Source organism: Rhinopithecus roxellana, chromosome 8, assembly GCF_007565055.1.
Source record: "Rhinopithecus roxellana isolate Shanxi Qingling chromosome 8, ASM756505v1, whole genome shotgun sequence".
Lineage (NCBI taxonomy): Eukaryota > Metazoa > Chordata > Mammalia > Primates > Cercopithecidae > Rhinopithecus > Rhinopithecus roxellana.
In genome coordinates this window covers 69,963,786-70,107,964 of record NC_044556.1, presented here as the reverse complement: position 1 = coordinate 70,107,964, position 144,179 = coordinate 69,963,786, and the positions used below count along the sequence as shown (strand labels likewise).

Here is a 144,179-nt window from a genome sequence, read left to right as displayed (position 1 = left end):
AAATAAGATGTACAAACAGCCAACAAACATATGAAAAAAATGTTCAACACATCACTGATCATCAGAGAAATGCAAATTAAAACCACAATGAGATACCACTTTACTCCTGCAAGAATGGCCATAATTAAAAACTCAAAAAACAATACATGTTGGCATGGCTGTGTTGAGAAGAGAACACTTTTACAATGCTGGTGGGAATGTAAATTAGTACAACCACTATTGAAAACAATATGGAGATTCCTTAAAAAACTAAAAGCAAGACTACCATTTGATCCAGCAATGCCACTACTGGATATCTACCCAAAGGAAAATAAGTCATTATATGAAAAAGAGACATGCACATACGTTTATAACAGCACAATTTGCAATTGCAAAAATATGGAACCAGCCCAAATGCCCATCAACCAACTAGTGGATAAAGAAAATGTGAATCCTACTCAGTCATAAAAAGGAACAAAATAATAGCATTCACAGCAACCTGGATGGAGTTGGAGTCCATCATTCTAAGTGAAGTAACCTAGGAACAGAAAACCAAGCATTGTGTATTCTCATGTATAAGTGGCAGCTAAGCTATGAGGATGCAAAGGCATAAGAATGAGATCAAGACTTCAGGGACCCTTTGGGAGAAGGTTGCAGGGTTGAGGGAATAAAAGACTACATTGTGGGTACAGAGTACACTGCTTGGGTGAGGACTGCACTAAAATCTCAGAAATCACCACTATATAACTTATCCATGTAACCAAAAACCACCTGTGACCCAAACACTATTGAAATAAAATTTTAAAAATATAGACTAGATCAAGCAGAATAAATAATTTCAGAACTTCAATACTCAAGAGACTAAGGCAGGAGGATTCCTTGAGCCTCCCAGGAGTTCGAGGCTGCAGTGAGTTATGATCACTCCACTGCACTGTAGCCTGGGTGACAGAGTGAGACCCTGTCTCAAAACAAACAAACAATGACAATAAAATGGAGGAGGAATAAAAAAAAAAAAATGAAGAAAGCCTGACTGACATTTGGGACAGCATAAACTGGCCAAATACTTGAATTCTGGGTATTGTAGAGGGAGAAGGGATGGGTAAAGGAAAATTTATTTAGCAAAATAGTAGCTGAAAACTTCTCAAATCTTGCAAGAGATATACATATACAGATACAGGAAGCTCAAAATTCTGCAAATAGATTGAATCCCAAAAGGTCTTCACCAAGGCACATTATACTCAAACTATCAAAAGGCAAAGAAAGATATTCTAAAAACAGGAGAAAGGTTTAAAGTCACATAGAAGGGAAGCTTCCTTCAGACTACAGTGTATCTCTCAGCAGCATCATTAGAGGCCAGGAGAGAATGCAATGATATATTTAAAGTGCTGAAAGAAAAAAAATCTGTCAGCCAAGAATATTATTCCCAGAAAAGCTATCCTTCAAAAATGAAGGAGAAATAAAGTCTTTCTCAGACAAGTAAAAACTGAAGGAATTCAATACCACTAGACCAGCCCTCCAAAAAATGCTTCAGGAAGTTCTACATCTGGAAGCAAAAAGACAGTATCTACCATCATGTGAAAACACATAAAATTATAAAACTCACTGGAAGAACAGACATACAAATGAGAAAGAGAAAAAAACTCAAATGTTACCACTATAGAAAACCACTAAACCACAATGATAAACAATGGGAGATAGGAACAAAGGATATATAAAATAACCAGAACTCAACTAATAAAATGACAGGAATAAGCCCTCACATATCAATAATAATAACCTTGAGTGTAAATAGATTATCCACTTAAAAGACAAATAATAGCTTAATGGATAAAAAAGCATGGCCCAACTATATGCTGCCTACAAGAACTTCACTTCACTTGTAAAAACACATACAGACTAAAAGTGAAAGAATGGAAAAAGATATTCCACACAAATGGAAACCAAAAGTGAGCAGGAGTAGCTATACTTGTATCAGATCAAAGAGATTTTAAGTCAAGAATAGTAAAAAAGGACAAAGGAGATCATTACATAATGATAAAGGGATCAATTCAGAAAGAGGATATAATAATTCTAAATATATATATACCCTACAATAGAGCATCCAGATTAAAGCAAATATTATCAATCTAAAGAGAGAGACATCAACACAATAGTAGTTGAGGATTTCAACAGCCCACTCTCAACATAAAACAGATTATCCAGACAGAAATACAACAAAGAAACATTGAATTTAAACTGCACTTTAGACCAAATGGACCTATCAGACATGGACAGAACGTTTCACACAACTGCTATAGAATATACATTCTTTCATCAGCACATTAAACATTCTGACATACAGGGATAGGTATGTTAGACCACAAAACAAGTCTCAATACATTTTAAAAATTCAGAATCAGGCTGAGCATGGTGGCCCACACCTGTAATCCCAGCACATTGTGAGGCCGAGGTGGGCAGATCACTTGAGGCCAGGAGTTCAAGACCAGCCTGGCCAACATGATAAGACCCCGTCTCTACTAAAAATACAAAAATTAGTTGGGTGTGGTGGTGCACACCTGTAATTCCAGCTACTACTTGGGAGGCTGACACATGACAACTGCTTGAACCTGGGGGGAGGAGGCAGCAGTGAACCAAGATCACACATGCCACTGCACTCCAGCCTGGGCGACAGAACAGGACTGCCTAAAAAAAAAAAAAAAAAAAAAAAAAAAAAAATTCAAAATCATATCAAGTATCTTCTCAGACCACAACGGAAAAAAAATACAAATCAATAACAAAAGGAATTTTGGAAATTATACAAATACATGGAAATTAAACAATATGCTCCTGAACAACTGTGTCAATAAAGAAACTAAGAAGAAAATTAAAATATTTCTTAGGCCAGGCACAGTGGCTCCTGTCTGTAATTGCAGCACTTTAGGAGGCTGAGGCAGGTGGATCATCTGAGGTCAGGAGTTCAAGACCAGCCTGATGAACAAGGTGAAACTCTGTCTCTACTTAAAACACAAAATTAACTGGGTGTAATGGCACATGCCTATAATCCCAGTTACTTGCGAGCCTGAGGCAGGAAAATTGCTTGAACCCAGGAGGTGGAGGGTGCAGTGAGCTGAGATCACCCCATTGCACTCCAGCCTGAGTAACCAGAGAGAAACTCTGTCTCAAAAATAAAAAATAAAAATTAGCTGGGCATGGTGGCTTGCACCTATAGTCCCAGCTACTTGAGAGGCTGAGGTGGGAGGATTGCTTGGGCCTGGGAGGTCAAGACTGCAGTGAAGCTATAATTGCACCACTATACTACAACCTGGGTGACAGAGCAAGACTCCATCTCAGTAAAATAAAGTTAAAATAAAATAAAATTTACAGGAAACACAAATGGAATAGAAACATAGTATATAGTTTCCGAAATGAGAAAGAGAAAAATAAAAGGAAAAAGAAAATGCAATCAACACAATGGAAGGCAATAAAAGGAAAATGAAAAAGAAAAGAAAGAAAGAAAACAAAAACCAACAACAACAAAAACTTTTGATACAGTATTTGGAAACTAAAAAATAGAGCTGAACTATGGAAGTTCTACATGTCAATGCTTGTGGTATGTAGCTAAATCAGGACTTAGAGATAAATGTGTAACCTTAAATGAATTTATTAAAAAATAAGACAAAAAAATGAATTAAGTGCTCAATTCAAGAAACTAAAAATAACAGGAACCCCACAAAAACAGGAGGATCATACTAAAGATCAGAAATAAAGGAACCAGAAAACAAACAAACAAAAAAATTAGAGAAAGGCAACAAAACTAAAAGCTGACTCTCTGAAAAGACTAAGTAAAAAAAACAAACACACACACACACACACACACACACACAAACCTATGCTGGTGCAGTAGCTCATGCCTGTAATCCTAGCACTTTGGGAGGCCAAAGCAGGAGAAGAACTTGAGCCCAGGAGTTCCAGACCAGCCTGGGTAACACAGTGGGACGCCATCGCTACAAAAAAATTTTTTAAACTAGCCAGGGATGGTGACACATGCCTGAAGTCCCAGCTACTCAGGAGGTTGAGGCTGGAAGATCACTTGAGCCCAAGAGATTGAGGTGGTAATGAGCCATGATCATACCTCTGCACTTCAGCCTGGGTGGCTTCAGCCTGTCTCAAAAAAAAATGGAACCTAGAACAAGATGTCAAGAAAAAAACGAACAATCTAAGTTAGTCCCCTCATAGAGGAACGGACAGTGGCATATTCATAAACTGGAATACTATATACAATAGCTAAATGAATAGAGAGCTCTGTGTGTACACAATGTTGATGGGAGAAAAAAGTTGCAGAATGATATGATCAGTATGATACAATTTATATAAAAATTTAAGTCCCATACATTGTTTATGGATATGTATCTATAAATTAAGTGTAAAAACATGAATAGCAAGGATTTACACAGCTTGAGGGTTCTGGTTATACTCCTGAGGTAAGAGGGAATGGAATGGAATAGTGGAAGACACAAAGAAAGTTTCAACTACATCTGAACATTTTAGTTTCTAAAAAGGTCTGAAACAAGTATGACAAAATGTGATTAACACTTAAATATGGGTGGTGGGAACAGAGATGTTCATTATGCTGCATTCTTTATTTTCTATATGTTTGAAATATTTCAAAGAATAAAATAAATCACTCTGCCCTATGTATGCAGAATGAAATGGAAGAGAGCAAGAGTGAAACAAGAAGACCTTCTAAGAGAGCATTTGTAGAAATCCTGGCTAGAGTGATGGTAACCTAGAATAGAGATGGCAATAGCAAGATGAAGAGAAGTCAACAAATGTGAGATTATATGAAGAACAATTTATGAGACTTATTGATGGACTGGGTATGAGGAGCTTGACAGAAGAAGGAACCAAGGTTAACTTCAGCTAAAGCAACATGTAGGTATAGATGCCACTTACTCAAACAGGGAAAGCTGGGAAAGGAACCAGTTAGGGGTTCCTAACTGAATCCTGTTTTATGTTCATCTTTTATTTCTCCTACTCAGACATAAGCTCTTTATGGGGAGAATCTGTCTGCTTTATCTTTGTATTCCCCAAAGTTCATAATATAACTAAATTGAGTCAATGTTATACACACTGCCTAAATAGTTTTGAAAAACTGACAACCCTCTTTAAGAGTGTCAGTTTTCAAAGAAATTTTGTATCACTTAATATCACAATAAAGGAAAAAAAAACTTTCAAGAAGTTCCCACAAAAAAGTTTTCCTATGCTGCTGATTCAGACTTTTAAGGCCCATAGAAATTTATGCTTTCCACTTTCTTACTAAGCCATTTTAATCAGTTTCATATGATTCTACCAGTTCGGTAGATTATAAGGTATACAATACTATAATGTATACTGAAGGGGTGGCCTGCCCCTCCACACCTGTGGGCGTTTCCCATTAGGTGGAACAAGAGACTTGAGAAAAGAAATGAGACACAGAGATAAAGTATAGAGAAAGAAAAAGTGGGCCCAGGGGACCGGCGCTCAGCATACGGAGGACCCACGCCAGCACTGGTCTCTTGAGTTCCCTCAGTATTTATTGATCATTATCTTTATCATCTTAGAAAAAGGGAAGTGGCAGGATAATAGGATCATAGGGAGAAGGTCAGCAGTAAGACATATGAATAAAGATCTCTGTGACATGAATAAGTTTAAGGAAAAGTGCTGTGCCTTGATATGCATATGCAAACATCTCCATAAACCTTTTTAGTGCATAAAGAGCAGCATTGCCGCTAGCACATTCCACCTTCAGCCCTAAGGCGGTTTTCTCCTTTCTCAGTAAATAGAACAGACAATTGGGTTTTACACCGAAATGTTCCATTGCCCAGGGACGGGCAGGAGACAGATGCTTTTCTCTATCTCAACTGCCAAGAGGCCTTCTTTCCTCTTATATTAATCCTCCTCAGCACAGACCCTTCATGCGTGTCAGGCTGGGGGACGATTAGGTCTTCCCTTCCGACGAGGCCATATTTCAGACTATCACATGGGAAGAAACCTTAGACAATACCTAGCTTTCCTAGGCAGAGGTCCCTGCGACCTTACGCAGTGTATGTGTCCTGGGTACTTGAGATTAAGAGAATGGTGATGACTTTTAACCAGCAAGCTGCCTTCAGGCACTTGTTTAACAAAGCACATCCTGCACAGCCCAAAATCCATTAAACCTTGAGTCACCACAGCACATGTCTCTTGCAAGGACAGGGTTGGGGGTAGGGTCACAGATTAACAGCATCTCAAATACAGAACAAAATGGAGTCGCTTATGTCTACTTCTTTCTATACAGACACAGTAACAGTCTGATCTCTCTTTTCCCCACAGTATACTATTATAAATGGGATGCAATTTATAATAGCGTTATTATTACACAGTATATCCTTATAAACTACTAGTTATGTATTGTTTTGGTTATATAGTTTATACAGTCCCTTATGCGGTTTGGTTATACTACAACCTTGATAAGTAGGCAGGACATTCTGTAATATTTAGTGCAGAGCTGGAATTCACGCCGAAAGCATTAGACGGCAAATCTATAATTCGTCATTTTACTAATAATGAAACTGATGCTTGAAGAAGTCAGGTGACTTGGCCAAAGATATAAAGTTAATAACTGTAAGCTAATTTTGCTGTCCTTAAGGAACTGATGCTATTCTAAGCTTGTTAACATTATGAAAATACATAATGAAAAAACTCAAAATCTATCCAAAAGATAGACTCTAATTCTTTTGCTTACTTTTGAAGTCTGAATCATATGATACAGAAGATTCTTCCACTAATACTACATAATCAGAACAGTGAAAGTAAAATCACATTTCAAAGGCTAATTTAACTAAGTATGTTTTACCTAGGATAAAAAGGTAACCAAGTTTCTTTAGAGGGAAATTAACTGTATCTAAAAAGTAATAATTGAGTATATCATAACACCACAAGTTTCAATTACTGTTTTTATGTTATTCAAAACCAAAACAAGTATATGTCAACCACTGCATATTGGCAACTACCCCTTTTTAGTGAACCATGGAAATTGGTAAGTGTTAGGTCCTAGGTCAATTTTTAATGTCAAACACAGTAAGTGATGCGATTTTAATCAACTTCAGAGTAGCTTTATGCTTATACTTCCCCCCCTCCCCCGGTTTATCCCATTAGCTTAGGATATTTGGGAAAGGTGGAGGAACATATTAAAGAGTAATTCAGAATTCAACAAAGTACTCAAAGCTTTAAGTATAAATATCCCATATAAATAGATCGGGGATTTAACTGTTTTATCCTAACAGTTCAGAAATGGCATTTTTGAATGTCAAAGAGAAATTCCAAAAGGACTCTTAGAAAAACTGTAATAAATTTTTAAATGTGAGAATACAGGCATTTGAAAATATACATAATCTACATTTTTAGCAATGCTAGTTCTGTTGCTGGATTTACATAAATTTGTTTGTGTCAAGTTTCTTTCTCCCTGTTGTATGGGATACATCTAAATGGAAACAAAACTGAGTTCAAAGGCATAATGAGTATACTTATCTCTTCTTAAATTCAATGTATTTTTATTTGATTTTAGAAATAATGAGAAACCGGCCGGGTGCGGTGGCTCAAGCCTGTAATCCCAGCACTTTGGGAGGCCGAGACGGGCGGATCACAAGGTCAGGAGATCGAGACCATCCTGGCTAACACGGTGAAACCCCGTCTCTACTAAAAAATACAAAAAACTAGCCGGGCGAGGTAGAGCTTGCTAGTTCTACCTCGAGGTAGAACCCGGGAGGCAGAGCTTGCAGTGAGCTGAGATCCGGCCACTGCACTCCAGCCTGGGCGACAGAGCGAGACTCCGCCTCAAAAAAAAAAAAAAAAAAGAAATAATGAGAAACCAATGATGATGACTGCACCAGGTGTGACACTATGAGAGAATGCTTTAATAGTATAGCTTTGGCTGTAATGCAAAGATTGAAAAGTACCATCACAGAGAGAGGAGGGTATTAGAAGTTAGAAATGGGTATGTGTTACAATAGTCTGCATCAGGTGAGAACTTTATAAAAGCTCAGATTCCGGGGTAACACCCCTGGAATTCTGAGTCAATGGGTGTAAAGCTAGTCCTCTTAATTCTAGTTGAAATGCTAAACATCAATAACTTGTAGGAAGTTAAAGCATCAAAGGGAGAATATCCTTGATGTTGATCCTTTTAGAAGAGTATCAGAAACCCATAAAAATTATAAGCAGATGCTTCATTTTTACCACAAATGGATACCGACTCACCTGGATCAGTGTCATATTTTAGGTCCAGTGGATGTACAACAGGGTGGTACTGCTTCTAAACATAACATAAATTAAAACAGATTTAATCACTTAATGCTTCATATAAACATCTCTTTCAGCTAATATGGCAAATATACTAGAGTAAATAGTACCATTCTTTTGAGGAAAAAAATTAAATCCTACTGTCTGCTGGGAAGAGGAGGAGAGAAGGTAAAACCAGTCAAACTAAGTCTGAATTATGTCTTTTACAGTACTGCCACCTACTGCATACACTGAAAAGTGGCACCACAAAAAAGTATCAGAAGAAGCAATCAAGCAAATTAAAAGCACAGAGACTGAATGTTATGTTTAAAGTACAGGGTAGTCTCCAATTGTGAACTGACTGTGTTTCAAAAGTTCATTCAGGACAAGCGTTTGGAACGCAAAATGCATATTTCCATGAAAACTTGGTTCTAAAAGGTGGGGAGGCTACATTACCACCACACTAAGCCTATATATCCTGTGACACACTGAAATTATAGTAGCAGAATTACTGGCACAGAATCTACAATTCAGGCAAAAAGAAAGAGCAAAGTGCTCTTCCTTATTCTCGCCCAAAGCCAGCAGAAGCCAAAAAGGTTAAAAGAAAGAAAAGAAGAAAAAAAGGTCTTCTGCCAGCTGTGGTGACTCACACTTGTAATCGCAGCACTTTGGGAAGCCCACACAGGAGAATGTCTTGAGCTCAGGAGTCTGAGACCAGTATGGGCAACAAGCAGGGAAGAAGGGAGGAAAGACGCAGGGCAGGGCATGGCAGGGCAGGGCAGGAAAAAATTTTAAAAAGGTCTTTGGTATCCTCACCTCATCCATTTTGCACTACTTTTTAAACCACCATAGCAGTACCTCACCTAGGTCAACCATCTTTCTTTTCTGCAATATTGATGACTAGCTTTGGGGGCTTGGGGGCAGTGGGGCAGTAACAAGCGAGACACTGAAAAATACACTTTGAATGTTTTTCCTGAAAAAAATTTTCAAGTGGGAGGGGTGGGGGAAGTGATGGAATGGGGTATTTGAGAACTGCTATAAAAAAAAAGTTAAAAATTCTGCTCATGAATTTGTTTTTCACAGAATAATATGTTTTAGACACAATATTAAACCAGGCATATAATGCCCTGAAACAATCCTGAAACCGAGGTAACTAGAAGATTTATATGTGAATGTTTATGTACTAATTTCAAAAACTAAAGGCAATAGTATAGCATAATCGAAACACAACATGTACCTCACTAGAGGGACAATGCTATTCCCAGCAAACCTCCCCTCCCTACCAAGGGAAGATTTGGGTCCAATTTTCATGTGGATTTCCTATTTCCTACTGATTATTTTATCAGATTTCCTAATAAATCTGAAAAGATGAGGGTGTGATATGGTTGGTCACTGGTATCTACAGTAATTATAAGAAGGAAGTCTATGACTCTGCTTGTCTAAAAAGCTCATGCCGAAGGAGCTGAATTCCTGGTCTTGTGACCCAGATGGTTATGATTTTTGCAGCAAAACAAATTACACCCAATTCATAAAGCAAATTTCAGTGCTATGAATAGGTACTAAAACAATCTCATCATCAATTTAACTAAAGGGCCTTCCAAAATATACAAACATACAAATATATGCCAAAAACAAACGACAAACAAAGAAAAGTGTTGAAAGAAAAGCTTCTTTTTCCATCCTGGTCTCAGAATCATAAAGTCATTGTCAGTCTTCCATCGCCAATTTCAATTTTAACCACTCACTATATCTTTCATTTTTTCATTTTTGAACCAGTGTGTTCAAAACACAGTAGAGTATGACTATACTATGTCATAGTACAATTTAGAAGAGGAAAGTCTTATAAGAGACAAACAATACTAATTGAGGCAGGAAAGAAAAAGACAACAAAATGTCACTTATCTCCATGTAGAGCCTTATATTTTAATGTTTTTATTGTGGTAAAATATACAATAACATTTTAAAGGCAAATCATCTTACCAGAATTTCTTGTTTTGCTTTTATGGTTTTGATGACACATTCCAGGATCTTTCTGGGATACTGCTTACGTTTTGTGGCTATATCTACTATGATTTCATCAAACTGATCTTCAAGTACTTTGATGTCAGAATCTATTTGAGAAAAAAATGTATATATAAAAAGTCCCCTAAAACTCATTGTTTATATTCTGTATGGAAATGTGCTATAAACTAAATTTAGAAAACACAAAATAATAAAGGAAAACAAATATGACAAGTTAATGAATGCCCCCACTTTGGTAATTAATTTATTTATGCATTGAACAATCAATTATTGAACATCTATAAGAAGCTAGGCCTAAACAAGAGAAATACAAAGATAAGCACAACATGATTCCTACTCTCTAAGAGTTCACAGTTTGCTGAAAGAAACAGATAATTGCAGAGCAAACTGATAAATGCAATAGAGGTATGAACAAAATGCCATCAGGACACAGAACAATGGAAAACTGACTGACTGGGAAAGGTAAGATTTTAAAGAAGTAACATTTGAGCTTGAAACAGAAATGTAAGTCCAACGGATAAAAAGTGGTAGGGGAAAAAAGGAATAAGGAGAACCATTTTAGGCAGTGGAAACAATATTTGCAAGATCCTAATCTTTGGAGACCTGAGAAAAGTTCTAAATGGCTACAGAATAAAGGAAAGGAAAAATGGATGATAAAATATATAAGAACCAGGCTGTAAAGGGTATTTAATATTAGGGATGCTAAGAAGTTTTGACTTATCATGTACTGAACCAAAGCTATGACAGTAGCAGTGAGTGGAGTAACTAGATCTGAAATAGGACTCAACTGGATTGATGGTAGGAAAAACTGAAAGACACAGTGAGTTTAGAGTTTCTTTCATTTAGCTAACTCTACTTTCTCATATGCTTTTTCATGTTTTAAAACAGTGATTCTCAAACGTTAGAAGAAACACCTAGGCCGGGCGCGGTGGCTCAAGCCTGTAATCCCAGCACTTTGGAAGGCCGAGAGGGGCGGATCACGAGGTCAGGAGATCGAGACCATCCTGGCTAACACGGTGAAACCCCATCTCTACTAAAAAAAAAAACTACAAAAAACTAGCCGGGCGAGGTAGCTGCGCCTGTAGTCCCAGCTACCCCGGAGGCTGAGGCAGGAGAATGGCGTGAACCTGGGAGGCGGAGCTTGCAGTGAGCTGAGATCCAGCCACAGCACTCCAGCCTGGGTGACAGAGCAAGACTCCGTCTCAAAAAAAAAATAAATAAATAAATAAATAAATAAATAAACAAACAAAAAAACACCTAACGAGTATGTTAGGAGTACAGATTTCTTTTTTTTCTATATACTTTAAGTTCTAGGGTACATGTGCACAACATGCAGGTTTGTTACATATATATACATGTGCCATGTTGGTGTGCTGTACCCATTAACTCGTCATTTATATTAGGTATATCCCTAGTGCTATCCCTCCCCCCTCCCCCTACCCCACGACAGGCCCCCTTGTGTGATGTTCCCCACCCTGTGTCCAAGTGTTCTCATTGTTCAATTCCCACCTATGAGTGAGAACATGCAGTTTGGTTTTCAGCAGTACAGAATTTTGATTCAGTAAGTCTGAGATGGGGCCCAGAAACGAAGCACCCTAGATGAAAGGAATGTAGGTGAGCTATCTAACTTTATTTTGAAAATCATTTTAAACAGTAAAAATATTAAGTCATTACAAATACTAAAGAGCTAAGTTCTCAGGTTAAATGGTCCTCATATTGCCCTGTTGTGTCAAAGTCTATGCTAGAAATGGACTTATTTATTTTATTGATCACAAGCTTTATTAGGAAGAAATCTAACATCTGAAACATAATTTTTTGAAACATTTTGAGAAACTGCTGATATGTTTTGGTATATACATATCAGATAAAGATAATCAAGTATATCAGGTATAGTCTTTCATTCATGTAACAAATATTAACTGAATTAGTTCGAGGGTACCCTTTTTTTCCTTTTTCTTTCTCTTTCCTTCCTTCCTTCTTTCCCTTTCCTTCCCATTCATTCTCCCTCCCTTCTTCCCTTCCTTTCCTTCTTTTCTTTCCTAGATAGACACACAGATTGATTTTCAATAGCTTTTGGGGTACAAGTAGTATTTGGTTACATGAATGAATAGTACAGTGGGGAAGTCGGAGATTTTAGTGCACTCATCACCCAGTAGTATACATTGTGAAAGTACCCTTCTTTTGAGGGCAAGAAATAACAGTTATTTATTACTTTGAATAATTATCTATATAAGCAGCCCTCCCTAAATTTTCATTTATCCATTGAAAAAGTTAAATAATTAGCCTGAAGAAAATAATGTACTATTTCACAATTAGTACAAAAAAAAAAGGTCTCCCAGCTAAATCTTCCTTGTAGAGAGGAAAATCCTTTCTTAACACCACCCAATGATAAAGCTACAACTAAAATGCATAACAAAATTTGAACAGGAGCCAGGCAAAGACCCGTAATCCCGACACTTTGGGAGGCCGAGACAGGCAGATCACCTGAGGTTGAGAGTTCGAGATCAGCCTGGCCAACATGGTAAAACCTATCTCTCTTAAAAATACAAAAATGAGCTGGGCGTGGTGGCAAGCACCTGTGATTCCAGCTACTTGGGAGGCTGAGGCATGAGAATCGCTTGAACCTAGGAGGTGGAGGTTGCAGTGAGCTGAGATCGCGCCACTGCACTCTAGCCTGGGTAAGAGTGAGACTCTGTCTAAAAAGAAAAAAAAATTGAACAGGAAAGAATTATTCATTAATTCAATATATTTCATAGGTGCCTACGATAAGCCAAGAGTTGAGAACAAGATCAGGCACAGTGGCTCACATCTGTAATACCAGCACTTTAGGAGGTTGAGGCTAGGAGTTTAAGACCAGCCTGGGCAGCATGATGAAACCCTGTTCTCTACCAAAAACACAAAAAGTTAGCCAGGCAAGGTGGTGCATGCCTGTAATCCCAGCAACTCGGGAGGCTGAGGCACAAGAATCACTTTAACCTGGGAGACAGAGGATGCAGTGAGCCAAGACTGTGAAATTGCACTCCAGCCTGGATGACAGTGAGACTTCATCTCAAAAAAAAAAAAAAAAAATTGTCTTTTTAAGGAGCCTTCTACAAAGATGTAACCACATCCTTTACATGGTAGTTGTATAACTTAACTTCACACTTTCAAGGGTATTTCACTATTCACTCTAGAGATGACTTACAAAAATACAACTTGCTTTGTAAATAATTACAGAAATTCCCTGGGCCTCTTTTGTCATCTGGAGACAGCTCTACGGTATTTTCCAATAAACTATTGACAAAGAAGACTACTGACGTCATAATCTCAGTTTATTTTTTATTTTTTTTCCAGCCCAGAGGTCTTTTATTTATTTATTTTTTAACACCTATTATGCCATGAATTCATAGGGAATAGGTTCCAGCAGCTCAGGCTCCTTCCCACTGATTCTCACAAAGTGTGCTTCTCTGGGTGGAGCAGGCTGGCATTTCAGTTGAACCCAGGTACCTTTCTCTTTGGTTTCATTCTTTTTCTGATCATTTTCCTTCACGCGTTTCAGGAAGCTATACTGGCTCTTAGAGTGCTTAATGTGCTCAATATGCATATTAATTCTCTTGACAAGAATCTTGCCCTTAACTTGTTTGTTTACAACAATGCCAACAGCATGCTGGGGAACACTGTAGACTCTTCCAGTTTCGTCATGGTAACACTTGTGGGGCATTCCTTTTTGAATAGTACCCATTCCCTTGATGTCTACGATATCACCTTTCTTATAGATTCCCATATACGTGGCCAAAGGAACAACTCCATGTTTTCTAAAAGGCCTAGAGAATATATATCGGGTGCCTCTCCTCTTTCCCTTTGTGTTCATCATTTTGGCGAATTATTGGAAGATGGCAGTTCCGGCCGAAAGACAATCGCAGTTCTTTATTATTCCCCTAGTAAAGAACTTCTTGAAAATAAATAACACTAAATATGGAGATTAAAAAACAGCATTCAAAACAAAATTAGCTGCAAAATATAACCCAGAAATTAGTAATAGAAGGAAAAAGTCACATACCCATAAAACAATTATCTGAAGCTTCCTGCCATGCTTGTCCATTAATGCTGATATTCTCTTGCACAGCTGATTCAAAAGTCTGCAATAAATTCACAGTAGTCAAGTCACTAAAAATAATTTTAAATACTAAATTCAAACGTTTTGGCAAAATAACACTTCCAGATTTGTGACAGAGGAAATAAAGAAAAGTAGCAGAATAGCTAATTAGTATATTTATTCTTTTCAATGAAGATTCCAGTTCAATCATTGATTCCACCTGCACTTTTGGTCTCATAGCCATTATGCTACCCAAGAGAAAATCTGATACAAAAATTTGGAATATTCTTATAAACAAAAAAAAAGTACTCCTAGAATGAAAGAAAAAATTCTAACAAATTTAGGCTCAGTTGAATCTCAAGAGTATAAGTACTATATATGCTGCTGAATGACTGTTGATGTTAACAAGAGGAAAAATATACATGCTTAAAAATAAAATTAATTTATATTTTATAAAGGGCTATATTTTGGAGAGATGAACACTTATGTAGGGATGAAATGACATGAGATCTAACATTTGCTTTAAAATAGCAAATGTAGGCCAGGTGCAGTGGCTCACGCCTATAATCCCATCACTTTGGGAGGCCAAGGCAAGAGAACTGCTTGAGGCCAGTTCCAGACCAGCCTAGGCAACACTGTGAGACACCCTTCTCTACCAAAAAATTTAAAAATTAGCCAGGCACAGGTGCACATGCCTGTAGTCCTGGCTACTTGAAAAGCTGAGGCTAGAGGATTACTTAAGCCCAAAAGTTTGAGGTTACAGTGAGCTATGATTGCCACTGCACTCCAGCCTGGGAGACAGAGGGAGAAGCAACTGTAACCAACTTTTGACATCTGTTGAGTTTGGTGGTGGATATATGGGTGTCCACTGTACTAAACTAATTTTTTATAAGGTTGAAAATGTTCGCAATACATTAAAAGATAAAGAACTAAAAAACCAAAAATAGACAAATTGGCCTTCATCAAATTTTTTTTAAAATAATGAATGACTAAAGGAATTTGGCAGTACACATTTCCTATTAGCCAATAATTTCACTTCTAGCAATGTATCCTAAAGGACTACTCTCATAAAAACACAAAGAGAATGTGCTAGAAATGTTCATTTCAGCACTGTTTGAAATTTTTTTAATTGTGGGAAAAAACCTAAATTCAAAATTAGACGAGTTAAACAGACAATATTCATACCACACAGTACCTAAAAAGAATGAAGACAATCTCTACATAACACTAACAAGTAATAGTCAGACACGTTTGGTTTCAAAAAAGGCGGGTCAGTAACAGTTCATCAACATGACACTGTTAATGGAGACAAACAAACATAAACAGAGAGAAAGAGGTAAAGCCACAGAAAGGGGGTATAGAAAGTTTTCTCTCCCCAGGTACTCTCCAAAATAGTACATTATGTCCTAGAAGGAAGAGGGCTGGGGAAGGGGAACTCAAAGAAGAATTTTGCTTTATGCTATTGTTTGAATTTTTTATGAGCATATATTTTGTACCCTTTGTATAATTAAAAATAACATAAACCAAATGACTGATAATTATAAGTACATATTCTACATTTCAAAGATTTCATAAAGTAAATTCCTTATTTTATGGTTTTGTTTTTTGTTTTTTTTGAGATGGAGTTTCACTCTTGTCAAGCAAAGCAGGCTGGAGTGCAATGGCACAATCTTGGCTCACTGTAACCTCTGTCTCCCAGGTTCAAGCGATTCTCCTGCCTCAGTCTCCGGAATAGCTGGGATTACAGACAAGCGCCATCACACCTGGCTAATTTTTGTATTTTTAGTACAGAGAGGGTTTCACCATGTTGGCCCAGGCTGGTCTCGAACTCATGACCTCAGGTGATCCGCCCGCCTCGGCCTTAAAAGCGCTGGAATTACAGGTGTAAGCCACCACGCCCGACCTATGTATGTTTTAGAAGTACTTTCAAGAATTGCTGAGAAAACATATTGTCTTTGTAATATTCATTGCAGACTGCTACCAATACTGTTTTTAAAGAAAATCTGCTACTTAATATGCAGTTTTAAACAGAGATACAACATAAAGCTTCTGCTTTATTTAAAATAAAACACAAGTGAATTCCTGTGGTAGTCTAAGCCCTGGAAACTTAATCTTATAATTCACTTTATCATCCCACTAAATAGGATATAATAGGTTAAGCCAAGTTCCTCTTTTTCTGTAAGATACCTAAATGTTTTAAATACCGTAGCACTTCCTAGAATCAGACAAATTCTAAGATCATTATACAACAAAAGTCTTCTCCCAAAAACAGATGTCCTGAGATATATCCCTATTCTTGCCTTGCTTGCAAGGAGGGAATGACATAAGAGTCACTGTATACAAAACTACATACAGAGTCACAACCCAGGAAGTGTTTCTTCATTCTTCCACTTAGCCTTTTTTTTTTTTTTTTGAGATGGAGTCTTGCTATGTTGCCCAGGGTGGAGTGCAGTGGCACGATCTCCGCTCACTGCAAGCTCTGCCTCCCGGGTTCACACTATTCTCTTGCCTCAGCCTCCCGAGTAGCTGGGACTACAGGTGCCCACCACCATGCCTGGCTAATTTTTTGTATTATTATTATTATTATTTTTAGTAAAGACGGGGTTTCACCGTGTTAGCCAGGATGGTCTCGATCTCCTGACCTTGTGATCCGCCCGCCTTGGCCTCCCAAAGTGCTGGGATTACAGGCGTCAGCCACCGCACGACCCCTTTTGCCTGTTTTAGAGTGAAAACATTTTCTTTACAAGACTAAAATACGTTTAAAAAAATTGTGTTAGTTGAAAACTTTACTATCTACGATCACATATTTGCCCTTATACTGCATTTCCCCAGCCTTTCTTAAATACTTTTGCAAAGCCCTGAAGGTGGTAGTTTTTTGGGAAGACAAGAAAGAAAGGGATTGTGTGCTTCTTATAACAGGCATCAATCTACTTGTCGGTAGGGGAAAAAAATTAAAAGCTCATAATACAGCACATTTGTGAGTTATGAAAGACCACAGTGCAAACATTAAAAATAAAGGTTAATAGGCCTGGCGAGGTGGCTCACGCCTGTAATCCCAGCACTTTGGGAGGCCGAGGCGGGCGGATCACGAGGTCAGGAGATCAAAACCATGCTGGCTAACACAGTGAAACCCTGTCTCTACTAAAAATACAAAAAATTAGCCGGGCATGGTGGTGGGAGCCTGTAGTCCCAGCTACTCGGGAGGCTGAGGCTGGAGACCGGTGTGAACCCGGGAGGTGGAGCTTGCAGTGAGCCGACATCCAGCCTGGGCGACTGAGCGAGACTCCGTCTCAATCAATCAATCAATCAATCAGGCAAAAGGAAAGACCAAATGCTGGTTGGGTGAATGGCTGACTTCCAGAATTACCCTTTCCAGGAGAATTCCTCATTGTCTAGGGTTGCACTGTCCAACAAGTGAGCCACCAGCCACTTTGTAGTTACTGAGCACTTAAATGTAGCTAGTTCAAAAGATGTGCCATAAATGCAAGACACCAGATTTGAAAAAGCTTAGTACGAACAAAATAATGTAAAATATCTCATTCATTTGATATTATTACACGTTAAAATATCTTGGATTTATTGGGTTAAACAAAATGTTTTATATCCATTAACTTCACCTATTTCTTACTTTTAGTTTAAAACTACATAAGGATTAGCTTGCCTTGTATTTTCACTGTACAGCGCTGGTCTAAGTAATTAATAAGACCCAGCTGACATTAGCATAAATTTCTTTCTCCCCTAGCGTTTCTCCGACTGGTTCTACCGTAGTCTGGGACACCGTTAATTCTGCCAAGGCCTGGCGTGGGATCTTTCTGAATCCTAAGATCCTGGGTGTTGGGTAAGGGGGTGATAAGTAAAGAAGTGGCAAACTGGTCCCGTACCCACTGCGCATCTCGCAGCGCGGGCTCCCGAATCTCCTCCGGCAGAGCGTCCCCGAGCTTTTGCACAAAGCGGCCGCACAGTTGTAGCATTTCGGTCACAGCCCGCTTCGAGGTGCAGCGCACCCGAAAGTCCTCTCGGGGAGTGGCGGAGACCAAGGCCTGACTCTCTGTCCCCGTCGCTAGCTCCTTGTCCCATGGGGGGTCAAGGACCACCAACTCAGAAGACCCCGCCATTTTTCGTCTGAACGGGGGGCGGGGCACTCTGGGAGCGGAAAAGTGGGTTCCCACTGGTGTAACTAGCATGCATCCGGCTGGAAACTCAGGACGCTGCAGCTGAAACGTTCCGGCTCCTGCTCTGCGGGCGCGTCTAAGGCCGCAGCCACGGGGGTGCAATGGGAGCGGCGCGCGTAGGGTTGGTGGACTGTCACTGCCACATCTCCGCCCCGGACTTTGACCGCGTATGTGAGGGCGATACGGGGCCCGAGGGAGCGGGGAGGACCCCGTCCTTTCCCCTCGTGTTATCTTTGCTCTCCTCCCTTGGGACGAAACCCCATATCCCCCGCCCAGACCGTTGTTTATGGCCATATGACCTGCCCCTCATTTCCCTATTCCCTATTTAACCTCAGACATACCGATTTTTTTTTTTCCTGATTCAGTCGCGGTAAGCTATTTCCACAAGGCGTTTGTTTGCTCTTCTGAGTTACTGAAATCGTTCTCCCACCTGCCCTTGGCTGGCCTGTTTTTCCTCTCGGGCCTGTCACCTCCTGGCTGAGATGCCACTTTTCGTGGGAAGCGGTCCTTGAAACGCGTTCAAATCCGGGAGAGGTCGGGCGCGGGCTCACGCCTGTAACCCCAGCACTTTGGGAGGCCGAGGGGGGCGCGGCGCATCTCCTGAGTCTAGGAGATCGTGACCAGCCTGGGCAACATGTGGACACCTCAGTCTCTACAGAAAAAAAAAAGAAACCAAAAAAACAAAAAAACAGAAATTAGCTGGGGATGGTGGCGCTTGCCTATGGTCCCAGCTACTCGGGAGGCTGAGGTGGGAAAATCGCTTGAGCCCGGGAGGTGGAGGTTGCAGTGAGCTGAGATCACGCCACTGCACTCCATCCTGGGTAACAATGAGACCCTGTCTCAAAAGAAAGAAAGAAAGAAAAAGGGGGAAGGGGGAAGGGGGAAAAATTTCACAAATGGGGGAGAGAGGCAAACAAAAAAAAAATACATGGCCGGGTGTGGTTGCTCTCACTTGTAATCCTAGCACTATGAGAGGCCGAAGCGGTTGGATCGCTTGAGCCCGGGAGTTTGAGACCAGCCTAGGCAATGTGGTGAGACCCTGCCTCAATTAAAATAATAATACACACATAAAATCAGTTACAAACTGTTTTACCCATTACATGGGAAACTAGAGACTAACAATAGAGGAGTAAGGGGGGTTTTATTTCAGGGGGAAATCCTCCCAGGAGCTGACACTTAAGGCTGAGAAGACAAGGAGCCACCCAAGCAAGGGGCTGAGTGTATGCTAGTTAGGGAAACAGGTTGCAGGCCCCCAGACAAGCTAGAATTTGGCACATTTCAGTTGCCAAAAAGCTGAGTGGAGCTTGATGAGCTAGAAAGAGAAAGGCATGAAACAGAACTGGGGAGGTTTGCAGGGGATAGATGAGGTGGGTCAGTAAGGAATTTGGATTGCATTTGAAGCACAATGTGGATTCATTAAAGGGCTTTTTAAATTTTTTATTTATTTTTATTTTTTAGATTGAGTCTGCCTGTGTCCCCCAGGCTGAAGTGCAATAGCATGATCTCAGGTCGTTGCAATCTCTGCCTCCTGAGCTCAAGCAATTCTCCCGTCTCAGCCTCCCAAGTAGCTGGGATCATGGGTGTGCGCCACCATGCCTGGCTAATTTTTTGTATTTTTAATAGAGATAGGGTTTCGTCATGTTGTCCAGGCTGGTCTTGAACTCCTGGCCTCAAGTGATCAACCCTCCTTGACCTCCCAAAGTCCTGAGATTACACAAAAATGGATAGGCATGATGCTATCCATTTTAACACCGTTTTGCTGCTGTATGGCAAATGGATGGAGAAGAGTGGAAGCTACAAGACTAGTTAGGAGGCTTTTGCAGTATATAGGCAAGAGATGTTGGCTGTTGGTACTATGATGATAGCAGGTGAGTTTGAGATAAATACATGGATTCAAGATACATTTTAGAGGGAGAATCCACAATAAGTACTGAAGAATTGAATGTGGATAGCAAGGAAAAGGGAGGAATCAAGGATGACTCAGATTATTAGCTTGTGCTATAGGGAAGATGGTGGTGCTGGTTTACTGAGAAAAGGGAAGACCAAGGTCTGAAGTGGAGGTGGGGAGGTCAGCAGAAGGAATAGGTTTGTGAAGAGAAAATAAAGATTTATGTTTGGGGCATATTGGGAAACCTAATCCCATCCAAATGGAGATGTCATAATTTTTTAATGTGAGTCATAGGTTCAGGAGAGAATTATAAGCTAAAGATAAAAATTGGGGACTCAGGCTGGGTGCGGTGGCTCCGCCTGTAGCCCCAGCACTTTGGGTGGCCGAGGTGGTGGATCGCCTGAGGTCATGAGTTCAAGACCAGCTTGGCCAACATGGTGATACACCATCTCTACTAAAAATACAAAAATTAGCTGGGTGTGGTGGCGGTCGCTTGTAATCCCAGCTACTCTGGAGGCTGAAGCAGGAGAATCACTTGAACCTGGGTGGTGGAGGTTGCAATGAGCCGAGATCGCACCATTGTACTGCAGTTGGGAGACAAGATGAAACTTCATCTCGAAAAAAAAAAAAAATTGGGGACTCAGCATAATGATGATATTAAAACCATGAGAGGAAGTGAGATCACTCAAGGCAAGTACAGAGAGAGGAGCAGAGGTTCTTGAATCCAGAAAGAGGAAGGGGAGCCAGTCAAGGAGACTGAAAAGTAGCCACCAATGAGAGAGTGGTATTGCAGAAGCAAAGAGTGGAAACCATTTCAAGAAGGAGGGAGTAAGCAAATGAGGGATTCCAAATGCTGCTGAGGAGTAGAGTAAGATGAGGACAGATAAATATCCTGTATATTTGACAATAGAGGCTTCTGTTTTAGTGGTGGGAACAGAAGCCAGACTTTACTGAGAGCAGGAGTAAACAGGAGGTGGGTCAATGTAGGCTCTTTGCTTTCCACTGCTCCATTCGTTGCTATCATTGTCATTCTTTGTGTATGTCATTGACATATACAGTCCAAGATTAGTTGCTTATTCATCTAAAATAATGGTGATTTCTTATGCTTGTTTTAGGATTTGGATGATGTGTTGGAGAAAGCCAAGAAGGTAAGTCAGTATTTGTAATTGCTCTTTTGGTTTTTTATTTTAACTATCATTTCAAGCAAAAACAGCTTGAAATTTAGATATACTACCTTGATGTTGTTTCAGTAGTTTATAGTAAGTAGCATTTTTTATTTTTATTATTTTATTTATTTATTTATTTATTTATTTATTTATTTAGATGGAGTCTTGCTCTTTCGCCCAGGCTGGAGTGCAGTGGCGTGATCTCAGCTCACTGCGACCTCCACCTCCCAGGTTCAAGGGATTCTCCTGCCTCAGCCTCCTGTGTAGCTGGGACTACAGGCACGTGTCACTGCACTCAGCTAATTTTTGCATTTTTAGTAGAGACAGGGTTTCACCATGTTGGTCAGGCTGGTCTCGAACTCCTGACCTCAGGCGATCTGCCCACCTCAACCTCCCAAAGTGCTGGGATTACAGGCGTGACCCACTATGACCAGCCAATGTTTATTATTTATAATTAAAATAGAGACAAGGTCTGACTATGTTGCCCAGGCTGGTGTCAAACTCCTGAGCTCAAGCAATCAACCCACGTTGGGCTCTCAAAATGCTAGAATTATAGGCATGCGGCACTGCTCCCAGCCTAAGTAGCATTAATTAAGTGTTTGCTACATGCCAGGCACTGAACTAAGGCCTTTCTCGACTTTACCTCATTCAATGTTTCACAGCAACCTTCTGAGGAAATTACTAATTTGTAGCCAACCATTCCCCATTTTTATAGATGAGGAATCTGTGGTCTAGAGATTAGTGACTGGTCCGAAGACATATGCTAGTGAAATGATAGAGATGAGTTAGTCTGAATTCAAAACATGTGCCTATAGCTACCATGCTCAACAGCGCTATGAAACAAATTGGTCCATCTTTCAGTTTTTAAATTCAAATGATTCTGGAGATCTGGGTTATATTATTAAAGTTTTCTGAAATGTTTTGATTTGCTTAGAAAAAGTATTTTTTGGAAGTGTTTATGAAATTCACTGTAACTAGCATTCTGTGACCATCTCAGAAAATAATACAGCCAGAAATGGTTGTAGTGCATTTTTACATACAGGTAACTTCCACTGTGGCACTTAATTAGGAATGTGGGCTTTGGACATATATAGACCTGATGACCCTGAGCAAGTTATTTGACATCCAGAACTCTGTCTCCTGATCTATACAGTAGACTACAGCCTACTTTACAGGTTTCTGTAAATTAAATGAGGCAATATTTATATGGACTGAATGTAGGGCTCGAAACATAGTAAATACTCAATGATAGCCCTTCTGATTGTATTGATGAAGCATGGGTGAACAAGGATAACTAAAATGCAGAGAAAACGTTAAATTTTGATATATTTATATTAAATGTATATTGTTTGGAACTCTATTCTTTTTTTTTTTTTTTCAGGCCAATGTTGTGGCCCTTGTGGCAGTTGCCGAACATTCAGGAGAATTTGAAAAGATTATGCAACTTTCAGAAAGGTGCTACTTTTAATTAGGATTTTAAAGGGTTGCTAATAAGAACACAGTTATGACATCCAGTTTATAATATCAAAGATCCATTTGTAAAGAGAATAAAGAGGAAAAAGCATTTTAGCATAGCCCTGAAAACAGATTATTTTCTACTTATTCTTTTTTTTTTTTTTTTTTTTTTGAGAGATGGAGTCTTGCTCTGTCACCCAAGCTGGAGTGCAGTGGCGCAATGTCGGCTCACTGCAACCTCTGCCACCTGGTTTCAAGCAATTCTCTGCTTCAGCCTCCCAAGTAGCTGGGACTAAGGCATGTACCACCAGGCCTGGCTAATTTTTATATTTTTTGTAGAGACAGGATTTCACCATGTTGGCCAGGCTGGTCTCAAACTCCTGGCCTTAGGTGATCCACCTGGCTCAGCCTCCCAAAGTGCTGGAATTACAGACATGAGCCACCATGCCTGGCCTCTACTTATTCTTTAGAATACATTGTAATATACTAGTCTACTATTCTTGCTTTCTCAATTGGTTCTACATTTTTAGGTATAATGGGTTTGTCCTGCCATGCTTGGGTGTTCATCCAGTTCAAGGACTTTCACCAGAAGACCAAAGAAGTGTCACACTAAAGGTAACAGTCATACAAAACAGGAACCATTAAAAACAAACAAACAAAAGAATTATTTGACTCAGTAATCCTCCTCTTTCTAATTTATATTCTCAGGAAATAATCCAAAAGAAGGAAGCACTACGTTCTTTAACAAAGATATTTGTTGCAACATTATTCGTAATAGAGAAAAAGTAGAAACAACCTAGAGGTTCAGAAATAAAGGAATCATTAGTTAAGTCGTAGAGTGTTAAATATAATGCATTTATAGAAAATGAGGATTATAAAGTGTATTATAGCACATGGAAAATGCTTACTGTATAATATAGGGAGAAAAGCAGGATACCAAATAGCATATTCACTATGAGTGACATCTACATAAGCATATATTCATACGGAAAAGACTGGAGAGAAAACACAGAAATGATAGTAATTGTGATGATCTGTTAGGAATATGTGTAACTTTTTTCACTTTTTTTGGTACTGTAGTCATGTTGCTTTGGTAAAAAAAAGTGATAGAATATCTAGAAAAAGAAAGATACAAATTCAGAGGTGCCATATACTATTAGGGAACAGATGAGTTCAAGTAAGTAGTATTATCTTTGAACATAGAACCATTGTTACAGGATTGCTCTCCAGCTATTAAATTGTACTGATTTTGTACCTGCTCTAAAAACATCCTACCCACACGGTCTCACTGACTCACAGTAGTCGGTATGTCTTATATTTCACACTTGTCTCTTGATTCAGCATCAGGAAGATCCACAGTTTCATGAGTGCTTTATTGCATAATGGGCTTGATAGCCCCATTTCAAAGAAGTAATGACTTTTTGTTACCTATGAATAAATTGAGATATAGTGCCATTTAAAAAATAATCACGTAGGCCGGATGCAGTGGCTCATGCCTGTAAACCCAGCACTTTGAGAGGCTGAGGTGGGTGGATCACGAGGTCAGGAGATTGAGACCATCCTGGCTAACATGGTGACACCTTGTCTCTACTAAAAATACAAAAAATTAGCCAGGTGTGGTGGCATGCACCTGTAGTCCCAGCTACTCAGGAGACTAAGGTGGGAGAATCACTTGAACCCAGGAGGCGGAGATTGTAGTAAGCCGAGATTGCTCTACTGCGTTCCAGCCTGGGCAACAGGGTGAGACTCCATCTCAAAAAAAAAATAATAATAATAACAATAATATAATAATAATAATAATGTATCTCTGTTTCTATATTAAGATACCTTAGGTAGCTCTACTTATTTCAAAATAAAATTCATGACTGGGTGTGATGGCTCATGCCTGTAATCCTAACACTTTGGGACACCGAGGTGGGAGGATCACTTGAGCTCAGGAGTTCAAGACCAACACATGGTAAGACTCCATCTCTCAAAAAAAATAAAATAGAAATAAACAAAATAAAATTCATTCATTTCAGGTAAAAATGCTTATCCTGTAGCTATCCTGAATTGTTAAATATGATAAAATTAGCTACATTGCCAGATAGTCACAATTCTACAAATGTGGAATCATAGCAAGGCAGCGCTTCTTTCATTTATGTGTGGATTTATACTAATAGACATTCATTTAGTTAGGTAGTCAACCAGTGTGTACTGAGCACCTGCTACAAGCCAAGCACTGCTGTCAGCACTGCAGACCCAATAATGAGTAAGATCCCTCTCATGGAAGCTAGATTCTAGATGGTGCAGACAGACAGTCAACAATTACATCAACAGGAAAACTTTCGATAGCACTAAGTGCTTTGAAGATAGTAAAACAAGTTTATGTAGTAGGTGTTGTGGATGCTGGTTGTTAGATGATGTCATCAAGGAAGGACTCTCTGGTAGTGACAATTGAGCTGCAACCTGAATGTTACAAAGGAATCGGCCATGCAGAGAGAGGATCAGGGTGTTATATGCAAAGGAAACAGCAAAGCACAAAGGTCCTAAGGCAGGAATAAGCTCAATGTAGTCAAGAAACAGAAAGAGGGCTGATATGGCTAGAGGAAGAGAGGAAGTGATAGTGGTAAGAGGGATGGGCGGAGATCTCATACAGGACCTTGTTGGATTTTAGTTTACATGCAGTGGAGGGTTTAATGTGAGAAGTACCAAGATGTAATTTATGTTTTAAAAAGATCCCCTCGGCTCTGGCAGTAAAATGAGTCTGGTGAAGAAAAAAAAAAGATCCCCCTGGCTTTGGTATGAAGAATGAGTTTTGAAGAGGGCAAAAAATGAAAAGGGGAAAAAGTTAGAAGGCTACAAATGATGGTGGATTAGACCAGAGTACTAGCATTGGAGGTACAGAAATGACTGGATTTGGCATATATTTGGCATTAATATAGAGTTGATTGGACTGCTTAACTTACCAAAGCAATTAATGTGCCAACAGTATGATAGGTACTTCTTTTTTTTTTTTCTTTCTGAGATAGAGTCTTGCTCTGACACCCAGGTTGGAGTGCAGTGGCGTCATCTTAGTTCACTGCAGCCTCCGCCTCCCTGGTTCATGTGCTTCTCATGCCTCAGCTTCCTGAGTAGCTGGGATTACAGGCATGCACCACTGCACCCGGCTAATTTTTTGTATTTTTGTAGAGATGGGGTTTTGCTATGTTGGCCAGGCTGGTCTTGAACTCCTGGCCTCAAGTGATCCACCTGCCTTGGCTTCCCAAAGTGCTGGGATTACAGATGTGAGCCACCATGCCCAGCCGATAGGTAATTCTTGATTATCAAAGCAGATATGAACCCATCGAATGTTGTGATAATCCTCTGGAATAGACTAGAGATGAGCAGAGTTAGCCCTGTTTTATTCCAGTTGCACTTGTAGTCCATACTGCAGTTTAGTTTTCTCCTGCAGATTAGATTATAAACCCCTTTAAAACAGGAAGTATGCCTTTTTGCACGTTTACAGGCTTCTAAAATATGTGGTACAAAGCTAGGTATGTAGTAAGTATTCATCAAATTAACTTGTTTTATAAGATGAATTGCCTAGCATCACACAAATCCTTTTAACATATTCCTGATTTAATTAATTCATTCAATAACTATTATTACCAGGCACAGTTTAGGCACTGGGGATGAACCACAATGAACTGTGGTGAACCACAATTCGCTGGTGGCATTCTGCTGCACCTGCATGCAGGGTATTCGCTCTCTGGTTAGCCACTGTTGTCTATTTGTCCCACTTCACTAATTTCTGTTAAACACCTGATCCCTGTTCTAAAGGTTCTGAAGACTAAACATTTTCTATAATAAAAAAATCTATTATAATTATTTAAAATCATTCTGAATAAATCTCTTTGCTTTGATCCCTTTTGCCCTCCTTCCTTCTTTCATTCATTCCCTTTTTTGTCCCTTCTTCCATTCTTCCTTCAGCAGCATGGTGGAAACAGCATGCATGAGCTTTGAAGTCAGAGGGCCCTGGCCTACGGACTTCTGTGATCTGTGGCACATTACTTACCTTCACCAAGTCTGAATTTCCTCATTTATAAATGATGAATAATTATATAGTAGTATTACGCCCAATCATAAAGTATAGGGGTATATAATCTTTTTTGTACAAAAACCATAATAGGGTGGGGTGCTATGGCTGACTCCTGTAATCCCAACACTTTGGGAGGCTGAGGTGAGAAGATTGCTTGAGGCCAGGAGTTGGAGACCAGCCTAGGCAACATAGCGAGATCCCATCTCTACACAAAAATTAAAAATATTAGCCGGGCATGGTGGCACATACCTATAGTGCCAGCTACTCGGGAGGCTGAGGTAGGAGAATCGCTTGAGCCCAGGAGATCAAGGCTGCAGTGAGCTATGATCGCACCACTGCACACTCCAGCCTGGGTCATAAGCTGAGACGCTATCTTAAAAAAAAAACACACACACACAAAAGTATAATAGAACCATTAGCTGTTAAGGAACTTGAGACCTTCTGAAGGGAGTGGGGATAGAACTGAGGGCAGAAATAGACCTACAAATAGCCTTATAAATATGTTTACACCTACTAAAATGAAATGACAAAGACTATACACACAAATGCATTTGTACATATTAAATAAGTAATATGAGTTATATTCTACTATTAATTTTTATTTATCATTCTTGACTTGCTGAAAGCTTCCAAATCTATTTTATTAGGAGTTTGAATAGTCTCACTATAAATCTGTTTTGCTTTTTCATAGATAATACATATTCCAAGAGGCATGGTCTTTTCTTCATCTGATCTTCCTCCAAGTGTGTAATTTCTGTGACTCAGGCTTTCTAAGTGTTAGACATTTCCTGGATGATTTCTCCTACTTCTCCAGTCCCTCTGAGATCTCAGAGACATAGAGTAGTTTGGATGTGTGATATGGAAAAAGCCTTGCCTGGAACTGTTTAACCTACTCAGCTTGTTGTCAAATAGCTTTTCTGACATCTAGGGTCATATACCCATCATTTTTCATGACAATGTTAATTCTTCTTCAAGTCTACTAGAATGTATTTCAAGTCTACTAGAATATATTTCAAGGCCTTAACTTACCCTCCTTCATCTTTGTTCTCTCTCATAGTTGCAAAATCTACTCCTGTTCCTCTATCATCTGCTTTACCTTCCTTTTCTTAATTCTGTCTTGTTCTGATTATCCTCAGGAGAAATACTTTGCAATCTATATATCCTGAAACTAAAATGTGCAATGTAGTCTAAAAGGTATCTAGAAGCAATTTTCCATATATTTGTTTTCCCTACCTAAGAAGGGAACCCTCACAGGGCAAATTATCCTCAGTGGAGAAGGTAATATCATTGAAACTAATGGTACACAGCTACTTCAATATTCAACAAACATATATGAGATACTCATTGTTTATATTGCTGGGCATTTAGGACAAGTAGTCAAAGCAGGACTAAAGACAAATGAAATCAGTGAAAACAGTGCAAAGAAAGTATGGGATTATTATTATAAACTCACCAACCAGACGAATTCTAAGGGGAGAACACAACAATGCAGTCGCAAAGCTCACATGCAAAGATGACTCCCTGGTGGTTTGCCTCTCTTTTTCTTAGTGATTTCAGAATGTCCAAATGCCTCCTAAATGTCAGGAAATAACCCCTAAACAGAAGGCAATGTTTAAGTGGTACTCTTCATAAAAAGTCATATTCTTGTAACCTGAATGGGTATGGGATATGTTTCTACTCAAATTTACAGGTAGAGGTACTCACCATTATAGAAAGATTACTATTGCTAGTTCTTTGACTGCTTAAATGGATTACATGTATGTAAAGCACCAGGATAGCATAGCACCTAGCACATAATAGGAGCTTGTGAAATAGCAGTTCCCTTCTTCCATTTTAACAATTTTACTTTTTTTCCTCCCAGGATTTGGATGTAGCTTTGCCCATTATTGAGAATTATAAGGATCGGTTGTTGGCAATTGGAGAGGTAAATACCCACTAGCTGATCAAACGACTTCTAATTCAGACTTCTATATGATATATGAAAATAATTTTTAGTTCAGTATTGGTGATTATAACTGACTTGTATAATTATGTTCACCCTACTTAGCCAAATAATAATTTGTTGATACTTCTTTAATAAGCAAGAAAACTTGGGGATGAAACAATCAAAAGCCTTGCCATAGGCCTACCTTAATTGGAGAAAAATAATAGCATTTCTAAATACTTTGCTTTTTTTTCTTGTGCTTAAATATGGGTCCTTGCTCTGGTGAGTTAATATAGTATCCATAATTCTTGATAAGTAATTTAGAAACACACTTTAAATGGGCTAGAGTTTGTAATTAAAGAACTTTTTTATTTAAATATTTATAATTGTGATTTTTTTTTTTTTTTTTTTTTGAGACAGAACCTTGCTGTGTCACCTAGCCTGGAGTACAGTGGTGCAATCCCAGCTTGAGTGCAGTGGTGCAATCCCGGCTCACCGCAACCTCCGCTTCCCAGGTTCAAGTGGTTCTCCTGCCTCAGCCTCCTTACTAGCCGGGATTACAGGCATGCACCACCAACCCAGCTGATTTGTTTGTATTTTTAGTAGAGATGGGGTTTCACCATGTTGGCCAGGCAGGTCTTGGACACCTGGCCTCAAGTAATCCACCCACCTTGGCCTCCCAAAGTGCTGGGATTACAGGTGTGAGCCACCACGCCGGGCCAATTGTGAAATATTTTTATTACTTGGTAATAAATTCCATTTTTAATTAAAGACAAAAGATAAGAATAACACTTAAATTCAAAATATAGATTATAGAATGCATGCCAAAATAGTCCCAGGAGAAGGAGTCACCTGTAGTCTGTGCCGTCCAATATAGTGGCCACTTAACAGCTCCTGAGCATTTGAAATGTGACTGCTCTGAATTGAGATGTGTTATAAGTGTAAAATACACTGTGTATTTCAAAGTTTTAGTACCAAAAAGGAAGAAAAAAGACTGGGCACGCCTGTAATCCCAGCACTTTGGGAGGCCAAGGCACGCTGATCACTTGAGGTCAGGAATTTGAGACCAGCCTGACCAACATGGTAAAACCTTGTCTCTACTAAAAACACAAAAATTAGCTGGGCGTGATGGCAGGCACCTGTAATCCCAGCTACTCAGGAGGCTGAGGCAAGAGAATCGCTTGAACCTGGGAGGCAGAGGTTGCAGTGAGCTGAGATCGCGCCACTGCACTCCAGCCTGGGTGACAGAGCCAGACTCCATCTCAACAAAACAAAACAAAAAAAGGGAATATAAAATAACTCAATATTTTATATTGGCTGCATGTTTAAAATAATAATATTTGGGATATATTGGGTTAAAGTATCTTAAGATTAATTTCACCTGTTTTTGTGAATTTTTTAATGTGGCTACTAGAATTAATATTTTTATGTGGCTTGCTTTTCTGCCTCACATTATATTTCTATTGGATAGCGTCAATCCAAAGATCTCCTTTGAGGTTCCTTAAACTTAAATATGTAATATCTTTTATTTTTCTGCTCTAGGTTGGACTAGATTTCTCCCCTAGATTTGCTGGCACTGATGAACAGAAGGAAGAGCAAAGACAAGTCCTAATCAGACAGATCCAATTAGCCAAAAGACTAAATTTGCCTGTGTAGGTTAATTATTTTTTTATGTTAATAGCTATAGAGCAAATTAAATAATGATCAGAGTTCTCCTGAAATGGAACTCTACATTTATCTTTCTCTGAACTACTTTAGTAGATCAAAAACACTACTTTCAGGGTGGTACTTAAAAGAAATGTTGTTGTCGTTAAACAGAAATGTGCACTCACGCTCTGCTGGAAGACCTACCATCAACCTTTTACAAGAGCAAGGTATTTCATTTCCTGAGAAAAATAGGCCTAATTTCAAGTTTGACAATTCCAGTTTATGTTCTCACAAAGCAAGCCATGTTTTAATCTGATTTCTTGAAGGGCAGGGGCAAGAAGGGGGGTGAAAATCATCTAAGATGATATTGCAGGTCAGGCTATTGTTTACAGGGTTTTCAGTTAATTATCATATTTCCCAGGCCCAGACAGATTAAATGAAAAGTTGAATAAAATAATTTATGTCCCTGAATTTAAAAATTAGCAGCTTCATAAAAAACAAAGCAAAGCAAAATTAGCAGCTCCAGTTTCTTTTATTTATTTATTTGTTTATTTTTTGAGACAGTCTTACTCTGTCACCCAGGCTGCAATGCAGTGGCGCAATCTCGGCTCACTGCAACCTCTGCCTCCTAGGTTCAAGCAATTCTCCTGCCTCAACCTCCCATGTAGCTGAGATTATAGGCACCCACTATCACGCCCAGCTAATTTTTGTATGTTTAGTAGATCTAGGGTTTCGCCATGTTGGCCAAGCTGGTCTTGAACTCCTGACCTCAAGTGATCCACCCGCCTCAGCCTGCCAAAGTGCTGGGATTACAAGAGTGAGCCACCGTGCCCAGCCTATTTTATTTTCTGAGACACAGTCTTGCTCTGTTCCCTAGGCTGGAGTGCAGTGGTACAATCTTGACTCACTACAACCTCCACCTCCTATGTTCAAGCTATTCTGCTTCATTCAGCCTCCCAAGTAGCTAGCAGTACAGGTGTTCGCCACCACACCCAGCTAATTTTTGTATTTTTAGTAGAGATGGGGTTTCATGATGTTGGCCAGGCTGGTCTTGAACTCCTGACCTCAGGTGATCTACCCACCTCGGCCTCCCAAAGTGCTGGGATTACAGGCATGAGCCACTGTGCCCGGCCAGCAGCTCCAGTTTCTTAATCAGCTCAGTCAGCTGATTAATGAGGAAAAGGTTAAAAAAAGAAGGGCTATCACACAGCAATCACATTGGGTTACTGTTTTGTATGTTTTCCAGGTGCTGCTTCAGAAATGCAGAATTTACAGAAATACAGATTTTGGCCATCATACATAAACACACTCTTTTTTGTTTGTTCCTAAAGTAAATTTACATCTTATGGCATTATTTTTCAAGATTTTAAAGGTACCGTCTACAGTAAGAAATATAGTTTATTTTGAGACTCATATTTACATAAAGAAAGCTAACAAAAGTTTAACAAGCAATCCATATATGTGTATGTATAGGTATGTGTGTGTGCTACATACACACACACACACATATATACATATAAGCACTCATTATTGGTTGTGACCTACTAAGTTGGTTTCATAACTTACTTATGGTCATAACTCTCTAATGGTCATTCATAACATTTGAAAAAACTCTGTCAAATAATAAAGTAAATGTAATTGCCTGCAACTAGAAATCAGTGATGAATAGTTCTGAAGTCACTGAAAGCATGATTTTTATGCAGGCTGAGCAGCTACCCTTTAAGAACTGGGGATAGTTTTATGAAGCCCATTCTATGGAATTTGTGTCACTTAGTTCCCCGTTTCTTCTTTCACTAGCATTTTTGTTAAGATAATCCATTTGACTGCCTAAAACCCTCCTGTGAGAAACAATTAGACAGCTCACAGACTTCTAGAAAAGATCTGATGGTGCGGGAAATTTATATTTGTCTTTAAAATTGAATATTTCTCCTTTTTTTTTTTTTTTTTTTTTTTGAGACTGGGTCTCACTCTGTTGTCCAGGCTGAATTGCAATGGAGCAATCTCTGCTCACTGCAACCTCCACCTCCCGGGCTCAAGAGATCTTCCCACTTCAGCCCCACAACTAGTTGGGACTATGGGCACACACCACCACACCCTGCTAATTTTTTGTGTGTATATTTTTAGTAGAAACTGGGTTTCACCATGTTGCCCAGGCTGGTCTCAAACTCCTGAGCTCAAGAGAGCCTCCTACCTCAGCCTCCCAAAGTGCTGGGATTACAGACATGAGCCACTGTGTCTGGCCAACATTATTGAATATTTCAATTTTATTTTGAAGATTAAGAATTTTCTCTATCTATCTATCTATCTATCTATCTATCTATCTATATATATATATATTTTTTTTTTTTTTTTTGAGATGGAGTCTCGCTCTATTGCCCAGGCTGGAGTGCAGTGGTGCAGTCTCGGCTCACTGCAACCTCTGCCTCCCAGGTTCAAGTGATTCTCCTGCCTCAGCCTCCCAAGTAGCTGGGATTACAGGTTCCCACCACTACTCCCAGCTAATTTTTTTGTATTTTTAGTAGAGATGGGGTTTCACCATGCTAGTCAGGCTTGTCTTGAACTCCTGACCTCAAGTGATCCGCCCACCTCAGCCTCCCAAAGTGCTGGGATTACAGATGTGAGCCACCACGCCCGGCCTATATATATTTTTATTAGTTTATTTTTTGAAACAGAGTCTCACTCCAATGCCCAGCTTAGAGTGCAATGGTGCAATTGCAGCTCACTGCAGCCTTGACATCTCAGGCTCAGGTGATCCTCCCACCTTAGCTTCCTGAGCAGCTGGGACTATAGGCCTGCACTACCATGCACAGGTAAATTTTGTATTTTTGTAGAGACAGGGTTTCACTATGTTGGCCAGGCTGGTTTCGAACTCCTGGGCTCAAGTGATCTACCTGCCTTGGCCTCCCAAAGTTCTGGGATTACAAGTGTAAGCCACTGTGCCTGGCTTAAAATTTACTATATTTTTATTCCACTCTTTGAACACTGTACATTTATCCACCCTTTAGAAGTTATAAAACCTCTTGTTTATATCCTAGTGACCAATATTTACTTAAAATTTCAGACTTCTGTCATTTAATTTGATTAATGGGAAATAAAATGGAATTCTGCCTTATCTTTCATTTTTGAAAGGTGCTGTCAAGGTACTACTGCATGCATTTGATGGTCGGCCATCTGTAGCCATGGAAGGAGTAAGAGCTGGGTACTTCTTCTCAATTCCCCCTTCTATCATAAGAAGTGGACAGGTAAATTTTGTCATTGAAACTCATCTAACACTTTATGAAATAAAATTTAAAACATGAGCTTTTATTACATACTTATGATACTATTCTAGTTACTTTACAAAAATTAATCTTAGGTCTCTACCTCACATATATATAAAAATGAACTCAGAAATTAATCAAAGACTTAAACATAAAACCAAAATAAGGCCAGGCACAGGGGCTCACGCCTGTAATCCCAGCCTTTGGAAGGCTGACACGGGTGGATCACCTGAGGCCAGGAGTTTGAGACCAGCCTGACCAACATGGTGAAACGCTGTCTCTGCTAAAAATACAAAAATTAGCTGGGCGTGTTGGCATGTGCTTGTAATTCCAGCTACTCGGGAGGGTGAGGCAGGAGAATCACTTGAACCAGGAGGTGGAGGTTGCAGTGAGCCGAGATCAAGCCATTGCACTCCAGCCTAGTCAACAAGAGCAAATCTCCATCTCAAAAAAAAAAAAAAAATAGTAAAAATTCCTAGAGGAAAACAGGCCTTAATTTGTGTGACTCCTTGATTAGGCTGTGGTGTCTTAGATAGGTCATTAAAATCATAACCAAAGAAAAAAATGTATTGGACATAATCAAAATTTAAAATTTTCACAATAAAAAATTTAAGACTTTTATAATTCAAAGCACATTATCACAAAAGTGAAAATACAACCCTTAGAAAGATAAAAAATCTTTTCAAACCATGTATCTGATAAGGGTCTAGTATCCAGAATATATAAAGCACCATTACAACTCAATAAAAAGACATAACCTGATTAAAATATGTGCAAATTATTTAAATTAGATATGTATCTAAAGAAAACATACAAATGGCCAATAAGCTCATAAAAAGATGCTCAACCTCATTAGCCATTATGGAAACAGAAATCAAAGGTACAGTGAGAGATACCACTTTATACCACTAAGTTTGGGAGTTCCTTAGAAACGTAATAAAATTACCACGTGACCCAGCAATTCCACCCCTAGGTAGATACCCAAAAGAGATTGAAACATATGTCCACACAAAAACTTGTACATAAACGTTTATAGCAGCATTATTCATAATAGCCAACAAGTAGAAACAACCTAGATGTCTGTCAGCTGATCAATGGATAAATAAAATGTGCTATATCCACACAGCGGAATATAAAGTCATAAAAAGGAATGAAAAGGAATAAAGTCATGAAAAGAAATGAAGTACTGAATCATGCTACAGCATGGATGAACCTTGAAAACATTATGCTAAGAGAAAGCGACCAGATAAAAAAACCACATCTTGTATTATTCCATTCATGTGAAATGTTCAGGTGAGGCAGATCTATAGACACAAAATAGATTAGTGGTTTCCAGAATTTTGAGGAGAAGGATAATAGGGAGTGACAGCTAATGGGTATGGGGTTTCTTTTTGGGGTGATGAAAATATTCCAGAACTAGATAATGGTGATGATTGTACAATTTTGTGAATATAGCAAAAAACACTGAATTGTATACTTTTAAAGAGTGAATATTATGGTATGTGAATTACAGCTTTAAAACTTAAAAAACTAGGCTGGGCGCAGTGGCTCACACCTGTATCCCAGCACTTTGGGAGGCGGGCGGATCACAAGGTCAGGAGATCTAGACCATCCTGGCTAACACGGTGAAATCCCGTCTCTACTAAAAAATACAAAAAATTAGCCGGACATGGTGGCAGGCACCTGTAGTCCCAGCTACTTGGGAGGCTGAGGCCGGAGAATGGCGTGAACCCAGGAGGCGGAGCTTGCAGTGAGCTGAGATCATGCTACTGCACTCCAGCCTGGGCGAAAAGTGAGACTCCATCTCAAAAAAAACACCAAAAACAATTAGCCAAGTGTGGTGGTGTGTGCCTGTAGTCCCAGCTACTTAGGAGGCTGAGGTGGGAGGATGGCTTCAGCCCAGGAGATAGAGGGTTCGGTGAGCAGAGAATGTGCCACTCCACTCCAACATGAGTGACAGAGCCAGACTGTGTCTCAAAAACAAACAAAACCCTTAGATTTATAAACATAAAGCTTTGAGTGCCTTAAAGTGGATGTTAGAAAGAAACACTGAATGTGATGAGGGTGGAGAAACAACAGAAATCACTTCCTTGTTAATGTTGGCATGTGATAACAGATATTTGGATTTCTGCTTGCTGGGTGTACCTCATTTTTGCTGTGGTTACTATTTTTTGGTTTCCCCAGAAGCTTTGGATAACTTCTAGGAATTAGTGTTTATATTTTAACATAACTTTTAGTAGTGGAATTATGAGAACATCCAGTTAGCATTTATCAATTGAATTGTTTTTTTGAAGCAGAGTCTCACTCTGTCGCCCAAGCTAGGGTGCAGTGATGTGATCTTGGCTAACTGCAATCTCCGCCTCCCAGGTCCAAGCGATTCTCCTGCCTCAGCCTTCCGAGTAACTGGGATTACAGGCATGTACCACAATGCCTGACTAATTTTTTAATTTTTTTTTCCACTCTTGTTAGGCTGGAGTGCAGTGGCGTGATCTCAGCTCACTGCAACCTCTGCCTCCTGGGTTCAAGTGATTCTGCCTCAGCCTCCCAAGTAGCTAGGATTGCAGGCGCCCGCCACCACGCCCAGCTAATTTTTGTATTTTTAATAGAGATGGTGTTTCACCATGTTGGCCAGGCTGGTCTCAAACTCCCAACCTCAAGTGATCAGCCTGCCTTGGCCTCCCAAAGTATGGGATTACAGGTGTGAGCTACCACAACTGGCCTATCAATTGAATAGTAAAAAATAATTTTTTTTTTTGAAATCCCAAAGTATGGGATTATAGGTATGAGCCACCACACCCGGCTTAATTTTTGTATTCTCAGTAGAGATGGGGTTTTATCATGTTGCCCAGGCTGGTCTCAAACTCCTGGTCTCCAGTGATCCACCCAGCTCAGCCTCCCAAAGTACTGGGATTACAGGTGTGAGCTACCACAACCGGCCTATCAATTGAATAGTAAAAAATAATTTTTTTTTGAGGCAGAGTCTCACTCTGTTGCCCAGTCTGGAGTACAGTGGTGCAATCTCGGCTCACTGCAACCTTGCCTGGCTAATTTTTGTATTTGTATTTATATATTTTTTTATTTTTTTGAGACAGTCTTGCTCTGTTGCCCAGTCTGGAGTTCAGTGGCATGATCTCGACTCACTGTAACCTTTGCCTCCTGGGTTCAAGTGATTCTTCTGCCTCAGCCTCCTGAGTAGCTGGGATTACTAATAGGCGCCCACCACCATGCCTGGCTAATTTTTGTATTTTTATTAGAGACGGGGTTTCACTATGTTGGCCAGGCTAGTCTTGAACTCCTGACATTGTGTTCTGTCTGCCTTGGCCTCCCAAAGTTCTGGGATTACAGGCGTGAGCCACCACGCCTGGCAATTTTTGTATTTTTAGTAGAGACAGGATTTCACCATGTTGGTCAGGCTGGTCTTGAACTCCTGACCCCATGATCCGCCCACCTCGGCCTTCCAAAGTGCTGGGATTACAGGCGTGAGCCACCACGCCTAGCCTAAAGCATAAATTTTAAGTTCTTGCAGAATAAAATGCATTATTAGCATGTCAATTTAATGCTCTTTTTCTTTATTTCTCATGTTTTAAACTTACCTGCTTTTTCTTTTCTCTAAGAAGCAGAAACTTGTGAAACAGTTGCCTTTAACTTCTATATGCTTAGAAACAGATTCACCTGCACTAGGACCAGAAAAACAGGTAAATGGTTTTCTAATTTCTGTATTATTTAGATTGTATCTTTCATTTGAGCTCTTTTCAATTTAGCTGTGTTTCTCATTATAGTGTAAATACAGTGGAATCCTCATATAGTGCTAGATTAAGGGCTTATATTAACTTTATTTCAGGTCTTTCTAAATCTAGCTGTTGTGCTCCAGAGAATATTATTTGATAATGGAGCATGTCCTAATGTATGTAATAATAAGAGTCAAACCAGTATAGTAAAAAGCACAGTGTATGCAGTCAGAAAGACAAATTCAAATCCTCTTGTCTACCTACTAGCTGACTTTGGGCAAGCTACTTAATCTCTCTGAAACTGCTTTTTCATTTATAAAATGTGGGTAAAATAATAAATACATTAAAATATTATGGTGGGCTGGGCACGGTGGCTCACACCTGTAATCCCAGCACTCTGAGAGGCCAAGGCAGGCGGATCACCTGAGGTCAGGAGTTCGAGACCAGCTTGACCAACATGGAGAAACCCTGTCTCTACTAAAAATACAAAAAAATTAGCTGGGTGTGGTGGCACATGCCTCTGAAATCACACCTACTCAGGAGGCTGAGGCAGGAGAATTGCTTGAACCCAGGAGGCGGAGGTTGCAGTGTGTCGAGATCGCGCCATTGCACTCCAGCCTGGGCAACAAGAGCAAAACTCTGTCTCAAAAAAAAAAAAAAAAAAAAAAATTATGGTAAGTACTATATGACGTAATGTATGTGAAAGTGCCTAGCAGTATCTGGTGTACAGTAGGTATTCAAGGAATGTTCATTTTTCCTCTTTTAGTTAGCATGTTATAGTGAAGTTCTATTTCTTTCAATACAAGTATTGATACAGTCATGGGTTTATTTATATGATCTTTGCTGTTAGTATCTCTTTTTGTTATTGTAAGCCACAAAGAATCATATTTTAAATTTCACTCTCTTTAATATTACTACTATTTTAAATTATAATTTTCTGAAAGTAAGCCACAGTATATGCTTTATTTGCTTTAGGCAATACCTATTACAATGACCTCCCAATGTGCAGTTTAATAAGTGCCTCTGACTACCCATCAGATCTGTGTCTCTATGCCTGCCAAATTCAGAGAATTGGCACTCAAAATTTAGAGGTTTGGGAACAGTAGCAGTTATTATCGGTTTATTCAGAAACTATTATTATATGTGATTGCAGTGTGAGTTTTAACTAATTGATGTTCAATAATTTTTTTTTTTTTTTTTTTGAGACAGGGTCTCACTCTGTCACTCAAGCTGTAGTGCAGTGGCGTGATCACAGCAACCTTGACTTTCTGGGTTCAGATGATTCTCCATCAGGCATGTGCTACAATGCCTGGCTAGTTGTTTTGGGGTTTTTTGGTTTTTTTTATTTTTGTTTTTGAGACAGAGTCTTGCTCTGTCAGCCAGGCTGGTGTGCAGTGGCGCGATCTTAGCTCACTGCAATCTCCACCTTCCGGGTTCAAGCAATTCTCTTGCCTCAGCCTCCCTAGTAGCTGGGATTACAGGCTTGTGCCACCACACCTGGCTGATTTTTGTATTTTTAGTGCAGATAGGGTTTCACCGTGTTGGTCATGCTGTTCTTGAACTCCTGACCTCAAGTGATCCGCCTGCCTTGGCCTCCCAAAGTGCTGGGATTATAGGCATGAGCCACTGCACCTGGCCATTTTTATATTTTTTGTAGATACGAGGTTTTACCATGTTGCCCAGGCTGGTCTTGAACTCCTGGCCTCAAGGAATCCTAGCCTCCTGTCTTGGCCTCCCAAAGTGCTAGGATTATAGGCGTGAGCCACTGTGCCCGACCTTTATTTTCTTTGAGACAGGATCTCACTCTGTGGCATAGGCTGGAGTACAGTGGCGCAATCATAGCTTACTGCAGCCTCCACCTCCTAGGCTCAAGTGATCCTCCCACCTCAGCCCCCACCTCCAGTAGCCACCCAGGCTGGTCAATTACATATTTTTATAAATCAGCTATTATAAGAATGTAAAGCTGGGTGTGGTGGCTCACACCTGTAATTCCAGCACTTTGGGAGGCTGAGGCGGGTGGATCACCTGAGGTCGGGAGTTCGAGACAACCCTGACCAACATGGAGAAACCCCTGTCTCCAATAAAAATACAAAGTGAGCCAGGCGTCGTGGCGCACACCAATAATCCTAGCTACTCAGGAGTCGGAGGCAGGAGAATTGCTTGAATCAGGGAGGCAGAGGTTGCCGTGAGCCCAGATCACACCATTACACTCCAGCCTGGGCAACAAGAGTGAAATTCCATCTCAAAACAAAAAAAGAAAGAAAAAAAAATGTAAAATATAGAGGAATGGGAAAGTAGAGGATCACACTAGTTTTTCCTGTTTTGGTGTAGAACAGAATGGTACAGAATTGCCACTTTGATTAGTATAAAATGGAAGGAAAGGACCTAGCATTATTCTTCCTAAACAGGAATAAATTTTGATGGCTGTTGTAAGTCAGTTTTATATTTATATTTAGTTGATTTGACCAAAAAATGTGAGTTTCTGGCATAGTGCCTTGTGCAAAGTAGGTACCAGTTGAGAGCATCCCTAATCTGAACATCCTAAATCCAAAATGCTCCAAAATCTAAAACTTTTTGATCATCAGTGTTGCACTACAAATGGAAAATTCCACAAATGAGTACTTAACAAAACTTTATTTCATGCACAAAATAATTTAAAATACTGTATAAAGTTACTTTCAAGCGATGTGTGTAAGGTGTATATGAAACATAAATGAGCCCAGGCACAGTGACTCATGCCTGTAATCCCAGCACTTTGGGAGGCCAAAGCGGGCAGATCACCTGAGCTCACGAGTTTGAGACCAGCCTAACCAACAAGGACAAACCCTGTCTCCACTAAAAATACAAAATGAGCCGGGCGTGGTGGTGCATGCCTGTAATCCCAGCTACTCGGGAGGCTGAGGCAGGAGAATTACTTAAATCCAGGAGGCGTAGGTTGCAGTGAACTGAGATTGCGCCACAGCCCTCCAGTCTGGGCAACAGAGGAAAAAAAAAAAAAAAGAGAGAGAGAGAAATGAATTTGTGTTTAGAATTGGTCCACATCCCCAAGATATCTTGAGATGCATATGCAAATATTTTTAAAATTCTAAATTTGAAACCCTTCTGGTTCCAAGCATTTTGGGTAAGGGATACTCAACGTGTACTCAATAAATATTTTTTGATAAATGAATTTCTTAACTGCATATTATTTTTGTTAAGTAAAATGTATCTGTTACAGAAATTAGAAAACACAGAAAATCATAAACAAGAAAATAAATCATCTGCCACCCAAAGGTTACCATTATAATATAGTAGCTAAGTCCATAAACTCTGAAGTCAGATTGCCTGGGTTTAAACCCCAGCCAGGCTACTTACTAGCTGTTTGGGATTCCTTCTTATCTATGAAAATAGGGATACTAGCCGGGCGCGGTGGCTCAAGCCTGTAATCCCAGCACTTTGGGAGGCTGAGACGGGCGGATCACGAGGTCAGGAGATCGAGACCATCCTGGCTAATACGGTGAAACCCCGTCTCTACTAAAAAATACAAAAAACTAGCCGGGCGACGAGGCCGGCGCCTGTAGTCCCAGCTACTCGGGAGGCTGAGACAGGAAAATGGCGTGAACCGGGGAGGCGGAGCTTGCAGTGAGCTGAGATCCGGCCACTGCACTCCAGCCTGGGCGGCAGAGCAAGACTCCGTCTCAAAAAAAAAAAAAGAAAATAGGGATACTATTAATAATAGTACCACAGAGTTATTTTGAGGATTAAATGGGAAATTCCGTGAAAAGCTTAGAACAATGCCTCATCTACAGAAAACACTAAAGTTTGTGTGTTCTTTCAGACTTTTTTTTCTTTTTTTTTTTTTGACATAGTCTCACTCTGTCACCCGGGCTGGAATGCAGTGGCACTATCTCAGCTCACTGCAACCTCTGCCTCCCGGGTTCAAGCGATTCGCCTGCCTCAGTCTCCCAAGTAGCTGAGATTACAGGTGCCTGCCACTATGCCCAGCTAATTTTTTTGTATTTGTAGTAGAGACAGGGTTTCACCATGTTGGCCAGGTTGGTCTCTAACTCCTGACCTCATGATTTGCCCGCCTCGGCCTCCCAAAGTGCTGGGATTACAGGCGTGAGCCACCACGCCCAGCCTTCTTTCAGACTTTTTTATGTTCATTTATGTATGCACATATATTTCATAAAAACAGGATTAATTTGGACATATTATTTTATAACTGATCTTTATGTGGTAAACCTCTGTATATATATATTTTTTGTTAATTTTTTTTCAATAGAGACAAGGTCTCACTATGTTGCCCAGGCTGGTCTCATACTCCTGAGCTCAAGTGATCCTCCAACCTCAACCTTCCTAAGTGCTAAGATTACAGGTATAAGCCACTGCACCTGGCTGAACCTCTGTGTATATTAATAAACATAATTTTCTTCATTATGTTTAATAACTGCATAATATTCCAGTATGTGAGTTTACCATATTTTACTTGATATTGGTCATCTAGATTGTATTATAAACAACATGATTAACATAAATCTTTGTGCCCATTTTTATTTTTTTTTTTTAGGCTACATTACCAAAGTGGGTTTTTAAAAATTTTAACAGTAATGTTATTCCTCTGAACATTATCATCCTGAGTAGATACTTATTGATAGTAACTATAATAATTTATTTCATCAAATCTAAATGCTACTGATTGTAGAGGCATCATTGTTTACCATTGTTTTATGACCATTAAGACAGAAAAAACACTGCCAGTTATACTATGAAATACCACTGAATCTAAATGAAATATACTATATCAATTTCAGAGATGTTAAAATAGGGGAGGAAATGCATCTTAGAATCAGTGAAACACCAGTACATAATCTATTTCATCTTTCCAATACATGTTGGCAATTCTTGAATCAAACTGTCATGTAGCCTGTGAGGTAGGTGGCCAAGCAGCAGAGCAGTAACTTTTTACAAGCATTCGTGTAAGCAACAAACCAAAGGACAGTTAATCCGTGTGTCAGGCAAGTTACCAAGTGTTCACTGTTTGCAGACTGCTTCATGTGCTAGGAGCTAGGGACTTCAATTGTTAATACCTCAGGGTTCTTTTCAGGAGTGGCGTAGATTTACAGTCAACATTGCAGCCATGCCTCTCTCCCAGCCCTCATCCCCATCTAAAAAGAAAAAAAAAAAAAGGAACCCATCAGTTGTTTTTACCAAACTCATTTTCTTCTGTTTTATCTATAGTCTCCAAGGATCTGCTTCCCTTCAGTGTCATGTTTGACAGGGTGTGTCTGCTGTCTTGTTTCAGGTACGGAATGAGCCCTGGAACGTTTCTATTTCGGCAGAATATATCGCCCAGGTGAAAGGGATCTCAGTGGAAGAAGTTACAGAAGTGACGACACAGAATGCATTAAAACTGTTTCCTAAGCTCCGACACTTGCTCCAGAAATAGCTTCAAAACCATCCATTACAAAATCTAATCAACTGCAGGGGGCAGCATTTGAAAAATAGAAATGTTCTGATGAAGAATCTGAACTAAAAAAGCTGTTTTATAGAGTTATAGAAGATTATAATTGTAGAGAAATATTTCTCTTAGAAATAAAACTGGTCTTGGATCCTGAAACCCTGGGTTCTGATTCTAGCCTTGTGCTGCTTTTCAATTAGCCAAGTTCTAGCAGGATATTGGGGAAATACTGCTGTTTCTTACATTGCCCTTTTATATAGAACCAGCATCTGAACTGGAAACCATTGCTTCTGGGAATGGGAAGAGTGGCTCCCACAGGAAGAGTATAAGCACTCCTGTGATGAAAATGGAGTAGGCTAAAGTATGGTTTTTTTTTTTTTTTTTTTTTAGATGGGGTTTTGCTCTTGTTGCCCAGGCTGGAGTGCAGTGGCACAATCTTGGCTCACCTCAACCTCTACCTCCTGGGTTCTAGCAAGTCTCCTCCCTCAGCCTCCCAAGTAGCTGGGATTACAGGCATGCACCACCACTCCTGGCTAATTTTGTATTTTTAGTAGAGACAGGGTTTCTCCATGTTGGTCAGGCTGGTCTCGAACTCCCGACCTCAGGTGATCCGCCCACCTCGGCCTCCCAAAGTGCTGGGATTACAGGTATGAGCCAACATGCCGGCCTAAAGTGTGATCTTACCACCCAATTTTCTTCCCATAGGATTTAGCCAGTGAAGGGAGAATGTCTGGTTTTCTATGCTATCAGAAATCTCTTTTCTAGGTTTGTAAAATTGAACTTTCAGTACTTCGAATTATTTCTCTTCAAGATAAAAATGCATAAGGTTTTTACACTGATCTTAGATTTTTGACTTACAAGGCCAATGGTTTAAACAATCATTATTAAATACCAAGCCCAAATATTTAGTTAATACACCAATTTTAAGTTGTGGTCCGAATTTTGTCAACATATTTAGAATGTAAATGGCATTATTTAAAGTGTTTCTTACTTCTCTGTGAACAGTAGTATTTTGTATTTTTAAGTTTAAAAATGTTAGTGTAAGCCAGGCACAATGGCATTCGCCTGTAGTGCCAGCTACTCAGGAGGCTGAGATGGAAGGATCCTTTAAGCCCAAGTTTGAGTCAGGCCTGGACAACATAGTGGGATGTGAGAACCTATCTCTAAAAAAAGTCAATAAATAAAAATCTCAAAAAAATTAAAAATCTCAGGTGTAAAAACAGTTCTGTAGATAGATGGTAGTGATGGTAGCACATCAATGTGAAGGTATTTAATGCCACTGAACTGTGCACTTATAAAGAATTAAGATGATAAATTGTATGTTATGTGTATTTTACTACAATTTTTTAAAAAATATAGTTTAACAGGTGTAGTCAATATCAAAATTTGGGTATTTAATCTTGTTAAATTATATAAGCAGCAAATGCTGGAAAAAGTACCTGTCATAGAAAAAAATAAACTTCCTAAATCAATGTGATTTTATGAAATAGATCTTCAATAAATATTTTGAAATGAAGTCATTTATCGAAGAATCAAAACTAGGGCAGATTGTCCAAACCAGACTAAGAAACAGAATAGGGTATTTTATGAGGTATTTCATGACTCATCAGCACGATTATAAATGAAATTCCTACATTTAACAGGAGATTATATTAAAACCAGACTTTTAAGCTCTCTTCCAACTCTTATTCCTTTTTCCTGTTTCCTACCTCCTGTACACATACCCTTTGTCAGACTCTTACCATTAAATCCTTTAAGGTTCAAGTTAAATTACTTCATCTTGCCTCATCACCCCAGCCAGACATGATCTTTGCCCTCTAAATTGTTTAGCCATTTTCTTCATTTATTCATCCATTTGTTTGTTTCAGTTATTAAGCCCCTCCTATAGGTTGCCCACTAGTCTAGGTCCCTAGGTTACAAAGAGGAATAAGATATGGTCTTTGCCCTCAGTTCACAATTTAGTCAAGGAGATAGCCAACTGGACAAGTAATTTCAAAGCAATGTTAGAAGTGCTATTATTAGAGGAACCTCTGCTTACCAGGCCTCTGGTTTAATAAAACATGACTAGAGGCCAGGCACAATGGCTCACGCCTGTAATCCCAGCACTTTGGGAGGCTGAGACAGGCGGATTACTTGAGGTCAGGAGTTCAAGACCAGCCTGGCCAACATGGCAAAACCACATCTCTACTAAAATACAAAAAAAAAAAAAAAAAAAATCAGCCAGGCATGGTGGAACACACCTGTGATCCTAGCTGCTCAGGAGGCTGAGACACGAGAATCACTTGAACCCAAGAGGCTGAAGTTGCAGTGAGCCGAGATTGCACCACTGCACTGCAGCCTGGGTAACAGAGCAAGACTCTGTCCCCTCCGCCAAAAAAAAAGAAAAAAAATGACTAGAATGACCACATCTTAAAGTGAGTAGCTAGGCACTCACAAGGTGGTTATAATATTAATACTTATGGTCTGAAAATAGCCATAAGTATTTTAATTCCAAACTATTCGTACCTGTAATCCTAGCCCTTTGCGAGGCCGAGGCAGGTGGATCGCTTGAGGCCAAGAGCCTGGCCCACATGGCAAAACCCCTTCTCTACTAAAATATTAATATTTTAACAATCTGGGTGTGGTGGCACATGCCTGTAGTCCCAGCTACTCAGGAGGCTGAGGCATGAGAATTGCTTGAACCTGGGAGGTGGCAGTTGCAGTGAGCCAAGATGGTGCCACTGCATTCCAGCCTGAGCAACAGTGAGACTCTGTCTCAAAAAAAAAAAAAAAAAAAATTATGGTCATGCAGGACATCTCCCACCAAGCCTGCAGAATGTCCAGATATCCTGAGTGCAGCCCACTTCACTCAAAGATAACATTAATGAGTAGGCTTAGTTTGAAGGATTAATGTTTATTATAGTACCAATAGCCTTGACTTTTAGTGAGCATGCACATTCCAAGTTTAATCATAGCTCCTTATAGTTTCTTCTAAGTAGAGACACTACCCAAGGACGGTGTGTTCCTCCTGCTTTCTAAGGACTGGCTACTCTTTTTTTTTTTTTTTTTTTTTTTTTTTTTTGAGATGGAGTCTTGCTCTGTCGCCCAAGCTAGAACACAGTGGCACAATCTCAGCTCACCGCAACCTCCGCCTTCTGGGTTCAAGCGATTCTCCTGCCTCAGCCTACTGAGTAGCTGGGATTACAGGTGTGCGCCACCACGCCTGGCTAATTTTTGTATTTATAGTAGAGACAGGGTTTCACCATGTTGGTCAGGCTGGTTTCAAACTCCTGACCTCATGATCCGTCCGCCTCAGCCTCCCAAAGTGCTGGGATTACAGGCGTGAGCCACTGCACTCAGCTGGACTCGCTACTCTCTAACAGAGTAGTTCCAATAAACTTGCTTCCTTCACTGTGCTCTGTGACACCCCTCCAATTATTTCCTGTGCTAGACCCAAGGACTGGCCCTTGGAGTCTCTTTTCCAGCAACACTATAGTAATGTACAACAAAGTACTATAAACCAATTCGTTGACACTTATCACATAATCCTTTTGACTATAGCTACCTTGTGTATGCATTTTCCAACTTTAGAAATTACAAGCCTTTTGAGAACAAACCAATTTTGGTTTGTTTTTGCATCTTCTATATAGTCTGAAACAAGGCCTGCAATATGATATGCTCTCAATTTTTTTTTTTTTTTTTTTTTTTTTTTTTTTTGAGACAGAGTCTGGCTGTGTCACCTAGGCTGCAGTGCAAAGGCGCGATCTTGGCTCACTGCAACCTCTGCTTCCCGAGTTCAAGCGATTCTCCTGCCTTAGCCTCCCGAGTAGCTGGGATTACAGGCACCCGCCACCACAACCAGCTAATTTTTTTGTATGTTTAGTAGAGACAGGGTTTCACCATGTTTTCCAGGCTGGTCTCGAACTCTTGACCTTGTGATCCGCCCTCGGCCTCCCAAAGTGCTGGGATTACAGGCATGAGCCACCACATCTGGTCTCAAATATTTTTAAATAAGTGAATGGAAGCAGTAAGTCTTAAACTGACTGCAATTGAGAAAAATATTTTATCTTTCAATCTGCTCTGTGGAATGGATATTGGATATTATATACCTTTCCACAATTTTTTTTTTTTTTTTTTTTTTTTTTTTTTTTTTTTTTTTTGAGACAGAGTCCCACTCTGTCACCCAGGCTGGAGTGCAATGGCATGATCTCAGCTCACTGCAACCTCCACCTCCTGGGTTCAAGTGATTCTCCTGCCCCAGCCTCCTGGGTAGCTGGGATTACAGGCACCCACCATCATGCCTGGCTAATTTTTCATATTTTTAGTAGAGACAGGGTTTCACCATGTTGACCAGGCTGGTCTTGAACTCTTGATCTCAGGTGATCCACCTGCCTCAGCCTCCCAAAGTGCTAGGATTACAGGCGTGAGCCACCACGCCTGGCCTCCTTTCCACAGTTTTTTGAGAAACATATTTTTCTTCTTTAACTTGTAAATCTACTAAATACCATCCAGAGATTTCCTAATATTGAACCATTCTGAAAAATAGGAATAAACTCTTTTGGCCTGGAACAAGTCTTTCTGCATTCTATAGGAACATCCTCTCCCCTCAACTGAAAGGCAAAAAGGGATCTGCTGCCCCCCTCCCCACATGCCCCAGCATATGGTGACCTTCCTTACTAAAGAAAATGGTTCTTATTCTAGCTTTTTTTTTTTTTTTTCCACTTTTTTTCTTTTTTTTTTTTTAGGTTAGAGCAGAAGTTTAATAAGTGAAAGGAAGAACGCTCTCTGGATCAGAGAGGGGTCCCAGAAAGATGGGTTGCCCTCTTATTCTAGCTCTTGTCTTTATTTGAGTAAGAATCAGATGAAATTGTATTCTTCTTTAAAGAAGTGTTATCAGCTCTTTTCTTTCATTATTTTGTAACTTTCTTTCATTATTTTGTTCATTTAATCACTTTGCTGCTTGCTCTTTACCTCTGGTTCACTATTTTCCTTCATAATCCCTTCCATACTTTGCTGTTATACATTTCCTTCCCCTCTCCAAGCCCGCCTTCTAAACTAAACATAAAGAGGAATCCTGTTTTTGCATGGTCAAGCTACACTCATACTTTAGAGTTTAATTTCTTGCCTTTGCCCTTTCTTGCCTTTTTGTGCTTTTGACAGAATACTTCAAAGCAGCGTATGTGAATTTTCATTTCACTTATAGGATCAGAGTAACTTAGAAAGGGTTTCCAGAGATTGTTCTATGCTTGTTAGAGCTTAGCTTTTCAAGCATAGGCAAATCTCACTGTCCTTTATAAATGATGACAAAGTCAGTACTGATAATTACAGAGTCAGTCAAAAAGATAAAATGGAAAGAGATGAGATAATTCAAGGATTACCAGTGCTACAAGTTTAAACATAGGACTCCAAGCAAACATACCCTAATAAGACCTCCGGAAACCCTTCCTCTTTGGCTAATTCTGAAACACACATATCTCCAAAAAAGATGACTTATTTGGTGAGCATTCCTGTAATTCATGAAAATCTGTAGTATTTATGCCTTAGGCATTAAAAATGGTACAAATAACTTCTCGTTTCTCAGTTCAGTAGTTTAAGTTATACATATTGAGGCTGGGCACAGTGGCTCATGCCTGTAATCCTAGCACTTTGGGAGGCTGAGGCGGGCGGATCTCTTGAGGTCAGGAGTTCAAAACCAGCCTGGCCAACATGGCGAAACCCTGCCTCTACTAAAAATACAAAAATTAGCTGGTCGTGGTGGCATGCACCTGTGGTCCCAGCTACTCAAGAGACTGAAGCAGGAGAATCACTTGAACCCAGGAGGTAGAGGTTGCAGTGAGCCAAGATTGTGCCACTGCACTCCAGCCTGGGCAATAAGACGAGATTCAGTCTCAAAAAAAAGTTGTACATGTTGAGAACCATGCATAGCATGTAAGAACAGAAAGTACTAAGAGCCTAATTCGTGCACAAGACTTTTCTGTGGATTACTTCTGAGGCCCAAGTAATTTAAATTGTGTAAATTCTCACAGCTAATGTGTTGTACATTTAGAAATATAATACCCTGACTTCCATCCCAGCACTGTTTTCTAAGTATCACAATGCCTCCCAGTCTGCTATCTACATGAGCTTAAGTGACATCCTTCACAGGCCATCCTTAGAATATTGCAAATCAGGAACTCTGAATTGGGGGGCTGGCTTCTGAGTGTACAGGCAATAAATGAGGGAAGTACTAGGGAGGGAGAAGGGATCTTGCAGTTCACATGGATGGACATTAGACAGGTTTGTTGTTTTTGTTTTGTTTTGTTTTTGGTCACCCCATATATGAGTTCCCTTTGTGTGGGGAATGCCTCACCTTATTAAGCAGAACCTGCTTCCCACTATAGAAGTTAAAACTGCCAAGCAATCACTTTCCAGCCTCTCTTGCAAACAGGACACTGATTTTTAAAAGCCAGGACTGAGCATACTCCATGCTCACAAGCGTGGGCAGTGTGGCAGGGATTTTGATGGCAACATTCTGAGCCTAGTTTGCAGAAGTTGGCAGTGTTAGCCACACAGTCTATGCCCAGTGTCTGTGGCAGTGGAGTCTCTACGGTTTTTGTTTACTGGCATGAGTTTGTTTTGTCATCCCTCCTGGAGATTTTATGAACTATTCAATATCCTTCAGTAAATTCCTTTTCTGCTTAAATTAGCCAAATTTGGCTGGGCACAGTGGCTTGCACCTATAATCCCAGCACTTTGGGAGGCCACGGCAGGGGGATCACTTGAACCTAGGAGTTCAAGACCAGCCTGAGCCACACAAGGACAAAACATTTAAAAACTTGCCAGGCATGGTGGTGCATGCCTGTGGTCCCAGCTACTTGGGAGGCTGAAGTAGAAGGATCGCTTGGGCCCAGGAGGTTAAGGCTACAGTGAGCCATGATTGTGCCACTGCACTCCAGCCTGGGTGACAGAGCAAGATTCTGTAAAAAAAAAAAAAAAAAAAAAAAAATTAGCCAAATTTGGTTTCTGATGCTTGTTTTTTTTTTTTTCTTTTTTTTTTTTTTTTTCCTTGAGACAAAAGTCCCTCTCTGTCACCCAGGCTGAAGTGCACTGGTATGATGTTGGCTCACTGCAACCTCCACCTCCTGGTTTCAAGCAATTCTCCTGCCTCAGCCTCCTAAGTAGTTGGGATTACAGGCGCCCACCACCACGGCCAGCTAACTGTTGTGTTTTTAGTAGAGATGGGATTTCTCCATGTTGGTCAGGCTGGTCTTGAACTCATGGCCTCAGGTGATCCACCAGCCTCAGCCTCCCAAAGTGCTGCAATTACAGGCGTGATGCCCAGTCATGATGCTTGCATTTTTTTTTTTTTTTGAGACGGAGTCTTGCTCTGTCGCCCAGGCTGGAGTGCAGTGGCTGGATCTCAGCTCACTGCAAGCTCCGCCTCCCGGGTTCACGCTATTCTCCTGCCTCAGCCTCCGGAGTAGCTGGGACTACAGGCGCCCGCCACCTCGCCCGGCTAGTTTTTTTGTATTTTTTAGTAGAGACGGGGTTTCACCATGTTAGCCAGGATGGTCTCGATCTCCTGACCTCGTGATCCGCCCGTCTCGGCCTCCCAAAGTGCTGGGATTACAGGCTTGAGCCACCGCGCCCGGCCAATGCTTGCATTTTTAAGAACCCTGTTTAATGAGAAAATCAATACCCTGAAGTAGTTGTCATCAAGAGACCCTTAGGAAAATGAAGGAAAATAGGAAAGAAGGAAGACAGGGAAATCTGGCATTGGTTATATGGCCTGCATAGGTCTCCAGGCAGCAAAATTCCAATTAATTTAAAGGATGTGACACTGGAAGGCTATGGAAGATGCTGCTCAAACTTGTGAAAGCATCTTAAATTCTTATGGCAAGAAGGATACATATTGACTTGGGGGCAACCAAGGGATACACTACAATGAACATTTTTTAATATTTTGGTTCTACTTTTCATATAATAAAGTGAGAAAGCCCCCATTTTATGAGGCAGAACCCATCTTCCACCCTAGAAATTGAAAATGCCAAATACTTACTTTCCCAGTGTTACTCACTATTATGGCAAATACACGACTTAAGTTCCACCAATCAGAGGTACCCAGCCCAGATTTTGAGTCAGAAGCCAGGAATATAAAGAAACCAACTGCATGGGACTTTGTGCTGGTGTGGGAAGTAGCAACTGCACCCATTTTCAGAGGCAGTGGTGGCATTGATCCTAGTAGCTGTATCCAGTGTCCCAAGGCAGTGAGTCTTCATGGACCAGCCCTGTGACCTGATTTGGGGCACTGTTTCTAGCTCTGTAACCTACAAACCTGGTTTTTGACCCTCTTGGAGATTATGTGAGCTACCTAATATATTTAATAAATTTGTATGCTTAAATTAGTCAAGGTTGGTTTCTGTTTCTTAAAACTAAACTCTGACTGATAGAGAAGGCAATCAGTCCACAAAACTCCACCATTCCTAAGATCAAAACTTACCTTCCTCTCTTTCACTCCCATCTTTCATGTATTTTGAGGCTTCTTTCCTGATTTTAAAATGTCAGGATAGGGAATAAGAACTTTGAATTTTCCAGGAATTGCTTGACCTCAACCCCAGAGATGGTCTTGAGCCATTAAACCCTTAGGGGTAGTTATGCCTTGCAATTCATCAATAGCCACAATTCACTGCTTATGTAATACTCATGTCATTATAAAAAACCCTCTTGTTGAGGCCAGGAGTGGTGGCTCATGCCTCTAATCCCAGCACTTTGGGAGGCTAAGGCGGGAGGGTCACTTGAGATAGAGTTCTAGACCAGCCTGGCCAAATGGTGAAACCCATCTCTACTAAAAATACAAAAAGTAGCCAGGCATGGTGGGTGTGCCTGTAGTCCCAGGTACTCAGAAGGCTGAGGCACGAGAATCACTTGAACCCGGGAGGTGGGGTTGAAGTAAGATGAGATCAAGCCACTGCACCTGAGCCTGGGTGACTGAGCAAGACTCTGTAAAAAAAAAAAAAAAAAAATCCTTTTGTTGGAAACTCAGAAGAAAAGTCAGGAGTCAGGAATTAATTTGACCAGAAAGAATACACCCACTGGAATCAAACAAAGGATCGAGTCTGAAATTGTAGCCTAAAACCCCACACAAAACAAGTCCTAGGGGAATTTCTCCCCAATCCCCAAAGGTCGCAAGAGATCTCCAATAACCCCATTTACCAAGGTTCCTCTCTGGATTTGAGGTATGTCACACAGCTACCTCCACCACCACAACGAAGCTTGTCAATGCAATCCTGTCACCAAACAGAAATTTACTGGACTGACGAACACATATTATCAGGGAAGTCCATTTTAACAGGGGCCTTCTGAAATCAGTAGCTCCCTATAGAAGGACTCTACATGCAAATATCATTTGAATCTGCTTCCTCTCACTTTCTTATCTGAGACCCAAATGGAAACGTTTATTATTGATAGAAGTTAAGAAGCCTAAAAGCGATCATTGAAATATCTAGTTTCTTGTCTGTGCCAGGGCGGCACGCGGTCCATGCCAAGCAATAGAGATGCTCAGGCTGTGCCCTCAGGGACCAAATAGGAGAGAGCAGTATCTGTGGGGACAGAGAGCCCAGACATCAAGCTCTTTGGCAAGTGGAGCACCCATGATGTGCGTGCAGATTGACGACGTTTCCTTACAGGATTACACTGCAGTGAAGAAGTATGCCAAGCACCTGCCTAACAGGGCAGGGCAGTATGCTGCCAAACGCTTCTGCAAAGTTCAGGGCCCCATTGTGGAGTACCTCACTCACTCCATGATGACACACGGCCACAACAACTGCAAGAAACTTGTGACCTTGTGCATCGCCAAGCATGCCTTCGAGACCATTCACCTGCTCACAGGAGAGGATTCTCTGTAGGTCCTGGTGAACGCCATTATCAACAGTAGTCCCCAGGAGGACTCCACACACATTGGGCGAGCTGAGCCTGGACCGTGAGATGAGAGGCTGTGGACGTGTCCCCATTGTGCTGTGTGAATTAGGCCATCTGGCCGTTGTGCACAGGCGCTCATGAGGCCCTTTGGGGCAGCCCCACGAAAAGAGAAGAGAAGAGAAGACAAAGGAAGGGGAGAGGAGAGGAGAGGAGAGAGGAGGAGAGAGGAGAAGGAAAGAGAGAGAGAAAGAGAGAGAGAGAAAGAGAAAGATCTAAAGCTGTTAATAAAATAGTAATTTGGGTTTTTTGGGGGGGGTATGTTTTTTATTTGTTTGTTTGTTTGTTTGAGATGGGATCTCACTCAACAGATGGACAATCCAGGCTGGAATGAAGTGGCGCCATCTTGGCTCACTGCAACCTCTGTCTCCCTGGCTCAAGCCATCCTCCCACCTCAGCCTCCCAAGTAGCTGGGACCACAGGCACAGGCCACCATTCCTGGCTAATTTTTGTATTTGTAGTAGAGTCAGGGTTTCGCCATGTTACCCAGGCTGGTCTTGAACTCCTGAGCTCAAGCAATCATCCCACCTCAGCCTCCCAAAATGCTGGGATTACAGGCATGAGCCATTGCGGCCAGACACAAAATTTGTTTTTATTTAAATATTAATTTATGTTTAGGGACAGGGTCTCGGTGTGTTGCCCAAGCTTGTCTTGAACTCCTGGCCTCAAGCCATCCTCCAGCCTCAGCCTCCCAAAGTGCTGGGATTGCAGGCATGAGTCACCACACCCAGCCACAAATAGCAAATTTCTTACAATTCCTCCAGAGTGCCAGTCAGCCTTGTGCTTTACTAAATTTCCCAGAAGCCTACCGAGGCTGCCCTGTGGATTTCCTGAGTCACATGGTAGAGCTGAGGATAATGGGTTTCATGTGGGGCCCCCTCTACTCCTCTCTGGTTCTCAAGGCTAGAGTCCATCCACCCCAGTGGAATTCAGAGAAAGGGGAATTGGAAATCACAAGCTTTGGCCTGGGTCTTTCAGATGCCAGAGAATCCCCCAGTATAAGGTAAAGGGTTATTCTGTGGGACAGCTTCTGTGATGGTTAATTTGATGTGTCAACTTGGTGAGGCTACATTACTCAGCTAGTTGGTTAAACATTATTCTAGATGTTTCTGTGAAGGTATATTGTAAATTAGATTAACGTTTAAATCAGTGGACTGTGAGTGAAGCACATTACCCTCTGTAAAGTGGGTTGGCTTTATCCAATCAGTTGAAGGCCTTAGAAATAGAAAAAGACTGACCTCCCCAAGCAAGAAGGAATTCTGCCAGCAGACTGCCTTTGGGCTTCGCAGGGAGCCAGGGCAGAAAAGGAGGAAAGTGTCTGTGATTTAGTGCTACTGAGGAAACCCATGCATTGACAGATATGAAACACTCCTGGGAGTGGGTAGAGAGCATGTGGACTTTCTGCCATTTCAGGTAAGGTCAGAGTCCCAACAGATATATTGTCTTGTGACTTTTGAGTTTCTGGTTTTAGCCTGAGACTGTTGTAGGGTGTATAGAGGAGGATAAAGTAGAAAATGCCTAAGGTGGTGTTAGAAATGCAAATGCTTGTTCCCCAGTGCCGCAAAGAAATAGCACTCCAACATAAATTTAATTTTCTCAGCAAGGCAATTTTTACTTTCTGCAGAAAGGGTGCCCCTCACAGATGGAACAATGGCGAGAGCACACCTGGACAGGGGAAGGGAAGGAGTTCTTATTCCTGATGCAGGTAGCCCTTACTGCTGTGTCATTCCTCTATTGCCTAGGGTTGGACAGCACAGTCTAAGCTAATTACAATTGGCTACTTTAAAAAGAGCAGGAGTATGAGCTGGAGTGGCAGTGTAAGTAGTTTGGCGGGAAAGATGGTTAGGAACAAGTAACTAAAGGTGACTTGAGTCAGGATGAAGCAGGTGACCAGGGGAACAGATGTGAACCACTAACTAGGACTGGTGGGAAAGTTGTTTACTGAAACTAGAGGCAAGGGGGTGAAGAGAACCAGGAAGTTAAACTTTAAAATGGAGAATCAAAGAATAAGAGAGCTGAACATAATAACCTACTCGGCCGAGCATGGTGGCGCACGCCTGTAATCCCAACACTTTGGGAGGCTGAGGTGGGTGGATCACTTGAGGTCAGGAGTTCAAGACGAGCCTGACCAATATGGTGAAACCCTGTCTCCACTAAAAATACAAAAATTAGCCAGGTGTGGTGGCACATGCCTGTAATCCCAGCTACTCGGGAGGCTGAGGCAGAAAAATTGCATGAACCCAGGAGAAGGAGGTTGCAGTGAGGCAAGACTGCACCACTGCACTCCAACCTGGGTGACAAAGCAAGACTCTATCTCAAAAAAAAAAAAACAAAAAAAAAACAAAAAAAACAAAACAGTCTGGGCGCGGTGGCTCACACTTGTAATCCCAGCACTTTGGGAGTCCAAGGTGGGTGGATCACGAAGTCAGGAGATTGAGACCATCCTGGCTAACACCGTGAAACCCCATCTCTACTAAAAATACCAAAAAAAAAAAAAAAAAATTTAGCTGGGTGTGGTGGTGGGCACCTGTAGTCCCAGCTACTTGGGAAGCTGAGGCAGAAGAATGGCGTGAACCCAGGGGGCGGAGCTGGCAGTAAGCCAAGATCACACCACTGCGCTCTAGCCTGGGCGATACAGCCAGACTCCTTCTCAAAAAAAAAAAAAAAAAAAAAAAAAACCATGCTAACATACTGATTCTTTGAAGAGAAACTTGGGGTTCATTACATTTAACAGTGGGATCAGGGTGAGGGAAGGTTTCTAGAAGGAGGTGGTATCAAATTAAATATTGCACAAATTGAAGTTAGGTAAAGAGGAGGTAACAGAATAAGGCAAGTTCACAAGTAGAGAGTCACAAGTAGTTCTGTAAAACCAGAGGCACATAGGGGAGAAGGGCCGGATAGGGTTAGAGAGAGCTGAGGTTAGAGAATGTGTTAATTGTACTGTCCAGCTAGGTGTGGTGGCTCACATTTGTAATCCCAGCACTTTGGGAAGCTGAGGTGGGAGGATTGCTTGAAGCCAGGAGTTTGAAACCAGGCTGGTCAACATAGCCAAAGTAAAAATATTAGCTGGGCATGGTGGTGCACAACTGTCTTCCCAGCTACTTAGGAGGCTGAGGTGGGACAATTGCTTGAGCAGTAGAGGTTGAGGCTGCACTGAGCCATGATCACCCCACAGCACTCCAGCCTGGGCAACAGAGTAAGACCCTGTCTCAAATAGAAAAAGAAATGTACCGTCCATACCCTGACACTCCTTTACCACCTATGTGCTAATTTCCTATTATTCATCCCAGCTAGAGCCAAAGAAATAATACTATATTTGATAGTCTTTATTTGAACTTCTGAGTGTGGGGAGATAATTCTCTACAGGACTTCCATGTTTCTGCACATCTAGGGAGCAAAGGCACTGACAACCTTTGTTCCAGATAATCTCTTTGGAAGATCGTGACCCTCTGGAGCAGAGGGCAGGTCTGTTTACCATCCACTATAATGAAGATAATGTCTCCTTCTGGGCAAAGGTTGGGTTTCTTTAAGCTCAGGATTCCTCAGCTATGAGGCACAACCTCCACGTGTGTGGCATCTACCTGGATATCTTCACATCGCCCCATGAGTCTTGAGGGAGTTGGGGAGGGCAAGGGGAACCAACCCGAACATGAGGCTTATGTTCCTTGCTATGCTCTAAGTAGTAAAATCCTTTGCCTCTGAACCAGGAGCCGCATGTCTTCTATAGGTGCCCATGACCGCCATGCCAGGATAATCCTTTACAGTTCTTGACACTAGGTATTTGCTTTAAAACAAACAAACAAACAAAAACAGGCCAAAGTGGCTCATACCTGTAATCCCAGCACTTTGGGAGGCTGAGGAGGGCGGATTGCTTGAGGTCAGGAGTTAAAGACTAGCAACATGGCGAAACCCCATCTCTACTAAAAATACAAAAATTAGCCAGGCATACCCTTGTAATCCCAGCTACTCAGAAGGCTGAGGTGGGAGAATCATCTGAGCCTGGGAGGTCCAGCTGCAGTGAGCCGTGATCATGCCACTGCACTCAAGGCTGGGTGACAGAATGAGACCCTGCCTCAAAAAAAGAAAAAAAAAAACAAAAAAACAAAGGGCAGACTTTCGCCACGTTGCACAGGGTGGAGGGCAGTGGCTATTCACAGGCATGATCCTGGCACACTACAGCCTTGAACTCCTGGACTCAAGGATTCTCCCACTCTAGCCTCCTGAGTAGCTGGGACTATAGGTATCTGCCACCACTGCCTGGCTAGGTATTTGCCTTTTGGGAAGTGAAAAATTAGCTGTAGTTCTGTGTTGTTTATTATGATTTTTTTTTTAACATATTCTCATGGTGGATGAGTCTTATCCACACTGTGCCCTACTATATAGTTCTGGCTGACATAGGGTTTTAAGCCAGCTGACTTATCCATATCCCTTCAAATATCAGAATGCTTTGGCTTTCTATGAATCTGAGCTTCCTGTGGAAGTAGAGGGCAACCAAATAAAAAGTGAATGTCTTATTGAAATAAATACAAATGCCAAGAAGCTCTGGGTTCCAGGCCAGGCAGTGCTCTGCTTGGCATATGGACTAGGTTCTTAACCACACAAAGGAACATAAGCCAAGTTAAGATTTGAAGAGGCTCATGCCTGTAATCCCAGCACTTGGTGGGGCTGAGACGGGCAGATCACCCGAGGTCAGGAGTTCGAGACCAGCCTGGGCAACATGGTGAAACCCCATCTCTACTAAAAATACAAAAAGTTAACCTGGCATGGTGGCACACACCTGTAGTTCCAGCTACTCAGGAGGCTGAGATGAGAATTGCTTGAACCTGGGAGACAGAGGTTGCAGCGAGCCAAGATCATACTACTGCACCCCAGCCTGGGCAACAGAGTGAGACTCCGTCTAAAAAAAAAAAAAGATTTGAAAAGACTGTGATCCAAGGAGCAATGAAACAGAGGTGATAATAGCCAAACAGGATGCGGCCATGAGATAATTCTAACCGTCACCACTGTGGGGATGGACAATGTAATGGACACGGAAAGCCCTGTCTCTAGGCACCTTATATTAGCCTCTCAAATATCTCCTTATTCAAATCATCAAAACTATAACTTTAACAGAGGAAGTTAATCTATCATTTAGAAGCAAGTGTTAACATTTTAGCCTTCAACCTGATCAGTGGGGTTGGTCAATATATTCCACTGAGTTATAGAAACAAATATAAACTATTATTTAAACATTTTAGATTACTAAGGAGAAGATCGCCCAGGCGTGGTGGCTCACGCCTGTAATCCCAGCACTTTGGGATGCCAAGGCAAGTGGATCACCTGAGGTCAGGAGTTCAAGACCAGCCTGACCAACATGGTGAAATGCCATCTCTACTAAAAATACAAAAGTTAGCTGGGCGTGGTGGCATGAGCCTGTAGTCCCAGCTTCTCAGGAGGCTGAGACAGGAGAATCGCTTAAACCCAGGAGGCGGAGGTTGCAGTGAGCCGAGATCATGCCACTGCATTCCAGTCTGGGGAACAGAGCGAGACTCCATCTCAAAAAAAAAAGAGGGGTAGGGGAGGGGGAAATCACTGTAAAGTAAACTCTTAGGTATTCATCTTTGAAAGTATCTAAAAAACTCAAATCCTCTCTTCAAATCATCTAAGTCTAAATGACAGAATGGAATGAATAAAGATGTAATATGTTTTATGTGACTTAATGTTTTTTGAGGGATCTAGTGAATACTTTTGTTTAGTTTTGTTTATAATTAATAATTTGTAAATAATTTAGACACTGAAGAAGAATCAAAGAGAATGTATTTCTGTGTGTCTTTGTCTCTGGAGATGCACTTTATCCAAATATGGCATTATCTGAAAAATAAAAAATAAAAAGTATTTGTTATATAACTTATAATACATTTTATGGTTTTTAAAATAACCCTGGAGGGCAGAGTATTGTGTTTCAGATACAGGAAGTACGGTTTAGAAACACCAAATGGGCCGGGAGTGGTGGCTCACACCTGTAATCCCAGCACTCTGGGAGGCCGAGGCAGGTGGATCACCTGAGGTCAGGAATTTGAGGCCATCCTGGCCAACATGGTGAAACCCCATCTCTACTAAAAAAATACAAAAATTAGCTGGGCGTGGTGGCGCACACGTATAGTCCCAGCTACTCAGGAGGCTGAGGCAGGAGAATCGGTTGAACCCGGGAGGCAGAGCTCGCAGTGAGCCGAGATCACGTCACTGCACTCCAGCCTAGGCGACAAAGCGAGACTCTGTCTCAAAAAACAAACTAACTAACAAAAAAAAATTAGCCAGGTGTGTTGGCGCACACCTGTAATCCCAGCTACTCTGGAGGCTGAGGCAGGAGAATCGCTTGAATCCCGGCCAGCAGAGGTTGCAGTGAGCCAAGATCAGGCCACTGCACTATAGCTTGTGACAAAGTGACAGAGTGAGACTCAATAAATTAAAAAACAAAACAAAAAACACCAAATGGCTGGGCACAGTGGCTCATGCCTGTAATCCCAGCACTTTGGGAGGCTGAGGCAGGCAGATTGCTTGAGGTCAAGAGTTTGAGACCAACCTGGGCAACATGGCAAAACCCAGTCTCTATTTAAAAAATACAAAAGTTAGCCAGGGATGGTGGCACATGCCTATAGTCCTAGCTACTCAAGAGGCTGAGAGGTGGGAGGATCACTCGAGCCCAGGAGGTTGAGGATACAGTGAGCCATGATCACACCACTGCACTCCAGCCCCAGTGACAGAGCAAGACTCTGCCTCCTAAACAAAAAAAAAAAAAAAAAAAAAAAAAGTCAAATTACTAAAAGCATGATACTATGCTTTTAGTATAGTATCTTTATTTCATTGGGTAGACCCAGATAAACAAGTTTAAAAATAGTAAATGTCAGCCGGGTACAGTGGCTCACGCCTGTAATCCCAGCACTTAAACAGAGGCAAATGACAGAGGCAAAACTTGAACCCAGGTGTTTTTAATTCTATGTATTTAAATAAACTGCCCCTCTTTTGAGCTCCACATCTCCAAGCGGAAGATTGAAAAGAGGGCCTGGAAATCTCTAAAAGAACTTCTTTCCTAGTCTTCACGCCATTATTAATAGAAGCAAAGAGGAGCACCCAGAACTCCAAATACTCTAGGCGAAATCTGTAACATTCCTTCCCCTCAACACACAGGCCTCCCCACCAAGTTAGACCACCGCTAGGTTCGACCATCAGGACTAATCTCATTTTGTCCCTTGTCCCTGTTTACACTGGACTCCTCAAGGAACCCAGGAGTCCTGGGTCATCCCTCATGCCCTGGATAGTAATAGTAAGTTCTATGGGCAGCAATACACCCTCCATCCAACACTTCCTATCCCCCACCCTGCCGTTTTCTGTTTCCCCATAGCTCTTACCCATGTATCACTATCTCATCTGACATTTACTTTTTTTTTTTTGAGACGGAGTTTTGATCTTGTTGCCCAGGCTGTAGTGCAGTGGTGCAATCTCTGCTCACTGCAACCACCTCCTCCCGAGTTCAAGCGATTCTCCTGCCTCAGCCTCCAGAGTAGCTGGAATTACAGGCATGCACCACCATGCCCAGCTAATTTTTGTGGGATTTCATCATGTTTGTCAGGCTGGTCTTGAACTCCTGACTTCAGGTGATCCACCCGCCTTTGCCTCCCAAAGTGCTGGGATTACAGGCATGAGCCACTGTACCTGGCTGACATTTACTATTTTTTAACTTGTTTATCCGGCTTTACCCAATTAAATGTAAGTTTTTTTTTAAGAAATAGAGACGGGGCCTCTATATGTTGCCCACACTGGTCTCAAACTCCTGGGCTCAAGGGATCCTCCTGCCTCAGCCTACCAAAGTGTTAGGATTTCAGGCGTGAGCCAGCACACCAAAACCTAAGCTTTCCGAGGTAAAATTTTATTCATCACTGTATTGACAAGCACGTAGAAGAGTGCCTGACATAAAGTAAGCACTCACATGTATTTGTTGAAAGAATAAAGAGTAAATGAGTATTTCTTCCTCTCACACAGGTATGCAGAGGAAAAGAATATAGTGCCTTCCAATTCTTATGGAATATGTCCAGCAAAATATACTGTATTTTTTTTTTTCTTTTGAGATGGAGTCTCACTCTGTCACCCAGGCTGGAGTGCAATGACGCAATCTTACCTCATTGCAACCTCCACCTCCCGGGTTCGAGCAATTATCCTGCCTCAGCCTCCCAAGTAGCTGGGACTACAGGCATGTGCCACCATGCTTGGCTAATTTTTATATTTTTTAGTAGAGACGGGGTTTCACCACGTTGGTCAGGCTGGATAAATATACTGTATTATTATCCTCTTGCATTTCTAAAGATTATTCCACAGCAACCAACTAAGGTTGCTGCGAGAAACTCTTAAGTTTGTGAGCCACTGCCCAAGGACATAGCTATTGGTCTCGAGAGGAATGAGGTAAGTTCTACCACTACTTCTGGGAAAGTATATTCCATGTCCCAACATTTATTCAATCAGCCAGGAAACGTTTCCTGAGTTCCTAATTTGTGCCAGATACTGTTCTAGGGACTGAGGATAAAGTAGTGAAAAAAGCAGATACCATCCCTGCCTTCAAGGAGCTTAGCCTTCATTAGGGAGTGATAAAACACTGTGGTAAAAAAGTAAGCTGGGTAAGGGATTGTAGAGTGTTGAGGAGTGCTGCTTAGATAGGGTGGTTTCTTTTGTTTATGTTTTATTTCAGTAGTTTTTGGGGTAAAGGTGGATTTTGGTTACATGGCTAAGTTCTTTAGCGGTGATTTCTGGGATTTTGGTGCACTCATCACCCGAGCAGTGTATATTGTACCCAATATGTAGTCTTTTATCCCTCGCCCCTCTTTTACCTTTCTTTCCCTTGGGGTTCCTAATGTCCATTATATCATTCTTATGCCTTTGCATCCTCATGACTTAGCTCCCACTTATAAGTGAGAACAGACAATATTTGGTTTTCCATTCCTGAGTCACTTCACTTAGAATAATGGTCTTCTGGCAGGGCACAGTGGCTCAAGCCTATAATCCCAGCACTTTGGGAGACTGAGGTGGGTGGATCATTTGAAGCCAGGAGTTGGAAACTGGCTTGGACAACATGGCAAAACCCCATCTCTACTAAACAAACAAACAAAAAACGTAGCCAGGCGTGGTGGCAGGCAATCCCAGCTACTTGGGAGGCTGAAGCACTTGAACCCGGTGGGCAGAGGTTGCAGTGAGCTGAGATCACGTCATTGCACTTCAGCCTGGGCGACAGAGAGACTCAGCTTTCACAGCATTGAAGAGAGTTTTAGGGCCTTGCTCTGGGTTAGGCTTTGGCTTAAGGAAATGTTGTGGCTGGGTTGATCTGTCCAGATCACTGAAACTTTCTCCCTATCGGCAATAAGGCTGTTTTGCTTTCTTATCATTTGTGTGTTCACTGAAGGAAATTTTTAATTTCCTTCAAGAGTTTTTCCTTTGCATTGATAATTTAGATAAATGATTGGCACAAGAGTCCTGGCTTTTGGCCTATCTTGGCTTTTGCCATGCCTTCCTCACTAAGCTTAACCATTTCTAGCTTTTGATTTAAAGTGAGATGTAATACTTCCTCCTTTCATCTCAGGTGATCTGCCCACCTCAGCCTCCCAAAATGCTAGGATTATAGGCATGAGCCACCATGCCCAGCCCTAGAGTTATTTTTGAATAAAACGAACACATGACTCTTACAGATGAACTCTAAACACAGTGGAGAATTTCAGCTTTCTACACCACACTGTATCACATGCTATTCCACTTCCTGAGAGCACTGGGCAAGGGTAAAGTCACAGCCACATCAAATAAGTGAAATCTCAAATGTGGTGATTCTTTTGTTTCTGATCTAAATTAGTAACTTGTTGGTTGTATTAGATATGGTTACACATCCCCTTCTCTTTTTTTTCAAATAAATGAAAAAATGCTATCTCAGCTGCCTGCCTAGACTAAGAAACAAGTATTCACAATGAAGGTATTTATCAGCTCCCTTTCTTCCTTCTATAAAATAATACCACCACCATCACCACCATGCCATCCCCTGCCCCCAACAACCTTCCTCCATGTTTTTTTTTTTTTTTTTTTTTTTTTTTAATAAGGAGTCTTAGTTTGTTGCCCGGGGTGGAGTACACTGGAGTGATCTTGGCTCACTGCAACCTTCACCTCCAGTATTCAAGCAATTCTCCTGCCTCAGCCTCCCAAGTAGCTGGGACTAAAGGTGCCTGCTGCCATGCCCAGCTAAGTTTTGCATTTTTAGTAGAGACGGGGTTTCACCATGTTGGCCAGGCTGGTCTCAAACTCCTGACCTCAGGTGATTCGCCTGCCTCGGCCTCCCCAAGTGCTGGGAACAGAGGCGTGAGCCACTGTGCCCAGCCCCTCCACATTTTATTAGGGCTTTTTGTATGATGTTTATTATAAAAAGGATCTCCACTGCACCTCAATTTTGCACGTGAAATGTTTGTAAAGGCCAGAAAAGTTGATGAGATAGCAGGTTTCTGAAGTTTTTGTGGTCTATTGTAATTACTATAACAACTCTTATCAAAATGTGGTTCTCAGGCCATCGGCATCAGCATCACCTTAGTCTGCTGAGAATGCAGATTTCCAGGCACCTCCCTAGAGCCTACTGAATGAGATGGCTTGAAGCTGGGGCCTGGGACTCTGTATGCATAAAAAAATGAGAGTCTCTGGTCTATAATACATCTTACAATCCACTAGCCTGTTTAATGACACTTTTACCTTCAAACAGATTGTCTTTATGCTATACCAGGGCAATACTCAGGTACCTCTTTAAATCCCAGAAATTATTCCCAATTCTTAGGAATACCTACAAATCCTTCCTATAAATTGGTTAAGAATCATATCATAGGCCAGGTGTGGTGGCTCACGCCTGTAATCCCAGCACTTTGAGAGGCCAAGGCAGGCGGATTACCTGAGGTCTGGAGTTCAAGACCAGCCTGACCAACATGAAGAAACCCCGTTTCTATTAAAAATATAAAAAAATCAGTCAGATGTGGTGGTGCATGCCTGTAACCCCAGCTACTTGAGAGGCTGAGGCAGGAGAATTGCTTGAACCCGGGAGATGGAGGTTGCGATAAGATGAGATCGTGCCATTGCACTCCAGCCTGGGCAGCAAGAGCAAAAAACTGTCTCAAAAAAAAAAAAAAAAAAAAAGAGTCCTATCATAGGCTGGGTGTGGTGGCTCATGCCTGTAATCCCAGCGTTTTTGGAGGCCGAGGTGGGTGGATCACCTGAGGTCAGGAGTTTGAGACCAGCCTGGCCAACAAGGTGAAATCCCGTCTCTACTAAAAAATACAAAAAAATTAGCCAGGCGTGGTGGCAGGCGCCTGTATTCCTAGCTACCCGGGAGGCTGAGGCAGAAGAATCGCTTGAACCCGTGAGGTGGAGTTTGCAGTGAGCCGAGATGGTGCCATTGCGCTCCAGCCTGGGCGACAAGAGCAAAACTCCGTTTCAAAAAAAAAAAAAAAATTCCTATCATAACTTCTTACTTTTTGGTGGAAAGTGCTTTCTCTCCATGTGAGCAAGGAGACTCAGCTTGACCCAGGAGCTCCTGCCACTGTCGGGAATAGGCTCTTTGGTTGTGGTATGAGTAAAGGACTGACAGGCACCCGGGAAGTGCCTCTTTTGAACTCTCAGTAAGCTGACTTGATTGCTTCGTTCCACCAAGCAGTTGGATTCACGCTTTTTGTTTATCTCCTCCAGGAGATGTTGTTTGCTTACTCCATGTTTTTTAATTATTTCAATGGTTCTGTTTATAGATGCCATTATGCTCACAAACCAATTGTCAAGCGATTCTTGCTGTCCTACAAACAAAAGAAAAAATACTTTTGATTGTCTTTTTGACTCAGAAGCCAGTATTCACAATCACGTTGACCAGTTTCTCTTTTTTCCTTCTATACAATAATACCACCACCACCACCAAGCCCCCCACCCCACACTTCACTTTTTTATGTACTTATTTTTTTAGACAGGGTCTTGCTGTCTCTCCCAGGCTGGCACGCAGTGGCATGATCTCAGCTCACTGCAACTCCTACCTTCCAGATTCAAGTGATTCTTGTGCCTCAGCCTCCTAAGTAGCTGGAATTACAGGCGTGCAAAACCATGCCTGGCTAATTTTTCTGTTTTCAGTAGGGATGGGGTTTCACCATGTTGGCCAGGCTGGTCTCGAACTCCTGGTCTCAGGCGATTCGCCTACCTCAGTTTCCCAAAGTGCTGGGATTACAGCCACCATGCCCGGTCAGCACACCTCATTTTTTTTTTTTTTTTGGAGACGGAGTCTCACTCTGTCGCCCAGGCTGGAGTGCAGTGGCTTAATCTCAGCTCACTGCAATCTCCGCCTCCTGGGTTCAAGCAATTCTCCTGCCTCAGCTTCCTAAGTAGCTGGGATTACAGGCATGCACCACCACGCCCAGCTACTTTTTTTTTGTATTTTTAGTAAAGACGGGGTTTCACCATATCGGCCAGGTTGGTCTCGAACTCCTGAACTTGTGATCCACCTGCCTCGGCCTCCCAAAGTGCTGGGATTACAGGCATAAGCCACTGCACCCGGCCACACCTCACTTTTTATTATTGTTTCTTAAGGGTTTAATTTTTTGTATTTTAGGTTTTCTTCAGGGGAAACAAAGGTTAAAAAGATATGGTAAGAGGATATATTATTGTTTTTGAAAATTATACTATGCATTTTTTTTGCTTTTAGAAGCATTTATTATTTCTTCTGATTATAAAAATAATACATGTTTATTACATATATTAATAATGTAATAGATAAATAATACATGTTTAATACATGATTATAAAAAATAATACATATTCATGGTAGATAATTAGAAAATACAGAAAAACATAAAGTAGAAAAGTTAAAATTACTCTTTTTCCAGAGACATCCATTAATATTTTGGGTATTACTTTCCCAATAAGTATCCAAAGGGATTTTATTTTTAAAAAGTGGTGGCCAGGCACTGTGGCTCATGCCTATAATCCCAGCATGTTGGGAGGCCGAGGCGGACAGATGACGAGGTCAGGAGTTCAAGACCAGCCTGGCCAACATAGTGAAACCCCGTCTATACTGAAAATACAAAAAATTAGCCGGGCATGGTGGCAGGCACCTGTAATCCCAGCTACTCGGGAGGCTAAGGCATGAGACTCGCTTGAACTCAGGAGGCAGAGGTTGCAGTGAGCCGAGATCATGCCATTGCACTCCAGCCGGTGTGACAGTGTGAGACTCCGTCTCAAAAAAACAAAGTGGCCGGGCGCGGTGGCTCACGCCTGTAATCCCAGGACTTTGGGAGGCCGAGGTGGGCGGATCACAAGGTCAGGAGATCGAGACCACAGTGAAACCCTGTCTCTACTAAAAATACAAAAAAAAAAAAAACTTAGCTGGGCACGGTGGCGGGCGCCTGTAGTCCCAGCTACTAGGGAAGCTGAGGCAGGAGAATGGTGTGAACCCGGGAGGCGGAGCTTGCAGTGAGCCAAGATCGCGCCATTGCGTTCCAGCCTGGGCAACAGAGCGAGACTCTGTCTCAAAAAAAAAAAAAAAAAAAGTGACCAGGCACAGTAGCTCATGCCTATAATCCCAACACTTTGGAAGGCTGAGGTGGGAACATCACTTAAGCCTGGGAGGTGAAGGTTGCAGTGAGCTGAGATTGTGCCATTGCACTCCAGCCTGGGTGACAGAGCAAGATTTGGAAAGAGAGAGAAATATTCAGAACTGATAAATGATATAGTTAACAGTCTCAAGAGCTCAAACAATAGCAGTCAGGATTTTTAAAAAGCCCACGCTGAGATTACAGTGAATTTAAAAAGAAAAGAAAATCTTAAAAGCAACCAGAGAATAAAAGAAGGGGCAATTGAACCAAGAGCTGACTCCTCAACAAGCAAAAATATAAGCCAGAAGACGAAGAAATGGGGCCGGGTGTGGTGGCTCACACCCGTAATCCCAGCACTTTGGGAAGTCGACGTGGGTGGGTCACCTGAGGTCAGGAGTTCGAGACCAACCTGGCCAACATGGTGAAACCCTGTGTCTACTAAAAATACAAAAAAATTAGCCGAGCATGGTGGTATGCACTTGTAATCCCAGCTACTCAGGAGGCGGAGGCAGGAGAATTGTTTGAACCCGGGAGGCAGAGGTTGTAGTGAGTTAATATCATGCTACTGCACTTCAGCTTGGGCAGCTGAGCAGGACTCTGTCTCAAAAAAAAAAATTACATTTATTATCATCAGTCACTAGGAAAGTATAAATCAATACTACAATGAGATATCACTACATACCACTAGAATGACTGAAATGAAAAAGATTGACCAAACCATGTGTTAGCAAAGATATGGAGGACCTGGAATTCTCATATGCTGCTAGTGAGAATGTAAAATGGAACAATGTCTTTGGAAAATAATCATGCAGCTTCTGAAAAAGTTAAATATACTCCTATTATTTGATCCATTCCTAGGTATTTACCCTAGAGCAATGAAATTCTCCACACACATGCATAAAGAAATGTATCAGTACATATGAAAACTAACACATTAATTTCATCACAGCTTCCTAAAAAACTTTTTTTTTTTTTTACACAGCTTTATTTTTATTTATTTATTTTTGAGACAGGGTCTCTTTCTGTCACCCAGGCTAGAATGAAGTGGTGTGACCATGGCTCACTGTATCCTCAACCTCCCAGGCTCAAGTTGTCTTCCCACCTCAGCCTCCCAAGTAGCTGGGATACAGGCGCAGGCCACCACACCTGGCTATTTTTGTTTTTATTTTTCATAGAGATGAGGTCTCATTATGTTCCAAAGGCTGGTCTTGAATTCCTGGGCTCAAGGGATCCTCATGCCTTGGCCTCCCAGAGTACTGAGATTACAGGTGTGAGCAGAGCCACCAGGCCCAGCCCAAAGCTTTATTTTCATGAGCCAAAAAGTTCTAACAATCCAAATGTCCATCAACAGCAGAACAAATAAATTGTGGTATATGTACACAATGGACACTGAGTTATAAAATATATTTATATATATATAGTATGTATATAATATATTCCTTTTATCTGAGATGCTAATTCATCAATATATATATTTTGAGTTGTGTTCATATATTGTTGATAAACACAATATTATGGCTGAATCTCTAAATAACTAGGCTGAGTTAAAAAAAAAAAAAAAAAGCCAGACAAATCAGAATGTATAGTGTATGATTTCATGCATATAAACTCTAGGAAATATTAGGCTAGGCATGGTGGCTCACACCTGTAATCCCAGCACTTTGGAAAGCTGAGGAATGAGGACTGCTTGAGCTCAGGAGTTCAAGACCAGACTAAGCAACACAATAAGACCTCGTCTCTACAAAAAATTCAAGAACTTAACTACGTGTGGTGGCACCTGCCTGTAATCCTAGCTATTCAGGAGGGGGTACAAACAACAAACAAACAAACAAAATTAATTTTAATTTTAAATTCTTTTGTTTTTATTTTGTGTTGTTTTTTTGAGACAGAGTCTTGCTCTGCCGCCCAGGCTGGAGTGCAGGTTCAAGCGATTCTCATGCCTCAGCCTCCCAAAGTAGCTGGGATTACAGAGGCGTGCCACTATGCCCAACTAATTCTTGTACAGGTGTGAGCCACCGCGCTCACCTGTTTTTGTTTTGTTTTGTTTTGTTTTGTTTTGTTTGAGACAGTCTCACTCTGTCACCCAGGCTGGAGTGCAGTGGTGCAATCTTGGCTCACTCAGGCTCCGCCTCCCGGGTTCATGCCATTCTCCTGCCTCAGCCTCCCGAATAGCTGGGACTACAGGCGCCAGCCACCACGCCTGGCTAATTTTTTGTATTTTGAGTAGAGAGCGGGTTTTACCGTGTTAGCCAGGATGGTCTCGATCTCCTGACCTCGTGATCCGCCCGTCTCGGCCTCCCAAAGTGCTGGGATTACAGGCTTGAGCCACGGTGCCAGCCCTGCGCTCGCCTTTCAAATTCTTTTTTATTATTATTATTATTATTTTTTATTTTTTTGAGACAGAATCTCGCTCTGTTTCCAGGATGGAGTCCAGTGGAGTGATATCGCCTCACTGCAAGCCCCGACTCCCTGGTTCATGTGATTCTCCTGCCTCAGCCTCCCCAGTAGCTGGGATTACAGGCATGCACCACCACACCCAGCTAATGTTTGTAAGTCCTTTTAAATTCTTTTGGAGTGGGAGACACCATCTTTCTTTTTTCTTTTTGAGATGGGGGCCTCATTCTGTCGCCCAGGCTGGAATCCAGTGGCATGATCTTGGCTCACTGCAACCTCTGCCTCCTGGGCTCAAGTGATCCTCCATCTTCAGCCTCCTGAGTGGCTGGGACTACCTCAGTCGTGCACCGCCATGCCCAGCTAATTTTTTTGTACTTTTGGTAGAGACAGGGTTTCACCACGTTGCCCAGGCTGGGCTGAAACTCCTAAGCTCAAGCGATCTACCCACCTCAGCTTTTCAAAGTGCTGGGATTACGGGTATGAGCCACTGTGCCTGACATTAATTATTCTTTTTATTGCTAGACTTTAGGTTGTTTTCAGTTTATTTTTATAATAACGCTTTGAAACACATTGAAGTGACAGAAATCACACAAACACACATTGTTTTAGGAAAGCTACCAGAGCCATCAATTTTTCCTTCCTAAATAAGCAAAGAAGAGAGGCACCTTTTTTTTTTTTTTTCTTTTGAGAAGGAGTCTTGCTCTGTCACCCAGGCTGGGCATCACTCCATCTCAAAAAAATAAAATAAAATAATAAAATATAAAAAGGTCAGTTTGTCAATTGCCTGTTTTTGTTTGTTAGTTTTGAAATGGAGTCTCACTCTGTCACCCAGGCTGGAATGCAATGGCGCAATCTTGGCTCACTGCAACCTCTGCCTCCTGGTTCAAGTGATTTTTCGTGCTTCAGCCTCCTGAGTAGCTGGGACTACAGGTGTGCACCACCATGCCCAGCTAATTTTTTGTATTTTTACTAGAGAGGGGGTTTCACCATGTTGGCCAGGCTGGTTTTGAACTCCTGACCTCAAGTGATCTGCCTGCCTTGACCTCCCAAAGTGCTGGGATTACAGGCGTAAGCCATCACCCCTGGCTTGAGTTAATTTATATTTTGTTAAAAGTCCATTTTAGGCCGGGTGCGGTGGCTCATGCCTGTAATCCCAGCACTTTGGGAGGCCAAGGTCAGGGGTTTGAGATCAGCCTGGCCAACACGGTGAAACCCGGTCTCTATTAAAAATACAAAAATTAGCCAGGTGTGGTGGCAGGCACCTGTAATCCCAGCTACTCAGGAGGCTGAAGCAGGAGAATCACTTGAACCCAGGAGGCAAGAGGTTGCAGTGAGCTGAGATTTCGCCATTGCACTCCAGCCTGGGGAACAAGAGTGAGACTTGGTTTCAAAAAATAAAAATAAAATAAAAGCCCATTTTATAGGTGAACTGCAAATAAAACATCGATGCCTTAGTTAAAAGTTCACCATGAAGATCGCAAAATTCAAACTCTTATTACAAGCTGCCTGACAACTGGAGCTAAATAAAACAAAATAGACACAGTAAGAGTCTAGTGGTACAAGCATATTTTTTAAGTAAAAAAGATTTGATTAATATTTTACCTGTGCTGCCTCCTAACTGTATGATCTTGTTTAAGTTACTTACCTTCTCTGGGCCTCAGTTTCCTTATGTGTTAAATGAAAATAATATCCAGGCCAGGCATGGTGGCTCACGCCTGTAATCCCAACACTTTGGGAGGTCTAGGCAGGTGATCACCTGAAGTCGGGAGTTCAAAGCCAGACTGGCAACATGGTAAAATCCCACCTCGGCCGGGCACGGTGGCTCATGCCTGTAATCGCAGCACTTTGGGAGGCCGAGGCAGGCATACCACTAGGTCAGGAGATCGAGACCATCCTGGCTAACATGGTGAAACCCCATCTCTACTAAAGATACCAAAAAAAAAAATTAGCCAGGCGTGGTGGTGGGCACCTGTAGTCCCAGCTACTCCAGAGGCTAAGGCAGGAGAATGGCGTGAACCCAGGGGGCAGAGCTTGCAGTGGGTTGCGATCACATCACTGCACTCCAGCCTGGGTGGCAGAGCAAGACTCTGTCTCAAAAAAAAAAAAAAAAAAGCCGTCTCTACTGAAAAAAAAAAATCACAAAATTAGCCGGTGCAGTGGCACATGCCTGTAATCCCATCTACTCCAGAGGCTGAGGCAGGAGAATTGCTTGAACCCTGGAGGCAGAGGTTGTGGTGAGCCAAGACCATGCCATTGCACTCCAGCCTGGACAACAAAAGCAACACTCCATCTCAAAAAAAAAAAAAAAGAAAATAATATCAAACTCACAGAGTGTCATAAGGACTAAATGAGCTAATAAATATCAAGAGCTTAATACAACCAACCCTCAGTAAGTGGTAACTTTATCATATTAAATAGGCACTTTGAAAAAAGTTTTGTTCAATTCGATAAGTAAATAATTTAGTATTTTCTTTTCTCCCCAGTTTCTAATCTTGTTTACTTGCTGTGTGACTAGAATTGGCTACCTAATTTGTAGGGTCCAGTGAAAATAAAAATTCTGGACCCTTTATTAACAAACAATGGAGACGTTCAAGTTAATGACAGTAAAACTTTAAGCCAATTGTGAGACCCTTCTGAACAAAGGGCCCTATGTGCCTGTTTGGGTCTCAAGCCTGTGAAACTGGTCCTGTGTGTGACATAGGAACAGGCCAATTTCAACTGCTAATGTATTCAATTTTACAATCTCTTAAGTGGAGAAAGTAATATGTTTAACTCATGACTTTGAAAGGTCTGGTCCAAAAACCAGACAAGTCTTAACAGGTTAGTTCAGGATCTGCACCTTATCAACCAAATTGTCTTGCCTATCCACCCCATAGTGCCAAACCCATATACTCTCCTATCCTCAATACCTCCCTCCACAACCCATTATTCTGTTCTAGATAAACCTAGCTGACCCCATAAATCCTAAATCCTTTCCCCACTCCCCTTTCCATTCCTTAAAAAACAGCCCTAAAAGCTGCTCCCACACTAGCTCTCCCTAACTCATCCCAACTTTTTCATTACACACAGCCGAAGTGCAGGGCTGTGTGGTCGGACTTCTTACACAAAAGCGGGGAGCACGCCCTGTGGCCTTTCTGTCCAAACAACTAGACCTTACTGTTTTGGCCTAGCCCTCATGTCTGCATGCAGCGGCTGCTGCTGCTTTACTACTTTTAGAGGCCCTCAAAATCACAAGCTATGCTCCACTTACTCTCTACAGTTCCCATAACTTTCAAAATCTATTTTCCTCCTCACATTTGATGCATATACTTTCTGCCCCCCAGCTCCTTCAGCTATACTCACTCTTTGTTGAGTCTCCCACAGTTAACCATTGTTCCTGGCCCGGACTTCAATCTGGCCTCCCACATTATTCCTGATACCACACCTGACCCCCATGACTGTATCTCTCTGATCCACCTGACATTCACTCCATTTCCCCATATTTCCTTCTTTCCTGTTCCTCACCCTGATCACACTTGGTTTATTGATGGCAGTTCCACCAGGCATAATTGCCACTTACCAGCAAAGGCAGGCTATGCTATAGTATCTTCCACATCTATCACTGAGGCTACTTCTCTGCCCCCCTCCACTACTTCTCAGCAAGCCAAACTCATTGCCTTAACTCGGGCCCTCACTCTTGCAAAGGGACTACTCATCAATATTTATACTGACTCTAAATATGCCTTCCATATCCTGCACCACCATGCTGTGATATGGGCTGAAAGAGGTTTCCTCACTATGCAAGGGTCCTCCATCATTAATGCCTCTTGAATAAAAACTCTTTTCAAGGCTGCTTCACTTCCAAAGGAAGCTGAAGTCATTCACTGCAAGGGCCATCAAAAGGCATCAGATTCCATTGCTCAGGGCAATGCTTATGCTGATAAGGTAGCTAAAGAAGCAGCTAGCATTCCAACTTCTGTCCCTCAGGGTCAGTTTTTCTCCTTATCGGTCACTCCCACCTACTCCCCCACTGAAACTTCCACCTATCAATCTCTTCCCACAAAAGACAAATGGTTCTTGGACCAAGGAAAATATCTCCTTCAAGCCTCATAGGCTCATTCTATTCTGTCATCATTTCATAACCTCTTCCATGTAGGTTACAAGCCCACTAGCCTGTCTCTTAGAATCTCTCATTTCCTTTCCATTTTGAAAATCTATCCTCAAGAAAATAATTTCTTGGTGTTCCATCTATTATTCTACTACCCCTCAGGGATTGTTCAGGACCCCTCCCTTCCCTACACATCAAGCTCAGGGATTTGCCCCCTCTCAGGACTGGCAAATTGACTTTACTCACATGCCCCGAGTCAGGAAACTAAAATACCTCTTGGTCTAGGTAGGCACTTTCACTGGATGGTAGAGGCCTTTCCCACAGGGTCTGAGAAGGCCACCTCAGTCATTTCTTCCCTTCTGTCAGACATAATTCCTTGGTTTGGCCTTCCCACCTAGATACAGGCTGACAACAGATGGCCTTTATTAGTCAAATCACCCAAGCAGTTTCTCAGGCTCTTGGTATTTAGTGGCTCCTGGTTTTTACCTCAACTCGCCACCCTTAAGTCTCTCTTGAAGTGGATAGAAGATCTTCAGGGGCAAGGTACGCTCCATACTTTCACCCTGATGAAGTCCTATTCTTTACTTTTATACTCACTCTTATTCTGGTTCCCATTCTTATGCCACCCTCTACCTCTCCCCAGCTTTCTCCACCATACTATCAATCTCACTGTCTCCTAGCTGTTTCTAATCCTTCTTTAACAAACAACTGCTGGCTTTGCGTTTCTCTTTCCTCCAAAATCTCTGAGGCCTCGACTTACTCACTGCTAAAAAAAGAGGAATCTGTATATTTTTTAATAGAGAGTGTTGTTTTTACCTAAATTAATCTGGCCTGGTATGTGACAACATAAAAAAACTCAAGTATACAGCCCAAAAACTTGCCAACCAAGCAAATAATTATGCTGAACCCCCTTGGGCACCCCCTAACTGGATGTCCTGGGTCCTCCCAATTCTTAGTCCTTCAATATCTATTTTTCTCCTTCTCTTATTTGAATCTTGTGTCTTCCTTCCATTTAGTTTCTCAGTTCATATAAAACCACATCCAGGCCATCACCAATCATTCTATACAACAAATACTCCTTTTAGCAAGCCCACAATATCACCCCTTATCCCAAAATCTTTCTTCAGTTTAATCTCTCTCACTCTAGGTTCCCACGCTGCCCCTTATCCCAGTTGAAACAGCCCTGAGAAACATCACCCATTATCTTGCCATACCACCCCCAAAAATTTTTGTTGCCTCAACACTTCACCACTATTTTGTTTTGTTTTTCTTTTTTCTTTCTTTTTTTTTTTTTTTTTGAGACAGGAGTCTCGCTCTGTTGCCCAGGCTGGAGTGCAGTGGCCGGATCTCAGCTCACTGCAAGCTCCGCCTCCCGGGTTTACACCATTCTCCTGCCTCAGCCTCCTGAGTAGCTGGGACTACAGGCGCCTGCCACCACGCCCGGCTAGTTTTTTTGTATTTTTTAGTAGAGATGGGGTTTCACCATGTAAGCCAGGATGGTCTCGATCTCCCGACCTCGTGATCTGCCCGTCTCGGCCTCCCAAAGTGCTGGGATTACAGGCGTGAGCCACCGCGCCCGGCCTTGTTTTTCTTATTAACATAGGAAGACAGGAATGTCAGGCCTCGGAGCCCAAACTAAGCCATCATATCCCTTGTGACCTGCACGTGTACATCCACATGGCCTGAAGCAACTGAAGATCCACAAAAAAGAAGTGAAAATAGCCTTAACTGATGACATTCCACCATTGTGATTTGTTCCTGCCCCATCCTGATAGGATATATTTTCCCCCGCCCTTAAAAAGGTACTTTGTGATATCCTCCCCACCCTTAAGAATGTACTCTGTCCACCTATCCTAAACCTATAAGAACTAATGAAAATCCCACCACCCTTTGCTGACTCCTTTTTCGGATTCAGCCCGCCTGCACCCAGGTGAAATAAACAGCCTTGCTGCTCACACAAAGCCTGTTTGGCAGTCTCTTCACATGGATGTGCGTGACAAAAGGGGCTTTGAAGAGCTGCCCAAAATAGCTAGTTGGGAGAGCATTAGACGGAAAGGGGCTTTGAAACTGTTTTTTCTTTTCTTTTCTTTTTTCATTTTTTGAGACAAGGTCTCACTCTGTCACCCAGGCTGGAGTGCTATGAGTGACTTGATCACAGCTCACTGCAGCCTCAACCTCCTGGGCTCAGGGGATCCCCCCACCTCAGCCTTCCAAGTAGCTGGAACTACAGACACACACACCACCATGCCTGGCTAATTTTGTATTTTTTGTAGAGATGTGGTTTCACCATGTTGCCCAGGCTGGTCTTGAACTCCTGGGGTCAAGTGATCCTCCTGCCTCAGCCTCCCAAAGTGCTGGGATTACAAACGTAACTGTGCCCAGCCCAGGTTTTGAAAATAATAAACATGTATATACTGTAGACCCTCATTATTCATTGATTACATATTTGCAAATGTGGCTACTCCCTAAAACGTATTTGTTACCCCAAATAGCACTAGTAGCACTAGCCTGGGAAAAAGATCAAAAGTATGGTTTCTATTGAATCCATATTGCTTTTGTGCCATCGTAAAGTCAAACAATTGTATGTCAAACCATTGTGAGTGGGGGGCCAGCTGTATTCTTTCTAGGAGCAATGGTTCACTATTTGCTAATTTAATGTTTGTGGCAACTTTATAGAATATATGATATATATATAATATAAATGTTATGTATATTTATATGTAAATACATTATATATACTTATATATAAATACATTATGTCTATTTATCTATAAATACATTATATCTATTTATATATAAATACATTATATCTATTTATATGATACATTATATTATATATAATGTATATATGATACATTATATATTTATATATAAATATATTATATACTTATACATTACATATATTTATACATTATATATACATTATATATTTATATATACATGTGATGTAACTATATGCAAATATATATAATTATATATTATATATTTATATATTATATTATATATTTATGTTATATATATAAATATATAATAATGAGAATTGACTGTATGAGAAAATACATTACTATTTCTACAGGTATATTATTATAAATTACCTTTAATATACTAACATACAGCAACCCAAAGCGTGTTTCAAGTCCACTGGTGTGGATTAGCCCACTGGGATGCTGCCTTGGTGATGGAATATTCTGATCAGTGACATTCCAAATTTGTTCTATTCATAGAAGCCTGGTTAAGAGAGATTCTGGAGTCAGAGAGATCATTTACTTACCAGCCAGGTGACCTTGGATAAATATAAATTACTTAATCCTCTTTTTTTTTTAATTTGGAGACAGGGTCTTGCTGTGTCACCCAGGCTGGAGTGCAGTGGTGTAATCACAGTTTCATTATGTCAGCCAGGCTGCTCTTGAACTCCTGGGATCAAGCGATTTCTCTGCCTTGGCCTTCCAAAATGCTGGGATTACAGGTGTGCATCACCAGGCCCAGCCATTCGACCCTCATAATATTGGTTTCATCTCCTGTAAAATGGGTCTAAAGATATTGCTTTCACCAAGCTGTGTGTTTGTTTGTGTGGTAAGTGATGAGGAGGGAGTTGAGATTAAATTAGGAATGCATGTAAAGCTTTTTGCATTGTGCCTGGCATGAATTTATTACACGCACTGATATGTTTTCAGCACATACTCTGCTTGGTGCTGTTGTGGATACTGGGGACAAACAGGTCCTTGCCCCCATGAAGAAGAGTTCTAATCTAAAGATTCATTGTAAGTACTCAGTAAGTGGTAGCTACTTTATTGGTTTTATTAAAACCTTATATTTTACATGGGGAATTTGTTGTCATTGTTTATTTTTGTTTTATTTTGGTTTTCGAGATGGAGTTTCACTCTTGTCGCCCAGGCTGAAATGCAGTGGCACGATCTTGGCTTATTGCAAGCTCCACCTCCCCGGTTCAAGTGATTCTCCTGTCTCAGCCTCCTGAGTAGCTGGGATTACAGGCATGCGCCACCACATCTGGCTAATTTTCTATTTTTAGTAGAAATGGGGTTTCACCAAGTTAGCCAGGCTGGTCTGGAACTCCTGACTTCAGGTGATCGGCCTACCTTGGCCTCCCTGGCCTGTTTTGTTTTTCAAGACATGATCTCACTCCATCGGACAGGCTAGAGTTCTGTGGTGTGATTGAGGCTTACTGCAACCTCAACCTCCTGAACTCAGGTGATCCTCTCACCTCTGCCTCCTGAGTAGCTGGGACTATAAGCGTGGATCACCACAACTGGCTAATTTTTAAATTTCTCATACAGACGGGGTTTTGCCATATCGCCCAGGCTACATGGAAAGTTATTTTATTCATATATTTCTTTTCTAAGAAGAGGAGGTCTCCAGTGTTTGGTTTTTCGTTTTTTTTTTTTTTTTTTTTTTTTTTTTTTTTTTAATCTTCAGGTCACTCTGGAATGTTTCCAATGTGGAAGAAGGGGGCAAGGCAAAACTAACTGACTAACTCACTACATGGAGGAACAACTCAAGAAACAAGCTGACTCAAGAAATTACAGATCATTTATAGAGCCATTGCTGCCTTCAAAGGTGAGCAGTGCATTTTTAAAAACACATTTATTTATTTATTTATTTTGGTGGCAAGGTCTTGCTCTGTTGCCCAGGCTCCAGTGCAGTGGCATGATCTTGGCTCATTGCAACCTCTGCCTCTAGGGTTCAAGCCATTCTCCCACCTCAGCCTCCCGAGTAGCTGGAAGAATAGGTTTGTGTCACCAGGCCCCGTGAATTTTTGTATTTTTTGTAAAGACAGGGTCTCACTATGTTACCCAGGCTTGTCTCGAACTCCTGAGCTCAAGCTATCCTCCTGCTTAGTCTTCCAAAGTGCTGGGATTACAGGCCTGAGCCATAGCTCCCAGTCAACACATTTATTTACTTTTAGGAAATACAGTATAGTTCAACATAGTTCACATGTACCTGCTTTCACTACATCTTGAGAGATTCAGGAAAGTTCTTGCTAATAATAAGGCCCAGCATGGAACTAGGATGTACTTTGCATTTGTATAACCCAGGTGGAAGAGCACACGTAGGCTAAAGAAACAAACAAAAAAACCCATAAAAAAACAACAGGGCCCAGCCAGGGTGGAGGTACTTTAAGGCAACAAGAGAGGGAGGAAGGGGCTTCTGAGAAGCAGGGAAGAAAAAAAACTTCAGAAGTAAGTGTTAGAGGCCTGTTGCAGTGCCTCACTAATTCCAGCACTTCGGGAGGGTGAGGCAGACAGATCACTTGAGGTCAGGAGTTCGAGACCAGCCTGGCCAACATGGCGAAACCCCATCTATACAAAAAACACAAACATTTGCCGGGCATGGTTGCATGCGCCTGTAATCCCAGCTATTTGGGAGGTGGAAGTGGGAGGTTGAATCTGTTTAGTAAATGGGGGCTTAGAATATTTCATTTTTGGTTTACAAGGGCTTGAGTTCTCCTTGTGGCCTGTCTCCATATGGAATTTCCTCTAATTACAGTTTTCAGGAGCTATTTGATTTCTCAACTCTAAGCATACAAACCCCTTAAGACTCCTCTGTAGAGAAAGGTTGGGTTACCCACAAAGGGAAGCCTATCAGACTAACAGCAGATCTCTCGGCAGAAACTCTACAAGCCAGAAGAGAGTAGGGGCCAATATTCAACATTCTTAAAGAAAAGAATTTTCAACCCAGAATTTCATATCCAGCCAAACCAAGTTTCATAAGTGAAGGAGAAATAAAATCCTTTACAGACAAGGAAATGCTTAGAGATTTTGTCACCACCAGGCCTGCCCTACAAGAGACCCTGAAGGAAGCACTAAACATGGAAAAGAACAACCGGTACCAGCCATTGCAAAAACATGCCAAAATGTAAAGACCATCGATGCTAGGAAGAAACTACATCAACTAACAAGCAAAATAACCAGCTAATACCACAATGACAGGATCAAGTTCACACATAACAATATTAACCTTAAATGTAAATGGACTAAATGCTCCAATTAAAAGACATGGACTGACAAATTGGATAAAGAGTCAAGACCCATCAGTTTGCTGTATTCAGGAGACCCATCTCACATGCAGAGACACACATAGGCTCAAAATAAAGGGATGGAGGAAGATCTACCAAGCAAATGGAGAACAAAAAAAAGCAGGGATTGCAATCCTAGTCTCTGAAAAAACAGACTTCAAACCATCAAAGATTAAAAGAGACAAAGAAGGCCATTACATAATGGTAAAGGGATCAATTCAACAGGAAGACCTAACTATCCTAAATATATATGCACCCAATACAGGAGCACCCAGATTCATAAAGCAAGTCCTTAGAGACTTACAAAGAGACTTAGACACCCATACAATAATAATGGGAGACTTCAACACCCCACTGTCAACATTAGACAGAGCAATGAGACAGAAAGTTAACAAGGATATCCAGGAATTGAACTCAACTCTGCACCAAGCAGACCTAATAGACATCTACAGAACTCTCCACCCCAAATCAACAGAATATACATTCTTCTCAGCACCACATTGCACTTATTCCAAAATTGACCACATAGTTGGAAGTAAAGCACTCCTCAGCAAATGTAAAAGAACAGAAATTATAATAAACTGTCTTTCAGACTACAGTGCAATCAAACTAGAACTCAGGACTAAGAAATTCAATCAAAACCTCTCAACTACATGGAAACTGAACAACTTGCTCCTGAATGACTACTGGGTACATAACGAAATGTAGGAAGAAATAAAGATGTTCTTTGAAACCAATGAGAACAAAGATACAATATACCAGAATCTCTGGGACACATTTAAAACAGTGTGTAGAGGGAAATTGATAGCACTAAATGCCCACAAGAGAAAGCAGGAAAGATCTAAAATTGACACCCTAACATCACAATTAAAAGAACTGGAGAAGCAACAGCAAACACATTCAAAAGCTAGCAGAAGGCAAGAAATAACTAAGATCAGAGCAGAACTGAAGGAGATAGAGACACAGAAAACCCTCCAAAAAATCAATGAATCCAGGAGCTGGTTTTTTGAAAAGATCAACAAAGTTGATAGACCGCTAGCAAGACTAATAAAGAAGAAAAGAGAGAAGAATCAAATAGACGCAATAAAAAATGATAAAGGGGATATCACCACTGATCCCACAGAAATACAAACTACCATCAGAGAATACTATAAACACCTCTATGCAAATAAACTAGAAAACCTAGAAGAAATGGATAATTTCCTGGACACTTACACTCTCCCAAGACTAAACCAGGAAGAAGTTAAAACCCTGAATAGACCAATAGCAGACTCTGAAATTGAAGTAATAATTAATAGCCTACCAACCAAAAAAAGTCCAGGACCAGACGGATTCACAGGCGAATTCTACCAGAGGTACAAAGAGGAATTGGTACCATTCCTTCTGAAACTATTCCAATCAATAGAAAAGGAGGGAATCTTCCCTAACTCATTTTATGAGGCCAACATCATCCTGATACCAAAGCCTGGCAGAGACACAACAAAAAAAGAGAATTTTACACCAATATCCCTGATGAACATCCACACAAAAATCCTCAATAAAATACTGGCAAACTGAATCCAGGAGCACATCAAAAAGCTTATCCACCATGATCAAGTGGGCTTCATCCTTGGGATGCAAGGCTGGTTCAACATACGCAAATCAATAAACGTAATCCAGCATATAAACAGAACCAAAGACAAAAACCACATAATTAACTCAATAGATGCAGAAAAGGCCTTTGACAAAATTCAACAGTCCTTCATGCTAAAAACTCTCAATAAATTCGGTATTGATGGAATGTTTCTCAAAATAATAAGAGTTATTTATGACAAACCCACAGCCAATATCATACTGATTGGGCAAAAACTGGAAAAATTCCCTTTGAAAACTGGCACAAGACAGGGATGCCCTCTCACACCACTCCTATTCAACATAGTGTTGGAAGTTCTGGCTAGGGCAATCAGGCAAGAGAAAGAAATCAAGGGTATTCAGTTAGGAAAAGAAGAAGTCAAATTGTCCCTGTTTGCAGATGACATGATTGTATATTTAGAAAACCCCATCATCTCAGCCCAAAATCTCCTTAAGCTGATAAGCAACTTCAGCAAAATCTCAGGATACAAAATTAATGTGCAAAAATCACAAACATTCTTATACACCAGTAACAGACAAACAGAAAGCCAAATCATGAATGAACTCCCATTCACAATAGCTTCAAAGAGAATAAAATACCTAGGAATCCAACTTACAAGGGATGTAAAGGACCTCTTCAAGGAGACCTACAAACCACTGCTCAGTGAAATGAAAGAGGACACAAACAAATGGAAGAACATACCATGCTCATGGATAGGAAGAATCAATATCATGAAAATGGCCATACTTACCAAGGTAATTTATAGATTCAATGCCATCCCCATCAAGCTACCAATGAGTTTCTTCACAGAATTGGAAAAAACTGCTTTAAAGTTCATATGGAACCAGAAAAGAGCCCACATTGCCAAGGCAATCCTAAGTCATAAGAACAAAGCTGGAGGCATCACGCTACCTGACTTCAAACTATGCTACAAGGCTGCAGTAACCAAAACAGCATGGTACTGGTACCAAAACAGAGATATAGACCAATGGAACAGAACAGAGTCCTCAGAAATAATACCACACATCTACAGCCATCTGATCTTTGACAAACCTGAGAGAAACAAGAAATGGGGAAAGGATTCCCTATTTAATAAATGGTGCTGGGAAAACTGGCTAGCCATAAGTAGAAAGCTGAAACTGGATCCTTTCCTCACTCCTTATATGAAAATTAATTCAAGATGGATTAGAGACTTAAATGTTAGACCTAATACCATAAAAACCCTAGAAGAAAACCTAGGTAATACCATTCAGGACATAGGCATGGGCAAGGACTTCATGTCTAAAACACCAAAAGCAATGGCAACAAAAGCCACAATTGACAAATAGGATCTAATTAAACTAAAGAGCTTCTGCACAGCAAAAGAAACTACCATCAGAGTGAACAGGCAACCTACAGAATGGGAGAAAATTTTTGCAATCTACTCATCTGACAAAGGGCTAATATCCAGAACCTACAAAGAACTCAAACAAATTTACAAGAAAAAAACAAACAACCCCATCAAAAAGTGGGGAAGGGATATCAACAGACATTTCTCAAAAGAAGACATTCATAGAGCCAACAGACACACGAAAAAATGCTCGTCATCACTGGCCATCAGAGAAATGCAAATCAAAACCACAATGAGGTACCATCTCACACCAGTTAGAATGGCAACCATTAAAAAGTCAGGAAACAACAGGTGCTGGACAGGATGTGGAGAAATAGGAACACTTTTACACTGTTGGTGGGATTATAAACTAGTTCAACCATTGTGGAAAACAGTATGGCAATTCCTCAAGGATCTAGAACTAGAAATACCATATGATTCAGCCATCCCATTACTGGGTATATACCCAGAGGATTATAAATCATGCTGCTATAAAGACACATGCACATGTATGTTTATTGCGGCACTATTCACAATAGCAAAGACTTGGAATCAACCCAAATGTCCATCAGTGACAGGCTGGATTAAGAAAATGTGGCACACACACACCATGGAATACAATGCAGCCATAAAAAAGCATGAGTTCGTGTCCTTTGTAGGGACATGGATGCAGCTGGAAACCATCATTCTCAGCAAACTATCGCAAGAACAGAAAACCAAACACCGCATGTTCTCACTCATAGGTGGGAATTGAACAATGAGATCGCTTGGACACGGGAAGGAGAACATCACACACCGGGGCCTATTGTGGGGACGGGAGAAGGGGGAGGGATGGCATTGGGAGTTATACCTGATGTAAATGATGAGTCGATGGGTGCTGACGAGTTGAGGAGTGCAGCACACCAACATGGCACATGTATACATATGTAACAAACCTGCACGTTGTGCACATGTACCCTAGAACTTAAAATACAAGAAAAAAAAAAGACTCCTTTGTAGTATATGCTCTGGACGGGGCCAGGGCTGGGAAGGAGGTCTATTTTTTTTTTTTTTTTGACTCAATTCTTTCATCAGAGTTTCAGTGAGTTCCAAAGTAGTGAATGAAGAGGAAACATGTGAAGCAGTTGCACAGTTTTTTCAGAGTAAATCTGGAAATGAAGATATTAGTTCCTACAGGTGGGAGGGGTAAGCAGAGGTAGATTTACCATTAAGTTAGTATGAGGGTCTCTGAAGGCTTGTATCTCTCTCTACCTCTTTTTTTTTTTTTTTTAAAGATAAGGCCTCACTCTGTTGCCTAGGATGGAGTAACGTGATCTCAGTGGCGTGATCTCAGCTTATTGTAGCCTTGACCTCCTGGGCTCAAGCGATCCTCCCACCTCAGCCTCTCAGGTAGCTAGGACTACAGGTATGTGCCACCACACCCAGCTAAATTCTGTATTTTTTTGGTAGAGAAGGGGTTTCGCCACGTTGCCCAGGTTGGTCTTGAACTCCTGAGCTCAGGCAATGCACCTGCCCCGGTCTTCCAAAGTGCTGGGATTACAGGCGTAAGCCACCACACCCAACCTCATTTTAAATTTTAATTTTGATGTTAGTTTCTTAAATAACACCTCCATCCCCAAATTAAGCCTTTAGGCTCTAAAAACCTGGATCAATTCTGGATATGGGAAGTGGGGTTGAAGAGAGATAGTACGTTTCAATCCATTCAAATTAAGCAATTAAAAATTGTAAAAGAAAGTGACAGTTTTAAAATTGCTAGTACTGGCTGGCTAATTTTGTATTTTTAGTAGAGACAGGGGTTCACCATGTTGGTCAGGCTGGTGTTGAACTCCTGACCTCAGGTGATCCATCAGCCTCGGCCTCCCAAAGTGCTGGGATTACAGCTGTTAGTCACCTTGGCCAGCCTGAATCTCGTGATCTTAAAGCCAACATGTCAACTAGCTAATGTGATAAATTAAATAATGCCCAAAGGAATAAGAACCAGATGTAACATGGAAAATTTAGTTGTGATTTGACATTGGTTATATTTAAACCACGCAACAGGTAAATTTTAAGCAGACATGAAAGGCAGGATCTGCCTTAGCAAATCCTCAGAGATGTTTTAGGGCAGGAAGCTCTGCTGTTGCAGAATTAAATCTCTAGTAGCTTTACACAAAAACGTACAAATAGTTTCCATCATCTTTCTGTGCCACCATAATGGTGTGCATGAATGCCAAAAAGATACCCAAACGCCAGGTTCTTATCAGGTCATGTTCCAAAGTCATGGTCTGGTTTCTAACTGTGATGATGAAGCATGGTTATATTGGTGAATTAAAAGTCATTGATGATCTCAGAGCTGGGAAAATTGTTGTGAACCTCATAGGCAGGTTAAACAAGTGTGGAGCAATCAGCTTCAGATTTGATGTGCAATTCAAAGATCTAGAAAACTGGGCCGGGTGCAGTGGCTCACGCTTGTAATCTCAGCACTTTGGGAGGCCGAGGCCTGCAGATCACTTGAAGTCAGGAATTCGAGACCAGCCTGGCCAACACGGTGAAACCCCATCTCTACTAAAAATACAAAAATTAGCTGAGCATGGTGTGGGCACCATAATCCCAGCTACTCGGGAGTCTGAGGCAGGAGAATCTCTTGAACCCGGGAGGCGAAGGTTGCAGTGAGTCAAGACCTTGCCATTGCACTCCAGACTGGGTGCCAAGAGCAAGACTCCATCTCAAAAAAAAAAAAAAAAAAAAAAGATTAGAAAAGTGACAGAATAATTTGTTGCCATCTCACCAGTTTGGTTTTGCTGTACTGATGACCTCAACTGGCATCATGGACCGAGAAGAAACAAGACAAGAACATAGGAGAAAAAATCCTGGGACTTTTTTCTTTTTTTAGGAATAAATAAATACATACAAATAAAATGTCTCAATGGAGGGAAGAATACATGTGGGAGAATTCTGATTTCCAGCCTTCTCCTCTACTCCTCCATTTCCAACTTGGTCTTTTCACAGAATAGAACCATATAGCCTCTGCTGCTCAGGTGGACCAAGTCTGGTGCTAGCAGGAGTAAACTGAAGGCAAGGCTGCCCAAATCTACCCACCTCCCCATGAAACATTACGGATTGCATATCCAATAGCATTGTTCTGGTTTGTATCTTAACCTCTGAGGCTCGTAAACTGTGGGAAACCTTTGTTCAGGGACAGCTACATCACTCCTATTAGCATCTTGGACCTTGGCTCCTGGATGCTGTCCAGGTCTCATATTGCTGAAGTCTTACTTATTCAGATCTCTCTAACTTGGCATTCCACACCCATAAAGTAGCTCAATCTCATCTGACTCCTAGCCAAATGATGCTCCCAGCAGTATCTTTTTTGACAGAGATTAAGGTTCATTCTATGTTATACATCCAAACATTTGATATAAATTATGACTCATGTTTAAACTGGTTAATAAGTATCTACCACTGAAGCCAGAGAAAGAAGACAAGATTAAGAAATTAGAATGGCGGCCGGGCACGGTGGCTCACGCCTGTAACCCCAGCACTTTGGGAGGCTGAGGCAGGTGGATCACCTGAGGTTGGGAGTTTGAGACCAGCCTGACCAGCATGGAGAAACCCTGTCTCTACTAAAAATATAAAAATTAGCCGGGTGTGGTGGCGGGTACCTGTAATCCCAGCTACTTGGGAGGCTGAGGCAGGAGAATCACTTGAACCCTGGAGGCAGAGGTTGCAGTGAGCTGAGATTTCGCCATTGCACTCCAGCCTGGACTCCAAGAGCAAAACTCTGCCAAAAAAAAAGAAAGAAGGAAAAAGAGAAAGAAAGATATTTCCCTCCCTCCTTCCCTTCCTTCTGGAAGTTTGCAAGACTTTTTTTTTTTTTTTTTTTTTTTTTTTTTTTTTTTTTTGAGACGGAGTCGCGCTCTGTCACCCAGGCTGGAGTGCAGTGGTGCGATCTCAGCTCACTGCAAGCTCTGCCTCCCAGGTTCAAGTCACTCTTCTGCCTCAGCCTCCCAAATAGCTGGGATTACAGGCGCCCACCCCCACACCTGGCTAATTTTTTGTATTTTTAGTAGAGATGGCGTTTCACCACGTTAGCCAGGATGGTCTCGATCTCCTGACCTCGTGATCCACCTGCCTCAGCCTCCCAACGTGCTGGGATTACAGGCGTGAGCCACCGCGCCCGGCCAAGATATTTTTTTTTTTAAGAAATAGATTGCACATGGTGGTGGGCATCTGTAATCCCAGCTACTTGGGAGGCTAAGGAGGGAGAATCACTTGAACCCAGGAGACAGAGGTTGCAGTGAGCTGAGATCGTGTCACTGCACTCCAGCCTGGGTGACAAGAGCGAAACTCCGTGTCAAAAAAATAAATAAATAAAAAATAAGAAAAAAAAAAGATTTCCTTCCTTCTTTCCTCCCTCCTTTATTCCTTCCTTCCTTCCTTCCTTCCTCCCTCTCTCTCTCTTTCTCTCTCTTTCTCTCTCTCTCTCTTTCTTTCTTTCTCTCTTTCTCTTTTCTTTCTAATTTGGAACACAAACACTTTATTTAAATGCGTATCTCAATTCCTGTGTGGCTGGCAAAAAATAAATAAAGGAGCAGGTCATGGCACAGCACTCTCACGGACCAAGTGGTCGAACCCAATATTCAAGACCCAGTGAGCAGCCAAGCTCAGTGCAACCTCCAGGCCTCTTGCTCTGACTCCAACAGGGTGAGCACACAGCCCTTGCGCACGGAGCCTTTTAAACTGTGGATGATGGAGTGGCTTGTGTCGTCCACAAATTCCTGCGTGTACTGTCCCTGAGAGCTGGTTCTGCCCAGGACCGTGGTGACCCTGGTCAGCTAGACAGGCTGCACGTGGCTGGTGTCCATGATGACGATGCAGCAGCAGTTGGGAGGAGAGAAGAAATACATTTCTTTACAAAGGAAGCAATTATTTAAAATATTCACGGTAATTCAGTGCTCATTAGCTGTACTCAGTAAATATTTATTGAACACCTACTATGTGCTAGGTACTCGCACAAAGTACACTGGTTACAAATTCTTGAAAAATAGTAGCAGTAGCAAAAAGCAACAAAACTTTCAGCCCTGCCCTTATGGAACTCACATTCTAGTGGACAGGGAGAAAATAACCGGAAAAAGGACCGGCACAATGGCTCACGCCTGTAATCCTAGCACTTTGGGAGGCCAAAGTGAGCTGATCACTTGAGACCAATCTGAGCAATGTGGCAAAACCCCATCTCTACAAAAAATACAAAAAGCACTCAGGCTTGGTGGTCAGCCGAGGAGGGAGGGAGGGAGAGAGAGAGAGAGAGAGAGAGAGAGAGAGAGAGAGAGAGAGAGAGAGAGAGAGAGAGGCCGGGTATGGTGGCTCGGGCCTGTAATCCCAGCACTTTGGGAGGCCAAGGTGGGTGGATCACGAGGTCAGGAGTTCGAGACCAGCCTGGCCAATGTTGTGAAACCCCATCTCTACTAAAAAAAAATACAAAAATTAGACAGGCATGATGGTGCAGGCCTTTAATTCCAGCTACTCGGGAGGCTGAGGCAGAAGAATCACTTGCACCTGGGAGGCGGAGGCTGCAGTGAGCAGAGGTTGCAATGAGCCGAGATCACACCACTGTACTTCAGCCTGGGACAGAGCAAGACGAAAGAAAGAAAAGGAAGGAAGGAAGGAAGGAAAGAAGGAAGGAAGGAAGGAAAGAAGGAAGGAAGGAAGGAAAGAAGGAAGGAAGGAAGGAGGAAGGAAGGAAACTAGAAAAAAATAAGTAAAAATATAGGACATTTTAGGTGAAGGTAAGCACTAGGAAAGAAAGAAAAAAAGCAGGGAAGGGATGTTGGCAGGGTGGGGGTCGGGGGTGGCAATTTATACAGTTTGGCCAAGGAAGACATTATAATGCACTTATTCCTTAGTTTAGAACATGTAGCATTTCACCTGTACCGAGAGATGCCTGAAATATTTCATACATGACCAAAATAATAATGTAAGAGGCAATAAAAAAGTGCAGGGTTTTAGGGTTCTAGATATCAGCACTTTTTAAGATTAAATGCATGCATGGTAAGAACTCTTGTACTATATACACCTAGTTTCAACTTCAATTTAATAACAAATTATTTGGGGTCTCTTTCTTTCTTTCTTTTTCTTTTCCCGAATAAACCTTCCCAAGAAGCAGAAGGGCTGAATTTTCTCTAGTCCAGGAAGACCGCAAGGCTTCTGTGCTCTGGATGTCTCGTTTTTATTTTTTTGTTCCCCAGATCTCAAGACAGTGTCTGGCACATACCATTCAACACAAGTTTGGTACCTGGAACCCACTGGACCCACTGAATGTGCATGTCCAATAACTATTAACTACATGTGTTGGTCCAAGGGAGAAGGTCGAGCAAACAGATCTGCTCCATCACAGCCCGTCTCAGTCACTTCATTCAAGTCAGCGGGGTGAGGCTGAGGGGATTCCAACTTCACAAGGGCAGATTTCTCATGGATTCTCTTTCTCTGGTTGTACTGGAACGCTTTCTGGCATTATTCTTCTGCTGGGACAGTATGAATTTATGAAACGTGGTCCTGTCTGCCCTAAAGCCAGGGTCTCACTGAGATGGACAACGATGCTGGGGCAAGAATAAAGTTCGTCCTGGGCCTGCGTACGGTACAGCGACCTTGGGAAGCCCTTGTGGAGCTGGGGGTGATGCCCACTTCTTTGTCTCCCTCATTCTGTTTCGGTGGCTCTCTCGTTCCCAGTTCCAAGCTGCCCACTTGTTAGAGAAGCCACTGCTTACCAGGCATCTGGTTTAATAAAACACAACCAGAGCGACTGCATATTAAAGTGAATAACTAGGCACTCACAGGGCACCTATAAGGTTAATGCTAAAGGTCTGAAAATAGCCGCATTCTAAGCTGACCAGCAATTATAATTACACAATATTTATGACCATGCAGGACTTCTCTCACCAAGTCTGTGAAATGTCCAGATGTCCTAAATTTTTTTTTTTTTTTTTTTTTTTGACAAGGTCTCACTCTGTCACCCAGGCTGGAGGGCAGTGTGTTGCTATCTCAGCTCACTGCAACCTCCGCCTCCCAGGTTCACGTAATTCTCCTGACTCAGCCTCCCGAGTAGCTGGGACTACAGGCATGCATCACCACGCCTGGCTGGGTTTTTTTTTTTTTTTTTTTTTTTTCCCAAATAGATGGCATCTCAATATGTTGCCCAGGCTGGTCTCGAACTCCTGGGCTCAAGGGAGCCTCCTGTCCGGCCTTCCACAGTGCTGGGATTACAGAAGTCGCCACTGAGCCCGACCCAGCCCTCTACTCAGAGACAAGGTCAATGCGCAGGCTTAGGTTGAAGGATTAATGGTCATTAGTGCACCAACAGCCTCTACCTTTAGTGGTCACATCAGCACATTCCACGTTTAATCACAGCACCTCACAGTTGCCTCTAAGTAGTGACACTACGGAAGGACGGGAGTTCCTCCTCTTGCAGTCTGAGGACTTGCGACTCTGTAACGGAGTAGATGCCAATAAACTTGCTTCCTTTACTGCGCCTTGTGACTCGCCTCCAATTCTTCCCTGCGGTAGACCCAAAAACCCTCTCTTGGGGTCTGAATCGAGACCCCTTCTTCCAGCAACACAACCCGCGGGGCCGCCTCCCGCCCACCCTCAGGTGCAAGGGACCCCGGGCCATGCATTCTTCCGGGCAGGGAAACGTCAGCAAATGCTCCCAGCCCGCTTTCCTCCCCCGCCTCCCTCAGTTCGCGCCCGGCAGCTCCCCGATTGGCTCTCGCGCCGGGCAAAGGTGTGCGCTGACTGGCCGGAGGGCCGTCGTCATGCGGGACGCGCGACTCTAGGGGCGGGACCAGACGAGGGGTGACTGCTGCGCGGTGCCGGGGAGGACGCCTTCACCTGTTCACGCGGCAGCGCGGATTGCGGTTCGTGGCGCGCGCCACCGGGGAAGGAGCGGTGGGCCGAGGGGTGGAGGTGGGGTCCCAGAAGGACCTCGGGCTGTGGACCCGGGGAGCGGAGTCGGGGAGTGGGGGAGCGAGGTGGCGCCCGGGAGCCAGGGATATGGCGCGGCCAGACGATGAGGAGGGGGCGGCGGTGGCGCCCGGACACCCGCTCGCGAAAGGATACCTTCCGTTGCGGACGGGCGCGCCCGCTGGGAAGGAGAGCGTGGAGCCGCAGAACGGGCCTAAAGCGGGCACCTTCCCGGTGAACGGGGGCCCCCGGGACAGCCTCGCTGCCGCCTCGGGAGTTCTGGGCGGGTCTCAGACTCCTCTGGCTCCAGAAGAGGAGACCCAGGCCCGGCTGCTGCCTGCGGGCGCGGGAGCGGAGACCCCGGGGGCCGAGAGCACCCCGCTGCCCCGGACGGCGCTCTCCCCGCAGCGCTTCGTGGTGCTCCTGATCTTCAGCCTGTACTCGCTGGTAAACGCCTTTCAGTGGATCCAGTACAGCATCATCAGCAACGTCTTCGGGGGCTTCTACGGTGTCACCTTGCTGCGCATCGACTGGCTGTCCATGGTGTACATGCTGGCCTACGTGCCCCTCATCTTCCCGGCCACCTGGCTGCTGGACACCGGAGGCCTGCGGCTCACCGCCCTGCTGGGCTCCGGCCTCAACTGCCTGGGTGCCTGGATCAAGTGCGGCAGTGTGCAGCAGCATCTCTTCTGGGTCACCATGTTGGGCCAGTGCCTGTGCTCCGTGGCCCAGGTATTCATCCTGGGCTTGCCCTCCCGCATCGCCTCAGTGTGGTTTGGGCCCAAAGAGGTGTCCACAGCTTGTGCCACCGCCGTGCTGGGCAATCAGGTAAGGGCTGGAGTGGTAGATGAAAGATCCTTAGAAGACAGAAAATGTCATAGGCCGTGAGAACTATGGCCTGTATGGATGAACTGCCCCAGGAGGCCATAAAAGAGGAGATAAGGCCGTTAAATAGACTTCCGGACTGTCTTGGATTGAAGAGGGCTATAAATTTCTTTGTAAGGACATAATTTTCCAAACCACCTTGTCATCTTGCTTAGAAAATTACCTATAAAATAATTAACTGGGCCGGGTGCAGTGGCACACACCTGTAATCCCACCACTTTGGGAGGCCGAGGTGGGTGGATCACTTGAAGTTAGGAGTTCCAGACCAGCCTGGGCAACATGGGGAAACCCCGTCTCTATTAAAAATACAAAAATTAGCCGGGCCTGCTCGCAGGCACCTGTAGTCCCACCTACTCAGAAGGCTGAGGCAGGAGAATCTCTTGAATCCGGGAGGTGGAGGTTACGGTGAGTGGAGATTGCACCTTTGCATTCCAGCTTGGGTGACAAGAGTGAGACTGTGTCTCAAATAATAATACTAATAATAAACTGTAACCATAATAATAATAATAAATAACTGTATTGGCTTGTTTATGCCTAACATAGAGAACTTGTCAATGCAGTAATGAACAAGACTTGGGTAGGTATTATTTTTGTCACCAGTGTATTCTTTGTGAAAGGAAGGTATTGGATTCTGGGAAGATTGTTTCCATTTTGAGAGGTCATTGTGAACAGCTCCCTTTTAATTTCATATATTAGCAGTCAGCACAGTGCCTGGCACATACGAAACACATAAATGACTGCTAACTAAAAGTTCTGGGCTGGGCGTGGTGGCTCATGCCTGTAATCTCAGCACTTCGGGAGGCTGAGGCAGGTGGATCACTTGATCAAGGCCAGGAGTTTGAGACTGGCCTGGCCAACATGGCAAAACCAAATACACAAAAATTAGTGGCGCATGGTGGTGCATGCCTGTAATCCTAGCTACTCAGGTGGCCAAGGCACGAGAATCTACATGCTTATTGCTTTATAGTCATTTCCCTTATCTAAAAGTACAGAAGATGGAGTAGGTTGAACTATAGTTGTTTGTGTGTCCAAAACAATTTATGACTGATACTTGAGTTGGTTGCATCTGCAGGTTTGGACAGAAGCTATTATAAAGTTTTTGTTGTTGTTGTTGTTGTTTGTTTTTTTGTAGAAATGGGGTTTCTCCATGTTGCTCATGCTAGTCTCGAACTCCTGAGCTCAAGCTCTCTGCCCACCTCTGCCTCCCGAAGTGCTGGGATTACAGGTGTGAGCCACCACGCCCGGCCATGATTACGTTCTTTTTGTCACACATCTCTCAGTTTAAATTCGTTTTAAATATTCAGTAGCATTTCTTGATCCCATTTAGAGTTGCCCAGTCACTCTCTTTACATTATTTTAATTCTCCTGATAGCACTCATCCCTGTCTTATATGTTATTGTTTACACGTTTATGTCACTTACCTATTACTCTTCTCTCATCCCCACCATTAGATTGTAAGTTTCATGAAAATAGGCATGTGGTCTGAAGGTACACAACTGTATCACCGGCATTTATTACTCTCCTTAAAACCATGTTGAATAAATAAAGGAGCTTCAGACTCATAGGGATACTGGCCAGCTGGGTAGTCTACTTGGATATCTCATGGGAACACATCACTCAAAATTGCTTTCTCCTTGCTCATTTCCCTTTATCTCTAATGCCACTGTCTTGGTTTGGGCCGGAGCTTGCTAATTGTCCTCCCTATCTGTAGCCCTTGCCCTATTCCCTCTGTTCTCCACATTCATCCAGTGTGGTCTTTTACAATGTGTGAATCTGTTCAGGGCACATCCTTACTCCCTGCAGTGGCTTCCGTTGTCCTTAGGATAAAATTCAAACACTAATGCAACATATGGTACCCTCCAGATCTGTCTCCTGCCAGCCCTTCCGCTTTATCTGTCTCCACAACCCCTGTCCCCACAGACGTGTGCTTTCTCTGCTCTATGTAGAACTATGCATACTTACAGTTTCTCACCAAGTCATGCCCTTTCCCTCCTGGCCTTGTATGTAATGTCCTATTGGCTTGGAATATTTCTTCACTTGACTAACTCCAATTTCTTATTCAGATCTTTGCTCTTCCAGGAACTTTTTCTGAACCCCATTTCTTTTACTTCATTCTTTTTGATAGCTGAATAATATTTCTATGTAAGGTGCTCCCCCAAAGTACTCTCTTAGCTACCATGATCATATGTCCCAGTTTGCCTGGGATAGTACAGGTGGTACACCTGTTGTCTGGTATAATTACTAATGAAGTCCCTTTCATTCTGAAGAGTGCTCTAGATGGATAGTAAATTACGTGGTCTTCCCAGTCTTGGCACTCTTTAGGTCTCAATCACAGTTCTGTATTACCACACTGTCTTGTAATTACCAGTTGTATTCTCTCTATCCAGCTTTTTGTAAGGCAGCAAATGAAATATATGATAATTGTGACTCTCTGTGCCTCAGACTCCTTTCTTGGGCCCTTCCTCTTCACGCCCTTCCTCCTAAAAATCTTCCTCCTAAAAACCTTCCTTCATTGAACTTCCTAATAGTTTGATTTTAATTCTTGTTGTGATTATGATATTTAGCCATATTTTTTGTTGAGGTAAAATTCACATAACATGAAACTAACCATTTTAATGTTAACAATTCAGTGGCATTTAGTGCATTTACAGTGTTGTGCAACTGTTACTTCTATCTAGTTTCAAAACATTTTTATCCACCCCCAAAGAAGACCCGATACCTACTGAACAGTCACTTCCCCACCATTGCCCCCTCCCCTAGCCTATGGCAAGTACTAATCTCCCTTCTCTTTCTGTGGATTGACCTGTTTTGTTCTGGATATTTCATATAAATGGAATCATACAGTAGGTGACCTTTTGTGTCTGGCTTCTGTCACTTAGCTTATTTGCAGAGTTCATCCATGTTGTAGCACTGTATCAATACTTCATTCCTTTTTAATAGCTGAATAATTTCATTGTATGAATATACAACATTTTGTTTACCCACTTATCTGTTGATAAATGTTTGTGTTATTTTCACCTTTTGGTTCTTGTGGTAATGTGAATAGGGCTGCTGTGAACATTCATATAGAATTATTTGTTTGAATTTCTGTTTTCAGTTTTTGGGACATATACCTGGGGTAGAATTGCTAGGTCATATGGTAATTCTATGTTAAACTTATTAAGGAACTGCCAAACTGTTGTCTGCAGTGGCTGCACCATTTTATAGTCTCACCAGCAGTATTCAAGGGTTCCAATTTGTCCACATTCTTGCCAACACTTTTCTATTGCTATTATTATTATTATAGTAGACATGCTCCCTGGTGAGGAGTAGTATCTTATTATAGTTTTGATTTGGGCATGTTTTCAAATGCTTATTGACCATTTGTATATCTTCTTTGGAGAAATGTCTCTTCAAGTTTTTTGCCAATTTTTAAATTGGGATATTGCTTTTTTGTTGTTGAGTTGTAATAGTTATTTATAGATTCTGGAAGCTATACCCTGATCAGATATATAATTTACAAATACTTTCTCATTCTGTAGGTCATCTTTTGTCAGCCTTATTTTGCGTATGCTTATTTCCCTTTTGTAAGCATCTACAGGGCAAGGACTGTATATTACACAGCTTGAGAGCAGCATCACTCAGATGGTAGGAACTCAGTAAATGTTTTTTGAATAGGAAAGCTATTGGTCAGCAATTTCCCTTTAACAATACAATAGTAAAAAAGACATTGGAACATAGTAGTTTAGGCTGGGTGCAGTGGCTCACACCTGTAATCCCAGCACTTTGGGAGGCCAAGGCAGGCAGATCATGAGGTCAGGAGTTCGACACCAGCCTAAAAATACAAAATTAGCTGGGCGTGGTGGTGTGCGCCTGTAATCCCAGCTACTCAGGAGGCTGAGGCAGGAGAATCGCTTGAACCTGGGAGGGACAGGTTGCAGTGAACCGAGATTGCATCACTGCACTCCAGCCTGGGTGACAGAGTGAGCCTTTGTCTCAAAAAAAAAGAGAACATAATAGTTTAATTTTCAAAGCACCTGTATAAACACCTGCTGTCCTCTTTATGTTCTGTTAATTGCCAGCATTTACTTTTTTCTCTAATGATAATAGCTGTTAACAGGACTATGTGTTTTTCAGCTTGGAACTGCAGTTGGCTTTTTGCTACCACCAGTTTTAGTACCCAACACACAGAATGACACAAATCTCCTGGCTTATAATATCAGCACCATGTTTTATGGAACATCAGCTGTTGCCACACTTTTATTTATTTTAACAGCAATTGGTAAGTGAATTACTTTCTCTAAAGCTTAAATGAATGCATGATGGAAATTTGAGGATAACTAACTTTGGAAATTTTTGTTGATAATATCTCAAGTGTCATGTGCTTGTTTCATTCTTCCATGCCCTGTCTTGCTCAGGTAATGAATGCTACAGCCCTAGGGATGTTATGGCCCACTACATCTGTTTTCACATAGTAAAGGGTTTGAAGACTAATTCATTTATCTCTCTACTAACTTTTCTTCTTGATAACTGTTGGTTTCAAATATATTACCTGCCTCCTCTTCCCATATTCACCTACATGATCTGCATTTTATGCCTTTTATGCCTACCTAGCCAGGAAAAAGTTCTTGCCATGCTTTGAAGTGATGCCCGTAGGCTATGGTCTTTCTGGTAATGCTAAATTCTCCCAAGGATTTCCAATTTAACAATTAACTGGATCTGAAAATGTTGACTAGTGAATGGTCCTGGGCAGCAGCTGTTCAGCAGAATTTCAAACTGTGGCAACTATCTACTTGTTAGGCCACTCCAGCAAAGCACGGCTGCCACCACCCGTCACTGAGTCCTCTCGTCTGGGCCTGTCTCTTGAAGCAGTCAGTCAAAATCAGCTGCAAGCAGCCATCATCAGTTTGGAAGAAGCTTTGGGAAGGTCTGCTTTTTAAAGTTTATTTTTAATGGGAAACTTTTGATTTCAGGGAAAAGGATAGGTAAGGTTTATATAAGTAATATAGCTGCTAGCATAACTATAATATTGCCCTTTAGGCACTCATATCTGAAATTGATTTGAAGAGGAAAAGAACTAATAAAGTTGAAATGCTATCTTTTAATCATTCAAATTTATAATTTCATTATAGCTGGAGTTTCAAAATTTATATACTCGTTTTTACAATGGCTATAATAGTAATGGAAAATTCATATTTTATGATCTCCAGATATAAAATCCTTAGTTTTCAAAGAAATGTATGCTGAACATTCTAGAGTGTTTGAATAGAGACTGCCTTGGTAGATGAACTACAGGATCCAGGTACAGGAAGGTCAGCCCACGTACTTAATTTCCCTTAATATAATGAGCAGAATGTTCTCTTGGTATCATATGAAGTATTCCAACATGTCTAATCCATTGTTGGTTTTTGTTTTCAGTTAGTTAGGGAATGGCATATTTGTGATGTGCAGACTACTAAAAAGGACACATTATTCCTATCCTATTTTAGCAGTTTAGCAAAGTTTTAAAAGAAATTTGTATTCTTAAAAAAAAAAAAAAAAACCAAAATTATTAAGTCTACTTTTCTGGTAGCCATGTTTGATTTGCTAGGTGAAATAGGAAATACATTTTGCATAAATGGACCTTCCATTTGCAATAGGGATTTTTTTTTTTTTTTTTTTTGGATACAGAGTCCCCCTCTGTCACCCAGGCCAGAGTGCAGTGGCATGATCTCAGCTCACTGAAGCCACTACCTGCCGGGTTCAAGTGATTCTCCTGCCTCAGCCTTTGAGTAGCTGGGCTTATAGGCATGCACCACCATGCCCAGCTAATTTTTGTATTTTCAGTAGAGACAGGGTTTCACCATGTTGGTCAGGTTGGTCTTGAATTCCTGACCTCAAATGATCCACCTGCCTCAGCCTCCCAGAGTGCTGGGATTATAGGCATGAGCCACTGTGCCCGGCCAGCAATAGGGATTTTTAAAGTATAGAATTCTCTCTCTTTTTTTTTTTTTTTATCGAGACGGAGTCTTGCTCTGTCACCTAGGCTGGAGGGCAGTGGCGCTATCTGGATTCACTGCAATCTCTGCCTCCTGGGTTCAAGCAGTTTTCATGCCTCAGCCTCCCTCCCTGGAATTACAGGCGTTTGCCACCGCACCTGGCTAATTTTTTGTGGGGTTTTTTTTTTTTTTTTTTTTTTTGAGACAGAGTCTTGCTCTGTCAGCCAGGCTGGAGTGCAGGGGCACAATTTCAACTCACTGCAACCTCTGCCTCCCAGGTTCAAGGAATTCTCATGCCTCAACCTCCCAAGTAGCTGAGATTACAGGCGCATGCCACCATACCTGGCTAATTTTTGTATTTTTAGTAGAGACAGGGTTTCACCATGTTGGCCAGGCTGATCTCGAACTTCTGACCTCAGGTGATCCGCCCGCCTTGGCCTCCCAAAGTGCTGGGATTACAGGCCTGAGCCACCAAGCCCGGCCTTTTTTTGTGTGTTTTTTGTAGAGACGGGATTTCACCATGTTGGCCAGTCTGGTCTCGAACTCCTGACCTCAAACAATCCGCCTGCCTCGACCTCCCAAAGTGCTGGGATTACTGGTGTGAGCCACTGCACCCGGCCAAAATTCTCTTTCTTTTGATTGCTTTTGTGTCTTCACATAAATTCCAGTTTTCCTTTTTTTTTTTAATCCTCTTCAATTGCTTGTCTCAGAAAGAAGTGAGAAAGTAAGAGATTGCATGTAAGATATCACAAAATCATACATGTGATGTGTGTATGTTTAAACTACTACAAATATAAGATTTTTACTTGTTGAAGGAGGGAGACCAAGAATGTTATTATAATAATAGGTATGACTATTGGCATATTACCCTTTGTTATTTGAGAAATTAAAAGAGAGAGCTAATTATGTACTTAACTAATTATGTACTCATGGCCTACAGGTAGAGAATGGAAATAGAAATGAGGGGAAAATAATGGGAAAAATGCCTTTAAAAAAAGGCTCTTGGTCAATTTTTGCTTGGAGGACTCTAATTTTAATTTTATGATCAAAACATATTATAAAAGCAAGATAATATATAGTTGTGATATGAAAGTCTTAAGTTGAAAATTGTGACATTTAAATAGAACATATGCTTGTTTTCCTCATTCCCAAATATTTGCTGTTGAACAAACTTTGGATTATTTAAAAAATCCATACCAAACAAAGTTCCTTAATTACTAAAAGGTGATTTTACTTCTCTCTAAATTCTACCCATAGTTACTTTGGAAGTCCCACCAAATTCTTACAAAATAATTAATTTTGTTAAGGTTTTTCAGCAATGTGACATGTACTAAATTGATACTCAGCAGTCTACTTAAAATGTTGTCTCAAAGGTTCATGCCATGTAATTCTGTTCTTCTCCCTCATGGAGCTTATATTGAGTATAATCCATCTAGTGTTTCCAGGAATTAACCCAAGTATTCCACTGAATTTCACACTAATACTATTCCTATTAGGAGAACTCTATTATAGCCTCAAATACTTGGTTTGTTGGTATGTACCAAACATGTTTAGAGGCTTACTACATGCTGTGTATCATTTAATCCTCATGACTCCATGAGGAAGTTACCAATATTATTCCCATTTTATAGACGAGGAAGCTGAGACACGGAATTTAGTTAAATCTAATTTGTCCAAGGTCATAGTAAACACTGAAGGTCAGATTTAAGCCTAGACAATTTAACTCCATATATAAAAGTTACAGATAAAAATATATCATTTTAATTTTTACTGAGCCTATTTTTTGTTTGAATTCAGATTCTTGCATTAGCGGTAATGCTGTTGTATTTAAAAGCTGTTCTTGTGCAGCAGAGCAGTAAACTATGTTATTTAACTCATGTGTCAATTAAAATACTTTCCTGTCAGGCCGGGCGTGGTGGCTCACACCTGTAATCCCAGCACTTTGGGAGGCCGAGGCGGGTGGATCACGAGGTCAGGAGATCGAGACCATCCTGGCTAACAGGGTGAAACCCCATCTCTGCTGAAAATGCAAAAAATTAGCCGGGCGTGGTGGCGGGCGCCTGTAGTCCCAGCTACTCGGGAGGCTGAGGCAGGAGAATGGCGTGAACCCGGGAGGGGGAGCTTGCAGTAAGCCGAGATCGGGCCACTGCACTCCAGCCTGGGCGACTGAGTGAGACTCTGTCTCAAAAAAAAAAAAAAAAAAAAAAAAAAAAAACTTTCCTGATTCACTAAATTGCGTGGATGACAGAAGCCAAAAGTAATCACAATAAAAATATTTAATATTAATGTACTTAAACACATAAGCATATAATGTGTGTATAATTTTACTTTTGATTCTTTTTTAAGAGCTGGGGTCTCACCCTGTCACCCCGGCTGGAGTGCAGTGGCACAATCTCAGCTCACTGCACCCTCGATCTCCTGACCAGACTCAAGCAATCTTCCTACCTCAGCCCTCTGAGTAGCTGAGACTACAGGTGTGCGCCACCATGCCTGGCTAATTTTTATATTTTTTGTAAACAGGGTTTCACCATGTTGCCCAGGCTGTTCCCAGCTTGCCTTGGGCTCCCAAAGTGCAGGGATTACAGGCATGAGTCACCATGCCCAGCTGCTTTTGATTCTTAATTCAAGATATCTATAAACTTTATTTTGGCCGGGCACAGTGGCTCACCCCTGTAATCCCAGCACTTTGGGAGGTTGAGGTGGGCGGATCACGAGGTCAGGAGATCGAGACCACCCTGGCTGACACGGTGAAACCCCGTCTCTACTAAAAATACAAAAAATTAGCCGGGCGTGGTGACGGGTGCCTGTAGTCCCAGCTACTCGGGAGGTTGAGGCAGGAGAATGGCCTGAACCCAGGAGGCGGAGCTTGCAGTGAGCCGAGATCACACCACTGCCCTCCAGCCTGGGCGACAGAGTGAGACTCTGTCCCCTTCCCCCCCACAAAAAAAAACAAATAAACTTTATTTTATTTTATTTTATTTTGAGACAGAGTTTAGCTCTTGTTGCCCTGGCTGGAGTGCAGTGACACGATCTCGGCTCACCGCAACCTCTGCCTCCTGGATTCAAGCCATTCTGCCTCAGCCTCCTGAGTAGCTGGAATTACAGGAGTGTGCCACCACACATGGCTAATTTTGTGTTTTTAGTAGAGACAGGGTTTCTCCATGTTGGTCAGGCTGGTCTCAAACTCCTGACCTCAGGTGATCCGCCTGTCTCGGCCTCCCAAAATGCTGGGATTATAGGCGTGAGCCACCATGCCTGGCCCGGCTGCATACTTTTAACAGAAATACATTTAACTTAGTCTGTAAGAATTTCAAGCTCCTGAGGCAGTCTCTGATTTTTTTAAATAAATATTCGTCCAAAAAGACAATATATTTTGTGTTGCACTTGATAATTACAGAATTATTTTACATATATTGTATCATGTAATCTTCATAACAGCTTGTTATTGTTATTTACATTTTATGGATGAGAAAGCTGTAAAGGCGAGAGACAGGGATTTACTTCCTCAGAGTCATACAGTGAGCTGAGGCAGAGCCAGGATTCAAACATTTATTTGTCTTTTAATAACCTAATATATGTAATATATGCCTGAATCACACAGGGACAAATAATGAAATTTAAAACATGTTAAAATATGATTTTAAGAAGTAAAAGTGGCCCTAAACAGCAAAAGATTTACAACATATTCATCACAGGAGGAAAAGTTTGAATGTGGTGCTCGAGAATATTTTGGCTACTTTATAAGACTAATGCCAGAAGTGAAGAATAACTGCTTCAAATAATCAATTGTTTTATTGGTGCAAATTTTTGGTTGGGAGAAGACAATAGAAAGCTATTATTTTTCTGTTTCAAAGGAGAAAGAAGAAGCCATATTTCATCCTTTAAAAGTAGCAGCTAGGCGTAAACAAGGTCATAGATCCATGGCTTTTGTTTCTCTTTCTTCAAGTAGACTTAAGTTCGACTTTCCTACAACATGTAGCTGGTAAATACAGGCTTGATTTTTGCCGAAAGATAGTTTGACTTCCTGAAACTAAAAGATAACTCTTGTATTCAAAAAAAGTAAGTGTAGTGGATTTAAAGACTGGTAAGAAGTATTTTCTTTTCTTTTCATTTTTGAGACACAGTTTCACTCTGTCGACCAGCCTGGAGTGCAGTGGTGCGACCTCAGCTCACAGCAACCTCTGCCTCCTGGGTTCAAGCGATTCTCCTGCCTCAGGCCTCCCAAGTAGCTGAGATTAAGGCGCCCACCACCCCTGGCTAATTTTTGTGTTTTAAGTAGAGACAGGTTTTTACCATGTTGGCCAGGCTGGTCTCCAACTCCTGACCTCAGGTGATTCGCCCGCCTCAGACCTCCCAAAGTGCTGGAATTACAGGCGTGAGCCACTGCGCCCAGCCAGAAGTCAGCAGTATTTTCATTTTTGCATTTCAGTTCAGATTTGAGCCATTTAGATTTATTTTGCCATGGTAAATAAAAAAGTAAGAGACTTAAGATGCATTAAGTACCCATGACTACTTAGTAAGCATAGTTTTTACTTTCTGAAACTTCGTTTTATAACTATGTGAGTTCTGCATTACCAATCTTAGTAAAAAGAGATATTTCCTATCTGATTAGGATACAAAGAGACTCAGGAAAGGACAACAGACATCCTAACAGTACAAGATCAGATAGAATGAAAGGAAGAGGAGGATTTGCAACTTAAACCTTTTATGTGTACCAGCCTTCCAATGTAAGGATATTAAAAAGTAAATATTTATGAGTTATATCTCCACTTTAATTAGTTGTGAGATCTGTAAAAATAGAAGTATATTTTAGTTTGGTAAGTTTTAGTTATATCACAGTTAATGTGTTGGTCAGCAATGAAATGTAATTTAAAAAATTTTTTAGCAGCAAACAGGAAAATTAGAGAATTATAGTATTTCATGGAAATTTTAAGGGTCATTTCTTACTTTCCCAGTGATTGTTTCTCCCTGGTTGGTTTTCAAAAGCATTTGGGGAGTTTTGTGTTTAAAACAGTTTCTTTGGCTTCATCCTGGAGTTTCTGATTCATTGAGCCTTGGGTAGAATCTCAAAATCTTTATTATTTTTAAATTTCCAAATGATTCCAGTTGATAGGTCCATCAGATCTAACCCTCTTTCAAACTGCAAAGTAGGTCTTCCTTGTTGGAAGAAAGAAATAGCCAATTAAAAAAAAAAAGAAATCCTAATTTCTATTAAAAAATTGTTTTTTCTTACTGTCTGGCTGAGGATGGCAGAAAAATCCTAATTTCTAAAAAAAAAAATCCCTAAACAATATTATTTTATGAATCCATTTACCTTCTTTTTTCTTTCTGTTTCTTTTTTTGTTTTGTTTTGTTTTGTTTTTTGAGACAGTCTCACTCCGTTGCCCAGGCTGGAGTGCAGTGGCACAATCTTGGCTCACTGCAACCTCTGCCTCCTGGGTTCAAGCAGTTCCTGCCTCAGCCTCCTGAGTAGCTGGGACTACAGGCATGTGCCACCATTAATGCCTGGCTAATTTTTGTATTTTTTTGTAGAGATGGGGTTTCACCATGTTGGCCAGGCTGGTCTCGAACTCCTGACCTCAAATGATCCACCTACCTTGGCCTCCCAAAGTGCTGGGATTACAAGTGTGAGCCACTGTGCCGGCCTTCTTTTTTCTTTTTGAATTTACCCTGTTTCATCAATCCTGAGGTATACTTTTTTCATGAAATCTCTGAAATCAAGATGTCTTTAATGATCAGTGGCATCTAACATTTGTGGTAATTGAGACATGGTTATGTGAAAACCTTCTATTGATACCTGGCAAGATCATTGACTGCAAGCATTAGAGTATTTTAGATTCAATGAAGTACAGTATTTTCCTTCTATTGTAGTTAACAATTTTGAGACACTTTAAAGTTTGGAGTCAATACAAAGACTAGATTTTAATTTCTGCTGTACCATATTTTAGCAGTTCAGCCCTTCTGTAAATAGTTTTTTGTGTTTTTTTGTTTGTTTTTTACAGACAAGGTCTTGCTTTATCACCTAGGCTAGAGTGTAGTGATATGATGATCCCAGCTCACTGCAGCCTTTACTCCTGGGCTCAGTGAAGCGATACTGAAGCAATCCTCTCACTTCAGCCTCAAGTAGCTAGGATTACAGGTGCATGCTGCCATGCCTAGCTAGTTTAAACAATTTTTTTCTAGCAACATTCTTGTTCAAGTGATGCTTCCACTTTGACCTCCCAAAGTGAGCACCATGCCTGGCCTATGAATTAGTCTTGACTTCTGGTTAGCCTAATCCTAAAGAAATCTCTCTCTAGCCATCTTTTGTGGAAAGTTGGTTGATCCTTTTCCTGCACAGCTAAAAGGTGGTCTCTAGACGTCTGCCTGGGATGGCTGTGAAATTTCTAACTAGAAATGGACAGTGCTAAAACTTACAGTATCAGGCACCATATACTACACTTTTATGTCTCTTAGCTGTACCCCTGTCCTTTCCATATGCAGCTCAAGTGAGTTAGCAAGACCTAGCTCTGCTTCCATGAATCCACCTGAAGTTTTTCAATCCCAGAGGTGCAACTGGATCAGATGATAAACTTTATATCAAATTTCAGAAGAAAATGGTTACTAACTCAAGTCCTTTAAAAGTTCAGTAGTATATTGGCTTCCTCATATCTGATTTTTTATTTCTCTCTTCTATTTTCCTTTTTTTTTTTTTGAGAGAGAGATGATCCTGCTCTGTTGCCCAGGCTGGAAGTGCAATGGCGCAATCACAGCTTACTGCAGCCTTGACCTCCCAGGCTCAAGGGTTCTTCCCGCTTCAGCCTCCCAAAGAGCTGGGATTACAGGCATGAGCCACTGTGCCCAGCCTTCATGTTTATCTCTAATTACAAATTGAACTGAATTTAAAAGTAGAGTTGTTGAATGTTTGATGTAGTAAAAATTAATCTTTCTTAGGTAAATAGAATAATCAGTCAGCAAGGTTGTGGCATGTTATTGATGGTTTTGCAGTTCATTATGTGAAATTGGCCGTATCTCTGAGTTTTAGTCAGTTTCAGAGAACTGAGATGACAGTGTTAAACTATTCTTCACTTAGAAATCAGTGAAAATGAAAACCCTCACCATAAAAGACTTATACTACCTCTTTAAACTTAGACTGTGTTCTGTCTGCTCACTAAGGAAGATACATGTAATTAATTACTTATTGTAATATATAACAACATATTGTACATATATTAAATATACATAATCCTTTTTATGTATATTCTCAGCCTTCAAAGAAAAACCTCGGTATCCACCAAGTCAGGCTCAAGCAGCTCTTCAAGACAGTCCCCCTGAAGAGTACTCCTATAAGAAATCAATAACAAACCTGTTTAAAAACATTCCTTTTGTCCTTCTGTTGATCACTTATGGTAAGTGGTTTTCTTGTACTTTCTTTAATGTCTGTATGAGCCTTTCAGCGTTGTGAATTCTTTTCGTTTAACCTAGTGATCTGAACTTCAATGAGATTGGCCTGTTAACTCTATAGCATAATCATGAATTTAAATTTTAAACTAAAAGCAGAAAATCCAGGATGGATCTTCTTACATGTTTTTAACAATAATAATTTTTAAAAAGTAGTTTTTGGCCAGGCATGATGGCTCACGCTGGTAATCCCAGCACTCGGGTTGGCCAAGGTGTGTGGATCACTTGATGTCAGGAGTTTGGGACCAGCCTGGTGAACACGGTGAAACCCCATCTCTGCTAAAAATACAAAAATTAGCTGGGCGTGATGGCACACACCTGTAATCCCAGCTACTCGGGTGGCTGAGGCAGGAGAATCGCTTGAACCTAGAAGGCAGAGGTTGCAGTGAGCCAAGATTGCACCACTGCACTCCAGCCTGGGCAACAGAGTGAGACTATCTCAAAAAAAAAAAGAAAGAAAGAAAAGTAGTTCTCAAATAGAGAAACTCAGTCTTCTTTTGTGAGTTCTCAGGGAGTGTTTTAGGCCATTTGTGAACTATAGTTATACTGGTGTAAGCATGTGGGAAATGCTGTCAGCAATACCTTTCTTTGACACTGCAAGCTGGCATCTGTTTTGACGACTCAGTCAAAACTAGACATTAAGGAACTCACCTTAACCAGTTCTGACATCTAAGAAAATTCTCTCTCTCCAGATTTCGGGATAGCTGACAGGTATTCATCCTGACACTGTAGGTTTGACTGCAGACACCAACACACTTGGTTTTCTTCAGAGTTTTCTGACAGTTCATTTTTGTTTCTTGTGTTAACAGCATTTACATGAACACCAGCACTCCCTATTTCTGTCTTACTTGCCTCCAGAAATCACTCACTGCTATTCTCTGTTTCACATTTTTTGGGGATACAAACCCTGGTACATAAATGTTTTACAAGTTATAGCAGATTAAGTCCTGACCTAAACTATTTTTACCAGGATTAGTTCTTTTTTTTTTTTTTAGTAGAAATTGCTCATCACCAAAGTTGAACATTTAATCTAATAAATTCCTATATACCTATGTCCTGTGTATGCCATCACCCAGCTTCAACAGTTATCAACATTTTGCCATTCTTGCTTCATCTATTTCCTCCATTTTTTTCCTGGAATATATTTTTTTGAGGCGGAGTTTCACTCTTGTTGTCCAGACTGGAGTGCAGTGGTACGATCTCAGCTCATCGTATCCTCCACCTCACAGGTTCAAGCACTTCTCCTGCCTCAGCCTCCCAAGTAGCTGGGATTACAGGTGCCCGCAACCACATCTGGCTAATTTTTCATATTTTTAGTAGAGATAGGGTTTCACCATGTTGGCCAGGCTGGTCTCAAACACCTGACCTCAGGTGATCTGCCCGCCTTGGCCTCCGAAAGTGCTGGGATTACAGACGTGAGCCACCACGCCCAGCCTTTCCTGGAATATTTTAAAGCAAATCCCAGATGCCGTATCATCTCATCCTTACATATTGATACTTTTGCATGACATAGTTCGTTTTCTTAATTTTGCTGGTTACCTCCTTGTTTAGGTTAAACCTAAAATTCCTAATTAGATACAGAGAAAATATAGTGACTTATTGTTAAATAGTAGAGCAAATTAATTTCTTTTGCCTGTCATTTAAGGTGGCTTTTTTCTTTTCTTTTTTTTTTTTTTTTTTTTTGAGACAGAGTCTCGCTCTGTCGCCCGGGCTGGAGAACAGTGGCATAATCTCGGCTCACTGCAACCTCTACCTCTCAGGTTCAAGCAATTCTCCTGCCTCAACCTCCCTAGTAGCTGAGATTACAGGCGCATGCCACCATGCCTGGCTAATTTTTGTATTTTTAGTAGAGGCGGGGTTTCACCATGTTGACCAGGCTGGTCTCAAACTCCTGACCTTGTAATCTGCCCACCTTTGCCTCCCAAAATGCTGGGATTACAGGTGTGAGCCACCGCATCTGGCCTGGCTTTTTGTTATCACTCTTTTATCACTCACTTTCCCAATACAAAATTCTCTTTCAACCACACTTATAACCAACCCCTGTCACAGACATACACAAGCACACACACACAGACACATCTCCACATGCATATACACTGTTAATTCTAGTCTCTGTAATTTTGTGCCAATATTTCTTTTACCGGAAATGTGCTTCTTTTTTCTGTAAGCAATCCTGCAAGAGCTAGCTTAATCTTTGCCTCACTTATTGTTCATTTTGGTGTTCATTCTTTTGTTTATTTATTCCATCAATAGCTATCAAATACCAACTAAATGTATAGTAGTGCTCTAGATGTTTTGTGGCTAGAAAGAGGCATGATATATGATTTCTGCCCATAGGAAATTGATCATCTAACTGGGGAGATAATATAAACGTCTGAAAAGTAAGCAACAATATAGTCGGTATTTATCAAAAGGATAACAACACAAGATAAGTTGCATGGCAAGTGCATGCTGAAGGCCTTCATTGAGGCCTATCATTGAGAAAGGATAAATGAAAGGAAGGCCTAGGGATGGCAGGGAGAGTCTCACAGAAGGGAGTGGTTGAGCTGGGCCTTGAAGAGTGGGTTGGATTTGAACAGACAAAGGGGAGGAAAAAAATAGCACCAGCGAAGGTGTTAGATTGTGCCTTCAGTGAACACTCAGGTATCTGTGGAGTTTTGGTGTCTTTGTACCACATTGCTTAATACTTACTGGGGCTGGGCACAGTGGCTCACGCCTGTAATCCTAACACTTTGGAAGGCCAAGGTGGGTGGATCACTTGAGGCCAGTTCAAGACCAGCCTGGTGAATATGGCAAAACCCCGTGTCTACTGAAAATACAAAAATTAGCTGGGCATGGTGGTGTGCATCTGTAGTTCCAGCTACTCGGGAGACTGAGGCAGGAGAATCACTCGAACCCGAGAGGCAGAGGTTGCAGTATGCTGAGATCGTGCCACTGCACTCCTGGGTGACGGATCGAGACTCTATCTGAGAAAAAAACAAAAAAACAAAAACCTTGACTATACATAAATGATTAAGTTAATTGCAATCTTGGTCTTGTTGGTTTCTCACTCTGTCACCCAGGCTGGAGTGCAGTGGCGTGATCTTGGCTCACTGCAACTTCCACTTCCTGGGTTCAAGCAGTTATTTTGCCTCAGCTTCCCGAGTAGCTGGGACTACAGGCAAGTGCCACCACACTTGGCTAATTTTTGTGTTTTTAGTAGAGATGGGGTTTTGCCATGTTAGCCAGGTTGGTCTCGAATTCCTGACCTCAGGCATCATCTAGGTATTAAACCTAGCATCCATTAGCTATTATTCCTGATGTTCTTCCTCCCGCAAACCCAAAATGTCCCAGTGTTTGTTGTTTCCACCCTCGTGCACCATGAGTCCATCATTCCGCTCCCACTTATAAGTGAGAACGTGTTGTATTTGGTTTTCTGTTATTGCCTTAGTTTGCTGAGAATAACTGCTTCCAGCTCCATCCATGTCCCTGCAAAGGACATGATCTCATTTCTTTTTTTTTTTTTGAGACAGAGTTTCACTCTTATTGCCCAGGCTGGAGTGCACACAATCACGGCTCACTGCAACCTCCGCCCCCCAGGTTCAGGTGATTCTCCTGCCTCAGCCTCCCGAGTAGCTGGGATTACAGGCATGTGCCAACATGTCCGGCTAATTTTTGTATTTTTAGTAGAGACAGGGTTTCACCATGGTGGTCAGGCTGGTCTCGAACTCCTGATCTCAGGCGATCCACCTGCCTCAGCCTCCCAAAGTGTCAGGATTACAGGCATGAGCCACCACACCCGGCCTGATCTCATTTCTTTTTGGCTGTATAGTATTCCATGGTGTAAACATACTACGTTTTCTTTATCCAGTCTAGATGGGCATTTGGGTTGATTCCATGTCTTCGCTATTGTGAATAGTGCTGCAGTAGACATACATGTGCATATATCTTTATAACAGAATGCTTTATGTTCCTTTGGGTATATACCCAGTAATGGGATTGATGGGTCAAATGATATTTCTGCTTCTATATCTTGAGAATTGTCACACTGTCTTCTACAGTGGTTGAATTAATTTATACTCCTTCCAGCAGTGTAAAAGTGTTCTTTTTTCTCCACAGCCTCGCCAGCATCTGTTATTTCTTGACATTTTAATAATCGCCATTCTGACTGGCATGAAATGGTATCTCATTGTGGTTTTGATTTGCATTTCTGTAATTACCAGTGACGTTGAGCTTTTTTTAATGTTTGGCCACATGAAAGTCTTTTGACAAGTGTTTGTTCATGTCCTTTGCCCACTTTTTAGTGAGGTTGTCTTTTTCTTGTAAATTTAAATTCCTGTAGACTCTGGATATTAGATCTTTGTCAGATGGATAAATTGCAAAAATTTTCTCCCATTCTGTAAGTCGTCTATTCACTCTGATGATAGTTTTTGTTTTGTTTTGTTTTGTTTTTTGCTGTGCAGAGGCTCTTCAGTTTAATTAGGTGCCAACAAATGAACTTTCTGAACCTGATAAAGCTTATCTACAAAGACCCTATAGCAAGTATTATACTAAAGGCAAACGTTAGAGCCATTCTCCTTAAGAATCAATAAGAAGTATCCTTAAGGATATTTACTCTCATCACTTCCATTCACCATCTAACTGGAGGTCCTGGCTGGCTCAATAACACAAGAAAAAAGAAATAAGAGGCATATGAAACAGAAAACAGATGTTAATGCTCATACTATAATTATGCATACCAGAGGTCAGCAAACCGTGACCCATGAGCCAAATCTGGCCATTGCCTGTTTTTATATTAAAGTTTTGTTTGTCTACATATTGTCTATAGCTGCTTTTGAACTACTAGGGCAGAGTTGAGTAGTTACATTAGTTACATTAGAGACCTATATGTCCTACAAAGCTAACAAAGGTTTGCTACCTGGTCCTCTATAGAAAATGTTTGGTGATCATCCATCTATTAAAATAATACGAAAGAACCTAGAGACAGCTATTAAAACTAGTAAGAATGAGTTAGCAAAGTTACTAAATAGCTGACAATGTGAAAATATCAATTGTATTCCTATGTATTTATAAGTATTGTATTCCTATGAAAGATATCTTTTATAATAGCAACTAAAACTATAAAGATATCTTAGAATAAATATACCAAAAGAACTTCATAGAGAAAATTATAAAACATTGAAAGGTATAAAAGGAGACCCACATCCTAGGCAATGTGGCAAAACCTCATCTCTACAAAAAATACAAAAATTGGCCGGGCGAGGTGGCTCAAGCCTGTAATCCCAGCACTTTGGGAGGCCGAGACGGGTGGATCACAAGGTCAGGAGATCGAGACCATCCTGGCGAACACAGTGAAACCCCGTCTCTACCAAAAATACAAAAAACTAGCCGGGCGAGGTGGCGGGCGCCTATAGTCCCAGCTACTTGGGAGGCTGAGGCAGGAGAATGGCGGGAACCCGGGAGGCGGAGCTTGCAGTGAGCTGAGATCCGGCCACTGCACTCCAGCCTGGGTGACAGAGCAAGACTCCACCTCAAAAAAAAAAAAAAAAAAAAAAAAAAAAAAAATACAAAAATTATCCAGACATGGTGGCCTGTGCCTCTAGTCTCAGCTACTTGTGGGGCTGAGGTAGGAGAATCGTTTGAGCCCAGGAGATCAAGGATGCAGTGAGCTGTGTTTGTGCTGCTGCACTCCAGCCTGGGTGACAGAGCGAGACTCCATCTCAAAAAAAAAAGAAAAGAAATATATTTCCACAATTGTCATATAATATTCCATGTCACTTCATGAACTGGTAAATGACACACTTTTAGTATTCTCTTTATTATTGTAGATATCATGATTTAACATCATCTTTATTATTGTAGGTATCATGACTGGTGCCTTTTATTCAGTCTCAACATTATTAAATCAAATGATATTGACATATTATGAGGTAAGCTTCTGCTTGTGTCAGATTGCATGCCTGGCCAAGAATTTTTCTTTAGCAATATAACTGTCGTTAGCAGGGTCATGAGATTAAGGATTATGACATTGTTGCTATCAAATATTTACATTTGTTTTAATTGAGAATATATTTGTTAAAAAATGAAATGTCCACAACTTTAGAGATCTGATTGGCTTTTATTATCAATTCCTTTATTGGACAGCATCCCATCTAAAGATTTGGAAAGGTACTGATGAGCTGAGCAGAGGAGATGGGCTTTATAGACAGAAAAAGACTGAAGAAAGCAGAAACAAGGAGCAAAGAGCAGATTCGTTGTTACAAAGTTACTTTCCTTATAGGATTAAAACAAAGGGGACTAGGCCCCATCTGACAGGTTGCTTATGTATATCTCTTTTTGTTTGGAAAAGTGGCCCATTTTAAAGTTCAGTTTGATTATGTGGCACCTAGCACTAGTGACACTGTTCTGTGTGGTCTGGTCTGTTGGGTCTAGTGTGGGAGCTCACTCCAAAACAATGGCCTCCTATCATTTTAATTTAGCATATTTAATCCAGTTTATAAAACACACAGTATGGCCAGGCGCGGTGGCTCACGCCTGTAAACCCAGCACTTTGGGAGGCCGAGGAGGATCACCTGAGGTCGGAAGTTTGAGGCCAGCATGACCAACATGGAGAAATCCCGTCTCTACTAAAAATACAAAATTAGCTGGGCATGGTGGCGCATGCCTGTAATCCCAGCTATTCGGGAGGCTGAGTCAGGAGAAACGCTTGAGCCTGGGAGGTGGAGGTGGCGGTGAGCCGAGATCGTGCCATTGCATTCCAGCCTGGGCAATAAGAGCGAATCCCTGTCTCAAAAAAAAAACAAAAAACACGCCAGACACCGTGGCCCACACCTGTAATCCCAGCCAAGATAGCACCACTGCACTCCAGCCTAGCGACAGAGTGAGACTCCATCTCAAAAAAACAAACAAAAAAACCCACACAATGTGGAAAGCAGAAGTTACTATCCCTGTGACGATACCTAAGTTTATTTTTAGGAAATAATATGATTGGTTATGTGGAAAAAGACAAAACATTTTAAGGGAACTCAGCATAAATATAGATAAATATCAAGTTCCGATTGACGTGTCTTTGCTTTTGAAAGGGTAAAGCAGTTGTACTATGTAAAAGCTATCGATTAACCTCCTTTTGAGACATCTATACAGTGTCATACCTTGCTTAGTGACAGGGATACCTTCTGAGAAATTCACTAGGCAGTTTCATTGTTGTGAATATGATGCAGTGTACTTCATTGTTGTGTGAGTATAATACAGTGTAGTAGGCAAACCTGATGGTGTAGCCTACTACATACCTAGGCTGTGTAGTATAGCCTGTTGCTCCTAGGTTACAAACCTGTATAGCATGTTACTTTACTGAATATTGTAGGCAGTTGTAATACAATGGTAAGTATTGTGTATCTAAATATATCTAAACAGAGAAGGTAGAATAAAAATATGGTATTATAATCTTACGGGATCACTACTGTATATATGAGTCAGTGTTGACCTAGATGTCATTATGGAACACATGACTGTCTATACTTAAGAATCCTCACAAAAATCATTGTACTTCTAACCACAGAGGATTAAGGAAAATTTTCCTTTTTTATTTCTTCTATTATTTTAGGCTTCTTTTCTGGTTTTAAAATGTAATGCTTATGTATATTCTTTACCTGCCCTCCCCCTCCCACCCTAACACGCGTACTAAATCTTCCTACTGTGTGCTTAGTTTTATCTAATTATTTTCATTAACTGTGAAAAGGTGTGGGAATGTGAAGAGTCTGAATTAGTTAATCCATTTATTTGATCAACTTCTGATGCAAATTGTTTTCAGGGAGAAGAAGTCAGTGCTGGAAGGATTGGGCTAACACTAGTAGTAGCTGGAATGGTGGGCTCTATTCTTTGTGGCTTATGGCTGGATTATACCAAAACATACAAGTAAGTGAAAGTAAATACATGTATGGTGTGTAACCAAAGGTATTTTGATTTTAAAAGACAATTCGCTTTTTATTTTAAGAAATTTAAAACATATTATCACTTAGATATGGATTCTAAACCCTAGTAGGTTCTCTTCACTTAAGTGTTTCAATACTCTGTGTATTATATTATTTTATTGGTCACATTTATTTCAATTTTGAGAACTTGGATACCTTATGAACCCCTTCTTTCTAACAATACTTATACCTACCACTTCAGAAGGAATTATTTCTATTCTAAAAAAAGCCATTTCTGAGAAATATTTGACTTTTGATAGACTTTGTCTTTTTTTTTTTTTCCGAGGTGAGGTCTCACTCTGTCACCCAGGCTAGAGTGCAGTGGTACCATCTTGGCTCACTGCAGCTTCTGCTTTCCAGGCTCAAGTGATTCTCCCACCTCAGCCTCCTCAGTAGCTGTGACCACAGGTGAGCAGCACCACACTCAGCTAATTTTTTAACTTTTTGGAGACAGGGTTTCACCATGTTGCCCAGGCTGGTTTTGAACTCCTGAGGTCAGGCAGTCCACCCACCTCAGCCTCCCAAAGTGCTGGGATTACAGGCAGGAGCCACCATGCCCGGCCTATCTTGTTCTTTTCTTATGTTGTGGGCTTAAATACAAAAACAAAAAAGTAATTCTTTCCGATAAAAAATTATCGTTGAGCATAAGGCTTTATTTTGCCAAGAACTTTTTGGCTAAAGTACCCCCAGACTATAGTACCAGTTAACTGTAATATAATGCATAATGTGAAAGTGCTGGCTTGATAAAATGTCTTACGCCTGTAATCCCAGCACTTTGGGAGGCCAAGGTGGGTAGATTGCTTAAGGCCAGGAGTTGGAGACCAGCTTGGGCAACATGGTGAAACTCCATCTCTACTGAAAATACAAAAAATAGCTGAGTGTGGTGGTGAGCACCTGTAATAACAGCTACTCAGGAGGCTAAGGAAGGAGAATTGCTTGAACCCAGGAGGCAGAGGTTGCAGTGAGCTGAGATAGCATGCCACTGGACTCCAGCCTGGGTGACAGAGCAAGACACTGTCTAAAAAAAAAAAAAAGAAAGCAAGAATATATTCTGTTAATTGTACATTATATGGACCCACCAAAATGCTAATACCAAAGAAAATAAATGATACCAACTGGGAGACTAAGAAAGGGTTTCAGAGGCAGCATATTTTGCTCTGGGAGTTAAAAGAATCACCACATTTTTTAACAGGCCAGAACTTCCCCCTGTACTTGGAAATGAATGAATGAAACTATTAATGAATAAATGAATGAAATATGGAACTGTGTCCCATGCATCTTTCAAGGCTCAAGATATATTTGATATTATTAGTCTAAACCCTACCAAAAATATCTCTAATCTTGAAATTCTCCAAGATAATTTTTCCATAAATTAAGATAACACTTACCTTAGCTTTAGTTAGCATTATTGTAAACTGATAGCTTAGAGTGAAACCTACTTGATTTATAGATGAAGGAAGCATATGTAAAGGATTAAATTCCTTAAGTTTTTCATCCATTATACATTTAGAAAACTTGATAGGCATAGACGTGTGTTCTTTGCCACTGTGTCTTTCTTCTCAGGGTAACTGCCATTCATTTGCCAAACTCCTGTTGTGTGCATCTCTCTTAGATGACAATTATGGCAAGCAGTATATGATCCCTGTTGTTAACATGTTTGTAGTCTAAATGGAGCAAATAAGGCATTCACATGTGAAAAGTTAAATAATAGAACAAACTAAAATAGATGTCATCAGTTTTATAGTACCAAAATGACAAAGGAATTTGGAAGAAAGAGAGACCCTTATAAGCTGGTGTGGTTACAGAAGGCATTTGGAAGAGGTAGAATTTGATCTGAATCTTGAAATGTGAATAGGGAACTATCCCATTTGGTGGCATAAAAATGATTTTATTCATAAAAAAGTATCCCCGTCTGAGCATTCGATATGGTGTGGTTTTGTTTCCTGATGCTGCTGAATCTTAAATTAAAAATGCTTTTAAATTTATGCTTTGGTGGATACATTTTCCATAGACAAGAAGGGGTGAAATTTGAAAAACAAAGATTCATTACTGAACAGATAAGAGTGATGATTTTTATATGTCTAGGAGAATTAGACAAAATACTAACAACTTTGTTGTTTTTGTTTTAGACAGACTACTCTGATAGTTTATATTTTGTCTTTTATTGGAATGGTTATCTTTACTTTCACATTGGACCTCGGATACATTATCATCGTGTTTGTTACTGGAGGGGTGCTTGGGTAAGTATCAGATGTGTTTAGGAGGAGTGATAGCATGCTGTTATGATTCTGAAGTATTATTTCTCTGGTCTCTAATTTTTTAAGTTCATCCAAAGGTTCTTCAATATTTTAAACTTTAAGGATTCATTCTGTGCATATAAACGTGTAATTCTTAAGAACTATTAAAATTCTTTAAAATTGGTTTTTGGTATACCATAGGTTAAAAAAATGGATAAGCCTTACTTAATCTGTGTAACTTTATTTGGTTACAAAGACAGTTGACTTATAAAACTGGAAGTAAATTTTTCTCAGAAAAAAATTTGGTATTAGTTGCTTCCAGTTCTGTAATCTTGAGCTGATTGGTCAATAATAATAGTTCCTTACTTTGACATAGCAACTTCAAAATATTCACTTATTTGGTCATTAGAATAAGCCTAAGATGCAAAATGATTACATCAGTATGTGATTGTGACCTTCTGATAATTCTTTCTGTAATTCTGGATTTATTTTCCTAGCTTCTTCATGACTGGTTACCTCCCTTTGGGTTTTGAATTTGCTGTTGAAATCACTTACCCTGAATCTGAAGGTACTTCATCTGGTCTTCTTAATGCTTCTGCACAGGTAAACCTCTGATTTCTCTAAACCTGAGATGATTATTATACCAGATATTCTAGTGAGTAATGAGTTTGACTATGGTTTTATTTGTTGTTGTTGTTGTTGTTGTTGTTGTTGTTGTTGTTTTGTTTTTTGGAAACAGGGTCTTGCTCTGCTACCCAAGCTGGAGTGCAGTAGTGCAGTCATGGCTCACTGCAGCTTCAAACTCCTAGGCTCAAGCAATCCTCCCTCCTCTGCCTCCAGAGTATTTGGGATGACAGGTGCACACCAGCATGCCCAGCTAAATGTTTTTTGTCATTTTTTGTAGAGAGGGGGTTTCGCCTTGTTGTCCAGCCTGGTCTCGGACTCCTGGGCTCAAGCAATTCGCCTACCTCAACCTCCCAAAGTGCTAGGATTACACGTGTGAGCCACTGTGCCCAGCCTGACCATGGTTTTTGTTTAATAATTCAACTTTTCAATGAATGTTTCTAGAAAACAAATCATATAAACAATAAGTTAAGAAAAGTTCTGGTGAAAACTTTATACTTGTTTTAAATAAGTAAACTTAATAATAAATTATTTTTCTTATTGTATTTTAGATATTTGGAATTTTGTTCACATTGGCTCAAGGAAAGCTCACATCAGACTATGATCCTAAGGCAGGAAACATTTTTCTCTGTGTCTGGATGTTTATAGGCATCATTTTAACAGGTAAATTAGGGCGTTTGCCTGGCAAAAGGACTTGTGTCATGTGTTAATTTTCATGTGTATTGCTTCTCAATAGCTTGGCAGAACTCAAGGGGAAAAAATGAGGTAAAAAGCAGGACATTATTTGTTTTCTTCTAAGGACATGAATCTATTACTTCATTTTGCAGATTTCAAATTCAATACAGTTACTCTGCATAGCAAGCAAAACTGTTGTAAAAAGAGGAGTAAAGGCCGGGTGCGTTGGCTCACGCCTATAATCCCAGCACTTTGGGAGACAGAGGCGGGCAGATTACTTGAGGTGAGGTGTTTGAGACCAACCTGGCCAACATGGCAAAACCCCATCTCTACTAAAATTTGCCAGGTGTGGTAGCGCGCACCTGTAGTCCCAGCTACTTGGGAGGCTGAGGCAGGAAAATCGCTTGAACCCAGGAGACAGAGGTTGCAGTGAGTCAAGATCACACCAATGCACTCTAGCCTGGGCAACAGCAAGACTCTGTCTCAAGAAAAAGAGCAGTAAAGACGCGGAGTTGGGAAGACCTGGCCTCAAATTGCGATTCTGCTGCACACTAGGAGTGTGACTTTAGCAGGTTGCTTAACCTCTCACATCCTCCTTTCCTCATTTATATAATAGAGCGTTAAAGCCTCCTTTATAGGGTTACCGTGAGGATTAATTGAAATGGTTCATGAAAAGTTCCTAGTGTCTGGCACCTGGGAGGTGCCTAACACGTGTTTCTACTGTTACAATGTGGTAGAGGTGGTAAGCAGTCAAGTGGTAGTGGTGGAAATAGTATGTGGAATCCTTAGCTAGTGCTTATACTTCTTAGGTATAGTCATCATAGACATGCTGGAAAGAAAATAGTGCTCAATCTCCAGAGAAAGAGAATGTCAAAGAATTTTTATCCATAGTTTGCCCATGCACATGGGTATACAATAGATTTGGAAGCAAGACTTATGTTCAGAAGTATTTCCAGGTGCATGTTGGCTTGTAGTATTATTTTACTTTGTGAATTTCCTTCTGTATCCCTTTACCATCGTGAGGGACAGAAGCTTTGGATATTCAGGAGAGATTATAGTCAGCCCTTTGTGTATCCCGTGGGTTCTTCATCTGTGGATTCAACTGTGGGTTGAAATTAATTGGAAAAAAAATGAATGGTTGCATCTGCACTGAACATGTACAGACTTTTAAAATGTCATCATTCCCTAAACATTATAGTATAAAAACTATTTACATTGTATTTGATATTAGTAATCTAGAGATGATTTAAGTATGTAGGAGGATGTGTGTACGTTATATATAAATACTACCCAGGGGTGTCCAATCTTTTGCCTTCTCTGGACCACATTGGAACAAGAATTATCTTGGGTCACACCTGAACTACTCTAATACTAATGATAGCTAATGAACTAAAAAAAAAATTGCAAAATATCTCATAATGTTTTTAAAAAATTTATGAGTTTGTGTTGGGCCACATTTAAAACTGTCCTGGGCCACATATGGCCTGCAGACCACAGATTGAACAAGCTTATACTACACCATTTCATATAAAGGAATTGAGCATTCATGGATTTTGGTATCTGAGGCGGGGTGTTGGAATCAGTCCCTTGCAGATACCAAGAGAGATTGTGCTTCTTTGATCTGGTTATAACTTAGTTGGAGGACAGAATCTATCAGAAAGATGTGAATCAGAATTTCTTCTACTGTTTGTTGAATACCTGATCATTCTTTGTGAAACCTTCAATATGAAATCTCACCAGTGATAAAGATTTTGGATATACACAACTACCTAAGGTTGCTCACTCATTATTATATGAATGATAGGAACCTGAGCATTCATTCATTAAGCTAAAAGAAAGTGAGTGCAGTCTGTTTCCTCAAAGAAAAGCATCTTATCACAAGGGAGTTTTTCCCCCATCCAATTAGTATAATAAAACATACAAAACTGTGAAATATGTAATATATTAACAATATATTAAATAAATATGTAATATTTAACTATTGTTCTTTCATAAGTAATTCCATGTTGGTTCTTAATTTCCAGGCAAGTACTATATCTTATCTAAGACTATTACTATTGGCTGGACGTGGTAGCTCACGCTTATATTCCCAGCACTTTGGGAGGCTGAGACAGGCGGATCATTTGAGGTCAGGAGTTCGAGACCAGCCTGACCAACATAGTGAAACCTCGTGTCTACTAAAAATACAAAAAAATTCAGCCAGGTGTGGGGGCACACACCTGTAATCTCAGCTACCTGGGAGGCTGAGGCAGAAGAATTGCTTGAACCTGGGAGATGGAGGTTGCAGTGAGTGAAGATCACACCACTGCACTCCAGCCTGCACAACAAAGGCGAGACTCTGTCTCAAAAAAAAGTATTATTGTTATACCAAAGAAGGGAGCAGTTTTGTAATCCCCTTTCAAATTACTTTTACAAGAGATTCATGAATTCTAATTCAAACAAATCAAGTCTTGAAAATTAAGAAGTGAGAATAAATCTTTAAAATTAGTTTTACATTGATGCTTTTACCATCTCAAATGCTAATTAATTTCTCTCATATGTTGAGTATTTTACTACAGAGCTTTGTTATTATTGTATCTGTTACGGTCGTCTGTGATAGTGATCTTTGGTGTTACTATTGTAATTGTTTGGGGACATCATGAACTACACCCATAAAAGATGGTGAACTTAATAAAGGTTTTGTGTGTTCTGACTGCTCCACTGACCAGCCATTCCCGTATCTCTTTTCCCCTTGTTGGGCTTCCCTATTCTCTGAAGCACAACAATATTGGCATCAGGGTCCTGATTAATACCCCTGAATTAATACCCCTACAATGGCTTCTAAATGTTTAAGCGAAAGGAAGAATAGTAAATCTCTCATCTTAAATCAGAAGCTAAAAATGATTAAGCTTAGTGAGGAAGTCATGTCAAAAGCCCAGAGAGCCCAAAAGCTAGGCCTTTTGCACCAAACAATTAGCCAAGTTGCTAATGCAAAGGAAAAATTATTAAGGGAAATTAAGAATGCTACTCCATTGAACACACAAATGATAAAGCACAACATCCTTATTGATACGGAGAAAGTTTGAGTGGTCTTGTTAGAAGATCATACCAGCCACAGCATCCCCGGAAACCAAAGCCTAATCTAGAGCAAGGCCCTAACTGTCCAATTCTGTGAAAGCTGAAAGAGGTGAGAAAGTTGCAGAAGAAAAGCTGGAAGCTAGCAGAGGTCAGTTCATGAGGTAAGGAAAGAAGTTGTCTTTATAACATAAAACTGCAAGGCGAAGCAGCAAGTGCTGATGTAGATGCTGAAATAAATTATCCAGAAGATCTAGCTAAGATTGTTGATGAAGGTGGCTACAATAAACAAATTTTCCATGTAGATGAAACAGGCTTATATTGGAAGAAGATGCCTTCTAGGACTACCATAGCTATAGAGGAGGAATCAATGTCTGGCTTCAAAGGACAAGCTGACTCTCCTGTGAGGGGTTGATGCAGCTGGTGACTTTAAATGGAAACTAATGCTTGTTGACCATTCTGAAAATCCTAGGGCCCTTAAGAATTAGGCTAAATTTGCTCTGCCTAAGCTCTATCAATGGAACAATGAACCTGAAACCTGTAGTTGATAGTACATCTGTTAATAGCATGGTTTGCTGAATATTTTAAACCCATTGTTGAAGCCTGCTACTCAGAAAAACATTCCTTTCAAAATAGTACTGCTCTTTGACGAATTCACCTGTTTACCCAAGAGCTCTGATGAAGATGTACAAGGAGATCAATGTTGTTTTCATGCCTGGAAATACAGCATCCCTTCTGCAGCCCATGGATCAAGCAGTAGTTTCAACTTTCAAGTCTTGTTCTTTAAGAAATACATTTCAAAAGGCTGTAGCTGCCAGAAATAATTATTCCTCTCTTGGATCTGGGCAAAGTAAATTGAGAACTTTCTGGAAAGGATGCACCATCCTAGATGCCATTAAGAACATTCTTGATTCATGGGAGGAGGTCAAACTATCAACATTAACAGGAGTTTGGAGGAAGTTAATTCCATTCTCATGGATGATTTTGAGGGGTTCAAGACTTCAGTGGAGGAAATAGCTGCAGATGTGGTGGGAATAACAAGAGAACTGGAATTAGAAGTGGAATATGAAGAGGTAACTGAATTGCTGCATCTCATGGTAAAACTTGAACAAATGAAGGGTTGCTTCTTATGGATAAGCAAAGAAAGTGTTTTCTTGAGTTGGAATCTACTAGTAAAGATGCTGTAAATGTTGAAATGACAACAAAGGATTTAGAATATTATATAAACTTAGTTGATGAAGCAGTGGCAGGGTTTGAGAAAATTGACTCCTATTTTGAGGAAGTTTTGTGGGTAAAATGTTATCAAAAAAGTATTGCACACAGAGAGATCTTTCGTGAAAGGAAGAGTTGATTAATATGGCAAACTTCGTCACTGTCTTACTTTAAGAAATTGTCACAGCCACTCCCACCTTTTAGCAGCCACCACCCTGATCTGTCAGCAGTCATCACCATCAAGGCAAGACCCTCCACCAGCAAAAAGAGAACTTGCAGAAGGCTTGGATAATAATTAGCATTTTTTAGCAGTAAAGTGTTTTTTGTTTTGTTTTGTTTTAGATGGAGTTTCGCTCTTGTTGCCCAGGCTGGAGTGGAATAGTGCCATCCCAGCTCACTGCAACCTCTGCCTCCTGGGTTCAAGTGATTCTCCTGCCTCAGCCTCCTGAATAGCTGGGATTACAGATGCCCACCACCATACCGGCTAATTTTTGTATTTTTAGTAGAGATGGGGGTTTCACTATGTTGATTAGGCTGGTCTCGAACTCCTGACCTCAGGTGATCCTCCTGCCTTGGCCTCCCAAAGTGCTAGGATTACAGGCATGAGCCACCGTGCCTGGCCAGTGAAGTGTTTTTAAATTAAGGCATGTAGATGGATTTTTTTAAAGACATAATGCTATTGCAAACTTTAAATAGACTACAGTATAGTATAAATATAACTTTTTATGCCCTGGAAAACCAAAAAATTTGTGCAGTTTCGTGATCTCGGCTCACTGCAAACTGCATCTCCCAGGTTCAAGCGATTCTCCTGCCTCAGCCTCCCTAGTTGCTGGGACTACAGGCACGTGCTGCCATGTCCAGCTAACTTTTTGTTTTTAGTAGAGATGGGGTTTCACTCTCCTGACCTTGTGATCCACCCACCTCGGCCTCCCAGTGCTGGGATTACAGGCGTGAGCCACCGTGCCCAGCAATATTCACTCTTTTGTGGTGATCTGGAGCTGAACCCACAATATCTCTGAGATATACCTGCATTCCCTTCTGCCTAGAATGTCTTCCTCTCCTCTTGTCTGCTTGACAAGTTATTACTCAGTTTTTTCCAGTATCAAATATGTCTTCTCTGGAAAACCTTCTCTAATTTCCTTTGGCTGACATAGACTTTTTTGCTCCCCCTTCCCCACCATACCTTGCAATTATCATACACTGTTATACTTGTTTACATGTCAAAGTTTCCCTAGATTGGAGAGTCCTTTCAAAAAAAGAATTACTTTTTATTTTTGTATCATTGGTTGCTAGCATTCCCGTGTTTGTTCAATAATGAATGACTTACTAATTGTTAACAACTTTAGAGAGGTACTATTATTTTTCAGGCTATTGGGATGCTATTAAATATCATGACACTACAGTGTATTAAATTTGACAATACCAAGAAAGACTTTGAGCTGCTTTTAAAAAAAATCTTCACATAACAGTTTATAGTAACTCCATTGATGCCTCTCTGTTTCAGCATTAATCAAGTCGGATCTGCGAAGACACAACATAAATATAGGAATTACAAATGTTGATGTTAAAGCTGTAAGTAATGAATATTTTTATGATTATACTGTTGAGAAATATGTATAGAATAAATGTAAAACCATGTTTTTTTATTTAGCTATTTTTCCCCCAAGTCAACTGTTGATCTGTTATAATAGGATATGCCAGATGCTATACATTTTTAATCTTCTGATTATTTTTATAGGTACCAGCTGACAGTCCCACAGACCAAGAATCAAAAACGGTTATGTTGTCCACGCAGTCAGAATCAGCAATTTGAAGAGAAAGGAAAAGTTACTATCCTGTAGTAATTGGGGAAAATGTGATCATCCTTGGAGAGAGATATGAGCACCAAGACTGGGTTTGTATGTGGTGGGGGGAGAGACACACTTACTTGAAAATTACCATATGAACTCTAAATGCGTAATTATTATTTTGCTTAATTGTTAATTTAAGGGAAATTTTCTTAAAATTCTTCTGTTTACATCATGTTAACACTATTGTTTATCTAATCAGTGTCCAGTTTTTAGTCTTATATTGTATCTGAAAGTAAGCTTCTTGACATTTGCTTTTTAAAAGTCGATGTTTTTCTTTTTTGTAGAAAATGGAAGCTTAGAAGACTTTTTAAAGTGATAATATGGGGTGTTCAGTCCCCATAAGATATAATTGTTCATGCAGTTTATATATTAAAATATCCAATGGAACTAAATGTACAATATATTCCTAATTGGCTGCCTTTTCACTGTGCTGACCAACTGTTCAAGCCACTTCATATGAGTACAACATACCAACATGACACTACTCACCCACAAAGGACAGCATTGGGATCAGGCTTTCAGATGACCTCTACGATTTTTCCCATTTATTGTACTCTTGTTACACATGCAGTCAATGGCTACAAAAACTATTCTGTGTACAGATTCTACCCAGACTTTGGTATTAGAATTATGTTCTCATTAAGGAGCCTGGTTATAGGCTCGTTCTGTCTTGAGTTCTTTTCTGTGCTGCCTTTCTATCATGGATAAATGCTAACACTGTATTTTTTTCATTCCAACTTGAGATAGTTTTGTACCCATTGCCTTTTTTTTATTTTAAACTTGCTTCTTTTTTTTTCCTGATGTGTAACTTTCTAGTAAGACAATTTCATCATATATGTTACTGGCTATTTCATGATTTCTTGTATCACATCCTATATTTTGCTTTGAAGATTCCTGAAATAAGGAAATCTGTAATAACTTCAGATAGTCTACATGTCTCCATTTAGTGGAGATCTCTTGAATGCTGTTTGAATTCTGCAGTATCATTTTTATGACCATTCTCCTTTGAGGAATACTATTCCCAGGTACATGCTCCATCAGTGTGCCAGGGAGTGGATTCTTTTCTTCACTGCAGCGTCATCACACTGTTGGAGTTGTCTGCTCTTTTACATGCTCAGGTAGGGAAAATAGGACCAAATATATTTCCACAGTGCCTACCACTGTGTCATGTTTACAGTGAGAGGTTAAGTACTGTTGATGTCCTGACTCTGAGCTCATGGGGAGTATCTTTATAGTAATGACATTTGATCAGCCATAGAATTTACATTATGTTCATATGCACCCAAAAAAGCTAGTCAGGTAATGAATACCCTTGAAGTGAATAGCAGTTTTGATTTAGGCAGTGTGTTAGGCCATCCTTGCATTGCTATAAAGAAATACTTGGGCCAGGCGTGGTGGCTCACGCGTATAATCCCAGCACTTTGGGAGACCGAAGTGGGTGGATCACCTGAGGTCAGGAGTTCAAGACCAGCCTGGCCAACATGGTAAAAACCCATCTCTACTAAAAAAAAAAAGTGAATAAAATAAAATAAACCAGGCGCTGTGGCTGTGGCTCATGCCTGTAATCCCAGCACTTTAGGAAGCCGAGGCAGGTGGATCACGAGGTCAAGAGTTCAAAACCAGCCTGGCCAAGATGATGAAACCCTGTCTCTACTAAAAATACAAAAATTAGCCGGGCGCAGTGGCAAGCGCCTGTAATCCCAGCTGCTCGGGAGGCTGAGGCAGGAGAATCACTTGAATGCGGGTGGCAGAGGTTGCAGTGAGCTGAAATCACGCCACTGCACTCCAGCCTGGGAGATAAGGTGAGACTGTCTCAAATAAATAAATAATACCTGAGGTTTAGCACAAGCACGATGGCTTACACCTATAATCTCAGCACTTTGGGAGGCTGAGGTGGGTGGATTACTTGAGGTCAGGAGTTGAAGACCAGTCTGGCCAACATGGTGAAACCCCATCGCTACTAAAAATACACACACACACACACACAAATTAGCCGGGCATGGTGGCACACGCCTGTAGTCCCACCTTGGGAAGCTGAGGCATGAGAATTGCCTGAACCTGGAAGGCGGAGGCCACAGTGGGCTGAGATTGCACCTCTGTATTCCAGCCTGGGTGACAGAGCAAGACTCTGTTTCAGGAAAGAAAGAGCAGAAATACTTTAGACCGTGTAATTTACAAATAAAAAAGGTTTAAGTAGCTTACGGTTCTGCAGGCTGTGTAAGCATGGCACCAGTGTCTGCTCGGCTTCTGGGGAGCCCTCAGGGAGATTTACTCATGGTGGAAGGCTAAGTGGGAGCAGAGATGTCACACGGCGAAGCAGGAGCTAGAGAGCAGGGAGGTGCCATACACCTTCAAACAACCAGATTTTGTGAAAACTCACTCACTACTGCAAGAATAGCACCAAGCCATGAGGGATTCACTCCCAGGACCCAAACACCTTCCATTAGGGCCACCCTGCAACATTGAGGATTACATTTCAACATGAGATTGGAGGGACAAGTATCCCAACTATATCAGGCAGAATATATGCATTGATATATATTGAAATTATAACATTCTTTATAATCAAGTTACTGTAAATTATGTAGAATCTGACCCTGGGGAATGTGTTACCTTAAGAATTTGACTAAGAATCAGGAACTCTGTGTCCATGTCCTGAATGTGTTTCTGTACGTTCCTATAACTCTGGACAAGTCGTTAAACCTCTCTGGGCAGTATTTTCCTCATCCATGAAATGGATGTGTTCAGTTTGATCTCAAAGATCTTTTCAAAATATTAAATGCTGTTAATCATGGAATAGACCAAATTATTATATCACAGGAACTTGAATCCAGCCTGAGAAAAATTCCCTGGACAACAGTCAGTTGAGGGTAACTCAAGCAGAGTATGTCCAATCATTACTTCTTTTGACATTTACGTTACAGGTAAAAACAGCCAAAAATATATGTTAAGGTCTCTCCCCAAATAATTGTTTTTGTTTTTAAACTATCAATGTTGTTTAAACTAATCATGTACTTGAGTTCCTGAGGTTTTGAACAAATTACAAATGAAATTTAGAATACTTTATTTCTGAAAAGCATATACATATATGTTTGTGTATTTTTCCTTGTTAGAAAGGAGGTGAAATATGTGACAGAATGCAAAATGAATTGATAATTTTTCTGTATTTTGAGTGAAAGTTGTCTGTAATATATCAAACAAGAATTATAATTCTACAGTAATGTGTGACTTAATGACAGCTATATTCTGAGAAATTTGACGTTAGGTGATTTCATCATTGTGTGAACATCATGAAGTGTACTTACACAAACCTAGGTGGTAGAGCCTACTACATACCTAGGCTATATGGCAAAGCCTGTCACTTCTAGGCTACAAACCTGTATAGCATGTTCATGTATTGAATACCTTAGGCAATTGTAACACAATGGTATTTGTATAATCTAAACACAGAACAGATAATACATTGTGCTACAATGTAACAATGGCTGTGGCATCACTAGGTGATAGGAATTTTTCAGCTCCATTATAATCTTATAGGATCTCTGTCATATGTGGTCCATTGTTGAGTGAAACATCATTATGTGGCACATGACTGTGTGTCATATTTTCAGAAAATGGAATAGGTAATCATCACTTGTGTGAATGTTAATCAAATGATTTAGGAAAGAAACTGGATGTTTTAAAAGCTGTTGCATTTATTATAAATGTCACAAATACAACTCTTGCCTATTGAGAATGTTGGAGAGATGTCTGTAAAAAAATTTATATGTAAAAATGTGTCTGTATGCAATAGTTTGAAAAATGCCTGTGTCATAAGTCATTACTCATGTTCTAATTTTTGCTCTTTGTACTGTTTATCTGTATGCTTGTTCTTCAATATTTCAGACTCAAAATAAATTTATTTTTTTATGTTAATTTGCTATGACTTTTTGAAAAATTCTGATGCTTAGGTTCACATGGGGAGTTTAAAGGGATTACAAAATTTCAGAATGGGAATGAGGGAATGAGGTAGTGCATGGAACATAAAATAGGGAAACAAAGTCTACCAGGGTCAGGGCTAAAATAGATACTAAAATATTTTATTCCTTTAAAAGTAACTTTAGAGAGTGATGTTAGCACGATGGCAGAATAGGAGCTTTGTATCATCATTCTTCCACAGAAGCATTGATTTTTACCAGTACTTTCAGATGATAGTTCTTTTGTAGGAATCCAGAAGTCCAATGTAGAAGTTCCAGCACACCCTTGGAGCAGAAATATCTGAGAATAAATGCATTAAAGAAAGGAAAAAGAACATTTTCACTTTATCTGCATCACTCCTCCTTGAAGTTAGCACAGCTTAGTGGCAAGAGAGACTCCCCTCAGTCCACGATTTCTCCCAAAGGAGAAGGTGATGGCATAGTGCGTGAGTGCTCAGCCCCTAGCTGTGTGAGATGCTGCCTAAGAACCCTACCTCTTTCTTGCCCCAATTAAAATACTGAGGTGATTGGCATAGCTAAGTGTTGGGAAAGGCTGGGAGGAGGGAAGAAAGGCTCTGAAACATGCTCAGCACTCCACAGACTCCATCAGGAAGCATACCCACCAGCCACTGGGATGCCTTGCATATGGACCTCCCACATGACCTCTGGCCACCCCAAATGCTCTGTGCACCTCACCCCCATCTCCGTGAGGCTGGCTTCCCAAGCATGCCACATTGGATGGCAACTGCAAGCATCAAATATAGAGACAGATGGCTTGATTGTGGAACTGGAGCAAGGTACACAAACTTGAGTACTTAAGGGCACCACCCTAGGGGAAACAAATAGTAGGCTGTCAGGACCTGGCCTGGCTTTGTGGGATTGAGAGAAGGTATATAACTTCTAAGAATCCCCTGCTGCAAGTGGGAACGGGTTGTGGAGCAGGTGAATCCACAGGAAAGGTAGGAGAGACCCTCAGAATTCCTAGCCAGGCAGATTGATGAAGGCATTTCTCTCCTGAAGCTAGTCAATTAAGACTGGAAGAAGTGATTTTCTTCAAATGCAAGGATAGAAATGGAAGACTTCAAGAAAACAAACAAAAAATGGAAACATGATATCACCTAAGGAGCACAATAATATTACAGTAACAAATCCAAAGAAATTGAGATCTATGAATTGCTTGACAATAAATTTAAATTGTTTTAAGAAAATTCACTGAGCTGTAAGAGAACTGATACACAGCTCTATGAAATCAGAAAAACAATGCATGAACAAAATGGAAGTTCAGCAAAGAGATAGAAATAAAAAACAAATTCTGCTGCTGAAGAATACAATCAGAAAGGAAAAATGCAATAGTCAGCAGCAGATTTGATCAAGCAGAAGAAAGAATCTGAATTCCAAGATAGGTCATTTGAAAATATCCAGCTAGAGGAGAGAAAAAGAATGAAAGGATTAAAGAGAGCTTATGAGATTTATGAAACAACATTAAGAAGCTAACATTTGCATTATGGAAATAATTAAGGAGAAGAGAAAGAAGGAGCAGAAAGCTTATTTAATAAAAAATGGCTGAAAGCTTCTCAAATGTGGGAGACACACAGACATTAAGGTATATGACGCTCAAAGGTCTGCAATGTGGTTCAACCCAAAAAAGACTTTGCCAAGACACATTGCACTCAAACAGTCAAAAGTAAAAGAATTAAAATTTCCCCCCCCTTTTTTTTTCTCTTTTTTGAGACAGAGTCTCACTCTTGTCCCCAGGCTGGAGTGCAGTGGCATGATCTTGGCTCACTGCAACCACCTCCTCCGAGGCTCAAGCAATTCTCATGCCTTAGCCTCCCAAGTAGCTGGGATTACAGGCATGCACCACCATGCCTGGCTAATTTTTTGGTATTTTTAATAGAGATAAGATTTCACCATGTTGGCCAGGCTGGTCTCAAACTCCCAGCCTCAAGTGATCCACCTGCCTTGGCCTCTCAAAGTGCTGGGATTACAGATATGAGCCACTGTGCCCAGCCAAAAATCAAAGAGAATTTTTATTTATTTATTTTTATTTTTTAATTTTTTTGATTTTTAACAGCTTTATGAAGATATAATTCACATACCATACAATTTACCTATTTAAAGCGTATGTTAATTTTATACTTTTTAAAAACTTTGTTTATAGTATAGTCACAGATGTATGCAACCATTACCACAGTCAACTTCAGAGCATTTTCATCACTTCAAAAAGAAATCCCTTACCCCATAGCTATCACTCCCCTATGCCTTCATCTACCACCTCATTGATTCCTCAAGGATCTAGAACTAGAAATACCATTTGACCCAGCCATCCCACTACTGGGAATATACCCAAAGGATTATAAATCATGCTGCTATAAAGACACATGTACACATATGTTTATTGTGGCCCTATTCATAATAGCAAAGACTTGGAACCAACCCAAATGTCCATCAATGATAGGCTGGATTAAGAAAATACGGCACATATACACCATGGAATACTATGCAGCCATAAAAAAGGATGAGTTCATGTCCTTTGTAGGGAGATGGTTGAAGCCGGAAACCATCATTCTGAGCAAACTATTGCAAGGACAGAAAACCAAACACTGCATGTTCTTACTCAGAGGTAGGAATTGAACAATGAGAACACTTGGACACATGGTGGGAAACATCACACACTGGGGCCTGTCATGGAGTTAGGGGGAGGGGAGAGGGATAGTATTAGGAGATATACCTAATGTAAATGACAAATTAATGAGTGCAGCACACCAACATGGCACATGCATACATATGTAACAAACCTGCACGTTGTGCACATGTACCCTAGAACTTAAAGTATAATTTTAAAAAATATATATAAATAAAAATTTATATATTGAAAAAAATATATAAATAAAAATTTTTAAAATAGACAAATGTATAGAGATCAAAGAGAATTTTTAATGCAGCACAAGGAAAAAGAAGCTTATCACATACAAGGGAGACCCCTTGTATTTCTCAGCAGGAACCTTGCAGGCCAAGAAAGAGTAGGATGATATATTCAAAATGCTGAAATTTAAAAAAAAATAGGGTCAGGCATGGTGGCTCACACCTGTAATCCCAGCACTTTGGGAGGCCGAGGTGGGCAGATCACAAGGTCAGGAGATCGAGACCATCCTGGCTAACAGAGTGAAACCCTGTCTCTACTAAAAAATACAAAAAATTAGCTGAATGTGGTGGCGGGTGCCTGTAGTCCCAGCTACTAGGGAGGCTGAGGCAGGAGAATGGTGTGAACCTGGGAGGTGGAGCTTTCAGTGAGCCAAGATCGTGCCACTGCACTCCAGCCTGGGTGACAGAGCAAGACTCCATCTCAAAAAAAATAAATTAATTAAATAAGATAAAAATAACAACAACAACAAAAAACTGCTAACCAAGAATACATTACCTGATAAATCTGTCCTTAAGAAAAGGAAAGATTAACTTTCCCAGACAAACAAAAACTGAGGGAGTTAAATCAACACCAGACCTACCTTGCGAGAAATGCTAAATGGAGTTCTTCAAGCGGAAAGAAAAGTATGCTAATTCTAATGCTAATATGAAAACATAAAAAGATATAAAACTCTCTGCTAAAGATACATATATAGTCAAAATCAGAATATTCTAATATTGCAGTGGTTATGTGTAAATCATTTTAACTCATGTATAGGCTAAAAGACAAAAATATTAAAAATAACTAGCTTTGGTAATTCATTAATTGATACACAATATAAAAGGATGAGTATTGTGACAGCAAAAGCATAAAATGGGGGCATACAAAAGTGTAGAGTTTTTGTATGTGAACAAAGTTAAGTTGTTATCAGCTTAAAATAGACAATAAGATGTTTATGTAAGCCTATTTTAACCACAAAGCAGAAACCTGTAGTAGACACACACAGCTAAAGAGAAAGGGATCTGGCTGGGCACGTTGGCTCACGCCTGTAATCCCAGCACTTTGGGAGGCCAGGAGATCAAGACCATCCTGGCTAACACAGTGAAACCCCAGCTCTACTAAAAAAGACAAAAAAAATTAGCCAGGTGTGGTGGCAGGCGCCTGTAGTCCCAGCTACTCGAGAGGCTGAGGCAGGAGAATGGTGTGAACTTGAACCCAGGAGGTGGAGCTTGCAGTGAGCCGAGATCGCACCAGTGCACTCCAGCCTGGGCAACAGAGTGAGACTCTGTCTCAAAAAAAAAAAAAAAAAAAGAAAGAAAGGGATCTAAGTATACTACTAAGGAAAATCATCAAATCGCAAAAGACAGCAAGAGAGAAAGAAAAGAACAAAGGATCTTTAAAACAGCCAGAAAACAATTAACAAAACACCTATAAGTTCTTACCTGTCAATAATTACTTTAAATGTAAATGGGTTAAATTATCCAATCATAGACATAGATTGGCTAAAAGGATTTAAAAACCAAACTGTATGCTGCTTACCAGAGTCACTTTAGCTTTAAAGATATACATAGGCCATAAAGGGATGGAAAGAGAGAATTCATGCAAATGGAAACAGACATAGAGCAGAGTAGCTTTATTTATTTATTTATTTTTGAGACAGAGTCTCACTCTGTCACCCAGGTTGGAGTGTAGTGGTGCAATCTCTGCTCACTGCAAACTCCACCTCCTGGGTTGAAGTGATTCTCATGCCTCAGCCTCCCAAGTAGCTGGGATTACAGGTGTGTACCACCACACTCATCTAATTTTTATATTTTTAGGAAATAGAGTTTCACTGTGTTGGCCAGGCTGGTCTTGAATGCCTGACCTCAGGTAATCCGCCCACCTTGGCCTCCCAAAGTGCTGGGATTACAGTTGTGAACCAATGCACCTGGACAGGGTAGCTATATTTAAATCAGACAAAACGGACTTTAAGTAAAAACTTTGGCCAGTCATGGTGGCTCACGCCTATAATCCCAGCACTTTGGGAGGCCAAAGCAGGTGGGTTACCTGAGGTCAGGAGTTCGAGACCAGCCTGACCAATATGGTGAAACCCCGTCTCTACTAAAAATACAAAAATTAGCTGGTCATGGTGGCAGATGCCTGTAATCCCAGCTACTCAGGAGGCTGAGGCAGGAGAATTACTTGAGCCTGGGAGACAGAGATTGCAGTGAGCTAAGACTAGGCTACTGTACTCCAACCTGGCCAACAGAGCAAGACTCTGTCAAAAAAAAAAAAAACCAAAACCCACAAAATTTTAACAAAGGACAAAGAAGACTATCCTATAATGATAATGGAGTCAATTTTTTTTTTTTTTTTTTTTTTTTTTTTTTTTTTTTTGAAATGGAGTCTCACTCTGTCACCAGGCTGGAGTGCAGTGGTGTGATCTCAGGTCATTGCAACCTCTGCCTCCCATGTTCAAACAATTCCCCTGCCTCAGCCTCCCAAGTAGCCAGTACTATAGGCCTGTGCCACCATGCCTAGCTAATTTTTTGTATTTTAGTAGAGACAGGGTTTCACCACATTGGCCAGGATGGTCTCTATCTCCTGACCTCATGATCTGCCCACCTTGGCCTCCCAAAGTGCTGGGATTACAGGCGTGAGCCACCGCGGCTGGCCTTAATGGGGTCAATTCTTTATGAGGATCTAACAAGTTGCATGTGCATGTGTGTGTGTGTGCCAACAATGGACTACCTAAAATTATGCAAAGCAAATATTAACAGATCTGAAAGGAGAAGTAGATAGCAGTAGAATTAATAGGGGATTTCAGTACCCCACTTTCAACAATGGATAGAACATCCAGCCAAAATCAATAAGGAAACATTGGATTTGAATTACACCTTAGACCAAATGGACTTAATGGACATGCATCAAATATTCCATTTAATAGCACAGAATACACATTTTCCTCAAGTACATATGGAACATTCTCCAGGATGGATCATATGTTAGGCCCAAAAGAATGTCTTTAAAATATATTTAAATAAGAAATACAATTGAAATAATCACATATTCCTTAAGACATAATATCATATTAAGCAACTTTTCTGATGCTTACAATGATAGGAAATTACACAACTACATATTATTTCACAATGATATGAAATTACCCACCAACAGAAGGAAAATTGGAAAATTCAAAAATACGTAGAAATTAAACAACAGATTCTGAACAACCAATGAATCAAAGAAGAAATCAAACAGGAAATCAAAAAATATTTTGAGACAAATGAAAATAGAAATACTTTCTATTTCCATTACCATATCAAAACTGATGGAAAGCAGCAAAAACAGTTCAAGGAGGGAAATTATAATAATAAATGCCTAAGTGAAGAAATATCTTAAATAAATCACCTAACTTTACACCTGAAGGAAGTAGACAAAGAAGAACAAACTAAGCCCAAAATTAGTAGAAGGAAGGAAATAACAAAGATGAGAACAGAAATAAATGAAATGTAGACTAGAAAAATAATATAAAAGATCAGTGAAACTAGGAGTTTTATTTTTTGAAAAGAAAAACAAAATTGATGAACCTTAGAGTAAGAAAAAGAGAAGTCTCAAATAATTGAAATTGTAAATGAAAGAGGAGATATTACAACTGATACCACAGAAATACAAAGAATCATAAGAGACTATTAGAAACAATTGTACTTAAACAAACTGGATAACCTAGAAATTGATAAATTTCTAGAAACATACAACCTACCAAGACTGAGTTATGAAGAGAGAGAAAATCTGAGTAGACCAATAACAAGTAAGCAGATTGTATCAGTAATCAAAAATTGTCCGTAGAAGTAAAACCTAGGTCCCAGTGGCTTCACTGGTGAATTCTACCACACATTGAAAGAAAATAATACCAGTCCTTCTCAAAGTTTTCCATAAAATTTCAGAGGATGAACACTCCAAACTAATGGTCAGCATTACCCTGACACAAAAACCAGTCAAGGACACCGTAAGAAAACAAAACTACAGACCGGTATCCCTGATCCTCAACAAAATACTGGCAAACCAAATTTAACAACACATTAAAAGGATCATACACTATGATCAAATGGGATTTATCCCTGGGATATAAGAATGGTTCAACATATGCAATTCAATAAATGTGATATACCATAAGGGTAAAAATTATATGGTCACCTCAATAGATGCAGAAAAAGTATTTAACAAAATTCAACACCCTTTCATGATAAAACCTCAAAAAAAAAAAAAAAATAGACATAGAAGGAACTTACCTCAACACAATAAAGACCATTTATGAAAAGCCCACAACTAACATTATATTCAATGATGAAAAAGCTGAAATCTCTTTCTCTGAGATACAGAACAAGGCAAGGAGGTCCCCTCTTACCACTCTATTTAGTAGGATTGGAAGTTCTAACATGAGTAATTAAACAAGAAAAATAAATAAAAGGCATCCAGATCTGAAAGGAAGAATTAAAATTGTCTCTGTGTGCAGATAACGTGATCTTATGTATAAAAAACTGTAGAGATTCTATGAAAAAACATTTAAAAATAATAAATTCAGGAAAGTTGCTGGATACAAAATCAACATATGAAAACTGTTGCATTTCTATATACTAATGAACTATCTGAAAGACTAAGCAAAAAATTTCATTTACACTAAGATCAAAAAGAATAAAGTACTCAGAAATAAGTTTAATCAAGGAGGTGAAAAATCTGTACAATGAAAACTATAATGCATTGATGCAAGAAATTGAAGACAAATTAATGGGAAGATATCCCAAGTACATGGATCAGAAGAATCAATATTGTCAAAATGTCCATACTACCCAAAGCAACCTTAAGATTAAACACAGTCTCTCTCAAAATTCCAATGGCATTTTTCATAAAAATAGAACAATCTTAAAATTTGTGTGGAATCTCAAGAGAACTTGAATAGTTAAAGCAATCTTGAGAAAGATCAAAGCTGATTCACACTTCCTGATTTCAAATTATATTACAAAGTTACTGTAATCAAAACAGCATGATCATGGTACTCTCATAAAAACAAACATATAGGCCAGTGGAACAGAAAGCCTAGAAATAAACTCATACATATACTGTCAAGTAATCTGTGACAAGAATACACAATGTGGAAGGGATAGTCCTCAATAGATACTGTTGGGAAACCTGGATAACTACATGCAAAAAAGAAAAAAATGAAATTGGATTCTTACATCATACAGAAAAATCAACTCAAATGGATTAAAGACAGGGCAGGTGCGGGGGCTCCTGCCTGTAATCCCAGCACTTTGGGAGGCCGAGGTGGAAGGATCACTTGAGCTGTGAGTTTGAGAACAGCTTGGGCAACATAGTAAGACCTCGCCTCTACCAAAAAAAATTTAAAAATTAGCCAGGTGTGGTGGCATGCGCCTGTAGTCTCAGCTACTCAGGAAAGCTGAGTTGGGAGGCTCACTTGAGCCTAGAAGGTTGAAGCTGCAGTAAGCCGAGATTGCACCACTGCACTCCAGCCTGAGTGACAGAATGCCACCACACCCGGCTAATTTTTGTATTTTTTTTTTCAGTACAGACAGGGTTTCACCATGTTGGTCAGGCTGGTCTCAAACTCCTGACCTCATGATCCGCCCGTCTTGGCCTCCCAAAGTGCTGGGATTACAGGTGTGAGCCACCGCCCCAGGCCTAAACTTGACGTTATTTATAAGCAGCTGCCAATACAATTATTGTTATCCCAAAATATTGTCACTTGCATGTGCATGTGGGTACAGTGCTGAGCACTGTGCAAAGATGGTGAAACAAAAATGAATTCAAAAGATACCTGAATTCAGGGGAGATATGGGCAAATGATACAGTAGCCAAGGGATTTGGGCACCAAAAGAACAAAACTGAGTTGCTTTTGTGAGCAGGAAAAATGGTTCCTATATTTATTGTGCAATCCTCAACAAAGGAAATTAAAAAACAAACTTTTTGTGGTGAGGGGGTTGGGGGTGTTGAGGATAAGGGACAGGGATGTGCCAGCAAGCCCACTACCCATACACAACTCAATTTTTGTTCTTTTTTAGTTTATATGAATGCATAATTTTACATAAGAATAAAGCAATTTCTTTATTTAACATAAGACCATAAGCATTTTCCAATTGTCCTTTTGAACCGTTATTTTACATAACTACATAATATTGCAATAAGCTGACATAACATCATTACCTAATGCTTGTCTACTCATGGACATTTATTCATTTACTTATTCAACATTGAGCATTTAGAATTTTGTCAGTTTGTGACAGGAGCTGGAAATGCAAAGACAGTGTTCCTCTTTCAAGATGCTCAAAGACAAGAAAAGAAATCATTTCAGTCCACAGCACTTGCCAAGAGGACATACACGTGCAAATGAAACGGGAGCCCCAGGGGGACAGCAGCCCCTCCTGCTAGACACAGACACGCAGGAGCAGACTCAGTTTTCAGTGTTGGAATCAGGCAAGGCTTTTCTGATCGTTTGAGCAGAGGATTGCGCCGCTCAGGAGGCCCCAGTTTGACTGTTTTATGCTCCTTATGCTTCTCTGTCCATCCCAGAACTCATTCTCACCTTCTAGTTTGTCAAAATACTCTCTCATCTCCTTTCATCTCAGATACAAAAGACAGGCAACAACCTCAAATATAATCCCAGTTGTATTTGCATTTTAATGTGATCTAGGCTGAACAGATACAGCTCAGCCAGCCTCCATTGTCCAGTAAGACAAACGGGGTGAGGTTTTGGCTCTCCTTGTGTCCTTAAAATTACTCTGCCTTAGACCAGTGCCTCTTTGGCTTGCAAGTACATCTGACTTTTTCTAAGCCCTGAAAATCTGGCAGCTAGACCCTCACCTGGCACTGTGCCTGGAGAGAGCCATTTCCATTCCACAGATGGGGAAAGCACCCTCTCTACTGGTCATTTCATGAACTGTTACAGATTCATTGCTGAAATTTCACTGGATTGTGGTGAGGGGGTTGGGGGTGTTGAGGATAAGGCACAGGGATGTGCCAGTTCATTTCAGCCATATCATGAAACCTGTAGCAGTCACTTGTCCCAAACACAGACACGCACACGCACGCACACAGAGACCTGCCACTGCCTGGATGGAAGGTCACATTGCATGGGGCAGTGGTGAAACATTAGCCATCAATGACCTTTCTAGTGACGCATGAAGCCAAATCATGGGATGGTCTATGTGAGAACAGCCCAGTGACTCAGCTTAACTGGAGGTAGAAGTTGTCCAGGACACCACTTCTGTGAAATGGGAGACAGCATGCTGTTTTTCACCAAAGGCTGCTCCTTTGTGTAATCCCTTGGGCGCCCTCGGGCTGTGCTGCTCCAGGCCCCACCCAGTGGCCCAGTGAGGGGCTCCCTTCCACAGGAACCCCTCAGTCACACCCGCATGCTTTCTCCATTCCCGGTCCCCGGGGACGAACAAGCAAGAAATGGAGGCCCTGCGCTGAAACAGCAGATGCACGTGGGGCAACAGGATTTGGACACGGTGTTAGCCTTGGAGCCAGGTTACTTGGGAATCTGTGAAAACAAGCTCTCCAAGTCTGGAGAGATGCTCTCCTGTGCCTGGAAGAGTGAAAGCACCATTCCTCAGCTCAGTGTTTCTCCCCCTTTGTATGCTTCTCAGGGAGAAAAGGACACGATTTTCACACACACACACACACACACACACACACACACACACACACACGAGTACTGTGTATTTCTGCAACACTGGGGTAAACGGATGAGGCCTGTGAGTGGAGCCCTAGCATGATCTCCAGTACCCCACCTCCTGCCTCCCACCCCAGGGCCGAGGGCTCGCTACATGGCATCCCTTAATCCAGAGGTTCCCAAAGTTGTAGCTGCCTTGGAATCACCCGGAAGGCCTGTAGGAACACAGTAGGTCTGAGGCGGGACCCAAGACTTTGGATTCCTAACAGGGTCCCAAAGAACCCTGGGATCTTGCTGGAGCTGTTGATCTGGGACCACACCTTGAAAGCCTCCTCCTGCAGTAGCTGCCCCAGGCAGCCAAGAACAGCCACTGCCTCCCCACACCGTGGCTCCGTGGCTCCCGGGCTGTCCCAGAAACACTCCCTCTGGCCTGATTGGAAAGATGACCGGGCTGTTCTTTTCTTTACGGAAAGCTTTTGTATTTCCCCCATGAAGAGGAACAATATAGAGATTCGGTTTCCGGGCAGCCCGGCTGTTCCAAAGCCGTGGGTGCATCTGTGACTGTGGTGGGGAAAGAACACAGATGGTGCTGCCAGGCGGTCTCCAGACTGTGGAAGCCACAAGCCACTGGCGTCTGCTTCTGTGGAGAAACAAACTTCAGCCACCCACGGGCGCCCCCGCATGGGCCGGGCTGATTCCTCGAGAGTGGCTGGCGCTGGGCCTTCCCAGCACTCTCCCCTACCCTACCCTTACCTTCCTCCCCCCCCCCATCCTCTGGGGCAATTCAGAAATGGTACAGTGGATGTGAGAAGGGAGTGGAGAATGGGGAAAGGCAGGTTGGAAAACCTGGCCTCGAGGTAATAAAAGTGATTTCCCACCTAGTGAAGGCAGCACTGACATCCGCTCCATGCAGTCCCGGGATGGCCACCAAGTGAGGGAGCAGCAAAAAGGAGAAGACGCAGGGAAGGAGAGAAGAGCCTCTGCCTCCCAGACTGCAAAGGAGATCCACCGCTTCCAACAGAGAGCATTCCTAGGCTTCAACCACAGCCCTCGTTCTTCTGAGAGAGTAGAGGCAGGAAAGACAGACGTTCATAGTCTTGATTTTTTTTTTTTTTCCTCCACAAATTACCTAGAGATCCCCAGGACTACCATACTGGGCCAGACTCACAGGACACTACTTCCCTAAATTATTTGCTTCTAGAACTATTGATGATGGGTTCGTCTAACCCTTCCTTGATTTGTTTCCATTATGTTATTTATAAAGATAATGGGTTGTATGATAAAGACTTCTTTTTTATTCTTCTCTCTTCTTTTTTTGGGAAGGAATCTCGCTCTGTCGCCCAGGCTGGAGTGCGGTGATATGATTCTCGGCTCACAGCAACCTCTGCCTCCTGGATTCAAATAACTCTCCTGCTTCAGCTTCCCATGTAGCTTGGATTACAGGTACCCACCACTACGCCTGGCTAATTTTTGTAGTTTTAATAGAGATGGGGTTTCACCATGTTGGCCAGGCTGGTCTTGAACTCCTGACCTCAGGTGATCCACCCACTTCGGACTCCCAAAGTGCTGGGATTACAGGCGTGAGCGCCCGCGCCCAACCTTCTTTCTCTCTTTAAATTATCTCTTAAAATTGATTCTCTCCTTTGGGTGTTCATCCTACAAGTTGATTATGGAATTGGTTCATTTGTTCTTTCAACACACATCTAATAGCACTTTGGGCCAGGGGTTGGGGTTGCAGAGCCAAGCAAGACCTCATGCTAGATCTTTTAGCCTAGTAAGGACAGACATGTGGAGAACTTCAAAGGTGAGAAAGTGGTAAGGAGGGGCCACACGGCCCGCTGTGGCACATTAGCGAGGACGGCTCTGTGGAAGGGTGAGTGTGCTGGGGAGGGAGTGATGGAGAAAATGGCATGGCGGAGCTGAAGTTTGGTCTGAGTCTGATGGGGCACCCACCTGTCCCCCTAGTGAGACCTCTTCTAGTTTTCTATCTTTTACCACAGACAGGAGTTTCTGCCCTTAACAAAAGCTGCAAATGCTTTTAAAATCTGACCTCCCTAGTCCTCCTTTTTATCTCATGTTTTCTTCCTGCACTGTCTCAGTTGACTTCCCAAAGGGACTCTTGGCTGATAAGTTTTATGCATTCCCGTCGCTTCCTTATCCTCCAAAATAAGGTGGGCTCTTTAGAAATGGGAAAGATTCTCTGGAATTTGAATGGTTCACAAGAAGTCTCTTCTGGGCAGGGGACCAGATCTCATGACAGTTCCTTTCCAAGTGTGCACAACAATAAACAGGAGTGCTTATAATTAAAAAAAAAAAAAAAAAAGACACAGATCGCTCAAGCTCATTCCCAAAAATGGATTCCTTAGACCCAGGATGGGGTCCTGGAATTTCATTTTTCACCAGCATCCATGTTCCTGCAATAATTGGGCAGTGGTCACCTTTTGAGGACTACTGACTCATTAGAATAAAGCCCTCAAGCTTTTGAAGGCTCTGGTCACCTATTTGGAGGATCGCCTGGGCTGTTGATGAGTAGGGAGTTTCCTCCTGAAAATAGTGCTCTGGGGGCTTGGCAGATCTGATGAAGTCCCTGGCTTGGGAAGAAGCCCCCAGGCAACAAGCTGGTGTGTGGTCCAGGGCTGGGAAAGTGCTCATTGGTGACTCTTCTGCAGAAGGGGTCCCAGGGGACATCATTCACGGTGCCATCAGTAAGCAATGCTGGTCAGGCTCTTGGCTAGAGGGTTGGGACCCTTCTGTAGGAGGGGCTAAGCATATCCTCTGTCTGTGGAGAGCATGACAGTGCCTGAAGGGCTTCATCTTCATCTGCATGATCTCTTTTGACCACTGCAACCACAGCATGAGGGAGGCAGGCTTTGAGTCATGTAAACAGTGGCAGCACCAAGAGATGTGTGGAAGGGGCTCAGTATTGCCCTGGTTCCCAGTCACCAAGGCTCCCGAGCCATCTCTAGTTAGCCTATAATCTAAGCAAAAGATAAGTCTACTGAGATATCTTGTTGGGCTATACCTAAATGGTTGGAATGTCTATTTTATGCTGAGTGTGCCTAAATGTCAGCAATGTTATCATGATCTAGAATTCAATTATGAAAACAAATCATAAATAGAATAATATTGTTTGCATTTGATGTTCATACTGTTTCTCTGAAGAACTGAAGACTCACCTGTACCAGATGTATTGGTGTAAAAATAATAAACAATCTGTAATAAAAAGAAATGGCAAAGCAAAAAAAAAAAAAAAAAAAAAAAAAAAAAAAACTAAGCAAAAGAGTGTGCCTGTGCTTCCAAATCATTTTCTAGCACCCCACTCCCCTTCTTTAGGGTACATTGGTGTTCATAAGTGCCTCCTATAAAGAAGCCTGGAGCCTCACTCAAACAACCATTTTGCAGAAAAGTAAACTCAGATCCAGGCTTACCAAAAGATGCATGACTAGAAAAGAATTGAGTCGGAACAAGGGCCCCACTCTTGAGATTCCCAGGGGAGGACTTTCCTGTCCCATTCGGCTTCCTTGGGAAAGGGAAGGTTGGATCAACCTTGAGCAGGGAGTGGCTGGCAGCAGCCTTAGCCTCAGGCAGGTGCCAGTCAATACCCACGACACAGAGGGATGTCTTCAAGGAGGAGTCTGCGCCGATGACCAATCTGAGGGCATCAGATGTATGCTGTCTTCCACCTGGCAAGGAACTGCTGCTGGCTCTTCTGCCTCCCAAGACCTGAGACACGATTGCCTGGATTACTCCATGGAGCAGGGGCCTGTGCAGACCCTTAAGAGAGGTCTTTTGCGCCCAACCTGTTGGGCAGCCACCCTGGTGCCCTCAAAGTGCCCCCTTTTCTGTGCCTACCTCATCTTCGGGGACTCACAGTGAGGATCTGGCCAGTGACAGGGGCTGGGGAAGACACACCAGGGTAGAGAGGTGGACACTTCGGGCTTCTGGTTATGATGATGACAATAGCCAGACTGGTGATTCCCAAATTGGAGGGTCCTTGGGATCTTCTGGCAAGGCAAAAAGCCAGCATGCCATACCTACCAACTCCTGAGTCAGATACCCGGAAAGAACCTGAGGTTATCTATGTCAAGCTCTTTGATGACAATTTTGTGTTGGATAAAGTTTAAAGCACAGATCCATTCATGCTTTCTCATGTTTATTTTAACAACTGTTAAGTACTTTCAAGTCTGCGGCTGGAAATGTATCTTTAAAAACCACCTTACTTTTGAGTGATCTCTACTCTGAGGGGCTGTGGCCCACGTGGTGCACCCAGAACAGTAGGGCATCCGAGGACCACCATCCCAGGCTTACAGGGGCTGGGCACCGGCATCTGGGGCTCGTGATGGCCGAGCTGCCGAATGCTGCTACAGGGGCCCCATCCATCCTTCCTCTGGATGAGCTGGGCAGCGGCTTTGCTGCTCTTTCTGCTTCCCATCCCAGGCTCTACTCTGCATCCCCAGCTTGGAGTTCTGTGCTCTCCCAGAGAAGAGAGGACTCTGCCTGCCCTGGTACCCCCTGAGGATGACGGCAGCATTTTGAAGCCTGGCCCCTGATGGGTTCATCGGTCCAACCACAGATGCCTCTTCCACCCAGCTGTGCCTGGTCCCTATGAAATGTAAATGTAGGTGGGTTCACCCTTCTGGAAACAGACTTTGGGTCTGGCTCTGGGCTGGACTCTAGTTCAAATCTTAAAAACTGTCCAAGAGGCAGACCCAGGTTAGCCCCATGCTGTGTACTGTGGGGTTTCCAGTGCCTTCCAGAATCTACTTCCTAATCTACGTGTTATCATTGTTGCCACCTCAACCCCAAGTTTGTCCCCAGAGCTGGAGGCTTGACTGTTGTTCACTTAAAGGCCACTGGAGGGCAGTAAGAAGCACTTCTCCATTTGCACCCTTCCCGTGGGCCTCATCCATCCCCACAGCAGGAACTGTCAGATCTGCGTGTACCATAATCACCTGAAAGTCTTGCTCAAATGCTTTTGTCCTGTCTCTTACTTGCCGTGTGACTTTGGGCAGGTTACTGACTTTTCTGAGCTGAGTTTCTGAGTTAGCTGGTGTGGGAGGGGGCTGAGAGTTTGCATTCTTAAGTTCCTTGGTGATACGGCTGCTGCGGATCAGGGAGGGCATCAGAGGCTAAGAGCCCCTTGCAGGCTCCTGGGAGCCTGGCAGCCTGGGATTGTGCTCTCCTGGTCTCACAGGAAGCAGGTGGAGGTGGCTACGGCTCTCCTCCCTGGAAGGTTCCTCTACCAGCTCCACCCTTCAACATCCCTTGTTGCTAAATCCCTAGGGCGCCTCTCCACCAAAGGCCTCCATGGCCAAACAATGAACCTTTCTCCAACCACAGGAGCTCAATAGAGGGTAGATGCCCTTGGAGAGAGAATAGGAAGAGGAGAAAAGTAACTGGAGAAGGCCAGAGAAGGAGACGAGCAGTGAGCCCCACACATGGACCGTGGCCCTAGAGCAAGTTGCAGACAGCACAGCCACCATGAGTCTGGGCGCCTGAGATGGGAGACAGTCTGGCCCACTAAGAAGACCCTGGAGGTCGAGTCCTAGAGGCCCCTGTCTTAGTCTGTTTGGACTGCTGTAACAAAAATACCGTCAACTGAGTGGCTTATAAACACCAGCCATTTCTCTCTCACAGTTCTGGAGACTGAGAAGTCCAAGATCAAGTTGCTGGCAGCTTTGGTGCATGATGACAGCCCATTCCTCATAGAGGCTTCTTGCTGCATCCTCACATGGTAAAAGGGGTGAGCCAGCTCTCTGGGATCGCTTTTATAAGGGCACTAATCCCTCATGACCCCGTGAGACACCCACCTCTCCCTACTTTCACATTGGGGGTAAGATCTGAACATGTGAATTTAGGGGGAACATAAAATTCAGACCACAGCGGCACCTCCTGCACTTCCTCCTGGGTACCTTTCCCAGGCACCTGTGGCATACGACTGAGTTCTGGCTGGTGGGATGTGAGTGGAAATGATGCCACTCCCTGGCCTGCCAAGGCCTTCCGTGTGACTCTGTACTCACTCCGTCATGTGGTGTGTCACTGGGATGTCAAAGCCCTGCGATGCATCAGGATTCATGCCTTGAAGATGATGGTACCTCAGCACCCTAAATGGTTGCATGAAGCCCAGCACCCCCTCCCCAGGCACATCAGACTTTAGATGAGAGAAGAGTGAACTCCTGTTGAATGAAGCCACTGGGATTTCATGGCCTACCTCTTACAGCATCTGCCATTACCTTAACCAACATATCAGCCCCATGCTCTGATGGGAAATGAGAAAGAGCCGATACCACCATGACATACTTCATTAGCTTCATCACAAGCACGATTAACATCTTCTGCTCCAGGATAATAACAGTCACCACGAACTGAGTGTTGATCATGTGTCAGCCTTTCTTAGTAACTGTTTTGCCTGTATTAATTCAGGCAATTCTCTTCACAACAGTCTAAAAGTTAGTTAAAGGTGGTGCTATCACAATCCCTGTTTCGCAGATGCAAGCTGAGTTAGGTGGCTGGGTGCTGTTAGATATTGTGACCAAGGTCACACAGTGATAGTCTCTAGTAAGAGGCCATCTGTCTCTAGCCCTCACGTGCTAAACTACACCATCTGCTCCCCAAAGACGCAAGGCCCAGTCCTCAACTGTGAGGAGCTTATGTTTCAATTGGGAAGACCTGATATATACCTGGGAGCGTGAATTTGGGATCAGGGAGCAGAATTTTTCTGACCCTAGTGTTGCTTGCTAAATTCAGATGTATATGACCCTAGAGTTGAAGGAGGAAAGGAAAATGAGATTAATGGGACGAGGACAGGTCCGTAGTAACCTTAGGGATTTGAGAAAATAATGTACAAGTTTGAAAAAGTCCGTGTGACTCACATCCCCAAATTTCCCTTTCCCTTCCATTCTCTGCACCACCCTGCACACTTCTTTAAGTTTATGGTTTCAGGTCTCTCCCAGTAGTTGAACACAGGAGAGAGTCCTGTTGTATCCCTGGAGCCTACGACAGTGCCAGGCACATAGTAGATGCTCAGTAAATATTTGTGGAGTGAATCAATGGGGAGAAACAGTTGGCTGGAACTTGTCAGCTAGTTCCCATCCACTCAGAGTCTCAAATCATTGAACCTTATGGACTGTGGAACACTCAAGAAGCCATTTGGTCCATGCTTTGCTTCTACTGAGGACTGCCTGCCAGCCACCCACTCTTTCCTTTTCTTAAAGACTTAATGAGGCCGGGTGCGGTGGCTCACGCCTCTAATCCAAGCACTATGGGAAGCCGAGGCAGGTGGATCACCTAAGGTCAGGAGTTTGAGACCAGCCTGGTGAAACCCCATCTCTACTAAAAATACAAAAATTAGGCCGGGCACGGTGGCTCAAGCCTGTAATCCCAGCACTTTGGGAGGCCGAGACGGGCGGATCACGAGGTCAGGAGATCGAGACCATCCTGGCTAACACGGTGAAACCCCGTCTCTACTAAAAAATACAAAAAACTAGCCGGGCGAGGTGGCGGGCGCCTGTAGTCCCAGCTACTCGGGAGGCTGAGGCAGGAGAATGGCGTAAACCCGGGACGCGGAGCTTGCAGTGAGCTGAGATCCGGCCACTACACTCCAGCCTGGGCGGCAGAGCCAGACTCCGTCTCAAAAAAAAAAAAAAAAAAAATTAGCTGGGCATGGTGGTGGGTGCCTATAATTCCAGCTACGTGG

At 41.5% G+C, this 144,179-nt stretch overlaps 4 protein-coding genes and 2 pseudogenes across 11 annotated transcripts in view; 3 read left to right on the top strand and 3 right to left on the bottom strand.

Annotated features, from left to right (window-relative positions):
- Positions 1–18,506, bottom strand: part of NSL1 (NSL1 component of MIS12 kinetochore complex) — a 43,699-nt gene extending 25,193 nt beyond the window's left edge. The window contains exons 1-4 of the mRNA XM_010366093.2: positions 18,232–18,506; positions 14,315–14,393; positions 10,234–10,364; positions 8,233–8,287 (exon numbers count right to left, since the gene is read on the bottom strand). Coding sequence (XP_010364395.1) covers positions 8,233–8,287; positions 10,234–10,364; positions 14,315–14,393; positions 18,232–18,465 — 499 coding nt within the window. The 5' untranslated portion in view covers positions 18,466–18,506. The remainder of the gene's footprint in view (positions 1–8,232; positions 8,288–10,233; positions 10,365–14,314; positions 14,394–18,231) is intronic.
- A 28-nt stretch (positions 18,507–18,534) lies between these two features.
- On the top strand, positions 18,535–44,567 carry TATDN3 (TatD DNase domain containing 3). 5 transcript variants are annotated; one of them, XM_010366095.2, is made up of 10 exons: positions 18,535–18,689; positions 21,526–21,558; positions 22,958–23,031; positions 23,562–23,646; positions 28,953–29,015; positions 30,558–30,667; positions 30,834–30,889; positions 33,792–33,904; positions 37,540–37,617; positions 42,935–44,567. In XM_010366095.2, exons 1-10 carry the CDS (start codon positions 18,624–18,626, stop codon positions 43,076–43,078), a joined length of 822 nt encoding a protein of 273 aa, XP_010364397.1. In that variant the 5' UTR covers positions 18,535–18,623; the 3' UTR covers positions 43,079–44,567. The 5 variants fall into 5 exon arrangements, with proteins under 5 accessions (XP_010364397.1, XP_010364396.1, XP_030792211.1 ...); XM_010366094.2 differs by having other exon boundaries at positions 37,537–37,617; XM_030936351.1 differs by lacking the exon at positions 33,792–33,904.
- Positions 44,568–49,330: 4,763 nt separating this feature from the next.
- Positions 49,331–54,030, top strand: LOC104664571 (annotated as a pseudogene).
- Positions 54,031–58,748: 4,718 nt separating this feature from the next.
- SPATA45 (spermatogenesis associated 45) lies at positions 58,749–89,716 on the bottom strand. Of its 2 annotated transcripts, none has more exons than XM_030936266.1 (3): positions 76,213–76,282; positions 64,540–64,854; positions 58,749–58,873 (listed from the first exon to the last, which is right to left on the bottom strand). In XM_030936266.1, exons 2-3 carry the CDS (start codon positions 64,814–64,816, stop codon positions 58,854–58,856), a joined length of 297 nt encoding a protein of 98 aa, XP_030792126.1. In that variant the 5' UTR covers positions 64,817–64,854; positions 76,213–76,282; the 3' UTR covers positions 58,749–58,853. The 2 variants fall into 2 exon arrangements, with proteins under 2 accessions (XP_030792126.1, XP_030792127.1); XM_030936267.1 differs by lacking the exon at positions 76,213–76,282 and adding an exon at positions 89,519–89,716 and having other exon boundaries at positions 58,819–58,873.
- On the bottom strand, positions 86,776–86,976 carry LOC115898996 (annotated as a pseudogene).
- Positions 89,717–89,938: 222 nt separating the features above from the next.
- FLVCR1 (feline leukemia virus subgroup C cellular receptor 1) lies at positions 89,939–123,468 on the top strand. 3 transcript variants are annotated; one of them, XR_004058951.1, is made up of 11 exons: positions 89,939–90,895; positions 95,069–95,213; positions 104,157–104,297; positions 110,191–110,258; positions 112,139–112,242; positions 114,428–114,538; positions 115,033–115,138; positions 115,711–115,822; positions 121,605–121,672; positions 121,839–121,994; positions 122,235–123,468. XR_004058951.1 is itself a non-coding variant. In XM_010372938.2 (10 exons), the coding sequence occupies exons 1-10, from the start codon at positions 90,158–90,160 to the stop codon at positions 121,911–121,913; spliced, it is 1,668 nt and encodes a 555-aa protein (XP_010371240.1). In that variant the 5' UTR covers positions 89,939–90,157; the 3' UTR covers positions 121,914–122,038. The 3 variants fall into 3 exon arrangements, 1 of the variants encoding a protein (XP_010371240.1); XM_010372938.2 differs by lacking the exon at positions 122,235–123,468 and having other exon boundaries at positions 121,839–122,038; XR_004058952.1 differs by lacking the exons at positions 115,711–115,822; positions 122,235–123,468 and having other exon boundaries at positions 121,839–121,917.
- The last annotated feature ends 20,711 nt before the right edge of the window (positions 123,469–144,179 follow it).

Coding starts and splice junctions, on each gene's coding strand:
- TATDN3 (XM_010366094.2), top strand. CDS start 18,624: ATGGGAGCGGCGCGCGTAGGGTTGGTGGACTGTCACTGCCACATCTCC. Junction 23,032..23,561: donor ATTATGCAACTTTCAGAAAG/GTGCTACTTTTA, acceptor CTACATTTTTAG/GTATAATGGGTTTGTCCTGC. Junction 33,905..37,536: donor CTATCATAAGAAGTGGACAG/GTAAATTTTGTC, acceptor CTTTTCTCTAAG/AAGCAGAAACTTGTGAAACA.
- SPATA45 (XM_030936267.1), bottom strand. CDS start 64,816: ATGGCATCTATAAACAGAACCATTGAAATAATTAAAAAACATGGAGTA. Junction 58,874..64,539: donor AAAGCACTTTCCACCAAAAA/GTAAGAAGTTAT, acceptor TTTATTTTTCAG/ATAATGCCATATTTGGATAA.
- FLVCR1 (XM_010372938.2), top strand. CDS start 90,158: ATGGCGCGGCCAGACGATGAGGAGGGGGCGGCGGTGGCGCCCGGACAC. Junction 115,139..115,710: donor TTCTTAATGCTTCTGCACAG/GTAAACCTCTGA, acceptor ATTGTATTTTAG/ATATTTGGAATTTTGTTCAC. Junction 115,823..121,604: donor TATAGGCATCATTTTAACAG/GTAAATTAGGGC, acceptor TCTCTGTTTCAG/CATTAATCAAGTCGGATCTG.